Source organism: Oncorhynchus mykiss, chromosome 8, assembly GCF_013265735.2.
Source record: "Oncorhynchus mykiss isolate Arlee chromosome 8, USDA_OmykA_1.1, whole genome shotgun sequence".
Classification (NCBI taxonomy): Eukaryota; Metazoa; Chordata; class Actinopteri; order Salmoniformes; family Salmonidae; genus Oncorhynchus; species Oncorhynchus mykiss.
Window position 1 is genome coordinate 75,935,450 of NC_048572.1, and position 144,179 is coordinate 76,079,628.

General features: G+C 42.5%; 6 protein-coding genes and 1 pseudogene across 14 annotated transcripts in view; 4 read left to right on the forward strand and 3 right to left on the reverse strand.

The window, feature by feature from the left end:
• Positions 1-1,587, reverse strand: part of LOC110530639 (endothelin receptor type B) — a 6,977-nt gene extending 5,390 nt beyond the window's left edge. Inside the window, exons 1-2 of the mRNA XM_021613853.2 lie at positions 1,186-1,587; positions 573-1,019 (exon numbers count right to left, since the gene is read on the reverse strand). Of these exons, the coding sequence (XP_021469528.1) occupies positions 573-1,001 (429 nt within the window). The 5' untranslated portion in view covers positions 1,002-1,019; positions 1,186-1,587. The remainder of the gene's footprint in view (positions 1-572; positions 1,020-1,185) is intronic.
• Positions 1,588-22,525: 20,938 nt separating this feature from the next.
• On the reverse strand, positions 22,526-38,604 carry LOC110530642 (kidney mitochondrial carrier protein 1). 2 transcript variants are annotated; one of them, XM_036986278.1, is made up of 9 exons: positions 38,208-38,604; positions 37,947-38,094; positions 33,884-33,978; positions 30,608-30,693; positions 28,411-28,506; positions 28,202-28,326; positions 27,966-28,092; positions 25,722-25,802; positions 22,526-24,182 (listed from the first exon to the last, which is right to left on the reverse strand). In XM_036986278.1, exons 1-9 carry the CDS (start codon positions 38,269-38,271, stop codon positions 24,141-24,143), a joined length of 864 nt encoding a protein of 287 aa, XP_036842173.1. In that variant the 5' UTR covers positions 38,272-38,604; the 3' UTR covers positions 22,526-24,140. The 2 variants fall into 2 exon arrangements, with proteins under 2 accessions (XP_036842173.1, XP_036842172.1); XM_036986277.1 differs by having other exon boundaries at positions 28,202-28,506.
• On the forward strand, positions 23,559-61,605 carry LOC110530640 (rho GTPase-activating protein 45). 4 transcript variants are annotated; one of them, XM_036986274.1, is made up of 21 exons: positions 23,559-23,656; positions 47,363-47,765; positions 50,920-51,087; positions 51,208-51,292; positions 51,420-51,492; positions 51,604-51,682; positions 51,788-51,922; positions 52,173-52,234; positions 52,344-52,448; positions 52,783-52,863; positions 54,768-54,932; positions 55,062-55,199; positions 55,443-55,684; positions 55,882-56,069; positions 56,228-56,320; positions 56,468-56,527; positions 56,695-56,849; positions 58,523-58,708; positions 58,805-58,942; positions 59,721-59,968; positions 60,129-61,605. In XM_036986274.1, the coding sequence occupies exons 2-21, from the start codon at positions 47,750-47,752 to the stop codon at positions 60,376-60,378; spliced, it is 2,667 nt and encodes an 888-aa protein (XP_036842169.1). In that variant the 5' UTR covers positions 23,559-23,656; positions 47,363-47,749; the 3' UTR covers positions 60,379-61,605. The 4 variants fall into 4 exon arrangements, with proteins under 4 accessions (XP_036842169.1, XP_036842167.1, XP_036842166.1 ...); XM_036986272.1 differs by lacking the exon at positions 23,559-23,656 and adding an exon at positions 46,199-46,678 and having other exon boundaries at positions 56,228-56,299; XM_036986271.1 differs by lacking the exon at positions 23,559-23,656 and adding an exon at positions 46,200-46,678.
• On the reverse strand, positions 61,302-71,784 carry LOC110530641 (DNA-directed RNA polymerases I, II, and III subunit RPABC1). Of its 3 annotated transcripts, XM_021613858.2 has the most exons (7): positions 71,604-71,755; positions 70,275-70,449; positions 69,998-70,113; positions 68,464-68,544; positions 65,616-65,674; positions 62,197-62,275; positions 61,302-62,098 (listed from the first exon to the last, which is right to left on the reverse strand). In XM_021613858.2, the coding sequence occupies exons 1-7, from the start codon at positions 71,658-71,660 to the stop codon at positions 62,033-62,035; spliced, it is 633 nt and encodes a 210-aa protein (XP_021469533.1). In that variant the 5' UTR covers positions 71,661-71,755; the 3' UTR covers positions 61,302-62,032. The 3 variants fall into 3 exon arrangements, with proteins under 3 accessions (XP_021469533.1, XP_036842171.1, XP_036842170.1); XM_036986276.1 differs by lacking the exons at positions 61,302-62,098; positions 62,197-62,275; positions 65,616-65,674 and adding an exon at positions 66,363-67,016 and having other exon boundaries at positions 71,604-71,784; XM_036986275.1 differs by lacking the exons at positions 61,302-62,098; positions 62,197-62,275; positions 65,616-65,674 and adding an exon at positions 66,363-67,040 and having other exon boundaries at positions 71,604-71,784.
• Positions 71,785-71,821: 37 nt separating this feature from the next.
• Positions 71,822-109,260, forward strand: LOC110530643. The gene is made up of 12 exons (XM_021613860.2): positions 71,822-72,121; positions 78,301-78,503; positions 85,922-86,026; positions 86,262-86,357; positions 99,101-99,211; positions 99,788-99,911; positions 100,092-101,031; positions 101,340-101,428; positions 101,790-104,428; positions 105,830-105,972; positions 106,224-106,294; positions 106,942-109,260. The coding sequence occupies exons 1-12, from the start codon at positions 72,097-72,099 to the stop codon at positions 107,241-107,243; spliced, it is 4,848 nt and encodes a 1,615-aa protein (XP_021469535.2). The 5' UTR covers positions 71,822-72,096; the 3' UTR covers positions 107,244-109,260.
• Positions 109,261-126,419: 17,159 nt separating this feature from the next.
• LOC110530645 lies at positions 126,420-136,457 on the forward strand (annotated as a pseudogene). Its single transcript, XR_002474565.2, has 7 exons — positions 126,420-126,779; positions 131,810-131,904; positions 132,002-132,146; positions 132,326-132,477; positions 132,605-132,629; positions 132,737-132,796; positions 136,029-136,457. The product of XR_002474565.2 is annotated as a phospholipid hydroperoxide glutathione peroxidase-like (transcript).
• Positions 136,458-138,255: 1,798 nt separating this feature from the next.
• LOC110530646 (phosphatidylinositol 4-phosphate 5-kinase type-1 gamma-like) overlaps positions 138,256-144,179 on the forward strand; it is a 27,790-nt gene continuing 21,866 nt past the window's right edge. Inside the window, exon 1 of one of the 2 annotated variants that reach the window (XM_036986279.1) lies at positions 138,256-138,794. In XM_036986279.1, the coding sequence (XP_036842174.1) occupies positions 138,677-138,794 (118 nt within the window). In that variant the 5' untranslated portion in view covers positions 138,256-138,676. The remainder of the gene's footprint in view (positions 138,795-144,179) is intronic. The other variant, XM_036986280.1, reaches the window with a different exon arrangement.

Sequence of the window (144,179 nt, forward strand, 5' to 3'; positions counted from 1 at the left end):
TGCAGTTAATCATTTAAACATGTTTGGCTTCCCATAATGCCAATATCTATAATACTCTCTCTCTCTCTCTCTCTCTGTATGTGTATATATATATATATATATATATATATATCTCACACACGTACCCTCGCTCTCTCTCTCTCTCTCTCTCTCACACACACACACACACACACACACACACACACACACACACACACACACACACACACACACACACACACACACCTAATAGTCCAAATATACAGGATATTCAAGCATAACAGAGAGAGAAAGTCATGTGGATTGTGGTATGGCTCAGACAAAGGAAAACGTGCTACAGAGATGGAGGTACAATGTGGTCTGAGAAGAAGAAAGTATTTGGCTTGCAGACAAGTGTCTGAGCTTGATATGATTCTGGCCTGCCTGGAGGGATTTTTTAAAATATCAAAACAAGCTTACTGGGGACAGAGAACATATTTTTGGCTCAGTATTCCTGTTTCTCAGCTTGTTAACTAACCCTGTGTGTGTGCGCTTGCGTGTTGTGTAGCCTACATGCATGCCGAGCCTATGTTGGTGTGTTTGATTGTTCTCACCTTGTACACGTTAATGGGAATATCAATCACAATGTGCAGCAGGTCTCCCAGCGCCAGGCTCCCTATGAGAATATTGGGCCCGTTGCGCATGCACTTGTTCCGGTAAATGATTCTGAGGAGCGTGGAGTTCCCGATAATACCGACAACAAACACGAGACATGATACTACCGTGTTGATGTACTTAAATGTGTCTCTGATCTCCGTGGGTCCCGAGCACATCGGTGGCAAAGGTCGCATGCGCCGAGCAGTGGAGACATTGGCGTTGAACCTGTCCTCTCTACCAGAGAATACTGGTTTCTGGGTGGCGGACGGATGGACGTCTGGGCGCGGGTCTTGCGAAACCGGTGTTCGGGTGGCTTGTCCGGTAACCACGAGGAGATGTCCCGCCAGGAGAACCAGTGGGAAACAGATGAACAAGGTATTCGCCATAATCGACAGGAGTCCCGTCTGCTCATAAACACATGAAAAGTTTAGGCTACAACATTTATAACGGACACTTTTTCCAATAGCCCATGAGTTAGAAAACCTGATAGCTTACAATATCCCCAACGTGCAGCTAAATTCTATGTAAAGAGGCATGAGCAGGCGAATGTCAGTAAAACCCCTTTCTTACCTGTAAGACGGAAATAAGATTCCCTAAGGATCCTTTGACTAACACGTCAGAAAATGTTTCGTGGGTCTATTATTCCAACTATGTCATGGGTATCTTGTCCAAACTGTCCTCATCACTTCTCTTCTCACGTCCGCATGAAGTTTGATGCTGATCTTTGTCTGGTAAATGCTGGTTTGTGTGTGCTCTTTGACTCTTTTTTAATCAAGTTTGAATTGGTCAAATAGCTCCAAAAAGTTATAAAATGAATCAAAATGTCCTTGGTCAGTGCTCCGGTTTGACTGAACAGCATTCTATCCTTCTCTGGTCACGTTACCCTACTGGTTCCGCACGCTGACGGTGGTCTAACTTTAAATCCTCGAGCACTGTTATCGGTTAGAGGTTACTGCCTCTGCTCAACCCCTCCCTTCTTCTGAGAGAGAGGGTGACAGAGAGCGAGAATGAATGAACAATGCAGTGAATATAATTGATTGTAAGCCAGAGGGATAGCTGCTTAAAAGTTAATTACTGTTCTATAAAGTGAGGGGAAGTAGAGAGGGGTGTTATTTTTATGACCGTGCAACATTGTACGCTATGACTGGGATGTGTCTTGTCACCTTGGGACAGGAGTCAGGACAAGAGCACTATAGACTTCAGACATTTTTTCAGGAATTCCTTCATCCAAGTGAACTGGATTTACCCGATTAGCGAGTTGTGGAGTTAAAAATCGTGTATTGTTCGGCTTAAACATTGTTTGCTAGATGATAATCTATACAATTCTGTGGGATCTATATTCTATCCACACCTGCGGCTGTTTTCTATGGACTGAATTGCTGGCTGCCAGAATACCGTCAGTGCCCGTGATTGATCACCATCCCAGAGGTGGAGAGAGAGAGGGGGAGAGCATGGCATGGATCCTGATCGTGAAAATTACTTAGAAGAAGTCGTCTCCTGAGACCTCTTATAACCGTTGCTACATTTAATTGCGCCATTGCTGAAAAGACTACGCACGCACAGAAATATTGAGACGTATAATCTTGGCGCACGCCATACATACGCATGTTTCCCGTTATAAATCAGACCTGTTGTGAAATTGCTCGCCTGAAAAACGCCCATCATTCACCTTTTATGGTGACAATAACGCCCTTATTTTCTGTATTGGCCCTACTTAGAAGTATTGGAATTAGGCCAAGACAGTATCTAAGGAAATAGCAATGCATGGAGAACTTGGTCAAATGTGTTTGGAGGCGTTGGCAGAATGTGTTTGGAGGGGTTGGCAGAATGTGTTTGAAGGGGTTGGCAGAATGTGTTTGAAGGGGTTGGCAGAATGTGTTTGAAGGGGTTGGCAGAATGTGTTTGAAGGGGTTGGCAGAATGTTTTCTTTTGCAGTTTACAGCAAATGTCACTATCTGACCGTGTCTGAAAGACAACTATTGCACATTGTTGTGGACCTGTAAACAGATCGTTGGAATGTAATCGTGTTTTGCATTGACTTTTTCTGAACCTAATGTGCTGCACTGCCTGCGAACTCTGAAACATTGTCTACTAAAAACCTAAAAACTAGTAGGCACTTCAATGCAAAATACCAACCTCTGTTCACCTGAAAAATTGTAGTGTTATAAACCGCGCTCCCCTTTCGGATGCAAACAATACATTATTATAATAGGCTATCTAATAGGCACAGTGAAAGCTGCGCATGGTCAATTGTTGTATGGCTACACCATGGCCAGAAAAGATGAGGAATTCATTCTGCAATGGTTATGATATATGTAGTATGCATTAGGCCTATGGTGATAAATTATATATTGTCTACTCGAGAAATTTGACATTGAGGTAGACCTATCAGCCTACAAACATCAATGGGAAAGGTGAACCGACTGTTCCACCTTAAACCGCGCTTCGGATCAAATAGAGAAAAATACTTCATAACAAAATAACTGGTAGCTAAATATAATAACAAGATGCAATCATTTGCTGTTAGTGAGAAGAGCGAAAATCCATTTATTTATCTTTGCATTAAAAAAATAATTAGAAATAGGCATCTACAGAGCCTTCAGGGAGTATTCACATCCCTGGACTTTTTCCACGTTGCGTTACAGTCGGAATTTAAAATGGATACATTTTAGTTTTTTTTGTCACAAGCCTTCACACAATACCACATAATGTCAACATGTTTACATATCTTGTCTTGTGTCAATAAGTATTCAACCCATTTGTTATGGCAAGCCTAAATAAGTTAATGAGTAAAAATGTGCTTAACAAGTCACATAATAAGTTGCATAGACTCACTGTGTGTAATAATAGTGTTTAACATGATTTTTAAATGACTACCTCATCTCTGTACCCATACATACAATTATCTGTAAGGTCCCTCAGTTGAGTAGTGCATTTCAAACAGATTCTACCACAAAGACAAGGGAGGTTTTTCCAATGCCTTGCAAAGAAGGACACCTTATCAAGGCTCAGGAAAAGACCCAGATGCAGACAATTCAAATAATGGACGTTTATTATATAAACAGGGGGCATGCAAAGGACAGGTCCAGGGCAGGCAGGGTTTGGTAGTCCAGGACAGACAATAGGCTGTGAGACATAGGTTTAATCCTAGACACATGAAAAGTGGGATGTATACGGAGGGCACAGGGCAACAGAAGACAAACAGCAGAGGGGCTAAGTATCTTGGAGATGGGGAAAGGGCCGATAAAACAGGGGGAAAGTTTGCGGGACTCCACCCAGAGGGGCAGATCCCGAGTGGACAGCCATACCCTCTGCCCGAGACAATACTGGGGAGCCGGGGTCCAGTGGCGGTCCGCCTGTCATCAATACCTGGAGGTGGTCTTGAGAAGAACTGACCGGGCTCTCTTCCAGTTACGGCGACAGAAGCGGACGGATATCTGGGCTGAGGGTATGTCGACCTCTTTCTCTTGCTCCGGGAAGAGCGGTGGCCGATATCCCAGGGAACACTCAAAGGACTAGAGACCAGTGGCAGAGCAGGGGAGGGTGTTGCGGGCGTTCTCAACCCACACTAGTTGCTGGCTCCAGGTGGTGGGGATGGCGGAGACAAGGCAGCAAAGAGTCATCTCCAGGTCCTCATTGGCTCGCTCCGACTGGCTGTTAGACTGGGGGTGGAACCCGGAGAACAGGCTGGCCGACGACCCAATGAGCGTGCAGTACACCTTCCAGAACCTGGACGAGAACTGAGGACCCCGGTCGGAGACCATGTCCACCGGGAGCCCAGGGCCATCTCTATGGCAGAGGAATGAAATGGGTGGCTTTGGAAAACTGTAAGGATGACAGTGTTGCCATCAGACAGGGGGAGACCATTGACGAAGTCCAGGGATATGTGAAACCAGGGACGGTAAGGGACAGGAAGTGGTTGAAGGAGGCCAGCCTGAGCTTACCGAGGAGTCTTCTTCTGCGCACACATCGTGCAGGCGGTGACGAACACAGACGTCAGGGACCATGTTAGGCAACCAAAAGCTTTGTCGCACAAAGGCCAGGGTCCAACGGGAGCCCGGGTGGCTGTTCGGCTGGGAACGCTGTGTCTCACGGACCTGATTCTCTATTCCCCAGCTGAGTGCCGTCGCCAGACACGAGGTGGGAAGGATGGTCTCGGGGTCTGACGGTGTTTCACGCCGGGCTATAGCGGCGTGAAAGCACATCCGGCTTGACATTCTTAGATCCCAGGCAGTAGGAGATGGTGAAAAGCAGGGCCCTCCTAAGCTTGGTTGGAATTGAGACGCTTGGCGGTGCGGAGATATTCCAGGTTGTTGTGATCCGTCCACACAATGAAAGGATGTTCCACCCCCTCCAACCAGTGCCTCCATTCCTCCAACGCGATCTTCACCCCTAGAAGCTCACGATTCCCCACATCATAATTCCTCCCCATGGCGTCAAGACGATGGGAGGAGGCGGCGCAGGGATGTAACTTGAGGTCCAGGGCAGAACGCTGGGACAGGACAGCCCCCACTCTGACATCCAAAGTGTCGGCCTCCACCACGAACTGACAGGACGGGTCAGGATGAACTAATACGGGAACTGTGGTGAAGCAGCTGGGGACTACGTGAACAGAACCTTGGGAGAGGTGAGTGCAGACAGGGGGAAAGCCAGGGTGCGGCACATCCCAGGAAGCGTTGCATCTGCACTCTAGACGTAGGTTGGGGCAAATCCACCACAGCTCTCACCTTTCTGGGATCCATCTGTACATTCCCCACAGCGATGATGTAACCAAGGAAGGGGGTGGTGGATCAATGGAATTTGCAATTTTCCGCTTTCACAAAAAACTGGTTCTCCAGGAGGCGCTGGAGGACCTGTCAGACATGGAGCACGTGTTCTTGGGCTGAGCGGGAGAAAACGAGGATGTCAGAGGTAGATGAAGACGAACCGGTTCAACATGTCGCAGAGAACATGTCATTAACCAGGGCCTGGACCACAGCTGGAGCGTTGGTTAGACCAAATGGCATGACCTGATATTCGTAGTGACTGCAGGGCATGTTGAAGGCAGTCTTCCACTCATCCCCTTTCCGTATCCACACCAGATGGTAGGCGTTCCGCAGGTCCAACTTGGAGAAAACGGTGGCCCCCTGGAGTGGCTCGAAGGCTGAGGCGATGAGTGGTAGCGGATAGCGGTTCTTAAGAGTGTCATCATATATTATTGCACAAGGTTACTACTAGGCTAATTTTGCCACCTTGCAATGCAATACTTCAACCACTAGAAACTGTGCATACACATGGTTTGCGGGAGGATAAGCACGTTATCACGTCAAGTTCCATTTTTATAAATCCCAACTTTTGCGTGAAAACTGGCGCACCCATGTTTTGGGGCATATTTTGTGCGTACACAATGTTTTTATAAATAAGTCCCCAGCTCATGATCTGCTCTCTCTCAACTCTCTACACCTTCTAGTAAGTCCCAGCACAGGGTGCGTTTTTGTGTGTGTTCAGAGAAAACCAGACATGTTCCTCTTCTCCCGTACCCTCCCCAGGCTTCACCATTCTACTTCTTATTTTCAATCACCCCTTATTAGAACAGATTGGAAGTTGGAGAATTCATAGGCAATATACTAGGGGAATGTAAGTATAGCGTTGGTTTATTTGTAAAGTTGACAACGTTTGCAGTCCTCTTGATTTTTGCCTTTAAAGAAATGCCCCAGTTGGCAAAATGACTGATACCTCTGCGTTAGGACAATGGAGAGTGTTGTGAGCATGTTGTCTGTAACAAGTGATGATTCTTCATCCAAGGGATATTAATACAGTCTCAACTAGGACCCCTCATTGGCATCCAACAGAGAGCCTGATCTTTAATCCCAATAGCTCTAAACCATGTCCTCAATCCTGCTGAGTAAAGTCTGGTGTGACCCAGCCACCTAGCCCTAGGCCATGCACACACACAGGGCTCAATACAGGACAGCTTGATGCCCCTTGTTGAAAGGGAGCAGAAGAAGCATCACTTGTTTCACTCAACACCCGCCTTTGTCTTCCAGTTTTCCTGTATATTGTTTGGTGCAGAGAGGGTAAAAATTAGTCTGAGTTACTGTAGGTTATGTTGAGGAAATAGGCAACAAGCTCTCACAGTCTCAATGCAGAATCTGACGTTTGTCAATAAAAGTCACACTTCTAAGGTTAAGTCAAGGCATTCATTCCGAATGGTTAAGGTAAGGGTTAATGTTTGGGATAGGGTTAAACATTTGTATTTTTTTTAAAGAGTGACCAGCACTGGGATTTAACACGTGACCCTTGGAGCAGAGCTTGTCTACTTGATGGTAAAAGCACTCACCATGGCCCTTAGTGGCCGGTTTTGAAGTCATCTTCCAATGTCCCGCTTATTTGGACGGACGTGGAATTTCACAGTGGATCTTGAGCAACCTGGCTGAAATAGGAGAATATGTGACAACCCAATGAGCATGGGGCCCTTTTTTTATCAAGGTTCCGCCACCCCCCATAGTGACGAATGACATTGTTTTGATGTGTCTACATGCGTGGCTACGCTACGTAGCTATGCTGGCATGATCATATCTTGTGCACCAGCTTGATAATGGCTAAGGTTAGCTAGCTAACATAACTGAGAAACTGTTATGTATGATCCTTGAACAAATGACAAACCAAATCAAATGTCACACGCGCCGAATACAACAAGTGTAGACCTTACCGTGAAATGCTTACTTACAAGCCCTTAACCAACAATGCAGAGTGAAAAAAATAAAACAAGTCTATAAATACAGATAAACTAAAGTAACACCATAAAACAACAATAACGAGGCTATATCCAGGGAGTACCGGTACCAAGCCAATGTGAGGGGGTACAGGTTAGTTTAGGTAATTGAGGCAATATGTAGGTAGGGGTAAAGTGACTATGCATAGATAACAGCGAGTAGCAGCAGCGTACAAAAGGGGGTCAATAAAATAGTTGTGTAGCCATTTGATTAACTGTTCAGCAGTCTAATGGCTTGGTGGTAGAAGCTGTTAAGGAGCCTTTAGGACCTAGACTTGGCACACCAGTATCGCTTGCAGTGCGGTAGCAGAGAGAACAGTCTATGATTTGGGTAGCTGGAGTCTTTGAACATGACACCGCCTGGTATAGAAGTCCTGGATGGCAGGAAGCTTGGCTCCAGTGATGTACTGGGCCATACGCACTACCCTCTGTAGCGCCTTGCGGTCGGATGCTGAGCAGTTACCATACCAACCGGTGATGAAACCAGTTAGGATTCTCTTGATGGTGCAGCTGTAGACCTTTGAGGATCTGGGGACCCATGCCAAATCTTTTCAGTCTCCTGAGGGGGAATAGGCATTGTTGTGTTTTGGTGACCTGGCTTCCACGCTGTATTCAGGGTGAAGCGAACCCGTGCACATACGCCGATACTGTGTGTAACTGTGTGAGAGAGGTTAGTCTTGCATCTCACTCATCTCAATATCTGTGGCGCTGCTCGAGGCAACGTCATTTCATTGAGTCTACATCAAACTACTTTTTAAAAATACTTCCGCTAGCAATACAACGGTGTGTAGTCATGCAAGGCATTCTATCAACATCCACTGCTTGGGTGGTGCATTGCACTATGGGTAGCATAGTCTGTTATTAACACATAACACGTTAACTAGCCTGTTTTTCTAGCTAGCCATATACTTAGGTTGTTGTTTAATTTATTTCAACTGGCTAACTTGCTATCTAAAATTAAAATGTGTTAACAAGTTAATTAAAGTCTATACAATGTAAACTGTGGTCGTTGTATCTTTCTCGTCCATGTCAATATAGCCACGTAGAGAAACATACAGTAGCTATTAAAACAACCTAATTTGTCACTATAGGGATGAAGGAACCTTGTTAACAAAGTACCCCATCTGAAAAGGGTAGTCCGTGCTCATTGGGTTGTCACAAATACGCCCCAAAACTGAATGTAAATCCATCTCATCCATCTCAGGGTGGGGTCGTGGGGACGTACTTTTTTATACTCTTGATAAACTTCAACCTGCATTTCACCATTCTCAAATTAAATGCAACAGTATGATGCAAAGTGATGGGTTGATGCACATGCAGATCGAGAGGGTGGGTGAATGTGGACATTGGAGAATGGAGAGAGAAAGTGAGAATAGAGAGAGAAAGATACATTAGATTAAGAGTTGTTTAGGTATGGCCAGAGGGTTAGAGGGTAGATCAGTGGTATTCAATGCCGGGGTGGGGTCGCCAAAATGTAAAGAAAAATGTACTTTTGGGGAGAGGGGGGGGATCAAAAAATTAAGAGTACAGATTATTGTATGAGACAATATACATTTTTGAGAAAGATCATTTCTAAAATTTTATTGAGTAAATGTGTTTGATTTCTTTTCATTTAGAAAATATATTAAAATGTAATGAAATGAAGGCTATTTGTTTATGTAAACATTTTAATTTACTGATTTAAGGTTGTGTCTTTAGATTTGGGGTGGGTTTGTGAGAAATGGGGTGGGTTTGTGAGAAATGCTTCGGGGAAAAAAATGGGGTCTCCAGAAATTCTGGCTGAAAAAAATGGCATCCCCGCTGAACAAGTTTGAATACCACTGGGGTAGATCATAGCAGAAGAGGATCATGTGGATATGACGAATGCTAGGCGTGAACAACCTCCCTTTGTTCTGTCTCACAGAAAAATTCACCCCTGAAGAAAAGAGAGCGTCTGTAGGGAACTTTTGCCGCAGGTGCTGGAGTCTTTAATCGCAAATTAATATGTAACTGTGAAACAGACCCAATCTTTATTCTCTTTCATAAATACCTGTGTTTGTGCGCGTGGCGCGTGTGTATGCGTGCACGTCTGTGTGTGTAGTCCCCCTCAGGCCTCTATCTGTGGTGTGACTGCTGTGATAGTCTTTTAGCACTGGGATCCAGCTGACTGCAACACAATACAACACTGTGACAGAGAAAGAGACGTTTTAAGTGTCCTTTAGAAAGCTGTTGACCAGATTGATGGACAGCCTGCATGTTCTAACACCAGTCAGTAAGGGTGGTTAGTTAGTTGTAAATGCTTGGAGCTTGAAGCAGAAACCCTGGGGGATTTCCCAGGCAATGAGTGTGAATGGCTGTTGTGTGTGTGAGGATAGGACACCTTAACCAGAAGATATGGAACGATACATTTCTCTGTACTGAGCGTTTCCCAAACAGTGTGTGTGTGTGTGTGTTTGTCCATCCTCCAGTAACTCCTCGTGATCCTATCAATGGAATCTTCTGTATTCAAAGTTAAGAGAGACTGAGTGTCTATCAGTCTTCCTTACCCCCCTCCATTACCCCCCCTTCTCTCTATTTCCAATCTCCAGACTGACTCACTCTTATCTCCACCACCATCCTCTCTATATATACTTTTCCCCTTTTTTACAATCCCTCCTTTTTTCTTTCTTTCATTCTATCAGTCAGTCCCTCCCTCATTTATTTCCCATCACACCTCTGATTTAAAACACCCCTATATCAACTATACTTCTAATCTCTCCTTCTACTGAGTTGAGTATTTAGTTGATGTGGGTACATTACATTCACACACACTCATTCGTGCATGCACACACACACACACACACACACACACACTATTCACTGAACTCTTCGGTTAATACTTAATAGTCATCGTAAAGTGAATGCATTGAAGATCAATGAGAAGAAAATGACCAGTTAGTGTTTGTTGGAATAGGAACTATCTAGAACAACAAATGGATGTGGATGGATAATTCATGAAGTTGTTCACTGGCTACTGTGGGACATACACACATGCACATACACAACGTAGGCCAGGGGGGTTTAAGGCCCTGAAAGAACGTTCTAGTGAGTGTGGTTTATCTGTAAATTCAGAGAGACGTCTGCTAGTGTTCAGCTGTCATTCAGCCGTCGCCGTGGTCACCTCTTCTTTCTGTAGTTGAGGTGGACATTAGGACATGTGTTGTCATTTGTATGTGTTCTCAAAGTACACTTCACCACAACAGCATGTGCCGATCTGTTCCCTGGATATGGTTGATAACAGTGGAACAGATTCACGCGGCAAACACTCAATCATAGACTGTATTAAACCAAACCACTCCAAAAGTAATTACTACACATCATCCTTCCTGTGCAATACTTAATGCATGACAAGGTCCACATGATAAACTACTAGTGTGTGTGTGTGTGTGTGTGTATCCTGCAGTAATTATTGTGTGTGTTTGAGTGTGACGGTTACAGTGCAAGGTAACTCTGCTATTCAAGGTCTATGATCATCTGAGACAGGGGCCTGTCTAGCAGACACACACACAGTGTCAGACTACATAACTGAACCAGGCCGGCTTTATACATACATACATACATACATACATACATACATACATACATACATACATACATACATACATACATACATGTACAGTGGAAACAGTTGAGAAAACAAATACACTTCTATGGTGGGACGGCTAACTTAAATTTTTCCATGAAAATTGACGAGGAACTGACGTGGTAAGTTGCATGTTAATTGATATTGAACTTTCACCCTCACTAGAAAACGAGTAGATCTTCAAATCAGATAACAGTAACATGACCCTGACCCCACACACTGACCCTTCTATGGCTGCATCTTAACACTCTGGACTACTATCCCTGTCCCCTCTTTCATCAGATCTTATCTGAGAAGATGGGACGAGTGAAGGCAATAGGACAGAGGCCTATCAGGGGGCTTTGCTTTTCATCTGCTCTTCCTGCTATTTTACATCTGTGCAGAAGAGGGAACAGGGAGCCATCATGGCTGACATTTGCATTGTAACACATAGATGAGCCACATTTTCTTCCCGCTAAAAAACACTGAAGTTTCACAGGAGAAGGACTGTGTTTGTCATAATATTTTGGGGTTGAACACTTTAAATTAGCATAAATTCAGTTAACACACAACATTAAGATGAACCAACCAGCTGCAACACCAAATAATTAACATTACCACACACATACAATGAGTGGACAAAACATTAGGAACACCTGCTCTTTCCATGACATAGACTGAGCAGGTGAATCCAGGTGAAAGATATGATCCCTTATTGATGTCATGTGTTAAATCCACTTCAATGGGTGAGGATGAAGGGGATGAGACAGGTTAAAGAATGATTTTTAAGCCTTGAGATAATTGAAACATGGATTGTGTGCATGTGCCATTCAGAGGGTGAATGGGTAAGACAAAATATAAAAGTGTCTTTGAACGGGGTATGGTAGTAGGTGCCAGGCGCACCAGTGAGCATGTCAAGAACTGCAACTATACGGGGTTTTTCATGCTCAACAGTTTCCTGTGTGTATCAAGAATGGTTCACCACCCAAAGGACATCCAGCCAACTTGACACAACTGTGGGAAGCATTGGAGTCAACATGGGCCAGCATCCCTATGGAACGCTGTCGACACCTTGAAGAGTCCATGCCCGACAACGAGGCTGTTCTGAGGGCAAAACGGGGTGCAACTAAATATTAGGAAAGTGTTCACACACTCACACAGTGCGTTTCTGGTGAGTCCAGATGTGTAAGTAATGACGTTAGGAAGCAGCAGTGCAGCGGTCTGACTCTTCTTCTCCAACTTCACACACTCTCTCTTCCACTATCTCCTCTTGGCCCCTCCCCCCCGTGCATGACCAATCTCTGTGCATTGAATCTTCATTCCTGCCCTAACCTACAAAATAAAACTACAGACTTATGCCTCTTCCCTCCTCTCTACTCTCTTTTATTTTGGCAGTAGAGACACAGCTGAATGTGTTGTTTTGACAGTACTGTATACAGCCTGTGTCTGGGTGACAGGCGGCCATCTTGGGGAAGTTATGGAACCTAATATGGAGGACAGCGAAAGGCCACAGTGTCTGCTGCCCACTCAACCTCATTCTTACACATTGATACACGGATAACAGAGATAAACCGAGGGGGATAGGGGAGGGTAGGGAAATAAGAGAAAGGAGAGAAAAAGAAGGGAGCGCACGAGAGATGGATGGACACGCTGAATTTGGTTATTGAATTTGATACACTTTTTATAAAATGTTCTATAAGAAACAGAGGGCAAAGAGTTAACAGCCGGCCCACTAATAATGAATTTGCCCTCTGGCTGTCTGTCTATTCTAACTCAATAAAGCCTTGCATCCCCTTGTCTCTTTCTCCAAGAGTTTATTTTTCACTGTAGTCGTTTCACAGTATCCCTGGGGTCGTGTGTAGTGGACCTTTGTCCTGTCAAACACTGAGCCATGCTATTACTGGAAGGCTAAATACAGAAACTCACATATTGAATATTTTATTAGGGTTCACAGTGGAGCAATACAATACTAAGGACCCAAATGATCAAAGGTCATACAGATGCCTGGACATATGAACACACACACACACATTACTGTACACTGAATGCCTGAGGCAGAGGTTTCTGGGTTTTAATCGAAGCAGCGTGGCGGCCTTCCAAATATGGGTGTCTTACACACATTCACACATACATGCTGTGTTTAGTATGTTGTCTGCAGAATGTCTGCATTTTGCACCATGAAAGAACACACACACACACAGCAGATCGCCTGTTCTAATTGAGGTTTAACGACTCGTTAATGGCTGTATGGTAGGGGGGTCAGCTGGGTAAACTGAGGTCACATTGTATGAGACTGGGTCCCCATAACACAGTTAACACTGCTATTTACAGAACTAGGCTATTAGTTATCTAATGTGTGGGTGGATATGTACTGAGCAGTGTGTGTGAGCGTGTGTGTGAGCGTGTGTGTTGAATGAATGACCACAGTGTTAAAAGCACTGTAACCAGCAGCTGCATTGAGAGCCCCAGTGACACTACAATGAGAGTCCCATCTTTTGTTTAAAGGTATTTAAAGGGTCATTATGTTATGTCTAAAAAAAGGTTGCTAATGATTTCTTCCCAGTAAATGAACTGCAGGCCAATAGTTGTTCCCACATGTGGGCCACTTGTACAAAGGGAAACACACACAAACCCACGCTGTGAGAGTATGTATGTGCGTGTAACCAGGTAGAGAGAGAGATCATGTAGGTTGTTATAAAATGTGTCTCCTGCTCTTTCCCTCCTCCCACCTCTTGTACAACTCTAACAGTATTGTGTAGCTGTGGAGATGAAGTGACACGGAGTCTCATGCCTTCATGTGACACTAATCTTGTGACAAAGGTGAAAGTGGATTACTCAGACTTTCTTCTTCACTTTCCATTTGTGATGGATTAGTTTAGCATTCCACATGCGGTACTGGTGGGAGACAGCGGGTCAGCTAACCCAGGTCCTCTGTGTGTGTGTGTGTGTGTGTGTGTTTATTTTTGCTGCATGGAGACCAATTGTCCACTTTTTAAAAAAAAAATTGTGAGGATGTATTGAATTAAATTTAGTAAATGTAATATATGTGAGGTGAGGAGTTGAGGCTGCATCTTCCATCAGATTGAGGCACAAACAGTCCCAGTAACCACAAACACCAATATCCCTAGAGAAATGACATCTCCATTAAACTTAGTGAGTAGGTCAGTGTACCCAGACCACATTAGCTCACTGACCTAGGTGACTCTGTGTGGCGTCTGTCTGTCTGGCTGTGCATGTCTGCATGCTCAGCCCCCCCCCTCTCTGCCCACATCACCAGTCTACTCTGATCTCCTCTGACAACACATTTACAACCATGTTTGAGAGCACTGCTGAAATGACTGTACTGTGCGACTCCCTCTCCTCTCTCGTTCTCTCCATCGCTACAGTGAGGTTTCCCAGCGGCCTGTGCTCCTGAAGCAAAGCTGATGGGATCACAGCTGGACACCAAAACCCCTGCACTTTTCTAATGTGTGTGTTTTATATGTCCCAGGGCAGGGAATTTTAAAATCAGGCATCAGAGGGAAACTGATATCGCTATATTTTCTAAATATTTATTCCTTATCTGGAGCAGCAATACAGGATGTAAGCTGTGACAGAGGTTTAGAGAGAAAGCAAGAAGGAAAGAGGTTTTAGGGACTTATTCAGTGAGGACCAACCCCACACATAGGACACAGCTACAAAGCCAGAGCTTCATCTAGTGTTCCTTCTAGGTAACTACACTCACCTCAATCATCGACCAGACAAAAGACATCAACTGTGTGATCTGAGCCATGGCACCAATGCAACCGACCCGTGTTTCGTGTTTGTTTGGCTCATGGGTGGCGGAATGTAAGGTTTAGATCCTCTCTGGTGAAACCGTCAGATAAATTATCTAGCAGGCTGTTGGCGCACTTACGGATGGAACCCTCAAACATATCATGAAAGCATTGTGTGTGTGTGTGTGTGTATCAGCTCTCTCTCAAAAACATCTAAATCAAATAACATTGAGGAATGAATCCCAAAAGCCCAGGATCTGTAAATATGCTAATTGACCGATTAGATTATAGGCTACAGGCCATGATTAAGCATTCCTAAATTAAGTTAGCCTAAATGAGTCAATCTTTTGGCAACTGTTCTAGAGAACCGTATTTTTGTTGAATGTACTCATGTTAATGTACTCATTGAATGATTCACAAAATGCAAGTATATCAGAGGTCATATGGCATAGTAAGGTATATTAAGAGATTAAGGGGAGGGGCGATTTAGAGTCACAAAACAGGGGCAGTAGTTTGGACTGACACCTGTGCTCAGCGCCGGAGGCCAATAGGGCCTGGTTCCATTTCTGGGGAGAGTTCCTCACATCTCCTCCTGTTCTTCTCCCAAAGGGCTACATTCCAAACCAAACAGTTTCTGCCTATCCTCTTCCCTCGACACCCCTGGTAGATCTGAATTCTGACAGATGCACTACAGAAGGTAACAATAGGCGATGATTCCATAATAGTGAATGGAGCTTCTACCATGTCTTTGTCCTTTCAGCATTTTTTTTACATTTTCTTGTAATTTAAATGTATTTTATTTTTTTAAAGGGGTGGATCAGCTTAATATTGCAGAAAGAATGTTGCTTCCATCAATGTAATTATCTGCATCATTTCCAATCCCCAATCTTTTTTGGTAAAATAAAAATAAAAAATATATATATACTGCTCAAAAAAATAAAGGGAACACTTAAACACCACATTGTAACTCCAAGTCAATCACACTTCTGTGAAATCAAACTGTCCACTTAGGAAGCAACACTGATTGACAATAAATTTCACATGCTGATGTGCAAATGGAATAGACAACAGGTGGAAATTCTATGCAATTAGCAAGACACCCCCAATAAAGGAGTGGTTCTGCAGGTGGGGACCACAGACCACTTCTCAGTTCCTATGCTTCCTGGCTGATGTTTTGGTCACTTTTGAATGCTGGCGGTGCTTTCACTCTAGTGGTAGCATGAGACGGAGTCTACAACCCACACAACTGGCTCAGGTAGTGCAGCTCATCCAGGATGGCACATCAATGCGAGATGTGGTAAGAAGGTTTGCTGTGTCTGTCAGCATAGTGTCCAGAGCATGGAGGCGCTACCAGGAGACAGGCCAGTACACCAGGAGACGTGGAGGAGGCCGTAGGAGGGCAACAACCCAGCAGCAGGACCACTACCTCCGCCTTTGTGCAAGGAGGAGCAGGAGGAGCACTGCCAGAGCCCTGCAAAATGACCTCCAGCAGGCCACAAATGTGCGTGTGTCTGCTCAAACGGTCAGAAACAGACTCCATGAGGGTGGTATGAGGGCCCGACGTCCACAGGTGGGGGTTGTGCTTACAGCCCAACACCGTGCAGGACGTTTGGCATTTGCCAGAGAACACTAAGATTGGCAAATTCGCCACTGGCGCCCTGTGCACTTCACAGATGAAAGCAGGTTCACACTGAGCACATGTGACAGACGTGACAGAGTCTGGAGACGCCGTGGAGAATGTTCTGCTGCCTGCAACATCTTCCAGCATGACCGGTTTGGTGGTGGGTCAGTCATGGTGTGTGGTGGCATTTCTTTGGGGGGCCGCACAGCCCTCCATGTGCTCGCCAGAGGTAGCCTGACTGCCATTAGGTACCGAGATGAGATCCTCAGACCCCTTGTGAGACCATATGCTGGTGCGGTTGGCCCTGGGTTCCTCCTAATGCAAGACAATGCTAGACCTCATGTGACTGGAGTGTGTCAGCAGTTCCTGCAAGAGGAAGGCATTGATGCTATGGACTGGCCCGCCCGTTCCCCAGACCTGAATCCAATTGGGCACATCTGGGACATCATGCCTCACTCCATCCACGTTGCATCACAGACTGTCCAGGAGTTGGCGGATGCTTTAGTCCAGGTCTGGGAGGAGATCCCTCAGGAGACCATCCGCCACCTCATCAAGAGCATGCCCAGGCGTTGTAGGGAGATCATAAAGGCACGGAGGCCAAACACACTACTGAGCCTCATTTAGACTTGTTTTAAGGACATTACATCAAAGTTGGATCAGCCTGTACTGTGGGTTGACCTCCGTGGGTTGATAAATTAGATTTTTTATTTTGAGCAGTTATATATACATACATACACACACACACTGCTAACATTCTATTGGTTGCAATGTAAATGTAAAATTTGAAGTTTTGCTTATCAATTCATAAACCATGTGCCATGGAATGGGTACATCAAAGATCTCTTCCCAACTATTTTGTCATTTATGACACAGCTGTCAGTTTTTTGGTCCATAAATGAAATTGGTATGTTTTTATTCATCACACTTTTCTTGAACCATTTATGGTCTTTAATGCAGGGCTGACAATAAAAGTAAGTAACTTGTTTCCCCTTCTACTTGCCTCTTCCATTTTTGTGGTAATGCTGCAATTAGTTGGTTGTAATTTTGGGTAGAACAGACATTTCCATATGTCTGTATTAGCTGCATGTATGACATAACTCCACCAGTCATAGTTATGATATCATTCACTAAAATTATACCACAGTTCTTTGAAAATGTATTTTTTAAATCAATTAGTATATTTGAGTTTAACCACAATATTTGTTGTATTATTTGTTCTGTCTTTTCAGGTGGATTAAACTGAAATTGCAACCAACTTTCTAAGGCTTGTTAAAAAATAAAAATATGAGATTATTTCCTTTTCAAACAACCGAAAGTGAGCAGGTGTAATCTGAATAAAGGGGAAAAGGCCATTCTTGAACATAGGATGAGACATTCCTACCAATATACTAGAGAACCAGTTTGGATTCAAGTATAACTTTTGTATGACTGATGCCTTTAGTGAGAGGTCTAATGCTTTAATATTTAAATAATTTCTGCCCTCCGAATTCATATTCATTATATAAATAGGCCCTTATAATTTGTCTGGCTTGCCATTCCAAATAAAATTTAATATTTTTTGTTCATATCATTTAAAAAGCAGGTCACTAAGTGTAGGCAAAACCATAAGGAAATAGGTCAACTGTGATATGACTAGAGAGTTAATCAGGGTGATTTTTCTATAAATAGATAAGATCTTGCTATCATGGAAAGGAAAATATCTATTTTTGCTAACTTTCTATAAAAATGTATTTGAGTGAGAATTTCATTCTTTTGGGATTTGTATACCGAGTAAGTCCACATCTCCGTCAGACCATTTAATTGGTAAACTACACAGTAATGTAAAATGAGTGATCCAATATTATAGTACACTTCTCATAATTTGGTTTTAATTGAGAGAAGATAGAAAAAGTATCTAGATTCTCATAAGGCCGTGGAGAGATAGTAGTTTTAAAAGAAAACATGACTCATCAGCGTACAATGACACCTTAGCTTCTAATCCCTTAATATTATTGTTGATCTAATTTTACCAGCTAACATTTTGATGGCAATAATAAATAGATGTGCCGATAGTGGACGACCTTGTGTTTTACTCCTCTAGATAGTTTTAAACTTTCTGAGATGTAGCCATTATTTCATATTTTACACCTAGGGTTACTATACATAACTTTAACCCATTTTACAAGAGACTCCCCAAAATAGAAATGTTCTCTGCATTTATACAGTTGAAGTCAGAAGTTTACATAAACAAGTTTTAATGACTCCAACCTAAGTGTTTCAACCACTCCACACATTTCTTGTTAACTACAGTTTTGGCAAGTCGGTTAGGATATCTACTTTGTGCATGACACAAGTAGATTTTTCCAACACATTTTTAGACAGATTATTTCACTATCACAATTTCAGTCGGTCAGAAGTTTACCTTCACTAAGTTGACTGTGCATTTAAACAGCTTGGAAAATTCCCGAAAATGTTATGACTTTAGAAGCTTCTGATAGGCTAATTGACATAATTTAAGTCAAATAGAGGTGTGGCTGTGGATGTATTTCAGGACCTACCTTCAAACTCAGTGCCTCGTTGCTTGACATCATGGGAAAAATCCAAAGAAATCAGCCAAGACCTCAGAAAAAAAGTTGTAGACCTCCACAAGTCTAGTTCATCCGTAGGAGCAATTTCCAAAATCCTGAAGGTACCACATTCATCTGTACAAACAATAGTATGCTAAGTATAAACACCATAGAACCACACAGTCGTCATACTGCCCAGGAAGGAGACGCGTTCTGTCTCCTAGAGATGAACGTACTTGTGTGAAAAGTGCAAATCAATCCCAGAACAGCAGCAAAGGACCTTGTGAAGATGCTGGAGGAAACAGATACAAAAGTATCTATTTCCACAGTAAAACGAGTCCTATATCGACATAACCTGAAAGGCCGCTCAGCAAGTAAGAAGCCACTACTCCAACACCATAAAAAAAGCCAGACTACAGTTTGCAACTACACATGGGGACAGAGATCATACTTCTTGGAGAAATGTCCTCTGGTCTGATGAAATAAACATAACTGTTTGGCCATAATGATCATCGTTATGTTTGGAGGAAAAAGGGGGAGGATTGCAAGCTGAAGAACATCATCCCAACCGTGAAGCACAGGGGTGGAGCAGCATCATGTTGTGGGGGTGCATTGCTGCAGGAAGGACTGGTGCACTTCACAAAATAGATGGCATCATGAGGCAGGACAATTATGTGGATATACAGTGGGGCAAACAAGTATTTAGTCAGGAACCAATTGTGCAAGTTCTCCCAATTAAAAAAAATGAGAGGCCTGTAATTTTCATCATAGGTACACTTCAACTATGACTATGAGAAAAAAAATCCAGAAAACATTGTAGGATTTTTAATGAATTTATTTGCAAATTATGGTGGAAAATAAGTATTTGGTCACCTACAAACAAGCAAGATTTGTCTCTCACAGACCTGTAACAACTTCTTTAAGAGGCTCCTCTGTCCTCCACTCGTTACCTGTATCCACTCGTTACCTGCACCTGTAAGAACTTGTTATCAGTAAAAGACCTGTCCACAACCTCAAACAGTCACACTCCAAACTCCACTATGGCCAAGACCAAAGGGCTGTCAAAAGGACACCAGAAACAAAATTGTAGACCTGCACCAGGCTGGGAAGACGGAATCTGCAATAGCTAAGCAGCTTGGTTTGAAGAAATCAACTGTGGGAGCAATTATTAGGAAATGGAAGACATACAAGACCACTGATAATCTCCCTCGATCTGGGGCTCCACGCAAGATCTCACCCCGTGGGGTCAAAATGATCACAAGAACGGTGAGCAAAAATCCCAGAACCACACCGGGACCGAAGTAACAAAGCCTACCACCACACTACACCGCCAGGGACACAAATCCTGCAGTGCCAGACGTGTCCCCCTGCTTAAGCCAGTACATGTCCAGGCCCGTCTGAAGTTTGCTAGAGAGCATTTGGATGATCCAGAAGAAGATTGGGAGAATGTCATATGGTCAGATGAAACCAAAATATAACTTTTTGGTAAAAACTCAACTCGTCATGTTTGGAGGACAAAGAATGCTGAGTTGCATCCAAAGAACACCATACCTACTGTGAAGCATGGGGGTGGAAACATCATGCTTTGGGGCTGTTTTTCTGCAAAGGGACCAGGACGACTGATCCTTGTATAGGAAAGAATGAATGGGGCCATGTATCGTGAGATTTTGAGTGAAAACCTCCTTCCATCAGCAAGGGCATTGAAGATGAAACGTGGCTGGGTCTTTCAGCATGACAATGATCCCAAACACACCGCCCGGGCAACGAAGGAGTGGCTTCGTAAGAAGCATTTCAAGGTCCTGGAGTGGCCTAGCCAGTCTCCAGATCTCAAACCCATAGAAAATCTTTGGAGGGAGTTGAAAGTCTGTGTTGCCCAGCAACAGCCCCAAAACATCATGGCTCTAGAGGAGATCTGCATGGAGGAATGGGCCAAAATACCAGCAACAGTGTGTGAAAATCTTGTGAAGACTTACAGAAAACGTTTGATCTCTGTTATATACCCTTTGTTGGTAATGACAAAGTATTAAGATAAACTTTTGTTATTGACCAAATACTTATTTTACACCATAATTTGCAAATAAATTCATTAAAAATCCTACAATGTGATTTTCTTGATTTTTTAAAATAATTTTGTCTGTCATAGTTGAAGTGTACCTATGATGAAAATTACAGGCCTCTCATCTTTTTAAGTGGGAGAACTTGCACAATTGTTGGCTGACTAAATACTTTTTTGCCCCACTGTATATATTAAAAATCATGTTTCTTATTTTCCATAATTAGCTATTAATATTTGTAATGTAGGCAATTTATGCCATGGATTTTTACCTCTCACCATTACCAAAATTACATGATTGCAAAAAAGTACATTATTGCAAGCAATTATATTATTGTCCTTTCATTATTGAGCAAATCAAGGAGAATTTGGAATGGAGCCCCCAACCCAATTCCTCTAACACATACAGATCCCTCCAACACAATAAGCCAACCCCTGTACCCCAGGAGCAAAAAAGGAATGAATACTACCCACAACGCACCATGGTGATTGGAATCCCCCATGGCCATTGGCTCTTGGAGAAGCCCTGTGTGTGTGTGTGTGTGTAGTTTAAGCTTTGAGTTACACATTTGGACTGTTCTTGGTTCTATTGCCTTCATATGTTAGATAGTTTGCTCCACTGTGAAAACACCAGCATTTTTCTTTTTTAAGAAGTGAAGCTTTGCAGTAAAAATACACCATCATGGCTCAGATTCAGAAGTTAGAATAACAGCCATCTATATACGTCTTAATGAGTCCATCCCATGGTGTCTCTGTCAATAAAATAACTAAAGCATTCATACACACAGTCAGGGTTCATGGCAATCTCTCCCCAGCAGTCCCATCTCTTCAAAAACTGGTGAGGAAAACTAGGATATTTATCCACTGAAATAAAGAACAATTAGATCAGAGTCTTTGAATTATTCATGAATCAGTGTCTGTGTATTTTAAAACAAGGCGGTGCTATATTTTGGGTCCTGAGTGTAAAAATGTGTCTGCAATAGAGAGCTTATGCATAGACATGGTACACAGCTGCACCCTGTGGACGAATGTGTAACTGTCTAGTGGGACTTCCATGCAGGAAATTACAGGTATGACAAATCCATAGCTGATATGAAAGAATTGGACAGCAAGCAATATTGCCTTGGTAGTCCAAGGACTCGATTCTATACTGATCATGGACGTTCAGCGTGATTGAAATGTAAAGGCCATCTTCCCCTGGTCATGGAGAGTGCATTCAGTGAATGCTTCATATGTCGGTTCAAATCGTAAATTACAGTCACATTTCAATCCCGTTATAGCACTGAACTTCTGCAAAACGGATTGAATCAAGCCATAAACTGAATTTTCACCATATGATTTTGCATGCTCCTAGAGACTAGGTATCAATACAGGATTGGTCAATAGACTGGGACGGAGTCTATATGCTCATTACATTCCTGGTCAGATCACAAGTTCACGGTCGTTTTCATTAGCGCACTCTGAAGCCAACATTTTTGGAATGGAAAAACAAGCGTTTCTTAACGTCAGGTAGTCCATCCCCATTTTGCCCCGTTTGCTTTCGTTTCATCCTAGTGAATAGACTGGGCTTTACTCCCAGTTGAAAAAAAACAAGAGACCAGTCAGAAGTTTATGTATGCCTTGCTTTAAATCAGGATAACAGAAGTATTTATGGGGCTATGACAGTGACACATTGGAATTAAGGCTTTGGGGGCTATAAACAAACCATATACAATAACCATATTGTCACATGAACACACTCTGAGGTTCAACCTTAACTCAAGAAAAAAGAACTAGCAAGCTCACCTCCAAACGATCTAACTGATAATGGTGAAGAACAAAGTAGAAGAAATGAAGGGTAATAGAGGATTAACAGTTAGTTGACATGTACATTTGTCCTGTGTCTTGGGATCATAAAATGGCAAAACAACAACACCAGCACACAGAATGGCATTGGTAGTCAGGTGCAATGGCTAAATATACAACAGCCATCTCTGACATTCACTTCCCTGTTACTGCATAGGCCAGGTCAGACTACAGGCAGGTCTCTCTGGAAGGATAAAGGTTAAAGGATAAAGGTTAAATAGGTTGGATTGGACACCTCGACCTGAACAGGGATATAATATGGAGTCTCTGCTGCTGTGACAGAGTAAGAACTGGGGCTCCGCGTGTGTGTCAGAGATAGGGGTCCTGAAATGACGTAAGGGGCGGCGTGCCAATCAGGCTGTCCAGAGTGTATTAATAATATGAACCCAGAATAGTTCGTACACACCGTCCCCATTAACTGTGTGTAGGTCATTCATACACTGTGCCAGGTCACCCTGAAATGAAGAAAGTTTGTTCTAAGGGTGCCCACATGACTGAGTGAGTCAATACACTGAGCCAATTCACCCTGGCATGAATAACCTATGTGCCATGGTGTGTGTGTGTGTGTGTGTGATTAAGTGTGTGTGGGAGAGAGTTAGTGGTCACCTGACCTCTGATCTTAAGCTGGTTATACAACTAGCCCCATTAAAAGTCCTACCAACCCAGTTCTATAATTAGAAAATACTCTGACATATAAAATCCAAACCCACAGCCAACCATCATAACAAATATAAGCTCTCCAGTGGCTGCACAGACATCTAGGGTTTCAGAAAGTGGCCAGTCCTTGAGTAAATGGCAAAGTTAAGTCTTTTCCACAGCTTCTTTTGGCAGTTCCTCTTGCAACCAGAGAACGCACACCAAGGCATCTGAAATCCATACAATCTGAGGTAAGTAGTGACTGCTTTTAACATTATTTGAGATCCTGTACATCAGGGGTACTCCAGTACTATTTTAGAAGGTCCGGATAAATAGGAATATATCATCGTAGTAACAAAACCCCAACTCACAACCCACATTTGTCCTTGTCTTGTGTGTTTATATGATACCAGCGGTTGAGGCTCGACAGATTCAAAACATAATAATAAATACATCATTTAGGGCCATAGTTTCAAAATTATGGTCTTTGCGTCACCTTGCTTTCTGATGGTGCAATTGACCGCAACTTTCACTTCCTCTTTCCCAACCAACCAGAGCGCCATTACGTAATCAGCCAATCAGAAAGGAGAAATGTGTCTGAGGGGGCGTGGTCAACTCCACCCAGACAAGAAGTGGGAGGCTAGACAGGATACGTCCACCCCTCTTTTGGTCCATTCTTTCCCCTCTGGCCGAGTTCTTTCCTCTTTTCCACAGCGCTACATTTCATTCTCTCCATCAGACCTCCATCTTCTTCAGCTGTTCGTAGGTAACAAAGAACTAAAGAGGAGTTAAGGACAAGGCACAGAAAGAGAGAAATAAAAAATAAAAACATCCTTCTCCGTGCAGGAGCTTTGCTAGGAACATAACACATCCCAAACAAACCACGTCCACTCCACCCTGTAGACTTCCATTCCCGTTCCTAGCTCACCTCGGTAACCCCTGGTTACCCGTTCCTAGCTCACCTCGGTGACCCCTGGTTACCCGTTCCTAGCTCCCTTCTGTGATCCCCTGGTTACCCGTTCCTAGCTCCCTTCTGTGATCCCCTGGTTACCCGTTCCTAGCTCCCTTCTGTGATCCCCTGGTTACAGGTTCCTAGCTCCCTTCTGTGATCCCCTGGTTACCCGTTCCTAGCTTCCCTGGTTACAGGTTCTTAGCTCCCTTCTCTGATCCCCTGGTTACATGTTCCTAGCTCCCCTGGTTACAGGTTCCTAGCTCCCTTCTGTGATCCCCTGGTTACCCGTTCCTAGCTCCCCTGGTTACAGGTTCCTAGCCCCCTTCTGTGATCCCCTGGTTACCTCAATGTAATAATCACATGGCTGAGGTTTAGTTATAGCTGCTACCTCTGCCCAATCTATAGGCCCACTCTTCTAAAGGGCGGTTTATACTTGTTCTAATGCCATATCTGTAGATAATTAATTAGAATGTAACAAGTGTCGCTGTTCAAAACATTTAATTTATACTCCGATGGAATGTCTGTAGACCGTCGGTTTCCTTGTTGCATAGACATGAAAAAAGTTCATGTCTGTGCGACTGTCGCAACATCCGTTGTGGTTACTGGGCTGCTACAGCAACAAGACCAAATCCACCTGTGACAAGACGGTGCATGAGTTGTAAAATTCTCAGATGACAATTTACTTTTATTCCGTGACTTTTTGTAAATTGTAAATAATGTTGGTGGATAATGAATAAAATAATAAAAGTAGGCTATTTGGAGGTCATGCAGAGGCTATCATTTTGGGTTTATACTCGTAGATGATATCACTGAGACATCTGTCTACAGACCAACTGTAAACCAGCCTCATCATGCCACAGGGAACAGATTTCTCTCCCCCTATGGTTCTCCCTCAAATCTTCTTTCCCTTTCCCTCTCTTAATGCACCAAAGGGACCCGGCCACTCTCCAAACTTAAACCCTTCCCGTTTATTTCTCTCCCCCACCCCCTTCTTCCTCCCCCTCTTCCTTACCCTCCATCTTCCTCACCACCATTCTGGCTCCTAGATCTCTCTGTTACCCTAGGTGAAACTGGATTGCTATTACAGCAGCTGTAATGTGTGTGCAACTGCATTACATAATTGCGTTAGCTGGCATTAGATTCACCCTCTGGCGCCATTGGAATGTCCAAACTAAGGTTGGAATCAATTCCATCAAAATTCCAGTCAATTTAGGAATTGCATTCCTATAAAGAAACTCCATGACCAACTTTACAGATTGATATTAAACTGGAATGGACCTCGACTCTGGTGCAAACCGTCAGCAGTAGATAAACATACACAAATGAAAACATAAACACACTTCTGAGAGTAGGTGAAAGGATACGATGATGTTCCATGGTCCGAGACGGAGCCAGTTGGGGAAAAAGCCTTTGTAGAGTGCCATGAAGCCCTCAGACCGCGACGTCTAAAGAGACAAAACGTTACACACACACAGAGCCCTGTACCAATCATTGCCCCGCATCTATGGGCTGTATTCATAATGCCAATTCTGTTGCAAAACGCTTCTTAAAACAGAACGGGGAGGGACCTACCTGAATTTGTGCAATACATTCTGTTTTGCAGGTGTTTAGACTAATGATTACACCCCTGGTTCATATGGTGTGTCCTCATCAGGGTTTCCGTTAGGAAAATTGACTTTCAGCATTTTTATTTACCGGACATTTGAGAAATACCAATATTAGCGGAGTAACGAACAGCAAAATCACTAGTCTATGTCAATCTACTATCCCCCATAGTAGAAAAGTTCCCCTATTCTATTGGTCAGCATGTTGTTCTGTGTGAGAAATAAATAGCCTATTCCAAAACAGACTCTGGGACAGTTATGGGACAATAGATCCCAAACTTTACAACCAGTAAGGTTAGGTTAGGCTAGGTTACACCCAAAAATAAATCAATTCAAAAGCAATGAGACTGATGCAACAGATCTATTAGCTTAACATTTTGATATAATGTGAAGAAATAATCGTTTAAGCACAGCAATGCGCACAAGGCAGTAAGCTACGCGCAAATGCTGGTTCCATAATGCAATTAGCAGAGAAACCCAGGTGCCAAAAGCACACCACACATGCGAGTGGTTTCATGTGAAAGAGATAATAATAATAATAATAATCTTTAGAAATATGGGAGATCTAAAGATGCAACTAGCATGGGTTGCTAATATGACTAGGAATGAAGTTCGGCTATTTGACAATAAAATAAAAGTTGATTTGAAAACCAGTAGAACATGAGAGAAATAGGCTGGTTTTAATGGCATATGGAAGTCTCTATAAAATAATTTTGGCTAGGCAAGACAGGCCTCATAATAAATAAGATACAAACTAATGAAAATAGACATGAACCCAGAGCTCTATGTAACAAAATATGTTGCTGTTCATCCAGGAATTTTGGGAGCACGGTGCGAATAGGAAAAGAAATCTCCCAGATAATAACTGTTGTAATAAGGATTCGCTTTGTTTCTGAGTGCCCTAGAGAAAAAGTGAGTGCAGAGTCAATAGCTTAAAGGCTGCACCACTACTACAGCAAAAATGGCTTGCTTCTAGCCCACCAGGTCAAATGTTCTGATCCATATTACCGGAGCAACATTTTTATCTTCCTATAGCAGATCACATTTCCCATTCATAAACCATGTTTTGGGCCTTTATAAAACTATTTGCGGGCCGTTAACATGACTTTAAAAAGTGTAAACAAATGGTTCCATCATTGGCTAGCTAGCTAACAACCGAGTAACTTTACCAGTATATCCAAACATATGGGGATACAGAAAGGAAAAGGGATAGCTTCTTCAGGAGATCAATCATAGCATTGAATGAACGCACATCGTCATCACAAACCTGACGTTTTTAAAGAGACAGAGTATAATTATCTATGTAATGCATCTCATTAGGGAAATAGGTTTTTATATTGTGTAAAAACACTAATATTCCACAAATAACTTTCTAATTTCAATGACATGGAGTCATAACAACTTAGCTTTAACAATAAATTCATGTCTTTACAGTGTTACATATTAGTTTCTAGTGCACAACATATGCCTCAAAAGTAGACAGTCAGAATGCATATATATGCCCAACACAATCAAAATATTTTCTGGTGCTCTGAACTTTAAGTTGCACTGAAAAATGTACATTTAGGGCCCTATACGCACCAATTTAATTCCACTAAAATAGGCAGATTAACGTATAGACCGCTTTTTTAAATTTAACTAGGCAAATCAGTTAATAACAAATTCTTATTTACAATGACGGCCTAACCTGGACGACACTGGGCCAATTGTGCGCCGCCCTATTGGGACTCCTGTTCACGGCCGGTTGTGAGACAGCCCGGGATTGAACCAGGGTCTGTAGTGATACCTCTAGCACTGAGATGCAGTGCCTTAGACCGCTGCGATAAGCATAACCATTCAAATGTATTTCCATCGACTGATATTTCCAGACTAAAAGCATTATTTTGTAATGGGATTCCACCCCCCCCCCTTCTCCTGGACAATTAGTCAATGCTAATTTATTTGATCTTTGGGCCAAAAAGCCAGCCATAACCGGCTAACAGAAACCCTGGTGTGCCTACCTACCTGAAGTAAGCAGTCCAGTGTTCCCTGGTAGGTGACAGCTCCGTATGTCTGGTTCATCATGCGTGTGCGGACCACGTCTATGGGGTTAGAGGCCAGAGCCCCCGCCAGACCACACGCAAAACTGGACCTGGGAACCAGAGGGAAAGGGTCAGAAGTTCCCTAGTCTTACGCAGCCATTTGTTGCTCTCTTGTGGAGAGTTAACGGAGTGGTGGTGAGCATTGATGATGTCACTCACAAGAAGTGTGTGTAAATGTTGTCACCCATGTGACAATCCAGAATCAGGTGTTTCTTTGCGAGGTCATAGGCAGGAAGCTCCACCCCCACTACGATGGCTGCTCTCTGCGCTGTCAGAGAGACACCCTGAGAGAGCGAGAGAGAGTGAGGGGGGTTAAAAGTGTGTGTGTGTGTGTGTGTGTGAGAAACTGTGTGTGTCCATACATCTACCTTCCACAGCCCCCTGGTTCCTTCCTGTTGGTAGATGTTGATGAAGTTTCCCATCATGCTTCCCTGGATCACATTGCCCTGAGCCTGCATACGGATCTGGGAAAACCAAGAAGGAAAAACTGTTAGGATAAAGGTCATCTCAAATTAACAGAAAACCAGTATGCAGATGACAGGAGAGACTAGTGAAAGTTATCAGCAGTGGATGACAATTTAACATGGCCTTAGGCGATCTGCCACAAAGAGCTTAGGGGGAAACACTGCTGAGGTGTGTGTAGCGCCACAATGTTAAGGTGCCAAGGGTTCACCAGCTGTCCTCATTCGCATTCTGACCCACTGTGTTCTGCATTCTGGCCTACTTAAAGCCTTGCCAATGCTCTTAAGACCAAACAAATGATAACAATAACAATGTTAATGTGTTGAATGCAGATCAGTCTCATCCAACTTAAAGGGAAATATAAACCTGCCTGCATAGCTGGTTGAGTGGTGTGTGTATGTCCAGAGGGTGATTTAAGTGTGTGAATAGAGCTAAGCACTTGACCAACGACCCCCCCCCCCCCACACACACAGCGCAAAAGGGAACACACTACCTTTGAAAACACACTGTTCTAACTTTCAGCCAACCCAATTAAATCCTAAAAACACACATACGCCCACATGATATGGCTATTTCTGGTGGGCAAGAGTCTAGAAATATCTCAGTGACCCCCCCCCCCCCCCCCATACACACTTCAACCCCCACCTCCCCCCCAGACACAACCCTGTACCCATAGAATTAATGTAGGAACCTTATTTAGAAACTACAAGTACTTTCACCCCCTCAAATCCATTAAAACCTCTTAAGGATCTGACCCTTTTTTCATTTTCCGCTTAAAATTACATTTAAATGATATCGTTTGAAAGAAAACACTTTGAAGTCTGAAAATGTTAAATGAATGTAGGAGAAAATAACACATTAGATCTGTTAAAAGATCAAGTAAAAAAACATGAGTTTTTTTTTGTACCATCTTTGAAATGCAAGAGAAAGTATTTGTACAAGCACTTGGGAGTATGGCTAGACGGTACACTGTCCTTCTCTTGGTACATATCAAAGCTGCAGGCTAAAGTTAAATCGTAATCACTCCTCATTCACCCCAGCTGCCAAACTAACCCTGATTCAGATGACCATCCTACCCATGCTAGAATACAAAGACATTTATAGATCGGCAGATAAGGGTGCTATCGAGCAGCTAGATGTTCTTTACCAGTCGGCCATCAGATTTGCCACCAATGCTCCTTAATGGACACATCACCACACTCTATACTCCTCTGTAAAACTGGTCATCTCTGTATACCTGTCGCAAGACTCACTGGTTGATGCTTATTTATAAAACCCTCTTAGGCCTCACTCCCCCCTATCTGAGATATCTACTGCAGCTGCTACCGTGTTGTGTCGCTAACATGCTGTGTTGTCGTCTTCGGTCTCTATGTAATGTTGTCTCTTGTCGTGGTTTTTTTTGTTCTATAATTTATATTTAAAAATATATATTTTTAATCCCAGCCCCCATCCCCTTTTGTAAATAAGAGTTTGTTCTTAACTGACTTTCCTAGTTAAATAAAAAGTTAAATAAATAAAATAAATGTATTATTCCAGCCCAGGCACAATTTAGATTTTGGCCACTAGATGTCAGTGTGTGTGCGCAAAATTTTAGACTGATCCAATGAACCATTGGATAACTGTTCAAAATGTTGTATCAAGACTGCCCAAATGTGCCTAATTGGTTAATTAATACATTTTCAAGTTCATAACTGTGCACCCTGCTCAAACAATAGAATGGCATCATTTCCCTGTAATACCTACTGTAAATTGGACATTGCCGTTAGATTAACACGAATTGAAGCTTTCTACCCATATCAGATATGTCTATGTCCCGAGATGTTTTTTGTTACTTACAACCTCATGCTAATCACATTAGCCTATGTTAGCTCAACCATCCCACGGGAGGGGGAACACCGATCCCGTATTAATGTATAAAACCCCTAGCATTCAGGCTGAGCTGGATTAGGCAGGCCCAGAGAGGATCACTGCTTATGCTCCGAGACAAAGAAACATAGCCAAAACGCTGTATTTTGTTGAGATCAAGCCTGCCGGTCTCTGTTGGCTTCTAATACCCAGGAAACTACTGACAACGTTTACAAATGTGTGTGTGTGTCTCATTACCTTCAGTACGTCCGTTGGGTTGGCGATGGACGAGGAGATGACTCCAGACAGAACACCACACAGGACGTTGGTCAACAACGTCTCATCTGAGAAAGAGAGGAGAAATTCAATTCAGGCTAGTCTTTGTATATTGAATTATAGTTCCTCTAAGTCTCACCCGCGCACACACTACCTCTATGATGTGTGTGTCCGTGTTACAATAGCGTATAATGGAGATATTATTCTCAGCAGAAACTGGGTCACACACATTAACTTGACCTACAACCTTCACACAGCTTGGGGTAGGTACGCTCGTAGCATGTTCTGGGTCTAGCACATAAGGAGCTTTGCTGTCCTGTGGAATATATGCCCCAGAAGGCATCTCATAGCTCCTACCTAGTCTTCTTTTCTCATACCTAGTCTTAGGGCTGGGAAATACATTTTAATAAATCAAATTCATTTGATATATGCTTTTTCAAACAGAACATTGTGTTCATAACAAATCAACTGTTCAACCTTGTTAGTTAGCAAATAGATTGAAGTTTGCTAAACCTGAAATACAGTATAAAGATTAGATGGCTAATCACTAGCACGTGGCCTTGAGAGATTAATGAGACGTGTTCATTTTCTATAGCCTAATACAAGAAGTTAGTTATTATTAGTGGATATCCATTATGCCTGGGTAGGGCATTTTCATAGACTTGAAAGCCAGATCAGCGATTAGTGTGTGTGTCCCCAAAAAATGGAGGTTAAACTGTTTTCATAAAATAATTATAAGGTCTTATGGCTATGTAAGGCTTATATTTATCGTAGGTATAACTTCACATGCCCGGAATTCATTAGATTATTGCTGTTTGAAATGCAGTTTGACCTTTAAATTGTACAACTCTTATTTACATCGATATATCTACAGTGGGGCAAAAAAGTATTTAGTCAGCCACCAATTGTGCAAGTTCTCCCACTTAAAAATATGAGAGGCCTGTAATTTTCATTATAGGTACACTTCAACTATGACAGACAAAATTAGAATAAAAAAATCCAGAAAAATCACATTGTAGGATTTTTTATTAATTTATTTGCAAATTATGGTGGAAAATAAGTATTTGGTCACCTACAAACAAGCAAGGTTTCTGTTTCTCACAGATCTGTAACAACTTCTTTAAGAGGCTCCTCTGTCCTCCACTCGTTACCTGTATTAATGGCACCTGTTATCAGTAAAAGACAACTGTCCACAACCTCAAATACTCACACTCCAAACTCCACTATGGCCAAGACCAAAGAGCTGTCAAAGGACACCAGAAACAAAATTGTAGACCTGCACCAGGCTGCGAAGACTGAATCTGCAATAGGTAAGCAGCTTGGTTTGAAGAAATCAACTGTGGGAGCAATTATTAGGAAATGGAAGACATACAAGACAACTGATAATCTCCCTCGATCTGGGGTTCCACGCAAGATCTCACCCCGTGGGGTCAAAATGATCACAAGAACGGTGAGCAAAAATCCCAGAACCACACGGGGGGACCTAGTGAATGACCTGCAGAGAGCTGAGACCAAAGTAACAAAGTCTACCATCAGTAACACACTACGCCGCCAGGGACTCAAATCCTGCAGTGCCAGACGTGTCCCCCTGCTTAAGCCAGTACATGTCCAGGCCCGTCTGAAGTTTGCTAGAGAGCATTTGGATGATCCAGAAGATTGGGAGAATGTCATATGGTCAGATGAAACCAAAATATAACTTTTTGGTAAAAACTCAACTCGTCATGTTTGGAGGACAAAGAATGCTGAGTTGCATCCAAAGAACACCATACCTACTGTGAAGCATGGGGGTGGAAATATCATGCTTTGGGGTTGTTTTTCTGCAAAGGGACCAGGACGACTGATCCGTGTAAAGGAAAGAATGAATGGGGCCATGTATCGTGAGATTTTGAGTGAAAACCTCCTTCCATCAGCAAGGGCATTGAAGATGAAACGTGGCTGGGTCTTTCAGCATGACAATGATCCCTAACACACCGCCCGGGCAATGAAGGAGTGGTTTCGTAAGAAACATTTCAAGGTCCTGGAGTGGCCTAGCCAGTCTCCAGATCTCAACCCCATAGAAAATCTTTGGAGGGAGTTGAAAGTCCGTGTTGCCCAGCAACAGCCCCGAAACACCACTGCTCTAGAGGATATCTGCATGGAGGAATGGGCCAAAATACCAGCAACAGTGTGTGAAAACCTTGTGAAGACTTCTGTTTGACCTCTGTCATTGCCAACAAAGGGTATATAACAAAGTATTGAGATAAACCAAATACTTATTTTCCACCATAATTTGCAAATAAATTCATTAAAAATCCTACAATGTGATTTTCTGGATTTTATTTCCTCATTTTGTCTGTCATAGTTGAAGTGTACCTATGAGGAAAATTACAGGCCTCTCATCTTTTTAAGTGGGAGAACTTGCACAATTGTTGGCTGACTAAATACTTTTTTGCCCCACTGTATACACACTTTATAGCTATAGCATGTGCACATCGCAATGAACAGTGACTGGGAGATATATACATACATACACACTGTACCAGCCAAAAGTTTGGAAACACCTACCCATTCATTTTTACTATTTTTACATTGTAGAATAATCGTGAAGACATCAAAACGATGAAATAACACATATGGAATCATGTAGTTACCAGAAAAGTTACATCAAATAGAATTTTATATTCTTCAAATATGTAACTTCTCAGCACGTGGGAACTCCTTAAAGACGGTTGGAAAAGCATTCCATGTGAAGCTGGTTGAGAGAAGGCCAAGAGTGTGCAAAGCTGTCATCAAGGCAATGGGTGGCTACATTGAAGAATCTAAAATATATTTTGATTTGTTGAACCCTTTTTTGGCTACTGCATGATTCCATGTGTTATTTCATAGTTTTGATGTATCCACTATTATTCTACAATGTAGAAAATAGTAAAAATAAAGAAAACACATTGAATGAGCAGGTGTGTCCAACCTTTTGACTGGTACTGTATGTTAAGTTTCCCTAGATTTCTGTTGTTAGTGAGTCTGCGCAAGAATCTCACTTTGATGGACCTGGCCTGAGTGTAATGGCAGCGATGTACTGTGTTAGGTAACGTTGTTAAACTGGAACCTAGTCGTTGTGTCATTTTGAGTTAACACTGTGTGTGAGATATAGATGTAGATATATCCAAGTCAGTGTTCATTGCAATGCACACAAACCCTACAGACAGATTTAGGACACATGTAACAAGGTGAATAAATAGCTATGAGATCTAAAACCCTGATGTGTGTGCGTTCTCTTACCTTCTGGCCTGTCCACCAGTAGTCTTTTGAAGCTCTGGTATGTGCCAATCTTTATGGTCCCATAGGATGCCTGGCGCAACATTGCAGGGGCGAGACTGCAACACAGAAACACACAACGCGTGAGTATGACGTAAATAAAACAGGCTTAACAGTTACAATCAAAGGAGGACTTCCACTTATTGCTGCAGTTTTCAAACTAGGGGTAGTGACCCCATGTGGGGTCTCCTAATATGAAAATGTGGTCATGGGAGAATTTCAAAAATCCTTAAAAAAAAAAGTACCAGTCAAAAGTTGACACACCCACTCATTCCAGGATTTTTCTTTATTTTGAATAATCGTGAAGACATCAAAACGATGAAATAACACATATGGAATCATGTAGTAACCAAACAAGTGTTAAATAAATCAAAATATATTTTATATTTGAGATTCTTCAAAGTAGCCTCCCTTTGCCTTGACAGCTTTGCACACTCTTGGCCTTCTCTCAACTAGCTTCACCTGGAATGCTTTTCCAACAGACTTGAAGAAGGAGTTCCCACATATGCTGAGCAGTTATTTTTGAAGAATATACAATTATTTTTGATTGAACTTTTCTGGTAAATACATGATTCCATACATGCTTTTCCTTTACTCTAGGTTCTGACTCATCCCAAACCATCTCAATTGGGTTTATGTCCAGTGATTGTGGAGGCCAGGTCATCTTGATGTAACGGCACAGGGGATGTTCAGTTTGCTGCGTGGCTATATTGACTTAAAACCAATTCCATTGGATCGAATGGTGGAGGCTTTTTGCACAGATGGGGCTCCATCTATGGCGGGATGGCCTCTGCACTCTAGTTATGAATGCGTCTCTCTCTGCCATATGGACACATTGTATGTTACAATTTGCCGGCAACTGCCGGCAAAGGAGCGGAGCACAGAACTCCGAGCTATACTGCAGCAGGTAACTAAGACTAAACTACATCAAACCACATTCCCTGCAAACACACCTGTTCACAAAACTAAGTGGAGATATAGAATCAGAGCAGGACAATGTTCCATTTCACTCTGAGGCGATGTATTTGAAATATTTTCTCATGTTCAGAGAGGAACTGTTCACAATAAATGTAAAAAAATAAAATGTTCAAAAGTTGACTTTCTGTGTAATGAAAATACATTTGTCTCCTTGCATATGTAACATACATGTTTGGGAAACTGAACGTAAGCACACAGGGGAAATACTAAAACATTCTACAGATGAGTGACCGAATCAATGGATTCAGAGGAAAGAATTCTTATTGGAGAGTCTTTCAAAAGCGAACCATGCCCCCTTCCCTCAACTGTGCATGTTTCAAACAGAAAACAGCATCAGTAAGTGTCATACAAACACACACATAATGACTGCTCACCTCCAACGCTTAGAAGAGCATATTGGGACCTACTTCCCAATCCGTTTTATTTTGATCCTGATCTGTTGATTGAGCTGTCATGTGACCAAATGCATTCACAGGTCACTAAGGAGGACTTTTGGTTCTGACTCAAAGGGAATACCAAAGATCTTTATAACTAAACCAAGATAAACCACAGCCCGTCATTTCGAATGGGAACAAATTAGTCAGTGAACAGAACAAGCAAGGAGGTGGGCAGTGCCAGCACGAGCTAGCGCAATCCTATTGGCACAACCATTTGCATATTTCCTTTTAGGGAACGCCTACTCTGAAGTGCACGTGTGCAATAACTCAATATACATTTGCACTCCTAAACACAATTTAAAAAAAACCTTTGGCAGAAAGTAAAGTCTACAAAAATTGCCACTATGTTCGTAAAATATTATAGGTTTGGAACAGAAAATTGTACTGAGACCAAATGTTTCACCAATGAGAAATATAGCAGAATGTTGGCTAAAATCCATGTCGTTCATATTTGGAAGTGAGTGGAAACACCAAGCAGCTGCTTCACATTTATACAACCAGTGAAATATCTGCCTCATATATTTCCACAGGTGAAACAGTTGCCATCTCCCTCTGAGCATTATAACTGCATTTAAGACAACTGGGAACCTGTAAAAAATTAGCTCCAACTGGGAAACATCTTTTAACCGGTCAGGCAACTTGGAATTCCAACGCAGGAACCTTTCTAGAGCTCTGACTTTCTGACCTGAAAGGTCACGGAACCCGGTAGCGGGCTGAAATTCCACAACATACGGTGATTGCTACATAATTAGTCATATTTAACAGTCATGAAAATACAAGTGTCTCACATGTATCGAAAGCCTAGAATCTTGCTAATACAACTGCGTTGTCAGATTTAAAAAGTATTTACTGCGAAAGAATATGATGCGATTATCTGAGTATAGAGCCCCATAAACAACAATTTCAACCAGCACAGGCGTAACAAAATCACATGTTGCATTAAAATAAATAGTTTACCTTTGACGATCTTCCTGTTTGCAATCCCAATGCTCATTATTACACAACGAAAGGTATTTTGTTTGATCAAATCCGTTTTTATAGCCTAACACTAAACATTTTGTGAACCGCTTGTGTAGTGAATTCCGTCTCATTCCATTTTCTACGACACATTCCAGGTAAATAACCCACACAGAACGTGACTTTTACAGTCATGTTTGGTTTCATTGCAATCAACTAGTTTGTAACACAACCAAACCTGATGGGCCATTTCGCGGGACGTATTGACTGACAGATACCGATTTGAAGACAAGTAATGAAATCACTGTGCACCAATGATATGACCACTGTTTCGTTGATTGACTGTATTTTAACCCAATGACCACTGATCGTCTTGAAATCTAGCTGGGTAGATAGCCAATGAGCTGAGGTAAATGGCAGTATGCAATGGTTGGGTGTTGGAAGACCAACCCATGTCGTAAACTCCGGCGTAAAGAGAGTCATTCGCTATTGAAGTTTTATTGCGGAAGGAGCTACGCATTTTAGGCACAGCGTTGTTTTGGTAAACGCGCAGATTCAGCTGTTTATATATATCAATCAGTGTGGCGACTAAGTCAGGGAAAGCTAAATCTAAGTCTAGATATACAGATGTACACACAATTTTAGAAGAAATTGATCGGAAAAGTGAGACAGTGTTGTAGGACGATTCATTTAGCGATTCCCAAGTGGAGGAATATTTTTTGAACGGAGAGGACACCGTTGTAGCCACTGTGTATAATCTGTAACGTGCCTGCAGAAGAGGAACAATGTCACCGTTTTGCCCTAGGACCATGCGTCAGGACTACCTGGCATGATGACTCCTTGCTGTCCCCAGTCCACCTGGCCTTGCTGCTGTTCCAGTTTCAACTGTTCTGCCTGCGGCTATGGAACCCTAAACTGTTCATATTTACTCTTGAGGTGCTGTCCTGTTGCATCCTCTACAACTACTGTGATTATTATTATTTGACCCTGCTGGTCATCTATGAACGTTTGAAAATCTCAGCCATGTTCTGTTATAATCGCCACCCGGCACAGCCAGAAGAGGACTGGCCACCCCTCATAGCCTGGTTCCTCTCTAGGTTTCTTCCTAGGTTTTGGCCTTTCTAGGGAGTTTTTCCTAGCCACTGTGCTTCTACACCTGCATTGCTTGCGGTTTGGGGTTTTAGGCTGTGTTTCTGTACAGCACTTTGAGATATTAGCTGATGTACGAAGGGCTATATAAATAAATTTGATTTGATAGAGGACTGAGGGTCTTCCAAATATTGAAAGTGTGTAAATAGTTACCCATGTTATTTTGTAAATGTATATATTATTTTCTCCATTTTTTTTGGGGGGGGGCACAAAATGAGGGCACAAGTACTGTTGCCCTCATTTTTCACTGAAATTGTCCCCATCATCCTATCTGAATGTTTGTTTTATCTTGTTCATTTTAAAGATACAACAATAAAAAATTGATTTTTTTCATTGTATTATCTAAACCAGATATAGTGTGTTATATTCTCCTACCTATTTCAATGGTGAATCTGAATTGAACATGCATTTTATTCTAGAACTAGGCTTAATCTGTGCTAATTGTGCAAAACGCAGAAAAGGACTAAAATAAAAATGGAATCATCATAAGACTGGTCAACACTCACCCTGAATAAAGTGCACTTATTCCCTCCTCTCTGCATATTCTGCCGATGGCGTGCAACATTCCCCGGTATCGAATCTCTCTGTACTTGCTGTCGCCCACTTGGCCTTGAACTTGCAGCCGCGTCTTGGTCAAATCTATAGGAAATGTACCTACACAACGGATAGAAAGACATCAATTGAGAAACAATGACAGTAAATTAATGTTAGTCCACCTCACACACCTATGTGTAGTAAAATGTAAAAAAAAAAAAAAAAAAAATCACCGCATTCTGCAGTGACGGATGCCAGACCGCCGAAAACGAAAGGTTTCCAGTTGAAGTTGGACATTTGGATACACGCTGTAGTTATTCCGGTAGACAGAAAGTATACCGGTGTGTGGTGGTTGCAATATCTGTGGCAAGCACACTATTAGTGACAGCCGGAGAGACTAACGAATAAACCGGTAAAAAGGTTGCTGTCGCACACTTATTCAGTTCCCTCTCTCATTTCAGTAGTGTAGCACATTGCGTCGCCACTCCCACCTGCTCTTTCTATAACTCCTCCCACAGCTGTTGCCATAGCAGCAGTGGATCAGGGTTGCGCGCGCCGCCACGATCACAGTTTGCTCACTGATCCAGATACAGTTTTAGTTTTTGTTGTTGCTGCTTTAAGAATAATATCCTGCAATTATACACATTTTGCCACGCGGCAGAGAGAAAACGTGTAAGAGCTGTTTGTAATGACTGCCTGAAATGTCAGCCTGTTTGGGTATGAGTTTTAGCCTGCCTAGTGACGTCACCAGGTGGTAAATGAGTAAATAGACCAATAAGAAAGTTCAACTAGGTCCTACACTTACTAAATAAACAGTTGATAAGGCTGTGATAAACACTCATCTGAAATTAAAGTAGCTAAAAGCAACACAAGAAAAATATAATAATAAAAGGCATATAGTGTCTGTTTGATCCTCTCTTTTTTAGGACAGAGTGACTGGCTCCCCCTACTGCTAGCAACAGGATTTAAGGTGCTGCCTAAAAAAGTTGTGCAGGCACAGCCCTCACTCCATTAGAGTAGAGTTTCACTAAACTCGGTCCAGGGACCCCTCCCCTTGATTCAAATCCCCCAAGTGGTGAGGGTAGGTAACAACATCTCCACCCCGCTGATCCTCAACACTGTGGCCCAACAAGGGTGCGTTCTGAGCCCTCTCCTGTACTCCCTGTTCACCCATGACTGCGTGGCCATGCACGCCTCCAACTCAATCATCAAGTTTTCAGACGACACTACAGTGGTAGGCTTGATTACCAACAACGACGAGACGACCTACAGGGAGGAGGTGAGGGCCCTCAGAGTGTTGTGTCAGGAAAATAACCTCACACTCCAACAAAACAAAGGAGATGATCGTGGACTTCAGGAAACAGCAGAGCAGGAAACAGCACCCCCCTATCCACATCGACGGGACAGTAGTGGAGAGGGTAGTAAGTTTTAAGTTCCTCGGTGTACACATCACGGACAAACTGAATTGGTCCACCCACACAGACAGTGGGGTGAAGAAGGCGCAGCAGCGCCTCTTGAACCTCAGGAGGCTGAATAAATTTTGCTTGTCACCAAAAGCACTCAAACTTTTACAGATGCACAATTGAGAGCATCCTGTCGGGCTCCTGTCCTGTCACCGCCTGGTACGGCAACTGCTCCGCCCACAACCGTAAGGCTCTCCAGAGGGTAGTGAGGTCTGCACAACACATCACCGGGGGCAAACTACCTGCCCTCCAGGACACCTACACCACCCGATGTCACAGGAAGGCCATAAAGATCATCAAGGACAACAACCACCCGAGCCACTGCCTGTTCACCCCGCTATCATCCAGAAGGCGAGGTCAGTACAGGTGCATCACAGCAGGAACCAAGAGACTGAAAAACAGCTTCTATCTCAAGGCCATCAGACTGTTAAACAGCCACCACTAACATTGAGTGGCTGATGCCAACATACTGACTCAACTCCAGCCACTTTAATAATGGAAAAATGTATGTAAAAAATGTATCACTAGCTACTTTAAACAATGCCACTTAATATAATGTTTACATACCCTACATTACTCATCTCATATGTATATACTGTACTCGATACCATCTACTGCATCTTGCCTATGCCGTTCTGTACCATCACTCATTCATATATTTTTATGTACATATTCTTCATCCCATTACACTTGTGTGTATAAGGTAGTTGTTGTGAAATTGTTGGGTTAGATTACTCGTTGGTTATTACTGCATTGTCGGAACTAGAAGCACAAGCATTTCGCTACACTCGCATTAACATCTGCTAACCATGTGTATGTGACAAATAAAATTTGATTTGAAATAATCAAAGCTTGATGATGAGTTGGTTATACCTACACGTCACAAGACGCAGGCCTCCAACTGTCCCTAGAATTTCTAAGCAAATAGCTGGAGGCAGTGCTTTCTCCTATAGAGCTCAATTTTTATGGAATGGTCTGCCTACCCATGTGAGAGACGCAGACTCGGTCTCAACCTTTAAGTCTTTATTGAAGACTCATCTCTTCAGTAGGTCCTATGATTGAGTGCAGTCTGGCCCAGGAGTGTGAAGGTGAACGGAAAGGCACTGGAGCAACGAACGCCCTTGCTGTCTCTGCCTGGCAGGTTCCCCTCTCTCAACTGGGATTCTCTGCCTCTAAATATATACAAGAGTCAATGAAACACATTCCCAATAACTACAGTCCCTTGTGAAAGTCATGCACATCCCTTGCACAGTCTTCACATTTTGCTGCCTTAAAATAAAATCTAAATGGGTTACATTTGTTTTTTCCCTACAGATCTACACAACCAACTCCACATTTTCAAGGGGAAAGAAAATTATAGACCAAAAAAAAGATGATGTCTTGATTGCGTATTTCTTCTCACCCCAGAATTAATATTTGGTGGAAGCACCTTTGTCACGCCTACCCCTGCTCCCTCCCTCTGGCGCTCAACCTCACCGGTCTACTAACCACCAGCTCTGGCAACTATGATTATGCACACCTGCTCCCCATCATTATGCACACCTGCTCATCATTATCTCTGCGCTTACTCCCCCTTTATTTAGCCCTCAGTAGACATCTGCCATAGACGTGTGTACAGGTGGCAGGGAAGTCAGGTGCAGAAGAATCGAACTTGGTAAAATGGAGTAGTTTAATAACTTAAACAAGACAAAACAAAACCAATGGAAAATGAAAAATGGATCAATGATGGCTAGAAGACCGGTCACGTCGACTGCCGAGCACCGCCCGAACAAGGAGAGGCATCGACTTCGGCAGAAGTTGTGACAGTACTCCCCCCTGACGCGCGGCCCAGCTGCGCATCGACACCGGCCTCGGGGACGACCCGGAGGACGAGACGCAGGGAGATCCAGATGGAGACGGTGGAATTCTCGCAGCAGGGAAGGATCTAACACGTCCTCCACCGGAACCCAGCATCTCTCCTCCGGACCGTACCCCTCCCAGTCCACGAGGTACTGAAGGCCCCCAGCCCGACGTCTCGAATCCAGGATGGATCGAACGGAGTACGCCGGGCCCCCCTCGATGTCCAGAGGGGGTGGAGGAACCTCACGCACCTCAGCCTCCTGGAGCGGGCCAGCCACCTGATGAGAGACACATGGAACGAGGGGTTAATGCAGTAATTGGGGGGAAGCTGTAACCTATAACATACCTCGTTCACTCTCCTCAGAACTTTAAACGGCCCCACAAACCGCGGACCCAGCTTCCGGCAGGGCAGGCGGAGGGGTAGGTTGATACCCTAATACACATTGAAAGGGAGAAAGGTTAGTGGAGGAGTGGCGGAGCAAGTTTTGGGCCATCTCTGCCCAGGGCATGAATGCCGCCCACTCCCTCGGCCGGTCATGGCAATAAGACCTCAAAAACCTACCCACATCCTGGTTAACTCTCTCCACCTGCCCATTACTCTCGGGTGAAAACCTGAGGTAAGGCTGACGAGACCCCCAGACGTTCCATGAACGCCTTCCAGACCCTTGACGTGAACTGGGGACCCCGATCAGACACTATATCCTCAGGCACCCCATAGTGCCGGAAGACGTGTGTAAACAGGGCCTCCGCAGTTTGTAGGGCCGTAGGGAGACCGGGCAAATGGAGGAGACAACAGGACTTAGAAAAACGATACACAACGACCAGGATCGTGGTGTTACCCTGTGAAGGTGGAAGATCGGTTAGGAAATCCACCGACAGGTGCGACCACGGCCGTTGTGGAACGGGTAAGGGTTATAACTTACCTCTGGGCAGGTGTCTAGGAGCCTTGCACTGGGCGCACACTGAGCAGGAGGAAACATAAACCCTCACTTCCTTAGCTAAAGTGGGCTACCAGTACCTCCCATCAAGACAGCGCACCGTACGACCGATCCCAGGATGACCAGAGGAGGGTGACGTGTGTGCCCAATAGATCAGTTGGTCGCGGACAGCAGACGGAACGTACAGACGCCCAGCTAGACCTGGGTTGGGAGCGGGCTCTGCACGTGACGCTCGCTCAATGTCCGCGTCCAGCTCCCACACTACCGGCGCCACCAAATAAGAGGCTAGGAGTATGGAAGTGTGATCCACGGGCCGCTACTCTGTGTCATACAGCCGGGACAGTGCGTCTGCCTTAATGTTCTGGGAGCCTGGTCTGTAAGAGAGGGTAAACACAAAACGGGTGAAAAACATGGCCCACCTTGCCTGGCGAGGATTTAGTCTCCTCGCCTCCCGGATGTACACCAGATTGCGATGGTCAGTCCAGATGAGAAAATGGTGTTTAGCCCCATCAAGCCAATGTCTCCACGCCTTCAAAGCCTTGACGACAGCCAACAGCTCCAGGTCCCCCACATCAGAGTTTCGCTCCACCGGGCTGAGCTTCTTCAAAAAGAAGGCACAGGGGCGGAGCTTCAGTGGCATACCCGAGCGCTGAGAGAGCACAGGCAAAGAGGGATCCGGATGAGCCAACACAGGAGCCGAGGTAAAGAGCCTTCAGGTGCCTAAAAGCCCTGTTCGCCTCAGCTGACCACTGCAAGCGCACCAGACCCCCTTTAGCAGTGAGGTAATGGGAGCAGCTACCTGACCAAAACCCTGGATAAACCCTAAGAATCGCTGCACCTCCTTCACCGTGGTGGGAGTCGGCCAATTACGCATGGCTGCAATGTGGTCACTCTCCATCTCCACTTCGGACGTGGAAATACGATGCCCTAGGAAGGAGACGGACTGTTGAAAGGTATTTCTCAGCCTTGACGTACAGGCGACCAAGCACTTTGCGCACCATTGACACATTCTCAGCGCGTGTAGCGGAGTATATCAGAATGTCATCGATATACACCACTTCACCCTGCCCGTGCAGGTCTCTGAAAATCTCATCTACAAAGGATTGGAAGAATGATGGAGCATTGTTCAACCCATACGGCATGAAGAGGTACTCATAATGCCCTGAGGTGGTACTAAATGCCGTCTTCCACTCATCTCCCTTCCGGATATGCACCAGGTTGTACGCACTCCTGAGATCCAATTTAGTGAAGTAGCGCTCCCCGTGCAGTGACTCAAACGACGTAGCGGGTAACTGTACCGCACCTTGATTTGATTGAGACCTCGATAATCAATGCACAGGCGCAAACCTCCATCTTTCTTCTTCACAAAAAAAACTTGTGGAGACAGGTGAAGTGGAGGACCGAATGTACCTCTGACGCAGGGATTCGGAGACATGTCTCCATAGCCACCATCTCCGCTTGCGACAGGTGATACACGTGACTCCTGGGAAGTGCAGCGTCTACCAGGAGATTTATCGCACAATCCTGCCTGCTGCCTCAATTCCCAGAGGAACCAACCTGGCACTGACCAGCAGTGTGACCTCTGCGACCACATATGGTGCACGAGCTGGAACCCCCTCCGGTCTCCCTGCGCACCGTCCCTCCCAGCTCCATGTGTATCGGAGAAGGGGTGCGGGAGGATGGAACAACCAGACCCCGATCTGGACGTCCGCGAGTAGCCAGCAGGTTGTCCAGCCTGATGGACATGCCCACCAGCTGGTCGAAGGTGAGGTTGGTGTCTCTACAGGCCAGCTCCCGACGGACGTCCTCGCGTAGACTACAATGGTAATGGTCGATCAGGGCCCTGTCGCTCCATCCAGCGGTGGCAACCAGGGTCCTAAACTCCAGAGCAAACTCCTGGGTGCTCCTCATCTCCTGCCTCATATGGTAGAGGCACTCACCCGCCGCTCTGCCCTCGGGTGGGTGGTCGAATACTGCCCGGAAATGGCGGGTGATCTCCTCAATATGGTCCAACGCCGCATCCTCTTCTCCACACACAGCACTGGCCCACTCCAGGACTTTCCCTGTGAGGCACGAGACGAGGGCGAAACTCTTCTCACGTTCTGATGGAGCTGGGTGGACCGTGGCAAGGTAAAGGCTTAGTTGGAGGAGGAAACTCTGGCAGTTGGCAGCACCTCCGTCGTACCCCTGTGGCATGGATAGATGGATCCCACTGGGTTCAGGCGGGAAAGAGGCGCTCAGGATAGACCCCGATTGTGCTGGTGGAGGCGCTGGAAAAGCTCTGTTTCTCCCAGCGGTCCATATTCTGGACAACGCAGCGATCAGATGGTAAATGTTCTCCGTATGTTCCTGGACGCGCTCATCTACCTCCATGGCCGGGGTACCTTCTCCTGCTGACTTCATATATTTAGTCAGAGATTCTGTCATAGACGTGTGTACAGGTGGCAGGGAAGTTAGGCGCAGGAGAATCGAACTTGGTCAAATGGATTAGTTTAATAACTTAAAAACATAGCTCCAAAACCATGACAATAATCAAAACAAAGTGGGTACGAGGACCCGTCGCGCACCAAAACTAACAACACGATAAATGAACAACAAACAATCTCTGACAAGGACATGAGGGGAAACAGAGTGTTAAATACACAACAGGTAATGAATGGGATTGGAACCAGGTGTGTAGGAAGACAAGACAAAACCAATGAAAAATGGATCAATGATGGCAAGAAGACCAGTGACGTCGACCGCCGAGCACCGCCCGAACAAGGAGAGGCCTCGACTTCGGCAGAAGTCGTGACAACATCAGTCATTAGATAGCATTGTTTTCTCTCACGTTCTGTGCACTTCTCATGTTTGTTCATCTGCATCTAATCATTATTATACTTACCTTCTGCACCTTCTTCCTGACTCCCGGCATATTACGTTACAACCTTTGGCAGCCATTACAGCTATGAATCATGTTGAATAAGATTCTACCAATTTATCCATTGTTTTTGTTAAAATTGGTCAAGCTCTGTAAATTAAGTTGGGAATAACTGATGGACGGCAATATTCAAACCTTGTTTCTGATCAGTCAGGACTGAGACTGTACCACTCAGGAACACTCAACACCTCTTGGAAAGCCATTTTTGTGTGTCTTTGGCATCCATTCTTTTGTAAATGTCCAGATGAAAAATAAAACTTTATCACAGGGTTAGGTTTTCAGAAGAATGTGGCAGGTTTTCCTCTAACTTTTTACCTGGAAATTGGTCCTTTCATATTTCTTTTGATCCTTACAAACTCCCAGTTCCTGTTGGTGACAAGCATACCCATAACGTGATGATAATCTCGCGCTCTCATTGAGGTGCGTGGACTGAGTCTGAGATTAATGTCATAAAATAGACCGATAATTTAATGAGATTAATTTACTGAAGTACAGTAGGCACACACGGAAGTTCCATTCACTGGGTTGAGTTCTATTTGGCTTCCAATGCTCAAACACTTGAGATACTGTATTATACTATCTTCTACATTTGCCAACATTTCAATGTGTTAATAGTGATTCCATGCATTCACTATGTCCCTCACTATGTCACTCCTGTATTCAAATTAAACTCAAGTTTATGAGAATCATTGTCAAAATGTAAAGGCCTATGTGTGGTATAAACCATCATTATATTAAGCAATAAGGCCCGAGGAGGTGTGGTATATGGCCAATATACACCATGGCTAAGGGATGTTCTTATGCCCAACGCAGCGCAGAGTACCTGGATACAGCCCTTAGCTGTGGTATATTGGCCATATACCACAAACCCCTGAGGTAGCTTTTGCTAAACTAGTTACAAATGTAATTAGAACAGTAAAAATACATGTTTTGTCATACCGTGGTATACGGTATCATATAAAACGGCTTTCAGCTAATCAACATTCAGGGCTTGAACCACCCAGTTTATAATAGCAAATAAACCGTTTATTACAAAAAGCTGTAATCATATCATGATGAAACATGACTTCGTACATTATCTAATATGGTTAATGTGCAGTTGTGGGTCTAGTTATGAAACCAATCAAATAGGTATTTTGATTAGTTGGCACAAGCACCAAAATTGGACGCAATAGCCATTGTTGGCACCATCTTTGTGAGAAATCATTAAATATTTACCCCTGCAGGTGTCAGTATGGCCATGCAGTTCAGTGGTCTACGGGCGTAGTGTGGACTGACCCCATCTACTAGCTACATCCAGGAAGAAAGATAACCGTACAACCAGAGTTCGATACAGCCAGCCAAGCCAAGCAATCAATCCAGGCAGCACAAGGAAATTTGTGGAAGCGACGTTTGGAGCAGACTTCAATCTCAATGGAGTAACATCTATATTAAAATAGATAGGATGCTATTTGAAAATGTTCAATAGAAAGAAAAAGGAATTAAATAAAACTTCAGTTTCAAAGAAGAATCTTGTCGGAAACTTTGGGTCACATAACTCATCAGTAAGTAACGTTAACTCGCTAGCTAAACTAGCCTAGCTTTATGAAGACTATTTGCATCTCAGTCCTGGATAGTTTTCTGAGTTTGCGCGTTTGAATAATTTCGTAATTTATATCACTGCTTGTAAAGCCCCGCAAGTTTGTGTTGGTATATACATAATTTAGCTACTTGCTAAATATACTTGAAGTTGCATCAGGCATTGGTAGTGTAGGATAAGAGAACGAATGTCCCTGAGGGGGAAACTGTCTTACGTTACATGTGTATTGCTTGCTAATGCCAACTTTAAGGGATTTATGTTTTGCAATACCGCCAGGTGTGGGCGTGGCTTCCAGTCTGATACACCTGTCACCTGGCAATGATAAGTCAACTTGTCAGTGTTTGGGAATTTTCCAGTGTTGGTCATCCTCATTGAATCATCTTTCTCTTTCTGTGTTTTTTCCATATGCTTTTGCATTGTGACTCATGGCCTTTCAAATTGTTTTAGAGGCGCAGGTTTCTCAACAACAGTTGTCTTCATCATCAGCATCATCATCCTCTAGTCGTAACATCTGTGTCATCACTCATCACCACCATTCTTATTATTCCCCATCTCTTTCCTCTCCTTTCTCTCTTTCTACCTACCCGGCTCTCACTCTCCCATTCCCCACCCTACCTCTCCCTTGTCCTCTGGTGTGTCTCAACACCAGCTATCTGTCCTCCAGGAACAACCCACTAGAGATGGTGGCTTGGATGTCCCCCCCCCTTTCCCTGCATCCCTCCAGGACCCCCAGGCTCCTCCCTGCCCCACTACCACCTGTCTGCTGCACCCCAGGCTGGCCACCGCCACCAGCCCTCCCCCTGTCCTTGGAGCCTGCCTTAGACGGCCCACAGCCCTGAGTCGACATGCCAGTGCGGCTGGCTTCCCCCTACAGGCGGCTGGAGCCTGGGCCTTCAGTAAGACACAGGGGAAAGGAGCGAGCCTTGCCTCCAGCCCCACCACAGAGGCCTCGGAGGTGGGCATCGAAGTGGAGGACATCCCCTCTTTGCTCCGGGATGTGGCTTGCTTCGCTGAGGCTGTAGAGAAACTGAAAGAAATGGTGCTGGGGGAAGGTGAGAGAGGCATTATAATGGCCAGGAGTTTTTGACCAGTAAAAATTCTTATTTTTAGCCTATAACTAGAGTTCAGAGTTTTCTTAGTAACGTCATATGGAAAAGAAAAAACCCTGGCCCTTAGTTATGTTGTAACATTGTGTGTGTCCCAGCCAGGGTGTGTGTGTGTGTGTGTGTGTATGCCTTGCGAAACTGAGGAAGGAAGAGGGAGTATGTCACACAAGGTACGCAGCACTATAGTATTTGTCTGGTGTGTAAACACAGCTCACAGGCTTTCCTATAACCCAGAACCCTTACATTACGAGGACTAGGGGTCGATTTGGAATTTAGCAAGCCGGGTCGTTCCACCTATTCGGTGCCTTTTCAGATGTGTAACTTGGTGATTTTTTTTCGATTTCACCTAATTCTAAAATTCTGTCATAAAGACCACATGTTCAACTTAATAACAATAAAAATCCCATCTCAAAAAAGTATTATAGTAAGTGCCTATTAAGTTCCAAATAAAGTAATAGGGTTCACGATTTCATCTTAAATCAGCCATAAATCTCCATGCGACAGGGAAAATAGAAGCTTGTTGTGTACAACAGGGAGGGGCAATTGAATGCAAGCTTAAAACATTTCTAGCCTGTCTATCTATGGGTAACATGGTTGACCTGTTATGCTCGACCCACTCAGTTTTCCACCACAAAACACCAGAAAATTACCCCAAATAGTAAAACCAGCTCATCTGCTTTTATACTACACTTTGACTATTAGATGTTCAATGTTTATTTTTGAAAACATTATTTAAAAAGGAATAGTTTCACCAAATTAAAATGAGAGTTCAGTTCACGTAACAGGGTTGACCTTAAAATGAGGGACGTTTTCACATGAATCACATGAAATAAATAATAATGTTCAGAAATGCCTTTGTCAAAGCAACAAAATAACTAGGGCTTTACAATGATGGTAAAAACATGGAGACATTTTGTGGTTAAAAGTGGTATAAATATTCCTGGAAGTCACAGAGGGTCACAGAGGGACAAAATGCTGAATTCTGGCACTTTAGCAGGTCTTTATTCCAGTGGAGGCTGGTGAGAAGAGGACTGCTCATAGTAATGGCTGGAATAGAGTGTAATGGCCGGTATGGAGTGAATGGAATGGTATCAAACAGATGAAAACCATGTCTTTGATATCATTCCATTCACTCTATTCCGGCCATTATTATGAGCCGTCCTCCCCTCAGCAGCCACCCTCCACTGCTTTAATCATATAAAAATTGTATTTATTATTTTCTCCATGTGGTCTATATTAAAGGGCACTTCATTGAATATAACAGGCTTTTCACATTCAATATTGGTGCACAATTTCTACTTCAAAATATCAAAGGGATGCAAAAGGCACTCATTTCTTGGAACAAACCCGCTAAGCCATGTCAGGGTGACTTCACTTCCTGTCCAGGCAGCTATTTTCATCGCAACTTCCTGTTCTCAGTCTCCAAGTAGGGCGAGGAGATAAGGGAGAAAGAGAGAGAACGAAGGGAGGAGAGAGAGAGACTTTTCTTAGTGGGTACGTGCGTTATTACAATATGATAACAGAGGTAGGAGTGTTAAAATCAACCACAGAACAAGAGCCAACTGATGGTACACTCATAAAGAGTTAGGCCCCTAAATAATTAGGGGTCTAAACAAAAGTACACAGTAAATTTTTCTTACACATTGACGTTTCAGCCCCAAACTGCATTTTGACTACATTTTAAAGTTGGTTCACGTGCTGTCCGTGTCCACCACCACTTCCTACATCAAGAGTGGTAGTGTGACAGACAACAGCCCTACAGTTCCTGGTTTTCACACTTTAGTCGTCTAAGGCCCAACTGAAAAACAACACACACAAAAGGAGAAGTATAACAGTAGCTGTGTTTCAATGACGGCTACTGGTGCTGGTTCTCTTTTTTCCCAGTAAACAGTGCTTCATTACATGGCCTCTTGCTTGACTCATTATATGTGTGTTTATACTGCCTGTTTATGTACTATTATGAACTGGGTGGTTCGAGCCCTGAATGCTGATTGGCTGACAGCCGTGGTATATCAGACCGTATACCACGGGTATGACAAATATTTATTTTTACTGCTCTAATTAAATTGGTAACCAGTTTATAATAGCAATACCGCACCTCGGGAGGATGACCACATGGAGAAATGAATAAATCAGATTTTTTATATGAATAAAGCAGTGGCCAATATACCCCTGCTAAGGGCTGTTTCCAGGCACCCCCTGTGATGCGTCGTACCTAAGAACAGCCCTTAGCCGGGGTATACTGGCCATATACCACACCCCATAGTGCCTTATTGCTTAAATAACCTACATTTTCTATAACATATTGTTCCTTTGTGTGTGTGTGTGTGTGTGTGTGTGTGTGTGTGTGTGTGTGTCAGTGTTGGGGTGAATTCAAATTTGCCTCAACCTACAGGAAGCAAAATATTAATTGAATTAAGTAGAATTTAAGTCAAACCAATTCAACTAAGAAGTGAATCATGAAAGTTTCATTCATTTGACAAATCTTTTATCGTAAGGATATGCCATTTATTAATGTAACGAATACACATATTCCCGAGTGGCGCAGCGGTCTAAGGCACTGCATCTCAGACACCCTGGTTCGAATCCAGGCTGTATCACAACCGGCTGTGATTGGAAGTCCCATAGGGTAGTGCACAATTGGCCCAGCATTGTCCGGGTTTGGCTGGTGTAGGCCGTCATTTTAAATAAGAATTTGTTCTTAATTGACTTGCCTAGTTAAATTTAAAAAATCAATTTATATATTAGTTTGATTATAATTTTCTTTGTCATGAGATGTTAGATTGTTCCCTTCCATACTGCCGTGTTTGATCTAATGCATTCTGGGAAATGTTTGTTCTGATATTTAACAAAAAATTGAATTCAGTCCAAATTCTGCGGTGTGTACGTGCGTGAGCATATAATCCAAGGTTATTATAGTACATTTTTAAAGTTGGGTTTTAAAGTTGAACCTTATCACTCGCATGGTTGCCTCACTGCGCTGCTGTTACAATTATGAATGTCACCTCAAATTAGGAATTTTTCATTCTTATTTCTTTATGTTTAGTTTCAGTTTTAGTTCTAGACAAATAAATAACATAGCTGTCTGTCTCTGTCTCAGACAGGCAGATAGATAACCTCTCAGACAGGCAGCTGGACCGTCGTGACCTGGCCCAGGAGTGTTTGGGAGAGGTGTTGCGTGTGTTGAGGCAGGTGATCGGTGCCTACCCCCTCCTCAACACTGTAGAGACCCTCACTGCTGCTGGAACACTCATCTCCAAGGTCAAAGGTCAGAGCTCTACTGTTAGAACTGGACACCTGTTGGAATGTGTGTGGATCAAGGTGTGGGTGGTGTGTGTACTGAGAGTTTACTGAGATCAAATGTGTGTATTTGATTTGATGTGTCCAGGGTTTAGTTACAAGGACAGCAGTGACATGGGTAAGCAGGACTTTGAGAAAGCCATTGAGACCATGGCTGTGGCTTTCAGTAGCAGGTAAGTGTGTGTGTGTGTGTGTGTGTGTGTGTTTCGCTTTACTATCCCTAGGATCTACATTGATAAGGTTTTTCCCATTCTCCCCCTCTCTCCCTATTTTACACCCCTTTCCTTCTCTCCCCCTCAGTGTGTCAGAACTTCTGATGGGAGAAGTGGACAGCAGCACCCTCCTGTCTCTACCGCTAACAGAGAGGAGCAGGGTGAGTGTGTGTGTGTGTGTGTAAAAAACAAACAATGTTTTCTTTGATCGTAAAGGATGGCTCAGTCTAAGCATTTGTGTGACCTCGGAGATGGTGTGTGTGTGTGTGCAGTCTATGGAGAACCTGTATGGCTTAGACTCAGCCCAGGCCAAAGACTGTCAAGGGAGGAGTGACCAGCAGGACTGCTGCAGTAAGTACAAAATGACATGTTGTCCTCGATGTCTAAGCATTTTGTTTCCCTTTTCAATCATGTCATACATTCTCGTGTGTGTGTGTGTGTGTGTGTGTGTGTCAGTGCTGAGTGGAGAGCAGGTTGACCTCCTACTGCAGTGCAGTGAGGGAGGAGTGGACTCCGCTCTCTCCTATGCCAAGGCTGTGTCCAGATATCTGAAGGACGTTATCAGCTATGTGGAGAAAAGGACTGCTCTGGGTGGGTTGATCACTTTGACTCATCCAATTATTCTGTCTCTTTTACTCTTCTATCTGTGTCCATCAGAAGTTGTTCTCAGCCTCTTAGGGCTTCAACTACATTACATACACCTGTCCAGTATCTAGGGGCAGAAATGGAACTGGGCCAAACCTTTTGTTGTCTATTTCAATTTCTGCTTTTTTAGTTTTCTGCTAACAAGGCAGTGTGTGTGTGTAAGTAGTGTGTGAGTTTCTGTGTCTGTGTTTTCCAGAGATGGAGTTTGCCAAGGGTCTGCAGAGGCTGTGTCAGTCCTGTAAGCAGAGCATTGCACAGGTAATGGGAGAACACACACAAATAAGCACACACACACGGACATACGTGCACATAAACACACACAAATCTCTCCTCTCCCTCTCCCTCTCTCTCTCTCTCTCTCTTTCAGCCCCAGATGCCATTCTTCTCCATCTACTCTCTGGCTCTGGAGCAGGACTTAGAGCAGAGTGTGGGTGTGCAGCAAACCACTGGCTCCATACACACTGTTCTACAGGTAGATACAGTATCTCACACACACACACCAGGAGGTTGGTGGCACCTTAATTGGGGAGGACGGTTGTGTTAATGACCGGAGCAAAATCAATGGAATGGTATCCAATACATTAAAACACATTGTTTCCAGGTGTTTGATGCCTTTCCATTTGTTCTGTTCCAGACAGTATTATGTCCTCCCTCAGCAGCCCGTGACACACACACACACACACACACACACACACACACACACACACACACACACACACACACACACACACACACACACACACACACACCTACAAGGATTATTACAAGTGAAATAATGTCTCTATCTCAACCCCTCTCTGGCCCAGCCTCTGATGCAGTGTAAACAGGAGCATGAGAGGAGACGCAGAGAGCTCGGAGAGCAGTGGCAGAGGGCCCAGAGGAAACTGGTAAAGTCACTGCTATGTCTTGTCCATGTTGCTTTGACATGTTAATGCTGCGTACGTGTTATCATGTCTCACTCTTATGTCATGTATGAGAAAGACATTGATATTCCATATTTCAGTGAGAGTAGATGGTTTACCAATCGCTCTGTCAAAAGTCAAAAGCCTCGGTGTCACTCTAGACTGCTCCCTCTATTTCGAACCCCACATAAAAACCATCACCAGGATGGCATCACCTCTGCAATATCTCCAGGCTCCGCCCCTCGCTATCACACTCCAGCAAGGAAACTCTCATCCATGCCCTGGTCACTTCCCGTTTGGACTATTGCAACACTCTCCTCACTGGTATCCCCACCAAACTCACCAACAGACTTCAACTGGTCCAGAACTCTGCTGCCAGAATCCTCACCAGCACCAGATCAACTGAACACCACACCAATCCTCATCAATCTACACTGGCTCCCTGTGCAATCCTTTATTAACTTAAAGACAGGCCTCACCTACAAAGCCCTCCACAACCTGGCACCCAACTACCTCTCTAACCTTCTCTCAGTCTATGCCTCTTCACGCTCCCTCCGCTCCTCCTCTACTGGTCTCCTTGTCACCCCTTCATTCCACCATTCCACCATGGGTGCCCGGGCCTTCAGCTGCTGGAATGAGACCCCCCCCACACATACAACATGCAGATACAATCATCTCATTCAAAAACCTCCTTAAAACACACCTCTTCAAGGATGCCTATAACCTATAGCCTGTGTTCTATGATTCTCTGTCCTACGCTCCATTCTGTGAATTCTCACTATACCTATGTACCCCTATGTGTCCCCCCAACACACACCCTTACCCTACACCCTTACCCTAAACTCTTACCCTAAACCCTTACCTTAAACCAGGTCCCTATCCTATTTCCAACCCTACCCCCTAAACCCTTACATAAACCAGGTTCGTATCCTATTTCCAACCCTACCCCCTAAACCCTTACCTAAACCAGGTTCGTATTCTCTACCCAACCCTACCCCCTAAACCCTTACATAAACCAGGTTCGTATCCTATTTCCAACCCTACCCCCTAAACCCTTACCTAAACCAGGTTCGTATTCTCTACCCAACCCTACCCCCTAAATCCTTACCCTTACCTAAACCAGGTTCGTATTCTCTATCCAACCCTACCCCCTAAACCCTTACCTAAACCAGGTTTGTATCCTCTACCCAACTCCCTAAACCAGGTTCATATTCTCTACCTAACCCTAGCCCCTAAACCCTTACCTAAACCAGGTTTGTATCCTCTACCCAACCCTACCCCCTAAACCCTTACCTAAACCAGGTTCATATCCTCTACCCAACACTACCCCCTAAACCAGGTTCATATCCTCTACCCAACCCAACACCCTAAACCCTTACCTAAACCAGGTTCATATCCTCTACCCAACCCTACCCCATAAACCAGGTTCATATCCTCTACCCAACCCTACCCCCTAAACCCTTACCTAAACCAGGTTCATTTCCTCTACCCAACCCTACCCCCTAAACCCTTACCTAAACCAGGTTCATATCCTCTACCCAACCCTACCCCCTAAACCAGGTTCATATCCTCTACCCAACCCTACCCCCTAAACCCTTACCTAAACCAGGTTCATATCCTCTACCCAACCCTACCCCCTAAACCCTTACCTAAACCAGGTTCATATCCTCTACCCAACCCTACCCCCTAAACCCTTACCTAAACCAGGTTCATATCCTCTACCCAACCCTACCCCCTAAACCCTTACCTAAACCAGGTTCATATCCTCTACCCAACCCTACCCCCTAAACCCTTATCTAAACCAGGTTCATATCCTCTACCCAACCCCTGTAGTACTGTGTGTGTGTGTGTGTGTGTGTGTGTGTGTGTGTGTGTGTGTCTGTTCCTAGACTGATGCTGAGAGTGGCATGCGTAAAACTCGAGGCTCATACATGATTCGCTGTGAGGAGTATGACAAGGCCAGGGGTCGGGCAGAGGAGGAGCTACAAGGGGGAGCAGGCGGGCTTAAAGCTCTGGACCGGAAGAAGCGATTGGAGGAGGAGGCCAGGACCAAGGTCAGCTGACTAGTCTGACCTTTTCATAGACCTTTTCATAGATCCTGAAGTGCCAACTCTGCCAACTCAGTTATGCCAGGCGAGCAAAATGAATCGCACCTAATGGCTGGTCCATGTGTGTCTCTACAGGCTGAAGAGGCAGAGGCTGTGTATCGTGCATGTATATCCGAGGCGGAGGCGCGGCACCAGGAGAGAGAGCAGACTAAGGGCAGCACTCTCAGACAGATCCATGATGTCATCAGACACACAGACCACACCCTTAGATCTGTAAGTCAACTCACGCCTCTGTCAGGGAAGTAAAACCCTCAACTTGTTTGCAGGTGGATTGCACTGACCAATCAAACGTCCTAATCATGACTACATCCACCTTTAGGTTTGATTATGTTCATGAAGTCTGTTCACGAGAGATCTTGGGAGAGACGAAATGTGTTCATGGAAATTGTAGTTTGTCTCCATCGAATTGCTTATTCCTGGGTGTTGTAGTTCTTTACAACATGTCTCCCTCCCCAGTGCACGGTGTCGTACTATCAGCTGCTGCACATGCAGACAGCAGTGCTGCCAGTCCACTACCAGACTCTGTGTGAGAGCACCAAGCTCTACGAGCCGGGACAACAGTACGCCGCTCACGCAAGACATCTACACAAGAGCCCAGAGGACGCCAGACATCTCTACACGAGCACAGAGGATGCCAGACATCTGTCAAACCCAGAGCCTGCAGCTCACTACCACTTCGAGCCCTACTCATCAAACCAGTTGGTCCCCACTTGAAATTGTTTACGTTTGACCTTTCAGTAATTCATATTGTTGTCGAGATCAGAAAATTCCAGGTGCAGAGAAACGTTTTGTAAGTGGCGTTACCCTTCAAAGGGTCAGAACAGGCCAGTTAGTTGGCTACCAACTACTAGGATTTACAGGAGGAAGCAATGTAATTTTCTCCTTCCCTCATCAGTCTGTCTGGACACACCCGCCACAACAGCTCTAATACGGATGTACCAATCAGCACGGAGACCACACCTCCCACGGATTCACCAATCAGCACGGAGACCACACCTCCCACGGATTCACCAATCAGCACGGAGACCATGCCTACCACAGACGAGGATGGTGGTGCTGAGGATGGAGTCACACAGAGATGTGGTGAGTCCTGATTGACTCGTGGTCGAATGGTCTAAGAAGAAGAGTAGCACACTTTTCTAACCACAGATGTGATTTATAGGAACCATGATCCAAGATTAGAACTTTTCATTATGGTGCTTCATTTGAAAGCTCATTGGTGGTATGTGTCCTTATTGAAGGGCAAGGTCACCAATCACACAAGTCCTGGCCGTCAACGATGAAGGACTCGGACTGTCTTGGAGGAGTCTATGGTCTGGAGTCCTCCAGCATTGGTATCTCCTGATGTAGAAACTAGAATGTCAACTTCCAGCACAGCTACCATAGAGCCTCAGCAATTTCTAGATGACAGAAAAGGGTCCAGCGATGTATCATTCAGAATATTCAACGATATATAATAGTTTATTGCATGTGTGTTTCAGGGCACGTACCTAAAGCCAGTGAAGAAGAACATGATGGAAACGTCACCTCGTTTGAACAGGGTAACAAACACTCCTCCTCAAGTCTCCATTTGTCTGAACTCTGTCTAAATCCAGATCCACACAGCGGGAGAACTGCATGAATAGTTCAGGTTAGGATACGACCCTCTCTTTCTCATTCTGAACTCTCTCTTCTCTCTTGTATGTCTTTTCTCTTGCTGTGTGTTCAGGGACAGAGCCAGAGATCGCCGTTCCCACTGGTCCCTTCCGGAATGTGGGAATGTCCAAGGCAGCAAAGACCCACAGACTCCGCAAGCTCCGCACACCTGCCAAATGCAGAGAGTGTAACAGCTATGTGTACTTCCAGGGTGCAGAGTGTGAGGAGGTGAGACACACACACACACACACCCTAGGAGGTACAGTAGACTGTGTAATGTCTACTCTGTTTACTGACTGTAAAGTTACTACACTGCTCAAAAAAATAAAGGGAACACTAAAATAACACATCCTAGATCTGAATGAATGAAATATTCTTATTAAATACTTTTTTCTTTACATAGTTGAATGTGCTGACAACAAAATCACACAAAAAGTATCAATGGAAATGAAATGTATCAACCCATGGAGGTCTGGATTTGGAGTCACACTCAAAATTAAAGTGGAAAACCACACTACAGGCTGATCCAACTTTGATGTAATGTCCTTAAAACAAGTCAAAATGAGGCTCAGTAGTGTGTGTGGCCTCCACGTGCCTGTATGACCTCCCTACAACACCTGGGCATGCTCCTTATGAGGTGGTGGATGGTCTCCTGAGGGATCTCCTCCCAGACCTGGACTAAAACATCCGGCAACTCCTGGGCAGTCTGTGGATGGAGCGAGACATGATGTCCCAGATGTGCTCAATTGGATTCAGGTCTGGGGAATGGGCGGGCCAGTCCATAGCATCAATGCCTTCCTCTTGCAGGAACTGCTAACACACTCCAGCCACATGAGGTCTAGCATTGTCTTGCATTAGGAGGAACCCAGGTAAACCGCACCAGCATATGGTCTCACAAGGGGTCTGAGGATCTCATCTCGGTACCTAATGGCAGTCAGGCTACCTCTGGCGAGCACATGGAGGGCTGTGCGGCCCCCCAAAGAAATGCCACCCTACACCATGACTGACCCACCGCCAAACCGGTCATGCTGGAGGATGTTGCAGGCAGCAGAACGCTCTCCACGGCGTCTCCAGACTCTGTCACATCTGTCACATGTGCTCAGTGTGAACCTGCTTTCATCTGTGAAGAGCACAGGGCGCCAGTGGCAAATTTGCCAATCTTGGTGTTCTCTGGCAAATGCCAAACGTCCTGCACGGTGTTGGGCTGTAAGCACAACCCCCACCTGTGGACGTCGGGCCCTCATACCACCCTCATGGAGTCTGTTTCTGATCGTTTGAGCAGACACATGCACATTTGTGGCCTGCTGGAGGTCATTTTGCAGGGCTCTGGCAGTGCTCCTCCTGCTCCTCCTTGCACAAAGTCGGAGGTAGCGGTCCTGCTGCTGGGTTGTTGCCCTCCTACAGCCTCCTCTACATCTCCTGATGTACTGGCCTGTCTCCTGGTAGCTCCTCCATGCTCTGGACACTGCGCTGAGAGACACAGCAAACCTTCTTGCCACAGCTCGCATTGATGTGCCATCCTGGATGAGCTGCACTACCTGAGCCACTTGTGTGGGTTGTAGACTCCGTCTCATGCTACCACTAGAGTGAAAGCACCGCCAGCATTCAAAAGTGACCAAAACATCAGCCAGGAAGCATAGGAACTGAGAAGTGGTCTGTGGTCCCCACCTGCAGAACCACTCCTTTATTGGGGGTGTCTTGCTAATTGCCTATAATTTCCACCTGTTGTCTATTCCATTTGCACAACAGCATGTGAAATGTATTGTCAATCAGTGTTGCTTCCTAAGTGGACAGTTTGATTTCACAGAAGTGTGATTGACTTGGAGTTACATTGTGTTGTTTAAGTGTTCCCTTTATTTTTTTGAGCAGTGTATATTATTTGCTTGTCTTCCCTCCTGCAGTGTTATCTGGCATGCCATAGGCGTTGCTTGGAGAACCTGGCTATCCAGTGTGGCCATAAGAAGCTACAAGGTCGCCTGTCACTGTTTGGCAGGGACTTCACGCAGGGGCTGGGAGACCCCGATGGTGTGCCTCTGGTCATCAGGAAGTGCATCACAGAGATAGAGAGCAGGGCTCTTAGGATGAAGGTGCATTTACACTTACACACAGAGTAGTACACACACATTGAAAAAATGACTTGACATATAAACTCTGTGTGTGTGTGTGTGTGTGTGTGTGTGTAGGGTATCTATCGTGTGAATGGGGTGAAGACTCGTGTGGAGAAGCTGTGCCAGGCCTTTGAGAATGGGAAAGAGCTGGTGGAACTGTCCCAAGCCTTTCCTCATGATATCAGCAACATGCTCAAACTTTACCTCAGACAGGTAACATACTGCTACATACACTCACAAAATACTCTCCCTCCACTTCTAGACTCACTATCCCTCCTTCACTCTGCATCCCACTTCCTCCCCTCACCCTCTGTCCCCTTCTTTCTCCTCTCAACTCCCTCTCTTCCTCTCCAACCCCCTCACTCTGTCTTCTCCACCCCTCTCACGCTCTGTCCTCCTCTTCCTCTCAACCCCTCTCACGCTCTGTCCCCCTCTTCCTCTCCACCCCCTCACTCTGTCCTCTTCCTCTCCACCCCTCTCACGCTCTGTCCTCTTCCTCTCAACCCCTCTCATGCTCTGTCCTCCTCTTCCTCTCCACCCCCTCTGTCCCACTCTTCCTCTCCACCCCCTCACTCTCTGTCCTCCGATTCCTCTCCACCCCCTCACTCTCTGTCCTCCGATTCCTCTCCACCCCCTCACTCTCTGTCCTCCGATTCCTCTCCACCCCCTCACTCTCTGTCCTCCGATTCCTCTCCACCCCCTCACTCTGTCCTCCTGTCCCTCTCCACCCATCACTCTGTCCTCCTCTTCCTTTCCACCCCTCACTCTGTCCTCCTCTTCCTCTCCACCCCCTTACTCTCTGTCCTCCTTCCTCTTCACCCCCTCACTCTCTGTCCTCCTCTTCCTTACTCTGTCCTAATCTCCACCCTCTCACTCTGTCCTCTTCCTCTCCACCCCCTCACTATTTGTCCTCCTCTTCCTCTCCACCTCCTCACTCTCTGTCCCCTTCTCTTCATCTCCACCCCCTCACTTTCCCTTCTTCCCTCTCCAGCTGCCAGAGCCTATCTTGCCTTTCCATCTCTATCAGTCTCTGATGGGGCTGGCCAAGGAAAGCCTGCGTTCTGCGTCTCCTAGCCCAGATGGAGGTGAGGTGGCTGGGACAGCAGTCCTGGCAGACCTGGGTGCTGAGACTCCCCTGGAGGTCCTGACTCTGGTCCACAGCCTGAGGGAGCTAATGCTAACGGAGCTGCCGCAGGCTAATACAGCCACACTGCGCTATATTGCACAGCATCTGCGCAGGTGAGGTGACCATGAGTAAGGCACACACACATAAAGTGTGATTTTAACACGGAACATTAATCCTAACGTTTGATGAAGAACAAATAGCTCATCGTGCCCATTTCTCCTTTCTTACTATTTCCTTCCTCCCTCTTATTTCTTCACTTTTCTGCTGTTTCAGGGTGTGTGAGTGTGAGCAGGAGAACAAGATGAGTCCCAGTAACCTGGGCATTGTGTTTGGCCCCACCCTGATGCGTCCCCGTCCCTCCGGGGCCACCGTGGCCCTGTCCTCCCTGGTAGACTACCCCCACCAGGCCCGCATCGTAGAGACTCTCATAGTCTTCTACAGCACCCTCTTCCATGACAGCTCCTACGACACCCCAGTTTCCCCCTTAGCCCTAAGCCAGGTGAGTGAGCGACTGTGGGTGTAGGGTGTCATAGTGAAACAGTGTGCTGGTTCTGGTCTAGAAACAAGTAATGTGAGGAAAATACAATTATGGGCCTCGAGAGAGTGGAAGAGCAGTAGCAACCAAACAAATAGAAGAGAAGGACGCATATAAAAATATATATATACATTTTTTTTATTTAACAAGGCAAGTCAGTTAAGAACAAATTCTTATTTACAATGACGGCCTACACCGGCCAAACCCGGATAACGCTGGGCCAATTGTGCACCGCCCTATACAGACTGGATTCGAACCAGTGACGCCTCCAGCACTGAGATGCAGTGCCTTAGACCACTGCACCACTTGGGCATACACACTTGCACACTATTGTATCACATTCAACCATTTCTGCTGTGTGTTTCTCCTAGGACGGTGGAGGGGAGGAGGGGAGAGACTGTGGGGGTGGGGGAGGAGTCCAGGGGAGAGACTGTGGGGGTGGGGGAGGAGTCCAGGGGAGAGACGAGGGAAACAAGACAGACTTAAAACACGACGGGGGTGAGACGCCAGATAACCACACTGAGAGACCAGTGGAATCAGACTGAGGAGGAACCCTCAGCACCCACTGACCCTCTCTGGACCTGAACTCTTCAGACCAGTGGAATCAGACTGAGGAGGAACCCTCAGCACCCACTGACCCTCTCTGGACCTGAACTCTTCAGCAAAGAACTTCTGGGAAAAATGGAAATGTTTTTCAAATGAAAAAGTACTTTAGTGAATTCTACAAATTGGAATTCATTTGGGAAATTGCAGTTGAAATGAAAGTGGTTCCAACTTACTGTTTTAATGCGTTGACTACTGATGAAAAAGTACACTGACTGGATAGCAGAATATCATATTGCTGTTGTGTGAACGTGTTCATTTCATTGCATGACTTGAGGTATGATTTTCTAAACCAGTTTTGCCAAAATGCTGCACAAAGCTATTTTTATTGTTTTAATTACCTGGCGAGATATCAGGAAGGAATGTGAGATTCAGTGTTTTTGTGCCTGCAATTTCCTCTTTTTGTATTCTCTCTGTATACCCCTTGTATGGTGTATTCATATGGTATGTCTATAGTCCAGCCTACCATCTGCCTGTGTACTCACACCACTACTTCAGCACTGCTGCTGGTTGGTATGCTAGTCATTGAGAGATGACATGTTTATATTGTTACAGTTCTAACATGATTTGTTGTATATCCTTGGTGACATAAAATTCAAATGTCAAGCACTACGCAAATGTTTGACTCCCAATGATTGTTGCTGAGATTGTAATTGTAATAATGAACACAAATGTTCAGTGTGCATTCAACTTCAATCAGTTATGTGGGACATTTTTTCGAATGTGAAAAGACCTTGCCTTGCTCTTCGACATTAAAAACAGTTGGATTTATTTCTTCTGAAATAAATCATTTGCCCGTTGAAATTAAAAATGCTTATTTTTAAAAAATCCAACAAATGCAGAGGTTATCACCTCAAGCACATTCATAAAAACTAGTAGTGCCAAAAGGTAAGCAAGTCAACTTATTCACAAAAGTTATTGGGAGACAAAGTGATGAGAGCATGTTCTTTCTTCTTCATATTAAACATCTTCAGTCATTCCCTGTCCGCAATCATCAGATCTCATACTCCTTCTGGTCCATAATAGAGCTGGTGTGTGTTTACTGCACCAGTCTGTAGGTGATGTATCTACCAGCAGTCTCACTAGGTCTGATGATCTTCACTACCTGTTAGAACAGACAGGCCAGCAGGTCAACACAGGATAAAACTAAAATTGCACATAAAACGCCTCAGTCATTTGTTTGTGTGTGTGTGTGTGTCACACCTGTCCTCTTTTCAGTCCAAAGTATCTGGCCACAGGGTCTCCTGCTTGAATCCTGGGTAGCTGGCTCTCCTTCAGTTTACTGACACGTCAATCAAGAAATCACAATGGCAACATCATACCATCATTCATGTTCATGAATTGTGTGTGTGTGTGTGTGTGTATATATATACAGTGGGGAGAACAAGTATTTGATAACCTGCAACATCGGCAGTGTTTCCTACTTACAAAGCATGTAGAGGTCTGTAATTTTTATCATAGGTACACTTCAACTGTGAGATACGGAATCTTTAAAAAAAATTCAGAAAATCACATTGTATGATTTTTAAGTAATTAATTAGCATTTTATTGCATGACATAAGTATTTGACACATCAGAAAAGCAGAACTTAATATTTGGTACAGAAACCTTTGTTTGTAATTACAGAGATCATACATTCCTGTAGTTCTTGACCAGGTTTGCACACACTGCAGCAGGGATTTTGACCCACTCCTCAATACAAACCTTCTCCAGATCCTTCAGGTTTCGGGGCTGTCGCTGGGCAAAACGGACTTTCAGCTCCCTCCAAAGATTTTCTATTGGGTTCAGGTCTGGAGACTGGCTAGGCCACTCCAGGACCTTGAGATGCTTCTTACGGAGCCACTCCTTAGTTGCCCTGGTTGTGTGTTTCGGGTCATTGTCATGCTGGAAGACCCAGGCACGACCCATCTTCGATGCTCTTACTGAGGGAAGGAGGTTGTTGGCCAATATCTCGCGATACATGTCCCCATCCATCCTCCCCTCAATACGGTGCAGTCATACTGTCCCCTTTGCAGAAAAGCATCCCCAAAGAATGATGTTTCCACCTCCATGCTTCAAGGTTGGGATGTTTTTTTGGGGGTTGAACTCATCCTTTGTCATCCTCCAAACACAGAGAGTTGAGTTCAGACCAAAAAACTATTTTTGTCTCATCAGACCACATGACCTTCTCCCATTCCTCCTCTGGATCATCCAGATTGTCATTGGCAAACTTCAGACGGCCTGGACATGCGCTGGCTTGAGCAGGGGGACCTTGCGTGCGCTGCAGGATTTTAATCCATGACGGCGTAGTGTGTTACTAATGGTTTTCTTTGAGACTGTGGTCCCAGCTCTCTTCAGGTCATTGACCAGGTCCTGTCGTGTAGTTCTGGGCTGATCCCTCACCTTCCTCATTATCATTGATGCCCCACGAGGTGAGATCTTGCATGGAGCCCCAGACCGAGGGTGGTTGACCGTCATCTTGAAATTCTTCAATTTTCTAATAATTGCGCCAACAGTTGTTGCCTTCTCACCAAGCTGCTTGCCTATTGTCCTGTAGCCCATCCCAGCCTTGTGCAGGTCTACAATTTTATCCCTGATGTCCTTACACCGCTCTCTGGTCTTGGCCATTGTGGAGAGGTTGGAGTCTGTTTGATTGTGTGTGGACAGGTGTCTTTTATACAGGAAACGAGTTCAAACAGGTGCAGTTAATACAGGTAATGAGTGGAGAACAGGAGGGCTTCTTAAAGAAAAACGAACAGGTCTGTGAGAGCCGGAATTCTTACTGGTTGGTAGGTGATCAAATACTTATGTCATGCAATAAAATGCAAATTAATTACTTAATCATTTTTGTTTTAGATTCCGTCTCTCACAGTTGAAGTGTACCTATGAAAACATTACAGACCTCTACATGCTTTTGAAAGTAGGAAAACCTGCAAAATCGGCAGTGTATCAAATACTTGTTATATAGTGGGGCAAAAAAGTATTTAGTCAGCCACCAATTGTGCATGTTCTCCCACTTAAAAATGTGAAAGAGGCCTGTAATTTCCATCATAGGTACACTTCAACGATGACAGACTAAATGAGAAAAAAAAAATCCAGAAAATCACATTGTAGGATTTTTAATGAATTTATTTGCAAATTATGGTGGAAAATAAGTATTTGGTCACCTACAAACAAGCAAGACTTCTGGCTCTCACAGACCTGTAACAACTTCTTTAAGAGGCTCCTCTGTCCTCCACTCGTTACCTGTATTAATGGCACCTGTTTAAACTTGTTATCAGTATAAAAGACACCTGTCCACAACCTCAAACAGTCACACTCCAAACTCCACTATGGCCAAGACCAAAGAGCTGTCAAAGGACACCAGAAACAAAATTGTAGACCTGCACCAGGCTGGGAAGACTGAATCTGCAATAGGTAAGCAGCTTGGTTTGAAGAAATCAACTGTGGGAGCAATTATTAGGAAATGGAAGACATACAAGACCACTGATAATCTCCCTTGATCTGGGGCCCCACGCAAGATCTCACCCCGTGGGGTCAAAATGATCACAAGAACGGTGAGCAAAAATCCCAGAACCACACGGGGGGACCTAGTGAATGACCTGCAGAGAGCTGGGACCAAAGTAACAAAGTCTACCATCAGTAGCACACTACGCCGCCAGGGACTCAAATCCTGCAGTGCCAGATGTGTCCCCCTGCTTAAGCCAGTACATGTCCAGGCCCGTCTGAAGTTTGCTAGAGAGCATTTGGATGATCCAGAAGAAGATTGGGAGAATGTCATATGGTCAGATGAAACCAAAATATAATTTTTTGGTAAAAACTCAACTCGTCGTGTTTGGAGGACAAAGAATGCTGAGTTGCATCCAAAGAACACCATACCTATTATGAAGCATGGGGGTGGAAACATCATGCTTTGGGGCTGTTTTTCTGCAAAGGGACCAGGACGACTGATCCTTGTATAGGAAAGAATGAATGGGGCCATGTATCGTGACATTTTGAGTGAAAACCTCCTTCCATCAGCAAGGGCATTGAAGATGAAACGTGGCTGGGTCTTTCAGCATGACAATGATCCCAAACACACCGCCCAGGCAACGAAGAAGCATTTCAAGGTTCTGGAGCCAGTCTCCAGATCTCAACCCCATAGAAAATCTTTGGAGGGAGTTGAAAGTCCATGTTGCCCAGCAACAGCCCCAAAACATCACTGCTCTAGAGGAGATCTGCATGGAGGAATGGGCCAAAATACCAGCAACAGTGTGTGAAAACCTTGTGAAGACTTCAGAAAACGTTTGACATCTGTCATTGCCAACAAAGGGTATATAACAAAGTATTGAGATAAACTTTTGTTATTGCCCAAATACTTATTTTCCACCATAATTTGCAAATAAATTCATAAAAAATCCTACAATGTGATTTTCTGGATTTTTTTCCCTCATTTAGTCTGTCATCGTTGAAGTGTACCTATGATGAAAATTACAGGCCTCTCTCATATTTTTAAGTGGGAGAACTTGGACAATTGGTGGCTGACTAAATACTTTTTTACCCCACTGGATATATTTATTAGTGTGGAACATGGTAACAAAAAAATATTGTATTGTGTAATGCATGGTATAGAAATAATTCTGCATTCAGTGCTAAAAAGATACTATCGAAGCAGCAACTCTGACAGTTCTTCTTTTGTCATCACTATGTGCTCAGGAACCAGCTAAAAAGATAGGAAATAAAAGACTCAAATCAAAGAGCATATAATTACAGAAAATATTTTGTTTATGTAGTATCAGTTTCATGCATTCAGAGACCACCTTTGATCAGTGCTGATCACCAACTTTCAATGTGTTGCATTTTGGGTATAAAAATTATCGGACTTGTCTACATGTCAACTGCATGAACTTTACAAAAACCACATGATCAAAGGTCATGCAGTTTTTTTTAATAGAGTCTTTAAAGTTTCTCCACACCAACTTCCAGTGGTGTAAAGTACTTAAGTAGTACTTTATAAATAATTTTTACCCCAAAAAACTACTTAAGTATCTGTACTTTACTATTTATATTTTTCACAACTTTTACTTCACTAAATTCCTGAAGAAAACAATGTACTTTTTACTCAATACATTTTTCCTGCCTCCCAAAAGTAACCATTACATTTTGAATGCTTAGCAGGGCAGGAAAATGGTCAAATTCACACACTTAACAAGAGAACATCCCTGGTCTTCCCTACTGCCTCTGATCTGGCGGACTCACTAAACACATGCTTCGCTTGTAAATTATGTCCGAGTGTTGGAGTGTGCCCCTACCTATCCGTAAATTAACAAAAACAAGAAAATTGTGCCGTCTGGTTTAATTTAACCAATTTGAAATTATTTATACTTAAGTATATTTTTACAATTATATTTACTTTTGACACTTAAGTATATTTAAAACCAGATATTTACTCAAATAGTATTTTACTGGGTGACTTTCACTTGAGTCATTACTTTTACCCAAGTATGACAATTTGGTACTTTTTCCACCACTGCCAACTGCACCCTGTCTTCAGCCGTCAACTGCACCCTGTCTTCAGCCGTCAACTGCACCCTGTCTTCAGCCGTCAACTGCACCCTGTCTTCAGCCGTCAACTGCACCCTGTCTTCAGCCACCAACTGCACCCTGTCTTCAGCCACCAACTGCACCCTGTCTTCAGCCACCAACTGCACCCTGTCTTCAGCCACCAACTGCACCCTGTCTTCAGCCACCAACTGCACCCTGTCTTCAGCCACCAACTGCACCCTGTCTTCAGCCACCAACTGCACCCTGTCTTCAGCCACCAACTGCACCCTGTCTTCAGCCACCAACTGCACCCTGTCTTCAGCCACCAACTGCACCCTGTCTTCAGCCACCAACTGCACCCTGTCTTCAGCCACCAACTGCACCCTGTCTTCAGCCATCAACTGCACCCTGTCTTCAGCCATCAACTGCACCCTGTCTTCAGCCATCAACTGCACCCTGTCTTCAGCCATCAACTGCACCCTGTCTTCAGCCATCAACTGCACCCTGTCTTCAGCCATCAACTGCACCCTGTCTTCAGCCATCAACTGCATTGTGGGAGGCACTATTGTCAACCAATCATTAGGGTGTTTTTCCCTGACTAATGCAAATATGACCAAAGATGTGACAAACAAGAACCAACTATGCCACAATTCATTTGCTACAACGGATTGGCTACAAATAAATGTAAATCTTTGAGACCCCTCTTTCACAAATGTATTGTATGTTTTGAGTTTGAGAGTGTGTGATAAGGTTATTTGGACATTCTGAAGGAAAAGTTTAAAAAGAACACCTGCTATGTTGACACTGCCATGTTGATATGAGCCTTGTTAGAAAACACTGACTTTCAGTTGTCGCAGATGTACCTCCCCCAACCGCAATCATCGACTTCCATCTGTTCTCATCCGCTTTAGTAAGCCAACTCGAACACGTTCAAAGTCCCCTTTAGGCAAGATACTGTGTGTGCAGGTTATAGTTTGCAGCCAAATAATTGGCACTCTTGCACCTTTAATTCCCAATTTCTTCTTCTAAAAAAAGTTTAAATTTGAAGAAAATGTTGGTCTCCACACCTTGTTGGATTTTTTTTCAAAATAAAGCACAAATAGCATGGACAACATTATTGGCACCCTGAAATTAGTACTTGGTTGCACAGCCCTTGACCAAGATAACTTGGACAAATGCTTCTTGTAGCCATCAATGAACCATTCCAGAGTCCAGAGTGTTTTTTCTCTGAATGCTTCGTTTGGTTGTGGGGAAGCCCCCACTACTGAAGGAGACACGAAAGCCTGATTAAATTTCACAAAAAATACACCTAAACAAGCCTAAATCCTGGGGCGAAATGTTCTGTGGACAAATTAAACAAAATTAGAGCCCTTTGGCAATACAGATCAGAGCTCTGTTTACTGTCATCCAAAATGAAGCATTTAATGAAAAGAACACAATCAACCATGGGGAGGTTGGATAATGCGGTGGGGTTTCTTTGCTGCCTCTGGTACTGGGGGCCTTGAACATGCGCAAAGCATCGTGAAATCAGCAGATTATTAGGTCAAAAAGCACAAAGGAATGGTTGAAGAAGAAACACTGGACAGTTCTGAATCACATCCAAAACCAGCAGTTGGTGGAGAGCATCCCTCAAATATAGAAGAATAAGAGCAGATTGACAAATTGCCTGTAGAAAGGTGCAGGAAGCTTATTGATGGTTACATTATCTTGGCCAAAGGCTGTGCAACCTAGTATTTGACCCCGGGGTGCCAGTAATTTTGTCAATAACATTTCATCTTAATAAAAATTGTAAACTTATGTTTACAAAAATAAAATCCTTCTGCAATGCTGAAAATCCAATAAGGTGTAGAGACAAAGTTTTTCAATTTCATCTATTTTTGGGGGGCAAGAAATAGAGAATAATTTAAGAAAAGTGGAAGTGTACCAATATATTTGGCTGCAACTGCAACTCTAAACGAGCGCACATACCTCATGCTCTGTGATGTTGATGAGGAGCTCCTGTTGTAGAAACTGCTCCAGGATGTATTTGGGTGCCATGTCCACTAGCGACTGAAAAGAAAGAAATAAGGGAGTCATAACTGGCCCCTGGATAGGGACGAGTGACCCGCATAGGACAGGGCCACATGAAAAGTAACATCTCTGTTAAAACACTATGAAAAAAATGTATATTTTATTATTCTGCTCCATGGAGTAATCTGATGTGAATTAGCAGGTGTTAACTGTAGTGTAATTAGGGCTGTGACCTACAGTCTACTCGGAAACCCTTCAGGCCCCTTCACTTTTTCCACATTTTGTTACAGCCTTATTCTAAAATTTATTAAATTGATGAGGAAAAAAACTATCTACACACAATACCCCATGACACAGCAAAAACAAGTTTAGACATTTTAGCAAATAAAAGCTAAATAAAATACACCCTGGAAATATCACATTTAAATAAGTATTCAGACCCTTTACTCAGTACTTTGTTGAAGCACCTTTGGTAGCGATTACAGACTTGAGTCTTCTTGGGTATGACACTAAAAGCTTGGCACACCTATATTTGGGAAGTTTCTCCCACTCTTCTCTGCAGATCCTCTCAAGCTCTGTCAGGTTGGATGGGGAGCATTGCTGCACAGCTATTTACATGTCTCTCCAGATACATTTGATCAGGTTCAAGTCCAGGCTCTGGCTGGGTCACTCAAAGACATTCAGAGACTTGTCCCTAAATCACTCCTGCAAAGTATTGGCTGTGTGCTTAGGGTCATTGTCCTGTTGGAAGGTGAACCTTCACCCCAGTCTGAGGTCCTGAGAGCTCTGGAACAGGTTTTCATCAAGGATCTCTGTACTTTGCTCCGTTCATCTTCCCCTCGATCCCAGTCCCTGACGCTGAAAAACTGCTACCACCATGCTGCCACCACCATGCTCCACCGTAGAGATGGTGCCAGGTTTCCTCCAAACGTGACACTTGGCATTCAGGCCAAAGAGTTCAATCTTGGATTCATCAGACCAGAGAATCTTGTTTCTCATGGTCTGAGAGTCCTTTAGGTGCCCTTTGGCAAACTCCAAGCCGGCTGTCATGTGCATCTCACTGAGGCATGGCTTCCGTATGTCAACTGTGGAACCTTATTTATCATGTCCAATCAATTTAATTTATCACAGGTGGAATCCAATCAAGTTGCAGAAACATCTCAAGGATGATAAATGGAAACAGGATGCACCTGAGCTCAATTTAGAGTCTTATAGCAAAGGGTCTGAATACTTATGTAAATAAGGTATGTTTATGTTTTTAATTGTTTTGAAAAACTAAAAAACAATTTGCGCTTCGCCATTATGGGGTATTGTATGTAGATTGATGAGGGAAAATGTGTATTTAATCAATTTTAGAATAAGGCTGGAACTTAACAAAATGTGGAAAAGGTCTGAATGCACTGTGTATGACTGTATTATACAAGTGATTACTCCGAGCGGGAAGGAAGGCTAAAGAGCAACAGAGAAGCTTAATGGCTCAGTCCTGCCCCACCTGTTTGGCGGAAGGCGTCATCCCCATCTGGACCACGATGCAGGCACGTGTGATATTCTCCTCCTGCATGCGCTGGCAGTACATCTTTATAGTCTTGATTCCCACCTTGGGCTCCTCTGTGGACAAAGAGATTTGTTGATTGATGTGCAACAATTGTAGCAAAGTAAAGGTCCAGACAACGGATGCTCACAGACCAAAAGTTATTTTCAGAAAATAGCTTGGACACCTTGGAAATGCGTGTTGCTGTGGCAGTCAGGTGTGTTTGTCTTCTAGTTACCTGGAAAGAAGACAAACATCTGGTCAGTCGGGTCATCGTTGTGGGCGACCAGCACAGTGAGATCTGTCCGCCGTGGGCGCCCTTCACTCGGCTTGTCCCCAAACTGGCTCTTGAACTCATCCAGAGTCTGGTCCAACTCATCCTGCGTCACAAGGTAGCCTCTGTCGTGGCACAACTATGTGAAAGGGGAAAAACAAATAAGTGGAGTTAGCTAGCTACCGGTAGCTGAAGAATCAATTACAGAAGACAGACGGAAGACAGAAGCAACCACCTGTGCAAATTGGCAATCTAGCATGCTCTGAACACCTGTAACTAAAAAAAGACGTGGGTTTCTGTTGTGCATTTCCACCACTGACCCCGTTCGTCTTTCAGTCACCCATGTGGGTATAACCAAAGAGGAGATGGCACGTGGGTACCTGCTTCTAAAAACCAATGAGGAGATGGGAGAGGCAGGACTTGCAGGGCGATCTGCGTCAGAAATAGAACTGACTTCTATTTTAGCCCTTGGCAACGCAGACGCTCGTTGACGCGCACAAGCAATGTGGGTGCAATAATTGAATAATATAGATGAATACATTTATTTTGCGTCGCGAGCGGTGTAGTCAGCCTGTTAGAATTCAATTTAGCCTAAATGGCACCAAAAAAAGTTAGCCCTTTTTATTTTACCACTACAATCTGTTCTTAGGACGAAACTGAAAAATAACAACTTGTGAAGAAAGTAAACATCCACACCTCAATGGTGCCAAGTGTGCTTATGTCTGCATAACAGGAAGTAGGGAAAAAATGGCAACTTCTGACTAGTTCTGGTCTAGCGTTTGATGACGAGATACAAAAACTAAATATACACATTTCGAGATATTAGGCTAAATAGACAGACATACCTATATTTCCCTATAGTAAACAATGGGACGACCTCAGAGTTCCATGAGTAATTTGTTGTTGTTTACATTTTAACTATAAACAACGTGAGCAGGTGTTCATTGCCAACTATAGAGAAGCTGCCATTGTGACATATAGTACAACAACATGGGATTAGAACCTTCGGAAGGCGAGTTGGTGCCACAGTGCCCAATATAACTAATAGGAGCTGGCAGGGTGAAAAATGCTGTTAAATTAAGACCTGTTTTTTCGTGATTACTTCAAAACTACGGTAGGTAGCTGGGATATGGTAATATTATGAAACTGGGCTCCACCGCGGATGCAAGTAACTCATTTTTATTCGAAAAAAATCATTGTTAAAAATGTCATGTGTCCAGCCTACCTTGGGTACTCGAGAATAAGTTGTAAACCGAGTGCCTGGGATGAAGTATTCTCAATTTTACAATTTACCTGCATGATTGTTTTGCGGATTTTCCATAGTCTGTAGGTCTCCTCCTCGTCATCCATAATGTATTCTATAGGTTAGCTATTTTCCAATGTTTTCCACCCGTGAAAAACAAATCTTCACTTACGTTTTCCCGAAATCACAACTTTACTTCCGCACTTCAAAATCACGTGTTTAGGAGGTCTTCTTTTGTTTGTCTACAATTTTGCCTGCCATATTGATATTTGAACAATTCTTTTAAACGATTAGCTACATAAACAGTTTCATAATTTAATATGTAATTAAATAGCTCATATTTCAAATTAAAATATTGTATATTTCAAATTTGAATCGTTGAAGATTAGGTCATCGCAGTAAAAACAGGCATTCATTTCTTACTGTGCATGCACCGTCGGATGCATTGAGCTATGGGTCTAATGTCGTAAACAAGATTTTCACGGACAGATTTGTCAAGAGAGCCACTGTTTTTGGTCTAGCTAATGTTTGCAAAACAACAAAATGCAAACGCTCCGGGAGGAAAAGGGTAAACTATCCATATATTGCAATTAATTGTATAGGTGACCTGTTGCAGTGTGTATTGCTGCCACAATTTCTAGCTAGCTAGCTAGCCAACCACCATCTTTGCCAGCAGTCTCGCGAAAAGGGCCATATATAAAAGGTGGTTTGTTTAGTGGCTACACGGACTTTTCTGACGTGCAAATCGATATTTAATGTCAGAATTTGTAAAACACTTGGTTAATGTCAGGGTTAATGGTTTGGTTAAGTTAAGGGTCATTTTTCGATTTGGCTAGTCTTGCACGTCAGAAATGTCCGTAATGTATAGCCCTTCCCCCAGTCCCTCAACCTGAGACTGAAGCTGGGCCCAGGGGCGTATTCATTACGCCAATTCTGTTGAAAAACGTTTCTTAAGCAGACGCAAACTGGATGAAACGTGATGGACCTCCCTGAATTTGTCCATTAGAAACTCTCGTTTTAGCTGCAAATTGTTTCGTTTTGCAACTGTTTGGACTAATGATTACACCCCTGGCTTGAGCCTGGGGACGAGGTTAAACCACAGCCATTTTGTAAAATATCTATAGCCAGATAGAATATCCTGCGTTCGAACTCAATAATATAAATCATTAGAAATATATTGCAACTCAGACAGTAGTATTTCTTTGTGTAAAACGTGTAAAATTTAGTGTAATGTGTGTAGCTATATAGCAGGGGTGCTCAAACTTTTGGGTTTGGTGGGCCAAAGTATAATCTGACTGGTGGGCCCAACAAATATACAAAAAATAATAGGTAAGCAATAGCTTTCTTGAAAACAATTGTAGAATTACACTTCAAACAATCAAATTGCAGCCATATATCTTGACACCTAACACATTCTGATTACCAGTATTAAATATTTTAACTGCAACCAAGTTTCTATGTTTGCAAGGCTAAAAACGTGAATATATGCAGGGTGAGATTCAAGATGGTCCTGAAATATTTTTAAAAAATCATGAATTGCATTGCTTTGCTTTTCTGGTTGTCTGGATGCAAGTTTCACCATCCAATTGTGCAAATTTCACCATGGTACGGACGATACATTGGCACATGAAAATTATTAGAATATGGCAAATATGATTATATTTTTGCATTTTATCCATACTTGCTTTCATGGCCTACCTCAGACATAAAACAGATAGTGTCTTCAGAAAGTATTCATTCCCCTTAGCTCTTGACTTATTTCACATTTTGTTGTTACAACCTAAATTGAAAATGTATGAAATAGTATTTTTTCTCACCCTTCTACACACTACCCCATAATGGCAAAGTGAAAACATGTTTTTAGAAATTGTTGTAAATGTATAGAAAATAAATGTGTATGCACACCGCTTTGCTATGACTCTCCAAATTGAGCTCCAGAGCATCCAATTTCCTTGATAATCCTTGAGATGTCACTGCTAGGCTTGAATGGCTGGATCCCGGTTACCCAGATTTACCGCCAAAAACCACTCTCTTTTCCCGGGAGAAATAACTGCAAAAAAAATTGTAAATCATAATGAATTATTTATATGAACATAATAACGTGAAATGGAACATTTAATTTATATGCATTCTCTAAATCTGGCTCTCTACGGCCTTCTGTCTGCATGATGAATCATCAACGCACAGGGTGGGGACAGACATCTCTGTATGGAGCACAGTTCACAATGCATGTAGACCTATCATCTCATCATGGGAACTTTTTTGTCGTATTACAGGCGTACATTTGCTGCCTATGATACAGTAATATAAAGACCGAATTTGTGTCTTAATTTACACATCTCCATTTGGCTTTTGGGGGTCACCTTATTATTTTAATTGTATTTTTTTTTTTAAATTGCAGCTGCAGAGTTTTAAAACAGCCTATCACTCAACTTGTTGGTTTAAATCATTGCACGCATGACCATACTCTCTCAGTATTTCTCTCCATCAATTCCATTCAAAATAGTTAATCCAGTTCAAGATTTATATCAGTCCTATATATGAATGATGGGTGATGCATAATAATCTTCGTACATATAGCCTCTGTCTCTTGCGCAATATGCGTGCTCTGCTTGCCTCCCTAAAAAATGCTCCTTAACTCTTGGAGTCCCATGCAGGAAAAGCTAGACTCGAACCGCTTGCGGGACATGATTTTCTTTAGAATTTCTTATGCCAATAGAATATTCGAAGAGGAACACATTCTCATGTTTGCTGAATGTTAAATACAGCAGCCAATAGAACTTTACAGATCATTTTGAAAGAGTGAACGCGCGATGGCGGTAGGTTATTCAGTTATTTATTCAGACCCATAACCATTCAATCTTCATGAAGAGAAGTGCAAGCCTTCTGCATCTCATTCTAGTCCTATATTATTCAAGCATGTCCTTAGAATGATGAATATAAGGACAACACAACTTATTGCATTTAGGAAAGAATGAAGCAACACTGGAGAGAGAAAGAAGAGGTAGGCTAATAACATTAGGGGAAATATTCAGAAAGGCATATATGTGTCAGCCTACTAAGTATACAAATAGGCCCTATTATATTTCAAAATTAAAATCAAATCGCTAGCCTATACTTGTAACTTTGTAGGCCGCATGTATTGCACCAGAAAAGCATCCTCTCTCCCTGCTTTATCATGGTTTGAACAAGGTGTGTATTAATACAGTCCATTTTTATTTTTTACTGTAAAAAATACAAATCCTATATGGTTTGAAGATGACATGGCATAATACAGACAGAAGTGTGCGTGTCTGTTCTCCAAATAAATATATTGTGTGCACTAACTATGCTGTGTGCACTCAACTGACATGCATGATTGCTGACACTCTGATAATCAGATGAAAGTAATGAAATAGTCTATAATGCGCACCACTCCGTTGCTCAACTCAGACAGTGGCGTGTAGCCGACTGTAGCTGCTGGCAAAGTAATTCAAAGCCTATACTTTATCACTCAGAATGTAACTTTCCAGTACTACTATTTTTGCCATGTAAAATTATTAAAACAATCAGACAACCCTATAGTAGAATAATTTACCAAGTTGGCTTATTGTTATGTGTTCTATGTGAGATAAATATTCCTCTCAAGGCGCACCCAAGTTGCGAGAGCCATAGGAGGGAAACATGTATTCTGACAAAAAGTCAATCCACAACATTGTTTTGGCAAATGTATTTTGAAAGCAGTTTTGGCCTTTTAAAAAGAGGGGGATTACAGTTTTCCATCGCTACCATGCTTATTTCTCTACACCTTCAATTTCTGCGTGTGACATTTTACAACTGGAGTTTTACAACTGGGGTCTCATCCGTGGTTTAGGTGCAGCTGGACAACAGGGCTCTTAAAGGGGTGATGTTTTAAAAGAGCAACAACACTGTAATAGTGGTTGAGGTGCAGCTGGACAACAGGGCTCTTAAAGGGGTGATGTTTTAAAAGAGCAACAACACTGTAATAGTGGTTGAGGTGCAGCTGTACAACAGGGCTCTTAAAGGGGTGATGTTTTAAAAGAGCAACAACACTGTAATAGTGGTTGAGGTGCAGCTGTACAACAGGGCTCCTAAAGGGGCAATGTTTTAAAAGGGCAACAACACTAATAGAAACAAAAAATATATATATTTTTAGAGTGAATAATAATTAATTAGTTGTAAATTCATATTTATAATAATGACAATCTGGATGTTGTGTCCAATAGGGTAAATTCAGATGGACAAACACCATGCTTCAGCCTATGTACATTTTATAGCCCCTGTGCTTCATCAGTTGGGCTACAGGGGATAATGCTTATTGCTAATAGAACATCTGCTAATGTAGACCCCTCAAACTCAACTCTGGACTTTGAAGCCAGTTCCACTGCATTTTTTCATTGTTCCCCTCTATTAGACCTGGAACACCGGGTGTGCAATTAATGGTCAGGTAGAACAGAAAACCAGCAGGCTCTGGACCTCGTAGGGTGAGAGTTGAGTATCTCTGCTGTAGATCATGCATAGGCTATATCATTTTTATATGACTTTTTACCAATATGTTGTTGGACCCATTTCTGGAGGTGATAATATTTTAGATGGTGTCAGCATAATTTTATTTTCATAAATTTTGGAGTAGAATGTATTTTGTAAAAGTCAGCAGTACTGAGCTTCTCAGTCCTTCTACATACAAATTATCCTGGGGAGGACCCCGGACCCCCTAAGCAAGGGGACTGGAATTGGTCAAACTTGTGGTTTAATACAATGACAAAATGTTCAGGCCACAACTCAACAAAATGTGGAATAAGTTAAGGGCTATGAATACTTTCTGAAGGCACTGTAGGTGGGAGGGCGTCGCCAATTTATTAATGTACAATTTGCCTAAATAGGTCATGGAAACACTTCAATCACGTTATTTTTTTTCAACACTTGTTTTTGCAATTTATTTTTATTGAAAACAATTGGTGTGATGTCATTTCTTCCAGCTGTTATTATTGAAGTAAGATAGTTAAATCAAATTTGAAGAAAAAAATCACTGGACAAGTTAATGGAAACATAGCTAATGACTGACATAACAAGAGGAAAACTGCTGATGCATTACCAAACTTTAAAATGTGTTTTGTTTAAGGGGTGGAGGGGATTGGTCCTCGGTCGCCAGTTGCCCATCCCTGGTCTAGACGGACAGCAAATTCTTGTACTTCATAGTATATTCTGATCGGATGGCTTGTTCTGGTGTCAGGAAACTAAATACCACAATAATCAGGTAGTATACCTGGCAAGTACAACAGATCAAAGATTTTTTGACCAAGTTCATACTTGCTGCACTTTGCCTTTGAAGAGCAGTATGTACAATGACTATTTTTAACCATTTACACTGAACATTTTCCAAAAACACATTTACTGGAAGAACTGTGTAGATGCAGTCTCCCTCAGTATTTTGCGTGACTACGTTTTCCAAAACTCTTAAATATCTGCTCCGAATTCAGATGAAAGGATGTTTTGAGAAAAAGAATGGGGGGTCAGCTATGACGTGACACCTTGAGTTTGAAATCTCTTTTGGTTATTGAACTGCAGTAAATAACGTGGATTTACTCACGGTAACTGAATTGCCATAATGAAATTTCATCATGGGTCTCTGATCTGTACTATATGAATGTCATTATCTTCATGGTGATGTGTTCTAAATAGGTACACAAAAGTATACATATGCAATATCCTCCTTTTGCATATTTGGGTAGTATTCTACATACTGGCTATTATTTTGATGAGCTCTGCCCCCAAACAAGACCAAATTTGGTTGATCCGGACCAAATCTGAACCAATCATAGAGGTCTATGTTTCACAAGTTTGGACATCAAAGTACAGCTTAATAGAGTACAGTAGAGTGAACCACATCTGATCCAATCATGGACCTCTATGTCTGGGCCAAATCAAGTCCAGACCGAACCAAAAATATGTAACTGTTGATGTTGAAATGAAGGCCAGGGTGGGCTGACCATATTTCAACTACTTTTCATCGTCCATGGACGTCCGGTGTCGGATGCTGGTTACAGTAAATTGAAAGAGACGTGTCAGTCAGAGCCAGGTGGTTTGTGACTACTAGGATTTCCCAATGTAGCCAATTTAATTTCAGTAATTCCAAAACTGATTTTTAATGGAATTTCAAGGCACAGGGCAATGTTTTCTCTAGTGGTCCAGGTGGGCCAAAACAAACATCATTAACTTGGCCCTCTGGCCTCAGTTTGGTCAGCCCTGCTATTAAGCTTCCTCCCTAGGATTAGGAATTAGAATAATTTTATAGGATCTCTATAGCTTCCTCAATGATCAAGGCTGAATTTAATTCCCATAAGGTTTTCTCTGCCTCTGTTACTCCTCATCATTGATCTGACATGGATGGCACTGTAGAAAACAAAATGGATGTCACGGTTGTTTACACCTGCCAGCTAACTTTAATAAACAACTAGAAACTGATTTTCTGCTTAATTAAGAAATCTAAACTTACATATGTCTTTTTGGTTTGTTGAGTTAATTAGAACATCTCCATTTCAAGCTTATCTTTCTAAAAAATTTAATGTTATTTCAGAATATTCAGGCAAGTTAGCTGGCTAACTCATTGATTCGGCTTTGTAGTATAACCCACTGGAAAAGGGAGTGAACAAGAGCAAAAAGGGTTGGGACATATATGAAGTATGCCGCCCCAAGTTATAGTAACTAGCTTGTTTTTTCATTTAAATGTTTCATTTTCTCTTCTAGGTCCTCCTCTTCCTCTGTCGTCTATGCGTCTTTTTATTCCTCCACTGCGCCTGGTGTGTGCAGCTCTGTGGCAGGTTGTAGAGCGGAGAGACATCATGGACTATGGGCTGCTGGAGGAGTTTGCCACCAGTGTGTTGGAAATAGTCCCTGAACTGATGACTTACAGAGAGAGGGTCCAACTCCTCATGGGACTGAGAGCACGGGTGAGTGGGGGTGACGGGAGGGAAAGGAGTTGCTGCTAGGCACAGATCTAGGATCAGTGTACCCTACTGAAATGTGGACAATTTATGGAAGGAAAACAGGGCTGTGATGGTCATGGAATTTTGTATGCAGGTTATTTGTCAGCCAAAGGACCTCCATCAACATTATAACCTTTCGAATAGCAAAAAAATGCAATTCCTCTCCTCCGCTCCTGACACTGCATGTGCACCTAGGCGTTGCCTTGGACTCAAATCAGAAAAGTGATGTTCTGTCTTTTACTGTTTAGCCAAACAGTATAACACACCTTGCGAGTTATTTGAGCCTGTATGAGCCTACAGTGCATTCGGAAAGTATTCAGAGTAGTGATGCACCGGTATGACATTTTTGGCTGATACCACTATCCGATATTTTCCTTGCCAAAAAACACTATACCGATATTTACAATTTTAGCGGCCTTTTTAAGCATTCTAGTATAGTTAACACACACATGGACGCAGCGGTTTAAGGCATTGCATCTCAGTGCAAGAGGCGGCACTACAGTCCCTGGTTTGAATCCAGGCTGTATCACATCCGGCCATGATTGGGAGTCCCATAGGGCGGTGCACAATTGGCCCAGCGTCGTCCGGGTTTGGCCGGGGTAGGCCGTCATTGTAAATAAAAATGTGTTCTTAACTGACTTGTCTAGTTAAATGAAAGTTACACACACCATACTGACCAAAATGTTATTTTGTTGTCATTTACATTTGTCCCCATTACCAGTATAACATAATCAAAACCTATTTATTTAACTTACTTGCTGTGCTGTTTCGTTGTTCAGTCATTTCATTCTCAACCAGGATTTCTATGGGACGCCGTTTGGGTATTTGCGTGTCAAAAAATATGCTATTTAACACCATTTGCCATGTCAAATAAGCTTGTTGACAATCAGGACCTGAATATGACTGCACGTCACACAATAATTTAACGCGTTGATACATTTTTTATGTAGTTATTACACATTGATTACACTCACTCGTATTTCATACGTCACAACAATTCATTGATACGTATGCTATGATGCTGGTAAAGTTGTCTCGGGCACCTACAGTCCTGGTCATAAAAAAAGCTAGATAGCTCATGGATGCAAACAATGTTCTTCCCCAAAAACATAGCAAAACGACATCATCTGTTTCAGTAGCTATAGTTAGCTAGCTATAGTTAGCTTCACCGTTAATCAAATATGAACTGTCTTCTAACCCTAATTTAGAAGACAGTTCTTATTTGATTAATGGTGGTCAGACCCATCTATGTGAAGCTAGCCACAATAGTGAACTTTGCGGTTGGCCTTCAAAATAAAAGTATGGCATAATTCTACTATTTGCATCACTGTCAATGATACATTTATTTTGAAGGCAAACCGCAAATTCCTCTATTGTGCCTAATCCTTATTGTGGCTAGCTTCACAACCCATAACCCGTTCCGGTCGATCCTCACTAGCCAGATGAAGCTAGTTCAATTTCATTAGGCAAACAACAAGTGGCAACCTAGCTAATACTTACTCACTAGGATTCCTAAAAATTGCTAAGAATAATGAAAATGACTGCAGTTTCTACTGGTTATTGTTTTCAAATCAAATCAAAGTTTATTTGTCACGTGCGCCCAATACAACAGGTAGACCTTACAGTGAAATGCTTTCTTACAGGCTCTAACCAATAGTGCGTAAAAAAGGTATGTGTGTGTGTGTGTAGGTAAGTAAAGAAATTAAACAACAGTAAAAATAGATTTGAAAATAAGAGTAGCAAGGCAATATACAGACACCGGTTAGTCAGGCTGATTGAGGTAGTATGTACATGTAGGTATGGTTAAAGTGACTTTGCAAATATGATGAACAGAGAGTAGGAGTAGCGTAAAAGGAGGGGTTGGCGGGAGGTGGGACACAATGCAGATAGCCCAGTTAGCCAATGTGTGGGAGCACTGGTTGGTCGGGCCAATTGCGGTAGTATGTACATGGATGTATGGTTAAAGTGACTATGCATATAAGATAAACAGAGAGTAGCAGCAGCATAAAAGGGGTTTGGGGGGCACAAAAGGGGTTGGGGGGGCACACAATGCAAATAGTCCAGGTAACCATTCAGAAGTCTTATGGCTTGGGGGTAAAAACTGTTGAGAAGCCTTTTTGTCCTAGACTTGGCACTCCAGTACCGCTTGCCATGTGGTAGTAGAGAGAACAGTCTATGACTGGGGTGGCTGGTTTCTTTGACAATGTTTAGGGCCTTCCTCTGACACCGCCTGGTGTAGAGGTCCTGGATGGCAGGCAGCTTTGCCCCAGTGATGTATTGGGCCGTACGCACTAAAGTGCGTTGCGATCGGAGGCAGAGCAATTGCTGTACCAGGCAGTGATGCAACCGGTCAGGATGCTCTCGATGTTGCAGCTGTAGAACCTTTTGGGGATCTCAGGACCCATGCAAAATCTTTTTAGTTTCCTGAGGGGGAATAGGCTTTGTCATGCCCTCTCCACGACTGTATTGGTGTGTTTGGACCATTCTAGTTTGTTGTTGATGTGGACACCAAGGGATTTGAAGCTCTCAACCTGCTCCACTACAGCCCTGTCGATGAGAATGGGGACGTGCTCTGTGGTCCTTTTCCTGTAGTCCACAATCATCTCCTTAGTCTTGGTTACATTGAGGGATATGTTGTTATTCTGGCACCACCCGGCCAGGACTCTGACCTCCTCCCTATTGGCTGTCTTGTCATTGTCGGTGATCAGGCCTACCACTGTTGTGTCGTCTGCAAAGTTAATGATGGTGTTGGACTCGTGCCTGGCCTTGCAGTCGTGGGTGAACAGGGAGTACAGGAGGGGACTTAAGCATGCACCCCTGGGGAGCTCCAGTTTTGAGGATCAGTGTGACAGATGTGTTGCTACCTACCCTCACCACCTGGAAGTCCAGGGTCCAGTTGCAGAGGGAGGTGTTTAGTCCCAGGTTCCTTAGCTTAGTGATGAGCTTTGAGGGTACTATGGTGTTGAACGCTGAGCTGTAGTCAATGAATAGCATTCTCACATAGGTGTTCCTTTTGTCCAGGTGGGAAAGAGCAGTGTGGAGTGCAATAGAGATTGCATCATCTGTGGATCTGTTTGGGCGGTATGCAATTGGAGTGGGTCTAGGGTTTCTGGGATGATGGTGTTGATGTGAGCCATGACCAGCCTTTCAAAGCACTTCATGGCTACGGACGTGAGTGCTACTCGTCTGTAGTCGTTTAGGCAGGTTGCCTTTGTGTTCTTAAGCACAGGGACTATGATGGTCTGCTTGAAGCATGTTGGTATTCAATCAGGGACATGTTGAAAATGTCAGTGAAGACACCTGCCTGTTGGTCAGCACATGCCCGGAGCACACGTCCTGGTTTTATTGGCCCTAGCTGGGTACCAAACTAAAGCTAGCTACCCCAGACGTTGCAGTCGAACAAATTATGCTTTATTACCAATGCGCTATTGTAAACACATAGTTCATGGCTGGTGTTTGCTTGTTTGCAGACTTTTTTGTACAGCTTTGACAGTGCTACTGTATTTTTTTTTGATACGCAAAGACCCAAATGGTGTTCTATAGTATGAAAGTGGTGACGCTAATAGCAGTGACGCTATTACTGTGTAACTCCAGTAGGGCAACATCTGAAAAAAAGCGCACTTGGTCATGTGTGCCGGTGCTCAACCAGTCGGCGAAAACCAATATCACCCACAACAGAGAATGGTTGATTGTAAAGGGAAATGAATTCCGTTATCTTGGCTTTAATGGATTTCGCTTTTGAGTTGTCTCGCTGAAATTTTGTTACTCTTTCAAATGACTGCTCGACTTGTTGACTGCTCGATGCACACAGCAGACATTTTGGGCTAGGTTAGGAATGCTGTGTTGCACGTATAGCACAAAATTTAACTTGGCATCATTACATCATGTTCTTACGTTATATAGGTGTGCACGTCAGCTTTGACATCGGTTAGGTATATCAGTGTTGAACTAGACATCGGCCGAGGCAGATGTTGGAATTTTTAGCTAATATTGTCTGTTTCTGATATGTTCACCGATATATCGTGCATCCCTAATTCAGACCCATTCCCTTTTCAACACTTTGGTACGTTACAGCCTTATTCCTGAAATGATTAAATAAATACAAATTCTCATCAATCTACACACAATACCCCATAATGACAAAATTAAAATGGGTGTTTAGATATTTTTGCAATTAAAAAATAAATAGATACCTTATTTACATAAGTATTCAGATCCTTTACTCTGAGACTCGGAAGAGGTTTGGAACCACCAAGACTTCCTAGAGCTGGCCGCCCGGCCAAACTGAGCAATCAGGGGAGAAGGGCCTTAGTCAGGGAGGTGACCAAGAACACGATGGTCACTCTGACATAGCTCCAGAGTTCCTCTGTGGAGATGGGAGAACCTTCCAGAAGGACAACCATCTCTGCAGCACTCCACCAATCAGGCCTTTATGGTAAATTGACCAGGCGGAAGCCACTCCTCAGTAAAAGGCACATGACAGCCTGCTTGGAGTTTGCCAAAAGGCACCTAAAGGACTCTCAGATCATGATCAAGGACTCTCAAAACAAGATTCTCTGGTCTGATGAAACCAAGTTTGAGCTCTTTGATCTTAATTCCAAGCGTCATATCTGAAGGACACCTGGCACCATCCCTATGGTGAAGCATGGTGGTGGCAGCATCATGCTGTGGGGATGTTTTTCAGCGGCAGGGACTGGAAGACTAATCAGAATTGAGGGAAAGATGAACGGAGCAAAGTACAGAGAGATCGTTGATGAAAACCTTCTCCAGAGCGCTCAGGGTCTCAAACTGGGGCAAAGGTTCACCTTCCAACAGGACAACGACCTTAAGCACACAGCCAAGACAATGCAGGAATGGCTTCGGGACAAGTCTCAGAATGTCTTGAGTGGCCCAGACTTGAAGCCGATTTAACATCTTTGGAGGGACCTGAAAATAGCTGTGCCGCAACGCTCCCCATCCATCTTGACAGACCTTGAGAGGATCTGCAGAGAAGAATGGTACAACAAATTACTGAGTAAAGGGTCGGAATACTTATGTAAATGTAATGTTTCTATTTTTATTTTTAATTAAAAAAAATGTAAAAACAGTTTTTGCTTCGTCATTATGGGGTATTGTGTGTAGATTGATGAGGAATACAAACAGTTTAATCCATTTTAGTATATGGCTGTAACGTAACAAAATGTGAAAAAAGTCAAGGGGTCTGAATATTTTCTGAATGCACTGTATGTCTGTGGTTGGTGGACAGTTCTTATTAGGTTGTTGTTTGCATCTCCCAGCAGTGCCCAGGAAATAGTTCAATTCAATTGTTAGAAGTTATCAATACCAGTTTTGCAACCGAAACCGTTTACCATTTACTCTAGTAACCAAACAGAGCAAACGGAACGAAACTGTGAGGGACCTACCTGAATTTGTCCAATAGAAACTTGTTTTCGTGGCAAACCATTTTACGTTTGGAGTAAATGTTTTCCGTTGAAAATGTTTTGCTACAGACATGAGTACGTGTATTTCATGATACTCATTTGCTACAACAAGGATCAACAAAGTTGTAAAGAGTCCATGTTACCACAGAAACAGACTCATTCTATATCTCATCTAAATGCCTGGCTATTTTCACTCAGTCAGCTGTTTTTTGTTAACATTTACAATTTAGCAGTGGTGGAAAATGTACTCAATTCTCATACTTGAGTAAAAGTAAAGATGCCTTAATAGAAAATTACTCAAATAAAAGTGAAAGTCACCCAGTAAAATACTACTTGAGTAAAAGTCTAAAACTATTTGGTTTGAAATATAGTTAATTATCAAATGTAAATGTAGTTGATAAAATATACTTCAGTATCAAAAGTAAATTAAGCAAACCAGATGGCACAATTGTCTTGTATTTTTTTAAATTTACAGATAGTCAGGGTCACACTCAGACAATTTAAAAACAAATAATTTGTGTTTAGTGAGTCCGCCAGATTAGAGGCAGTAGGGATGACCAGGGATGTTCTTTTGAATTGGACCATTTTCTGTCCTGCTAAGCATTCAAAATGTAACAAGTACTTTTGGGTGTCAGGGAATGGAGTCGAAGGTACATTATTTTCTTTAGAGATGTAGTGGAGTAAAAGTTGTCAAATATAATTAGTTAAGTATAGATACCCCAAAAAACAACTTAAGTACTTTACACCACTGGATTTTAGTCATTTGGCAGACACTCTTATCCATAGCGACTTACGGGAGAAATTAGGGTTAAGTGCCTTGCTCAAGGTAGGGCTGGGCGATATGGACAATATATCATATCACGTTATTTAAACAATGTTTTATGGTATGATGGTATTTGACGATATTTTATATTTTTTTTATAATAAAAGTAGTGAGTAGTGCATAACCCTAGGGTGGCAACACAGACCCATTGAAATGTCTATTCTGATTGTTTTATACTGTTCAATTCAACCCAAAAATAATTTCAGCATTTTCATAAATTTCTGCATTTCCATTTGAGAAAACTAACTATAAACTATAAAAAGTAAACTATAAAAATGGACGTTACACATGGCGTATCACATTTAACAAGCCAAACAACATTCAAATACCGTTATAGAAGGTAAAGTAAAAACCCAAACCAGTCTGTGCATCAATACCGGTATATATGGTATACCACCCAGCCCAAGCTCCAGGGCACATCGACAGATTTTTCATCTGGTCAGCTAGGGGATTCAAACCAGCAACCTTTCTGTTACAAAAACCCTCAGATAAAAACCCACCTTATGGGACAGCGGGGACTGTGAAAAGGCATACACATGCTAACACACGCACTATACACACACATACACATGGATTGTATATATGTGGTAGTAGAGTAGCCTGAGGCCACACAATTAATGTGTTGTGAAAAGTGTTATGTCATATTTTTTTATTGTATATAACTTCCTTAATGTTGCTGGACCACAGGAAGAGCAGCTAATGGGGATCCTTAATAAATAAAAAATACTGGCCCCCCACTCTTAACCAGTAGGCTTTCTGCCCTATCTGTACCACAACACTAAATTCTAAAACTGGCTATTTTTGTGTCCTCTCGTCTTTCCTTATATCGGCTGTTAGATGTGAACCATGTTTACTTTTATTTTACTATATTTAGGTCAAGTTTGTCCACTTCAAAATGAAGTTGATAAAAAAAATGTTTTTTAATTTGAATTAAAACGCTTATGATAGTTATTTTATTTACATTACGGCCTTCATCCATAATAGTCGGTTACACGATTATACAATTACTGTGCCAGCCCTAGGAAAATGCGAGATTTACATTAGATAAGTGCAACCTCGTCCTACTTAAACATTGAACTCAACAATCACACATACACACACCTGCTGCCATTTTTGATCAATTCTCATTTGATTGACAGCTGGTTCTGGAGTTGTGTCGCTGTGATGATGAGCTGTGTCGCCCTGATACTGTCCAGCCACACCTGAACAGGATAAGGAGCTGTGTCTCCAATCAGAAGGGAGAGGTGAGGACTGCTCGGAGAAGGAACCTTGATTCTAATAGCTCTGTTGGTAGTAGTGTGGTCCTTGAAACATGATATTTGTAATGTGGGTTTTATTCCCACATTTGCCTCAAAAGATTATGTATGTAAGTCAGTATGTATATTTACTAAATGTCTATATTCAGTAGATCAACAGTGTATAGGAAGTCTTGTTAGCCTATGGTTAGTTTTACTTACTCACTGTGCATTATTGCTGCAGGTTTCAGATCCAAAGGTGGAAGCATCAGAGGCCAGCTTCATGAAGCTGATTGAAACCCTACTGGAGCAGCCAGAGGAGAGGGAACTCTTCTTTCAGGTCAGTGTCATAACATGAGAAAAGGGACATGATTGCATTTCACTGCTTCCGTGTCCAACCTGGTGCGAGAATCATAGTGAGTGAGCTGTTCATTTCAACGGAACCCGTTTTTTAGCCATAGATTGCAAACCAACAACTGTATTTCCAGGCTTATCTTATTCACTATTTCTGTATGTATGTACAGTGCCTTCGGAAAGTATTCATACCCCTTGACCTATTCCACATTTTTTTATAGCCTGAATTCAAAATGTATTAAATAGTTGTTTTTTTCCTCACCCATCTACACACAATGCCCCATAATGACAAAGTGAAAACATGTTTTTAGAAATGTTTGTACATTTATTGAAAATGTATTGAAAATTAAACTACATACATATCTCATTTACATAAGTATTCATAACCCCTGAGTCAATACTTTGTAGAAGCACCTTTGGCATTGATTATAGCTGTGAGTGTTTCTGGATAAATCTCTACCCAGTGGGCATAAAATGTAATAAAGACACATTTTACTGGTTGAAATCTGGTCTGGACTTCATAACCAGATCACAACCAGATTAAGACGTCTTCTACATTACGTCTTTTTGACGTCATGAAAAATATTTATGACAGTCTCTATGGTCCTATAGCTATCAGAGATTGTACCTACTTTAGAGAATATCCGATACTAGAAATGCTTTTGCTTTTACTATAGGCTATGTTTTTCGTAGTTGCAGTCCACCCAATTGAAAAGTGCACATTAACTTCCTTAACATGTGTTCTAGGCAACCAGCATGTAAGACAATGCACAATATGACAGGATACCCTTAAAAAATGGCACTGCTGTTAAAATGCAGTAAAACTGCAGAACAATGAAATAATGGTTGTTTAATTAATGATATCTGGTAGCTTGCTGTGTGTGTTGGCTGTCTAATGGTAATCTTTTGTCTGTGTTAACTAATTGTACTGTTTATTGTGCTGCACATGTTCTTCTGTTCCACTGAATGCTGTTTTGATGTTCTATTATGACTAACAAATAACATGTAGGCCTAGTCTTTTATTTCAGTATCCTGCTACAATCCTCCAGGATTTACAAAACCCTATTTTTATCACCTTTTTTTTCAATCAATAATTTGTACAAAATGATTGCACCTGAATTTGACCCAGATAATATGACTAATATTTTTCCTTAAAGCTTTTAAACAATTAACATAATGTGTGCTGTAATTGCATTTCAATTTCAGTAGCTAAATTAGGAGGTAGGGATATCAGTTCCAGCTAAAACTTGGATTGGAATCTGTGCTTCAAGCACAGCAATAGATCTCATCGCAGCCTACTCGAGCGCATAGGTCAACATTCCATGTTAGTTGGGACAGCTCGCCCAATAGGCTACACAACAACACAGTTGGAAAACGACAACAGTTTCTTGAAATTTAAACAAAACTAAAAGATTTGCCTGCTGTGGTAGTCCCTGTTTTCCTGCAATCTTTTTTTACTTTTGTAATTGAAGCAGTGGTTTGTTGGGGAGAAGAACGTCAAGGAAAGATTTGCTAGCTAGCTATATTGGCTGGCTAATTTTAGCTAACTAGCTGTCTAACGTTAGCTCTCTGGCTAATCTCCATGGACATGGTAAGTTTTAATTTTACCTTTTGTAGGCGTTGGGTCTAGCTAGCTAACATTTTGATATATGTTTAGTTAATGAAAGTAAATGTGTGTGTTCTCTGCGTGTGTGCGTGAGAGATGATGATCATGTCAACATTGTCATGCTAGCTATGAGTGTGTGTTCTGGGAGAGAGAGGGGGAAGAGATGATGATTATGACCACAATACCTTAAATAAAAGATGGTCAACATTGTGAGAGACAGATGGTGCATGAATACACATATAGTAAACATGTATTATGTGTGAGACGGTAAGCTAGCCTAATTCTTGAAACGTGTACCCCCAATATGGATGTTTAGACTTTCTTGATTAATCAGAGATAGTTTTGTCTATATTTAATTTGACAATATGATACATTTTGCCCGTCCCTGCTCCTCCTCAACACTCATTCTAAGATTACACCTCTCAACTGCCTTTTTCAATTATTGGTTCTCTTTTTTTGCAGGAAACTCTAGCTTGGATGGAAGGTTGGAGGAGGAAAAAATGGGAATGAGTGTAGAAGTTATCCAGTCTGCGGACTAAGAAATGCAAATAGGCAGCAAAACATAGATGGAGAGAGAGAGCCTGTCTGCCGGAAGGCTGAGGTGCAACATTGTCAATGCACTTGCTAGGCTATGTCTAACTTCGTGAAGACCTTGGGTAATGGCTAATCATGATTTGTCTTTACAGTTCCTGAAACATGTCAATGACCTGATGCATGGCCTCTACAGCAGTGCCTGGCCACCCACTCAATTACCAGTGACCTACCTATTCTGCCACATCCCAGGTAAAGGAGAGAGCAGAACCACTCCTCCTTAAATCAATAGTAATTGACAGTAAGTTGTTTGCAAAATGTTTGTTTCTTCGGTTTGATACTCTGATCTTCAGTGTGTATTGATTCCTACCAACCAACTTTGTAAAGGTTAGGTTTGTACTAGCAATGCTGATGATCATTAACTTTTTTCATTGCATCAGGTGTCACTGAGACTGGATTTCCCAAGAGACATGCTATTCAGCTGCCTATTCAGCTGCCCGATCTTACACTCTTAGAAAAAAGGGTGCTATCTAGAACCTTAAAGGCTTCAATCGGCTGTCCCCATATGAGAACCCTTTGAAGAACCCTTTTTGGTTCCAAGTAAACCCCTTTGGTTCCAGGTAGATGTATTTTGGGTTTCATGTAGAACCCTTTCCATAGTGTTATACATGGAACCCAAAGGGGTTCTACATGGAACCAAAAAGGGTTATCCTATGGGGACAGCCGAAGAACCCTTTTGGAACCCTTTTTTTCCTCTGAGTGTTGTGTAAGTAGATACAATTGAAGTAGCAATAATATACATTTGTAAAGCAAATCGAATCCTATTTTAACTCACCTTTTTTTCAGGTGCACAACCCATGAGTCCTAATTCAACACAAACTCACACGTGTGCAGTTGCAGAGAAGAGGAAGAGATTTGGAATTACACCCATTTCTAACAATATTTGTTGTAAGAATGATATGACACACACGACATATTGGTTTCTATTGCCTCCTACACGTACTTACATTGTTGTATTTAGCTTTCTTTGTTTAAGACTAGCAAGCTGTCCTCAATTGGGGGAACCTCTGTCCGGAACAATGTCCACAGGATTTTGGAGCGCTGTGTTATATAAGAAGTTGTTTGAATATTACAACATGAATTCAGATTAAGCAAAACTTTACTATTTAGAGATTAGTTAAAAATTGTAATTATCCAACTACTGTCTAATTTTGATATCCTCTTTCTTAAAAATGTTTCAGATTGTTGACCAATTAATTAATGTCTCACTTCAATATGAAGGGACAGAAGAGCAAACATGCCTTTGCCTTACTTATAGTAGATTCTGACTGTTTTACTGTGCATTACTGTTCTGTCGTGTCCTGCATGCCCACATTATGCCAATCATTCATTTATTTTCTTCTCTTTCTATGCATACAGTAAGTGTCCGAAAACTCAAGAGGTTATTGTGTTGCAGGCCCTCTGGAAAGTCTTAAAATATGCCCGTGACCACCCTGGTGGAGGAGGAGGCAAAGTATGTACAATACCAGTCAAAAGTTTGGACACACCTACTCATTCAACGGTTTTTATTTATTTGTACTATTGTCTACATTGTAGAATAGTAGTGAAGACATCAAAACAATGAAATAACACATATGGAATCATATAGTAACCAAAAAAGTGTTAAGCAAATCAAAGTATATTTAATATTTTAGATTCTTCAAAGTAGCCACCCTTTGCCTTGATGACAGCTTTACATGCACTTGGCATTCTCTCAACTAGCTTAATCTGGAATGATTTTCCAACAGTTTGTCTACATTGTAGAATAGTAGTAAAGACATCAAAACTATGAAATATTCTGAGCAGTTGTTGGCTGCTTTTTCTTCATTCTGCGGTCCAACTCATCCCAAATGGTCTCAATTGGGTTGAGGTTGGATGATTTGTGGAGGCCAGGTCATCTGATGCAGATCTCACTTCACTTTCCTTCTTGGTCAAATCGCCCTTAGACAGCCTGGAGGTGTGTTGAGTCATTGTCTTGTTATTCTTCCACTAAGCGCAAACCAGATGGAATGGCGTATCGCTGCAGAATGCTGTGGTAGCCATGCTGGTTAAGTGTGCCTTGAATTCTAAATAAATCATTGACAGTGTCACCAGCAAAGCACCCCCACACCATCGCACTTCCTCCGTGCTTCACAGTGGGAACCACACATGCGGAGATCATCCGTTCACCTACTCTGTGTATCACAAAGACAGGTTGGAACCAAAAATCTCACATTTGGACTCTTCAGACCAAAGGACAGGTTTCACCTGTCTAATGTCCTTTGCTCATGTTTCTTGGCCCAATCAAGTCTCTTCTTCTTATTGGTGTCCTTTAGTAGTGGTTTCTTTGCAGCAATTTGACAATGAAGGCCTGATTCATGTCTCCTCTGAACAGTTCATGTTGAGATGTGTCTGTTACTTGAACTCTGAAGCATTTATTTGGGCCGCAATTCCTGGGGCTGGTAACTCTAATGAACTTATCCTCTGCAGCAGAGGTAACTCTGGGTCTTCCTTTCCTGTGGCGGTCCTCGTGAGAGCCAGTGTTCATCATAGAGCTTGATGGTTTTTGCGACTGCGCTTGAAGAAACTTTCAAAGTTCTTGACATTTTCCAATTTAACTGACCTTCATGTCTTAAAGTAATGATGGACTGTCATTTCTCTTTGCTTATTTGAGCTGTTCTTGCCATAATATGGACTTGGTCTTTTACCATGTCACAACACAACTGATTGGCTCAAACACGTTAAGAATGAAAGAAATTCAACAAATTAACTTTTAACAAGACACACCTGTTATTTGAAATGCATTCTGGTGACTACCTCATGAACCTGGTTGAGAGAATGCCAAGAGTGTGCAAAGCTGTCAAGGCAAAGGGTCACTACTTTGAAGAATCTCAAATATATATTTTGATTTGTTTTAACACTTTTTTGTTTACTACATGATTCCATATGTTTTATTTCGTAGTTTTGATGTCTTCACTATTATTCTACAACGTAGAAAATAGTACAAATAAGGAAAGGCCTGGAATGAGTCCCAAAATGACAGGTACTGTATATGAGCAAGTTGCTATAACTGTCACAACATTTTTCAACTAGTACCAAGGAAATACTTTTAGCCAGCTGAGTCCACAAAGTTTCTTCAGTGATATCCTTTTCTAGTTTGCTTTTAAAATCTCATTATTGAATAGTATGTAATGTGCTGATTGTCTTTACTGCAGATCTGACCCATCACATGACTCTTCAAGAGGGCCATTAGGCTCCAGATCGCCTTCTGTGTTCAGAGCTCCTTGATGAGGATCTACCCCATCACACCGCTCTGATTAATCATTAATCAAATAAAACAATGGGCCTTTATATACTCTGTCCCAGTCTTTCTATGCATCTAATGTCTGAGTGAATTATGAAACAATTACTGTAAATTATGATGTAGATTTGTTTTGCCATTGCTTGATCTATTTTAAATGTAAGAATATGTTGCAGATTAAATGTAATTGGTGACTATGGAACAAATATAAATGTAATCAGCAATGTTTTCAATATCAAACTTTATCCTCTGCAATACATTTTACAGTACACTCTTAGCACCTTTTTTTTCTATCTAGAACCTAAAAAGGTTATTCACCAGTTCCCATAGGAGAACCCTTTGAAGAACCCTTTTTGGTTTCAGGTGAACCCTTTTTTGGTTCTATGTAGGACCCTTTCCACAGGGGGTTCTACATGAAAACAAAAAGGGTTCTACGTGGAACCAAAAAGGCTTCTCCCTAGAACCAAAAAGGGTTCTCCTATGGGGACAGCTGAATAACTATTCTTTTTCTAAGAGTGTATGTAATAAACTGTAATCATAACCTGGTAATGACCACCTGACGAGGTCTTAACTATGACCACCAGTAGGCTACATCATATAGCAGCACATAATAGTGGTCAGAATTATGACCAACTGGTCGTATGGTGGTCAGAAAAATACATAATATTCTGGTCAGTAAAAAGACATAAAACAAAACGTCCTATTTCAACCGTTTTGCGACCAGAATAATACGTCATAAGACATCTTTTCAACCAGGTTTTGCCCACTGGTTAAGAGCTTTCCACACCTGGATTGTGCAACATTTTTTCATAAAAAAACATTCTTCGAGCTCTGTCAAATTGGTCGTTGATCATTGATTGACAAACATTTTCAGATCTTGCCATAGATTTTCAAGTAGATTTAAGTCCAAATTATCACACAACATTCACTGTATTCTTGTTAAGCAACTCCAGTGTAGATTTATGTTTTAGGTTATTATCCTGCTGAAAGGTGAATTAATCTCTTAGTGTCTGGTGGAAAGCAGACTGAACCAGGTTTTCCTCTAGGATTTTGCATGTGCTTATCTCCATTCCGTTTCTTTTTTATTCTGAAAAACTCCACAGTCCTTAACGTTTACAAGCATACCCATAACACCACCTATGCTTGAAAATTAATGGTACCATTAATGCTAGTTAGTGCTAGTTTGACTACCATCTTTGAGAAGCATTTGATAGCCTTCAATAATGGCTGTAATAAAGAATGCGGGCACACGGGAGACCGGGGTTCAATTCCCCGATGAAGAGGAAGGAGTAGGCTGTCCTTGTAAATAAGAATTTGTTTTTAACTGATTCAATATGTGCTATTTCGTAGTTGTGATGTCTTCACTATTATTCTACAATGTAGAAAATAGTAAAAATAAAGAAAAACCCTGGAATGAGTAGGTGTGTCCAAACTTTTGACTGGTACTTGCTTAATTAATTTGCTCTATATTATGGTGTTTCTATTCCAAGAAAAATGAAAACCCTCTGGGTTTCCGTTATGGCGCTGTACAACGTGACGGTCGGGAGTACAGTACTGGGCCATTTAGCTAAAGAATCTCTGTGTCGTGTGGGCAGGGCACACGGGAGACTGGGGTTCAATTCCCCGACGTGGAGGAAGGAGTAGGCTGTCCTTTGTAAATAAGAATTTGTTCTTAACTGACTTGCCTAGTTAAATAAAGGTTACACTAAGAGCATAACATTTCCACACCCTAATTTTCTAATTCTAGTCTAACCAATACCCAAACTGAGATTAAGTGAAAATAAAAATCTCATTTTATTTATCAAGACCATGCTTGTTTCAGAGTAGCGTGAAACGGTGCTAAATCCTATTGCTTCTAACTTCAACATGCTCTTTAATTAAATAAGACCTACACCACGTTTAACAGCACATTACTCAACACTAGTGAGAATCATGTCGCCTACAGTACAGTGCCTTGCGAAAGTATTCGGCCCCCTTGAACTTTGCGACCTTTTGCCACATTTCAGGCTTCAAACATAAAGATGTAAAACTGTATTTTTTTGTGAAGAATCAACAAGTGGGACACAATCATGAAGTGGAACGACATTTATTGGGTATTTCAAACTTTTTTAACAAATCAAAAACTGAAAAATTGGGCGTGCAAAATTATTCAGCCCCCTTAAGTTAATACTTTGTAGCGCCACCTTTTGCTGCGATTACAGCTGTAAGTCGCTTGGGGTATGTCTCTATCAGTTTTTCACATCGAGAGACTAACATTTTTTCCCATTCCTCCTTGCAAAACAGCTCGAGCTCAGTTAGGTTGGATGGAGAGCATTTGTGAACAGCAGTTTTCAGTTCTTTCCACAGATTTGCGATTGGATTCAGGTCTGGACTTTGACTTGGCCATTCCAACACCTGGATATGTTTATTTTTGAACCATTCCATTGTAGATTTTGCTTTATGTTTTGGATCATTGTCTTGTTGGAAGACAAATCTCCGTCCCAGTCTCAGGTCTTTTGCAGACTCCATCAGGTTTTCTTCCAGAATGGTCCTGTATTTGGCTCCATCCATCTTCCCATCAATTTTAACCATCTTCCCTGTCCCTGCTGAAGAAAAGCAGGCCCAAACCATGATGCTGCCACCACCATGTTTGACAGTGGGGATGGTGTGTTCAGCTGTGTTGCTTTTACGCCAAACATAACGTTTTGCATTGTTGCCAAAAAGTTCAATTTTGGTTTCATCTGACCGGAGCACCTTCTTCCACATGTTTGGTGTGTCTCCCAGGTGGCTTGTGGCAAACTTTAAACGACACTTTTTATGGATATCTTTAAGAAATGGCTTTCTTCTTGCCACTCTTCCATAAAGGCCAGATTTGTGCAATATACGACTGATTGTTGTCCTATGGACAGAGTCTCCCACCTCAGCTGTAGATCTCTGCAGTTCAACCAGAGTGATCATGGGCCTCTTGGCTGCATCTCTGATCAGTCTTCTCCTTGTATGAGCTGAAAGTTTAGAGGGACGGCCAGGTCTTGGTAGATTTGCAGTGGTCTGATACTCCTTCCATTTCAATATTATCGCTTGCACAGTGCTCCTTGGGATGTTTAAAGCTTGAGAAATCGTTTTGTATCCAAATCCGGCTTTAAACTTCTTCACAACAGTATCTCGGACCTGCCTGGTGTGTTCCTTGTTCTTCATGATGCTCTCTGCGCTTTTGACGGGCCCCTGAGACTATCACAGTGCAGGTGCATTTATACAGAGACTTGATTACACACAGGTGGATTGTATTTATCATCATTAGTCATTTAGGTCAACATTGGATCATTCAGAGATCCTCACTGAACTTCTGGAGAGAGTTTGCTGCACTGAAAGTAAAGGGGCTGAATAATTTTGCACGCCCAATTTTTCAGTTTTTGATTTGTTAAAAAAGTTTGAATTATCCAATAAACGTCGTTCCACTTCATGATTGTGTCCCACTTGTTGTTGATTCTTCACAAAAAAATACAGTTTTATATCTTTATGTTTGAAGCCTGAAATGTGGCAAAAGGTCGCAAAGTTCAAGGGGGCCGAATACTTTCGCAAGGCACTGTATGTCTAAAAACGTGACGTGACTCTCCGCCAATAATTACATATAGAGGATTGGAGGATTCTAAATTAAAACAAAAGCTTGTGCTACATATACGGCTACTCAGTGGATATTCTGAAAGTAGTTTGAGGGTCGTAGGTCATAAGACTAAGGAGCGGTTGAAATTTGAATCTATCATAAATTCTCTTAAAATCTCATGAGATGCAAATGTACAAACAAAAAACGTCCAATGTGTAGGCCCACTGAGTGTACATTATGAACCTTGTTGGAGGTGTGTGGGTCACATGACCAAGACACTATTGAATTTCACAAATTTAAAATAAATAATAAAAAATCGTGTGAGATGTATACCAACAAAAAGCTAGAACCAGTTTTGATCGTTTTAGGAGTAATGGTTAAAGAGCTATTGAAATTTGAAAAATGTGATGTGTCACTATGTTGAAGGATTCTAAATTAAAACCAAAAGCCACCTCGTGGGTCTCCCAGTGGCGGCTGGCACAGGTATCGAACCTACATCTGTAGCAACGCATTTTGCACTGCAAGAGCCCCCATCCAAAAAGTATCAAAATACAGAAAGGTGTTGGTAAAGATATATTGTCCTGCTAATAGCCCGTAATGTGCTATTATAATACTGTACATGGTGTCCAGGTCAGGATAACCAAAACATTTCTTTATTAAAGACTATCAGAAAGAATGTTGGTACTTATTTATTTTGATCCAAAGCCTTGAATGAGTGAGTCACTCAGCTTTATGTAGGTGCCGGCTAAATGACTTGATAATATATAACGATATTTTGGACGTTATTTTTTTTCTAAAAAAAACAAAACAGAGCAATTGTAATCTGAATAAATCCCAAAATAATATTTGTAAAGGCCAAAACATTTATTTTTGTTTTTAGAGGGAGAGAAACACTGGGCCAATTGTGCGTGCCCATAAAGGCCAAAATATAGCCACAACGTGACTGTGTGTTTGAAAGAGTATTTTCCAGTAAGCAACCATTTGTTTACCTTCAATAGACAGCTTTGTTCCAGTATTTCTGTAATTCACTGATATTTATTCCCATAGTAATTCATTATGGATCCAAAGCTAAATAAACATCAGCATTTTGAAAGAGTATTTTTATCATTATTTTATTAACGAAAGCATAAAGATGTTGATGAAGAAATACTGTACAGCTGTTTTGAGTTAGAAATGTAACACTTCAGAGTACTTAAGCATCAAATACATTGCAGGTAGGGGGATGTTCACAACTACAGTAGCCGGGCTATAAAGAGTCTATTTTCCTGATAATCGGACTACAAGTGTTTGAAAACCTGTTTTCAAAATGTCACCAGCTGTTCATCACTACTGAAAGTAAAAACACAGCATCTTGTTTACATCTTGTTTACATTCTTTATTGTAACCACAATGTCACAAATAATTTGTATCTACCTTTCCAATTACTTTTAGAGTTTGGGATTATTTTGATTAATATTATGGTGTTTCTATTCCAAGAAAAATTAAAAACCCTCTGGGTTTCCGTAAGGATGGACTGGAAAATATGGAGCTGTACAACGTGACGGTCGGGAGGACAGTACTGGGCTATTTAGCTAAAGAATCCAGTGTCCTGCGGAGACCGCCGTTCAATTCCCCGACAGGGAGGAAGGAGTAGGCTGTCATTTGTAATTCATAATTTGTTCTTAACTGACTTGCCCAGTAAAATAAAGGTTACACTAAGAGCATAACATTTCTACACCCTAATTTTCCAATTATTGTCTAACCAATACCGAAACGGAGATTCAGTGAAAATAAAAATCCCATTGATATATCAAGACCAGTCCCCATGCTTGTCTCAGAGCCGCACGAAACTGTGCTAAAATAGTTGTAGGCTATTGCTTTTAACTTCAATATGCTCTTTAAATCAATAAGACCTACACCACTTTTAACAGCACATTACTCAACACTAGTGAGACTCATGTCGGCTACTGTAGGCCTACAGTATATTGAAAAACATAACATGACTCTCCGCCAATAAGTACATAAGGAGGATATTTCTGTAATTCAGTGATATTTATTCCCATAGTAATTCGTTATGGATCCATAACTAAATAAACATCGGCATTTGGAAAAGGTATTTTTATACAATTTTTTTTAATGAAAGCATAAAGATGCCATTGTTAGTTACATTGTTTTAGTTTGAACGTGCAGACTGGCACTAAGAACAGAACAATGGGAACGTTTCCCTAGTCAGCACCATTATTAGTGCAATGCCCCTTAAATATTTTGGATATGATTTTGTTTTCAAATAACGTAAAAGAGCGAGAAAAAGGCCATTTTTTAACATGGGATGAGACATTGTTACTAATTTACATTTTTTATTGTAACCATAAAGCCAGTTTGTTATTAAGAGTGATTTATTTATGTTTGTAGAGGGAGAAAAACCCTAAACGTACAGTCATCTCATGGGTCTCCCAGTCGAGGCCGGCATAGGTATTGAACCAGCATCTGTAGCAACACGGCTTGCACTTCTATGCAGTGTCTTAGACCGTTGCACTACTCAGGCGCTGTACAACATGACTGGTCGGGAGTGGCCTACAGTACTACAGTAAGAGCAAAATAATCCCTAAAAAATAAAATATTAAAAACCTTAGTGTAACAACAGTTTTAATAAGTAATACTGAAGTCATGCACAATTATCAGTTTCTATTTAGGTTCATGTCAGAGACACAGTAGGACCCAAAAACATAATCAGTGCTCTAACTCCCCCTTGCGCTGGTCTGGAGCAATGAAGTGGTGGCGCTGGGTACCGTACTAAACCACAAATTACCTCTAAATCCCACGGCATAAGCTCACAACTTTTAAAGGTGGAACCACTGTACTTTAGTGCCTTGTTACAACAGGATGCATGTTTTGAATATTTTGTATTCTATACAGGCTTCCTTCTTTTCACTCTGGTTAGTATTAGTATTAGTACTAGGTTAGTATTGTGGAGTAACTACAATGTTGTTGATCCATCCTCAGTTATCTCTTATCACAGCCATTAAAGTCTGTAACTGTTTTAACGTCACTATTGGCCTCATGGTGAAATCCCTGGGTGTTTCCTTCCTCTCCAGCAACTTAGTTAGGAAGGACACCTGTATCTTTGTAGTGACTGAGTGTATTAATACACCATCCAAAGTGTAATTAATAACTTCACCATTCTCAAAGGGATATTCAGTGTTTGCTTTTTATTTTTACCCATCTACCAATAGGTGCCATCTTTGTGAGGCATTGGAAAACCTCCCTGGTCTTTGAATCTATATTTGAAATTCACTGGTCGACTGAGGGGCTTTACAGATAATTGTATGTGTGTGGTACAGAGATGAGGTAGTCATAATAAAATAATGTTAAACACTATTACTGCACACAGAGTGAGTCCAGGCAACTTATTATGTGACTTGTTATGCACATTTTTACTCATTTAGGCTTGCCCTAACAATGGGGTTGACTACTTATTGATGCAAGACATTTAAGCTTTTAATTTTTAAGTCATATCTACAAATAAATAAAAAGTTCCACTTTGGCATTATGAGGTATTATTATGTGTAGGCCAGTGACAATTTTTTTCTCAATTTAATCCATTTAAAGTTCATCCTGTAACACAACAAAATGTGGGGAAAGTAATGGGGTGTGAGTACTTTCTGAAGGCACTGTATGTACTTTTTACTGTCATCTGCTTGTCCTGTCTATCAGAATGTTTTTCCAGAGGAGTATGGCCCCAAGTATGACTCAACACTGCAGATTCTTGTGTGGGAGTTCCTGTCCAGGCTGGAGAAACTGATTCCTGCTCCAAACCTTAAGCAGGTATTATTGTACTTTACATCATCTGAGGTATGAATTAGGGATGGCCATTTGAAAGAATGTCCATGTTCGAGTACTCTCATATTATAATTATTTTAGTTCTCTAGTACTCTCATGTCAATGTGAAACGGGGCTGAATGCAAAATAAAGTTTACGTTATGCTGTCGGTTGCTGTAATTTCTGCTTGTTCTGATAAGGAAATGTAACACATTTTCACTGCACTTGACACACTCCACAAACAATTGAAACTTCTTAGAGTTTGTAATTTTGTCCGCGCTTATACATTTAACCTGTTTAATAGTATAATTTGTAAATGTTTTGTATTTGTATTTTATTATTAGCAATCAAATACACTCCTTGGATTAGTACTCGTGCCCATCCCTAGTATGAATTCGGCTCTCAAGTAAGAATGTGTCCCAAAGTGCCTCTCATTCTAAACAAAACCTTGAAACACCATTTTGTTATGGAATAGGTTAGGTAGGTTAGGTCTTATATGCATGATTAGACACTACCACTTCAGCAATATTAGCAGGCTAGTTAATTGGTTTTGTAACAATTGTTAATTTCTCCATCTCTTAGACTGCGTCTTGGCTCAGCCTTGCCCCTGCTCTCTTAGAGGAGTGTGTGCAGTCTGTGGCTCACCCTGAGCCATTACAGGCACTCCTCCATCACCATAAAAATGGACATCACTTAGACACCAATGGTAGGTGGGGTGCAGGATTTGGAAACCATTTACTTGCCTGTTTGCCTGCATTTATTTTCTTTGTTAAAAAAAAACACTTCTGTCCTAATATTTCAATATTTTCCGGTAGAACTTAGGAAATGCTGGAAATGTAGTTAAGATATTCCTGATGTTAACCTGTGACGGTCTCTCCTTTTCTAGCTCTAAGGTCCACTGGTGGTGACTACATCCTCTCTTCACTGTCTTTCCCTTCCTCTGTGAAGGAAGAAATTGCCTCTTGCCAAGCAGGCCCAGAGAGACAGTCCTATCCCACCATAAAGGGATATCAAACCCCTTTCCCATCTGATGAACCAGAGATGAGCTGGGACTGCAGAATGGCAGATCGTAAGGTCTGGACTGTAAAGCCACCAGCCCGTTCTGCTTCTGTGGAGGTCGAGGTCAAGACTATAGAGGACGCCACTGAGATAACCGTTAAACGCAAGACAATCAACAAAGAGTTGATAAAAGAAACCAGGAGAGATAAAGCTGTTCTCTGCCCTCAGACTCGCAGTGGGCTGAAAACCAGCCGCTTGACTGCTTCCTGTCTGCGCCGTCATCCCGTACTGCGGTTGAACAGGCTTGACATTCGCAATATGCCGTTACCCAAGTCCTTGCTAACACTGATTCTAAGGAGAGGGAGACTGCAGGCTGAGACAAGACGCCCAGGACCGAAAGGAATTGACAGAAAAAAAAAACGGAGAAGAGGTCGTGGTATTACAAATGAGAAGATTAAATCACACACACTTGATATAAGCGATATGCCGCTACCCAAGTCCCCGCTAACACTGACCCTAAAGAGAGGGGTACTGCTGGATGATCCGACGAGTTCCCAAGTACAGAAAAAAAGAGGTAGAAAAAAAGGAGAGAAAATAGGACCTGGTATCACAAGATTAAAGATTGAGAAGATTGGAGCACACACACTTGACATAAGCGATGTGCCATTAGCCAAGCCCTCTCTAAAACTGGTTATAAGGAGAGGGAAACTGCAGGCTGAAGCAACAGGTTCTCAAGGGAAAAAAACAAGGGGCAGAAAGAAAAAATGGAGAAGACGATGTGGTGTCAAAAAGGAGGGTGTGAAAAGAGAGCGGTCACCTGAAACTGAGTGAGTGTCCACTGTGGAACAGAGGTATTCAAATCCAGGCCTCAAGGTCTGCAGTGCTGCTGGTTTTCTTTTCTCCCAGGTTGTAAATGTATTTATTAATATCATTGATTGTTCAGAGAATACACTCCCCTAGTGTACAGAGGACTGAATCAGTCCCTGATTCGAGGGGTATTGGGGAAAAGGTTATAACCAACAGTGGTGCAGACCTCAGTCCAGATTTGAAGTAGTAGCGGTTACTAGTAGTGGCTAGGACCTTGGCAGTGAACTTACCCATTTGAAAACTGACTTTCATTTTGGTCTCTTCTCAGGGAAGAAGCTGAACCATCAGATTATGAACTTTGGACCAGCGTTAATAAAGGGGTCACACTCAATGAAAGGGCCCCTGTCGATGAATCTGGTAAGAAAAGTTCCTTAGTGAGTGTAGAGCAGTGAACGTCAAGCTCCTTAGATATGCAAAACTCCTGAATAAAGAATAAGAAACTAGAAATGACAGCCTTAACGATGCAGAAGAACGTGGTTACTAGACCAAAATGGTCAAGATATTCTGCAGTAAACACTTCCCCTGCATCTATTAGGCTGCAGTACCTCGTTCTTTATTTGAAGAAAGTTCCATATCTCTTCACTGCACTGTATTGAGATTTGTTCAAATGTGGTCTAGTCTGTTTTTATCAAGCACCGGATCTGTCTTACTTGTTCTCTTTGACTTTGAGTTAATGTCTATGTGGATGTCTTGCTCACTTCTCTCTTTTCAACACTAGGTGGAGTCCATGCTTCTAATTTCCCAACGTCTCATAAGAGGGAGGAGGAACAGCCCATACAGACCTGTCACACAGAGGAGCACAGTGGTCATATGGCCGAAGGGCAGAACAGAGTAGAAGTCTCAGAGATTGTACCTCAGGACTCACTAACTCCTGAGCCATCCAACACCGCTCACAGAATTCATTCAGAGGAGCACAGTGGTCAGATGACCGAAGGGCAGAACAAAGTAGAAGTCTCAGAGATTGTACCTCAGGACTCACTAACTCCTGAGCCATCCAACACCGCTCACAGAATTCATTCAGAGGAGCACAGTGGTCAGATGACCGAAGGGCAGAACAAAGTAGAAGTCTCAGAGATTGTACCTCAGGACTCACTAACTCCTGAGCCATCCAACACCTCTCACAAAATTAATTCAGAGGAGCACAGTGGTCAGATGGCCGAAGGGCAGAACAGGGAAGAACTCTCAGAGATTGTTCCTCAGGACTCACTAACTCCTGAGCCATCCAACACCTCTCACAGAATTCATTCAGAGGAGCACAGTGGTCAGATGGCCAAAGTGCAGAACAGGGAAGAACCCTCAGAGGTGGTACCTCAGGACTCACTAACTCCTGAGCCATCCAACACCTCTCACAAAATGCATTCAGAGGAGCACAGTGGTCAGATGGCCAAAGGGCAGAACAGGGAAGAACCCTCAGAGGTGGTACCTCAGGACTCACTAACTCCTGAGCCATCCAACACCTCTCACAAAATGCATTCAGAGGAGCACAGTGGTCAGATGGCCAAAGGGCAGAACAGGGAAGAACCCTCAGAGGTGGTACCTCAGGACTCACCAAGTCCTGAGCCATCCAACACCTCTCACAAAATTCATTCAGAGGAGCACAGTGGTCATATGTTCGAAGAGCAGAACAGAGACGAACTGCCAGAGATGGTTCCTCAGGACTTAAGACCTCCTGAGCCATTCAACACCTCTCACAAAGTTCACTCCGAGGAGCACAGTGGTCGTATGTTCGAAGAGCAGAACAGAGACGAACTTCCAGAGATGGTACCTCAGGACTCACTAACTCCTGAGCCATCCAACACCGCTCACACAATTCATTCTGAGGAGCACAGTGGTCAGATGGCTGAAGGGCAGAAGAGAGAACTCCCAGAGGTGGTACCTCAGGACTCACTAACTCCTGAGCCATCCAACACCTCTCACAAAATTCATTCCGATGAGCACAGTGGTCAGATGGCCGAAGGGCAGAACGTAGAAAAACCTTTAGAGAGTGTACCTAAGGACTTACTAACTGAGATTGTACTTCAGCACTCGTTAACTTCTGAGCCATCCAACAGCTCGCACAAAAGAAGCCAGCGCGTCAAGGCATGCTCTTTCTGTGGCAAGACTTTCACTGACACACTGGGCTTGACAAGACACATGCGATCTCACATTGAGCAGAGGTCACACCAATGCACCCAATGTGGGCAAGATTATGATTCCAGTGAGGACTTAGAGGAACACCAGAAGAGAAGCTGTGAGGAGAAGATAAAAAAAGAAATTGGTGAGGACAATGGTGGGGAAACTGTCCAGCAAAAAACGCATCTGAAAAGAGACAAAAAACCTGATCTGAAAGCAGACAAAAAACCTGATCTGAAAGCAGACAAAAAACCTGATCTGAAAGGACACAAGAAAGATCGCTCCATAATGTGCCATGTGTGCGGGAAAGTAACTACTCGTATGTTGGGTTTGCGAAGACACCTTCTACTTCACTTCAACAATGGCGCATACAAATGCCCTGTATGTCCAACGACTTTTATAACAAACGCTGATTTGAGATCGCACCTGAGATTGAAAAGATCTTGTAGGGAAAAATGTTCTGATGAAGTAATTAATACCAAGGTCCATCTCCAATCCAACCCTGGTGAGTACAAGTGTCCTTACTGTGGGGACACTTTCCAGCTACCACATGATCTGAAAGGACACACAAAAGACTGTTCCAGAAAGTGCCATGTGTGTGGGAAAACAACTTTGAAGCCGTGCGGCATGCGAAGGCACATGTTAAAACACAACAACAATGGCCCCTACAAGTGCCCGGTGTGTCCAAGGACTTTTATATCCCGTACTGATTTGAAGATGCACCTGAAAAAAAATAAGCAATGTAGGGAGAAATGTTCTGATGTCATGGTGAAGGAATTACTGTCATCAGTAGATGGTAGATGTGGGAAAAATGAAACAGGAGTCATGACAAGCTGCCAACAACCAAGCTCCAGCAACACTTCTGGGCCTTCAAAGAATATTGAACAGTTCTTTGAACAGTTCTCTTATGACTTTCAGCAATCCAATAACAGCGCGAGTAGTGATGTGAAGCTGAATAACCTCAATGAAAACTACAGTAAATACCAACCCATGAAGGATGTTGACTTGAATAGCCTCCATGAAGCCTCCATGGTGACCACTGAAGACTACAGTGATGAGATCAGTCAATACCAACCCATGAAGGACAAAAAGTCTGTGGATGATTCATTGGAAAATGAGATGCCCAATGACAAAGAACCAAACTCAACCATTGGCTTAACAGGGAAGCAGGTGTCCCAGACTGACCCAAAGCCTCTCCAGGATTCTCAACCAGAGATAAGCGGAGAAGTGAAGAACGAGATACAGGTGATACCGGTTTTGACAATAGATATGACAATACTAAATGCCCTTCAATTTGAGATTCGAAGGAAATACAGGGCTCTAGACTCATTTTCCCCTGATGGCACTGGTGCCACTAACTTCTTCAGTTGGTGGCACCAGCTGTTATTTGGTGGCACCCCCAAAAAGGGGCGTCACATAGACCTGGGCGATAGGAACAAAATTGCCTGAATTGGTGCGATAACAATAAATAGAACGATAAGTTTAAAACCATTTATTTTTTCTTTAAAGTACTTCTACTAGTTTGATGGTTTTAGCATAAATTATTCCATATTAGCAAACTTATTTGAATAATAAATAAATGTAATTTATGAAGTCAGTCATTCATAATGCTTTATCAAGAAGTGTAATAGACTACTGAGATGGTATTCAATAAATAAGTTGTTACATCTAACAGTGAAACAGGCAGGGCAGACACTTTTATTACAGGAATCATGAGGATAATGTACTTTACTATTTAACAAATTCACGGTTTTATCCAGCCAACAAAATAGGACGTTTTGATTGAGTTGACCGGGTAGAATGTTCAGCTTGCACCAGTGAGACCAATGATTTGTTTTTACTTGCACAGCCAAGTCAGAGGGACTAAATGGTCACAGTCTGGAGCCCTGAAATGAAGGACAACAATGGCTTTCAACCCCTTTCTCCATATTGCATTAGTTTTTGCAGATGTGTAGAAACTCGAAAATGTAAGGAATATGCCGGTAGCTCTCAGATCATAATAAATAATCTTTGAGAAGCTTTTGTATCTAGGGCCCTGATTGGAAGGCAAATTGAGCACCAACATGTGGCTGTAACGGAGTGCGTTTCATCCCACCAACATGTACACAACACTTGGCACTGAAGTCAACTGTACTGACAGACAGAGCTTGTGACACAGTGGGAAACGGTTCACTTAAGATCTTGGTGAGGATGACTTCACCACATGGTGACTACTAGTTCTAGCCTGTAAGTTTCTCATCCACTACACTCACCCCCTAGTAGTCTGCTACAGTAGTCTGTGATCCGGGTTACAGCACCATTGTAACAGAGTCTGTTCTGTCCCCACCTGGGACACAAACTCTGGGGGTTGCCTCTGGACCGGGCTAAAAGACATTCCTTTTATTTATTTATTATATATATAGGTCAAAATTGAACTACTATATATTTTATCCCCATTTTCTTCCTATATATCATAAATTATCCACTTTTATGACACTTCAATATAATTTTGTCACTGGATAAAAGCATCTATACCATCTGGTGTCCACCTTGATTTCAAGTTTGCTTAAGTGTGATACATTTAAGTTAATTCAAGAAAATAAATGAAAAGGCAAGGCTTTAAGTCAGAGTGTGCATTTTTATGACCATAATATATATTTTATACAGAGCGGGAAACTGCAGGCTGAGGCCACGGGTTCCCACGGACAGAAAAGAAGAGGCAGAAAGAGAAAACAGAAAAGAGGACGTGGTGTCAAAAATGAGAAGAGCGAAGCAAAGGGTGTGAAAAGAGAGCGGTCACCTGAAACTGAGTGAGTGTCAGCTGTGGAACAGAGGTATTCAAATCCAGGTAGAAAATTAATTGACCAAGGAATACACTCACCTAGTGTACAGAGGATTGAATCTGTCCCTGATTTGAGAGGTTATTGGGGGAAGGGTGAAAAACAGCAGTGGTGCAGACCTCGAGGCCCAGATTTGAATGCCCCTATTGTAGTGGCTAGGACCTTGGAAGTGAACTAACCCATTGAAAATCATAACTGACTTTATATTTGTCTGTCCTCAGGGAAGATGCCGAACCATCAGATAATAAACGTTGGACCACTGTCATTAAAAGGACCACTGTCTGTGATTCTGGTAAGGAGTGTTCCTTAGTGTGTAGAACAGTGAACATGAGCTCTTTATTCAAAACTACTGAATAAACAAACTACAAATGACAGCCTTAAAGATGCAGAGAAATTGGTTACTAGTGTTATGTTCTAATTTTCAGAGTAAATAACTCATGGACACAAAGAGAAGCTTAACCAAGTTGAATTCTTCCCAAAGGGTCGCTACAGCTGTAATTCAGACACAAACATGGCTTCCCGCGTGGTAGTATTCATACTTCACTTTGGGTGGAGTCTCCTTATCGCTAAACTGCATCATTATTGCTGAGCAGGGAGCTGAGATATATGAGCCTTCAACGGTTTCTCCCATTATTAGTACTGCCACATGTGACCGTGTTCCCTGCACTCAGCCCTTCCCAAGCTTCATTATGGCACCCCTCATGTCTCTTTAGTACCTAATGTTCCTATACTTCTGAGTATAACAATGTTCACAGTTTCACCCAGAATCCGACACTAGACCTAAGCGTCCATGCTATTCTGCTGTCAGAATAACCAAGTGCTTATGTGTATCATTCTTTGAGTTCAGTAAACACTTTCACTGTATCTTTTAGGCTGCAGTACCTTGACTTTGTCAATAATATGTGGATGTCTTGCTCACTTTTCTCTTTTCAACACTAGGTGGTGTCTCAGAGAGTGTACCTCAGGACTCACTAACTCCTGAGCCATCTCACAAAAGAAGTCAACGAGTCAAAGCATGCTCTTTCTGTCGCAAGACTTTCACTGAAACACTGGGCTTGACAAGACACATGCGATCTCACATTGAACAGAGGTCACACCAATGCACCCTGTGTGGGCAAGACTTTGAATTCAGTGAGGACTTAGAGGAACACCAGAAGAGTAGCTGTGAGAAGAAGAAGAGTGGTGATGAATACTGTGGGGGAACTGTCCAGAAAAAAAAATATCTGAAAAAAAAACCCTGATCTGAAAAGAGACAAAAAGCCTGATCTGAAAGGAGACAAGAAAACTCATCTGAATAGAGCCAAAAAAAATAATCGGAAAAGAGACAAAAAAACTGATCTGAAAGGACACACAAAAGACTGTTCCATAATGTGCCATGTGTGCGGGAAAGTAACTACTCGTATTGTAAGTTTGCAAAGGCACCTTCTACTTCACTTCAACAATGGCGCATACAAGTGCCCTGTGTGTCCAAAGACTTTTATATTAAATTGTGATTTGAGATCACACCTGAGATTGAAAAGATGTTCTGATAAAGTAATTACAACCAGGCTCCACCTCAAATCCAACCCTGGGGATTACAAGTGTCCTTACTGTGGGGACACTTTCCAGCTACCACGTGATCTGAAAGGACACACAAAAGACTGTTCCAGAAAGTGCCATGTGTGTGGGAAAATAAGTTCTCGAAAACTGGAAATGCGAAGGCACATGTTAAAACACAACAACAATGGCCCCATCAAGTGCCCGGTGTGTCCAATGACTTTTGTATACCATACTGATTTGAAGAAGCACCTGAAAACAAAAAAACTATGTAGAGAGAAATGTACTGATGTCAAGGTGAAGAACAATGCGGATTTGAAATTGCCCCAAAGATTGAAAAGGTCTTATAGGAAGACATTTTCTGATGATGTAATTACAACCAAGATCCACTTCAAATCCAACTCTGGAGATTACAAGTGTCCCTACTGTGGGGACACTTTCCAGCTACCACGTGATCTGAAAGGACACACAAAAGACTGTTCCAGAAAGTGCAATGTGTGTGGGAAAACAACTTCAACGGCACGCGGCATGCGAAGGCACATGTTAAGACACAACAACAATGGCCCCTACAAGTGCCCGGTGTGTCCAATGACTTTTATATACCATCCTGATTTGAAGAAGCACCTGAAACTGAAAAAACATTGTAGAGCGAAATGTTCTGATGTGATGATGAAAGAAATACTGTCTTCAGGAGGTGGTAGATGTTGGAAAATGTTCAATGAAACAGCAGTCATGACAAACAGCCAACAACCAAGCTCCAGCAACACAGGTGGGCCTTCGAAGAGAATTGAAGAGCTCTCTCATGACTCGCAGCAATCCGATAACGGCATGAGTAGTGATATGAACCTTAATAGCCTTGAAGAAGGTCACAGTGACAAGATCAGTCAATACCAACCCATTAAGGACGTTGACTTAAGTAGCCTCCATGAAGACTTCAGTGATGAGATCAGTCAATACCAACCCATTAAGGACATTGACCAATCCAACCCTGGTGAGTACAATTGTCCTTACTGTTGGGACACTTTCCAGCTCCCAGATGATCTGAAAAGCCACACAAAAGACTGTTCCAGAAAGTGCCATGTGTGTGGGAAAATATCCTCAAAGGCATGTGACATGCGAAGGCACATGTTAAAACATGACAACAATGGCCCCATCAAGTGCCCGGTGTGTCCAAAGACGTTTATATTCCATACCGATTTGAAAACACACCTGAAAACAAAAAAACTTTGTAGGGAGAAATGTTCTGATGTGATGGCAAAGGAATTACTGTCTTCAGTAGATGGTAGATGTAGGAAAAATGTTAATGAAACAGGAGTCATGACAAGTTGCCATCAACCAAGCTCCAGCAACACAGGTGGGCCTTCGAAGGGCGGGCCTGTGTTGGGTTTGAAGAGCTTTGAAGAGTTCTTTGAAGAGCTCTCTAATGACTCCGATATCAGTATGAATAGTGACGTGAACCTGAATAGCCTCGATGAAGACTACAGTCAGGAGATCAGTCAATACCAACCCATTAAGGATGTTGACCTGAATAGCCTCGGTGAAGACTACAGTCAGGAGATCAGTCAATACCAACCCATTAAGGATGTTGACCTGAATAGCCTCGGTGAAGACTACAGTCAAGAGATCAGTCAATACCAACCCATTAAGGATGTTGACCTGAATAGCCTCTATGAAGACTACAGACAGGAGATCAGTCAATACCAACCTATTAAGGACGTTGACCAATCCAACCCTGCTGAGTACAATTGTCCTTACTGTAGGAAGACTTTCCAGCTCCGACATGATCTGAAAGAACACAAAAAAGACTGTTCAAGGAAGTGCCATGTGTGTGGGAAATCAACTTCGACGGCATGCGGCATGCGAAGGCACATGTTAAAACACTACAATGGCCACATCAAGTGCCCGGTGTGTCCAGCGACTTTTGTATACCATACTGATTTGAAGAAGCACCTGAAAACAAAAAAACTATGTAGGGAGAAATGTTCTGGGGTGATGGCGAAGGAATTAATGTCTTCAGTAGATGATAGATGTAAGAAAAATGTTAATGAAACAGAAGTCATGGCAAGTTGCGAACAACCAAGCTCCAGCGACACAGGCGGGCCTTCAAATAGCATTGAAGAGTTTTCACATGATTTGCAGCAATCTGATAACAGCATGAGTAGTGATGTGAACCTGAATAGCCTCCATGAAGACAACAGTCAGGAGATCAGTCAATGCCAAGCCATTAAGGACATTGACCAATCCAACCCTGGTGAGTACAAGTGTCTTTACTGTGGGGACATTTTCCAGCTCCCAGATGATCTGAAAGGACACACAAAATACTGTTCCAAAAAGTGCCATGTGTGTGGGAAAATATCCTCAAAGGCATGTGACATGCGAAGGCACATGTTAAAACACTTCAACAATGGCCCCATCAAGTGCCTGGTGTGTCCAAAGACATTTATATTTCACACTGATTTGAAAACACACCTGAAAACGAAAAAACTTTGTAGAGAAAAATGTTCTGATGTGATGGCAAAGGAATTACTGTCTTCAGTAGATGGTAGATGTAGGAAAAATGTTAATGAAACAGGAATCATGACAAGGCTCCAACAACCAAGCTCCAGCAACACAGGTGGGCCTTCGAAGAGCGGGCCTGTGTTGGGTTTGAAGAGCTTTGAAGAGTTCTTTGAAGAGCTCTCTAATGACTCTGATATCAGCATGAGTAGTGATGTGAATCTGAATAGCCTCCATGAAAACTACAGTCAGGAGATCAGTCAATACCAACCCATGAAGGATGTTGACTTGAGTATCCTCCATGAAGACTACAGTCAGGAGATCAGTCAATACCACCCTATGAAGGATACTGACCCGAATAGCCTACATGAAGACTTCAGTCAGGAGATCGGTCACTACCAACCCATGAAGGATGTTGACCTGAATAGCCTCCATGAAGTCTATAGTGATGATATCAGTCATTACCAACCTGTTAAGGACATTGACCCACAGGAGGACAGAAGGTCTGTAAATGATTCAGGGGTAAATGAGATGCCCAATGACAAAGAACCAAACTCAACCAACGGCCCAGGGCCTCTCCAGGACTCAATCTGAGCCAAACAGAGAAGCTAAGAACGAGATACAGGTGATACCGGTGTCAACAATACATACAACAAAACTAAAAGCCCTGCAATTTAAGGTTATAAGAAAATGATGAACAGCAACAACTTCCTTATATGTATTTGTTTTTTTGTTGTAGCTATTGTTATGGATTAGGTTAGGTATTTAGAGATGATAGAGAGATTCCCACTAGTAATTACCAGTTGGAGGGGCATTCAAGTGGATCTTTCCCAGTCGTATGTAGGGATTTGCGAATTTGCGAGATGTTTGAACGCAGCATAACCCGAGTGAAAAGTCAGTTGTCTCTTAGGTGGCGGAGTCTCTCAATAGTTTTGAGGTATCCCCGGTTTGTGAAGCTACTCATGTTCATAAGAGTGCTGATGGCAAACCAGATGGGGAGAAGGATGATTTATGTGGGGACATAGAGGAAACATTCTTTGCCAAACTAGACGGTGGTTTCCAGGTAATGGTTCATCATAGTGAGAAAGTTTATTCTTGTGTGTATCTCGGTTAGAACTTCTGGGCAGAGATATACAGTGCCGTGAAAAAGTGTTCGTCCCCTTTCTAATTTTCACTGCTTTTGCATTATTGTTATACTGAATTATCAGATCTTCACCCAAAATATAATATTAGTTAAAGGGAACCTGAGTGAATAAATAACACAATTACATACTTATTTCATTTATTTCATTAACAAAGTTATGCAACACCCATTGCCCCTATGTGAAAAAGTAATTTCCCCCTTACACTCAATAACAGTCTATGCCACCTTTAGCTGCGATGACTCCAACCAAACGCTTCCTGTAGTTGTTGATCAGTCTCATGTGGCTGTGGAGGAGTTTTTGCCCACTCTTATATGCAGAACTGCTGTAACTCAGCGACATTTTGGGGTTTTCAAGCATGAATTGCTCGTTTCAGGTCCTGCCACAACATTTCAATTGGGATTAGGTTGGGACTTTGACTAGGCTATTCCAAAACTTTAAATGTGTTGCTTTTTAGCCATTTTCATGTAGATTGTGTGTTTTGGATCATTGTCTTGTTAAATCACCCAGCTGCGCTTCAGCTTCAGCTCATAGACGAATGGCCTGACATTCTCCTGAAGAATTCTATGATATAGAGCAGAATTCTTGGTTCCTTCTATTAAGGGAAGTTGTCCAGGTCCTGAGGCAGCAAAGCATCCCCAAACCATCACAGTACCACCACCATGCTTGTCTGTTTGTGTGAGGTTCTTACTGTGGGAATGCAGTGTTTTTGTTTATGCCAGGCATAATGGGACCCATGCCATCCAAAAAGTTATCATTTTTAATTATCTGTCCATAGAACATTCTTCCAAGAGTTGATGATCATCAAGGTGCTTTTTGACAAACTTGAGTGAACTTTTTGGATGACATGGATCCCATAATGCCTGGTGATAACCAAACACTGCATTCCAAAGTAAGAACCTCAAACCAACGGTCAAGCATGGTGCAGCTAGACAATGATCCAAAACACACAATCAAGTCTACATGAAAATGTCTAAAAAGCAACATATTTGAAGTTTTGGAATGGTCTAGTCAAAATCCAAACCTAATCCCAAATTAGATGTTGTGGCAGGACTTGAAACGAGCAGTTCATTCTTGAAAACCCACAAATGTTGCTAAGTTAAAGCATTTCTGCATGCAAGAGTGGGCCATAATTCCTCCACAGCGATGTGAAAGACTGATCAACAACTACAGGAAACATTTGGTTGCAGTCATTGCAGCTAAAGTTGGCACAACCTGTTATTGAGTGTAAGGGGGCAATTACTTTTTCACACAGGGGAATTGGGTGTTCCATAACTGTTAATACATTATTATATTTAAATAAAAAATGTTTAACTTAGGTTTCCTTTAATATTAGGTTTTGGTTGAAGATCTAACATTCAGTATAAAAAATATGCAAAAATAGAGAAAATCAGAAAGGTGGCAAATACTTTTTCACGGCACTGTATGTGAGGAAGTGTGCCATCTGCACAGGATGAGGTTGATTAATGTTTCAATTTATGGGAGACGTTCTTTGTTATGTTGAGTGACACTGAGCAACTTGGTTCTCTTGGTGGTCTGAGAAAGCATTTGGTTCCCCGAGTGATCTGTTGGATTCAGAGTTTGTCAGTGATTATTTTGTTCCTTTAGCTGACATTCTGTGAGGTTAGTGAGGATCCGCTGGATGACCCGGTCTGGGTATTGCGGGATGACACGGCTGTGTCTTGTTACAAGAATAGGGTGCTTGAAGAATTGGGTTTGGAAAAGCCAGATCCACTACAGAGTGAGTTTTGTGAAGTTAAGTGTGAGGAGATGAAGATGTTGGTCAATGTTCACTTGTCCCTGTTGGTGGTTGCTCCAGGTCTCTAATCACTGGACACCTCACAGATGGAGCTTGGTGCGTGTGACCATGGGCGCTGTGAATGGAGTTGGTCTCTCAGGGGGCGGAGTCTCTCAAAGAGAGTTTTGAGGTATCCCCAGTTTGTTAAGATGCTCATGTTCAGAAGATGGCAAACCAGATGGGGAGAAGGATGATTTGTGTGAGGACTCTGTTCCTCTCCCTCAAGTTCGAGTTTTGCAGGTTCAGGCAAAAATTAAACAGTTTAGCGCAGACAACGTTTTCTAAACTATGTTTAATTTTTGCCTTTTGAAAACGACAACTTCCTATGTCCCACAGTTTGTGCTTCTCAGATTTCTTTCTAAAAATCAGTGCTTTGAGCTCACACAAAAAAACAAACTAAATTGAATTAAAATAATTGAAAGCTAAATTAAACCGAAATGTAGGCTAATCGCTCAGCACTAGTGTACATATTGGTCTCTTTAGTTAAGGAAGTTTTATGGGGGGGGGGGGTATATTACAAGTTTTGAAAAATTCAGGAAAATAGATTGTGGTGACTGTGAGGTTTTTTCTTGTTGGGGGAGAAGTTATAGAATAGGTTTGGTAGTTAAGTATGTAGGCTTAGGACCCCTAGACATAACGAGTCAGTAGGCGAGTCAATCGGTTTCATAACAATGTGTAGGAATAGGAACTCAAACGTGTAGAAATATGGCGGTAGTTCTCCTGAACCTGGGCCCCTATTCTCAGTGTTTTTGCCTCTCAGATAATAATAAATAAGAGAAGGAGTAGCTGATCCTAGATCAGCATTCATACTCTGAAAATCTTTAGAACCTTTATAATCTAGGACCCAGACTGAAAGGCAAATGGAGCACCAACATGTACACAACACTTGGCACTGAAGTCAACTGTACTGACAGACAGAGCTTGTGACACAGTGGGAAACGGTTCACTTAAGATCTTGGTGAGGATGACTTCACCACATGGTGACTACTAGTTCTAGCCTGTAAGTTTCTCATCCACTACACTCACCCCCTAGTAGTCTACTACAGTAGTCTGTGATCCGGGTTACAGCACCATTGTAACAGAGTCGGTTCTGTCCCCACCTGGGACACAAACTCTGGGGGTTGCCTCTGGACCGGGCTAAGAGACATTCCTTTTTATTATTCTTTACAAAAATGTGACAAACTATATATCTTCTTTCCCCTTTCTCTCCCTCTCTTTATCCACTTTTTGAACACTTCTATAACACTTAAGTATCATGTAATGTCACTGTATACTGTAAGTCACTTTAGATAAAAGCTATGGGTTGCCTATCAGCCGAGCTGAAGTGACTTTTTTGTGTGCATGTTTTTCTTTTTACTTAATGTCGAAATGTGGTAACTGTATATTCTTTCTCCCTCTCTCTATATATCATTCATTACCCACTTTTATAACATTTTTATAATGCTTAAATGTCATGTCACTGTATACTGTAAGTCACTTTGGATAAAAACATCTACGACACTTTGTATTACATGTTTATCCATCCGTTTTTTAAAGTTGACATTGGTGTGATACATTTCAATATATTAAAGAAGACAAATGAAAAGGCATGGCAGAGTCTGAGAGTGCATTTTTTTATGACTATAATATACTGAACATAAATAAACCCAACATGTAAAGTCTTGGTCCCGTGTTTCATGAGCTGAAATAAAAGATCCCCAAAATATTCCATATGCACAAAAATCTTATTTCTCTCAAATGTTGTGCACAATTGTTTTTACATCCCAGTTAGTGAGCAATTCTTCGTTGCCAAGATAATCCATCCACCTGACAGGTGTGGCCTATCAAGAAGCTGGTTAAACAGCATCGTCATTACACAGGTGCACCTTGTGCTGGGGATAACAAAAGGCCATTTTAAAATGTGCAGTTTTGTCACACACATAATGCCACAGAAGTTTTGAGGGATCATGCAATTGGTGTGATGACTACAGGAATGTCCACCAGAGCTGTTTCCAGAGAATTTCATGTTAATTGCACACTCCCTCAATACTTAGTGGGAGGCTGAGGAGTAATTCTGATTGGCTGGGCCTGGCTCCCAACTGCACCTCTGCCCAGTTGTGAAATCTATAGATTAGCGCATAATTGTTGTTATTTCAATTGACTGATTTCCTTCTATGAACTGTAAAATCTTTGAAATCGTTGCATGTTATATATATTTTTTTGTTCAGTATATACAGTGCCTTCGGAAAGTATTCCGACCCATTGAGATTATATTTTTTCAGTAATCTACAGACAATACCCCATAATGAAATTAGCTGAATAAATGTTTGCAAATTTATTTCAAATAAGAAACAGAAATACCTTATTTACATAAGTATTCAGACCCTTTGCTATGAGAGTCAAAATTGAGCTCATGTACATCCTGTTTCATTGATCATCCTTGAGATGTGTTTTACAACTTGATTGGAGTCCGTCCGCCTGTGGTAAATTCAATTGATTGGGCATGATTTGGAAAGGCACACACCTGTCTATATAAGGTCCCACAGTTGGCAGTGCATGTGAGGGAATAAACCAAGCCATGAGGTTGAATGAATTGTCCGTAGAGCTCCGAGACAGGATGGTGTCGAGGCACAGATCTGGAAAAGGGTACCAAAAAATGTCTGCAGCATTGAAGGTCCCCATGAAAACAGTGGCCTCCATCATTCTTAAATGCAAGAAGTTTGTAACCACCAAGATTCTTAGAGCTGGCCACCCGACCAAACTGAGCAACCGGGGGACAAGGGCCTATGCCATGGAGATGACTAACAACCCAATGGTCACTCCGACATAACTCCAGAGTTCCTCTGTGAAAATGGGAGAACCTTCCAGAAGGACAACCATCTCTGCAACATTCCACCAATCAGGCCTTCATGGTAGTGGCCAGACGGAAGCAACACCTCAGTAAAAGGCAATTGACAGCCCGCTTGGAGTTTGCCAAAAGGCACCTAAAGGACTCTCAGACCATGAAAACAAGTGCTCTGGTCTGATGAAACCAAGATTGAACTCTTTGGCCTTAATGCCAAGTGTCACGTCTGGAGGAAACCTGGCACCATCCCTATGGTGAAGCACGGTGGTGGCAGCATCATGCTTTGGTGATGTTTTTCAGCAGCAGGGACTGGGAGACTAGTCAGGATGAAAACCTCCTCCAAAGTACTCAGGACCTCAGACTGGGGCGATGGTTCACCTTCCAACAGGACAACAACCCTAAGCACACAGCCAAGACAACACAGGAGTGGCTTCGGGACAAGTCTCAATGTCCTTGAGTGGCCCAGCCAGAACCCAGACTTGAACCCGATCTAACATCTCTGGAGAGACCTGAAAATAGTTGTGCAATGACGCTCCCCATCCAACCTGACAGAGCTTGAGAGGATCTGCAGAAAAGAATGGTAGAAACGACCCAGATACAGGTGTGCCATGTGGAAAAAAGTAAAGGGGGCTGAATAGTTTCCAAATACACTGAGTGTACAAAATATTAGGGACACCATCTCTTTCCTTGACATAGACTGACAAAGTGAATCCAGGTGAACACTATGATCCCTTATTGATGTCACCTGTTAAATCAACTTCAATTAGTGTAGATGAACGGGAGGAGACTAGTTAAAGAAGCTCGACCCAGCGACCTTTCAGTTAATGGTCCAACCGTCTCTAATGTTAAAGTTGCCGGGATTTCACACGCATCACATGTATATCAGTATACTCGCAACAACCTCAGCAGTACGCAACTTCTATTAGATCAAATAAGCCTCACGTATCAAAATAGCAATACATTTTATATTGACTAAATTTGACCATCTAGTAGAAAGGCTATGTCATATACTCTCAATGTTCCAGAATGGGATGAAAAGGACAACCATAAGGGGCCAGGGTTCCGGCCTAGGAGCACGATTGATTTGATGATGGCGCCGACAGAGATGGTTGCCTCGCTTCTGCTCCTTAGGATACTATGCAGTATTTTGTTTTATTTTTATGTATTATTTTTTACATTGTTAGCCCAGAAAATCTGAAGTGTTATTACATACAGCCGTGAAGAACTGTTAAATATAAATGCGATGTCAACTTACCAACATTACAACCAGGAATATGACTTTCCTGAAGCGGATCCTTTGTTTGGACCTCCACCCTGGACGTGGGATCTTATCCCAGACACCGATCCAAAACAACGCTGTCGCCGCAGGAGGCAGAAGGAGCTGGTCAGACTTAGAAGGCGAGCACACTATACACCGCTTCCGAGCATATTACTCGCCAATGTACAATCTCTAGACAACAAGGTAGACGAAATTAAAGCACGAGTTGCCTTCCAGAGAGACATCAGAGATTGTAGCATTCTCTGTTTCACTGAAAAATGGCTGATTCAGGATATGTTGTCGGAGTTGGTACAGTCACCCGGTTTCTTCACGCATTGCGCCGACAGAAGCAACTCTGGTAAGAAGAAGGGCGGGGGTGTATGCCTTATGATTAACGACTCATGGTGTGATCATAACAACATACAGGAATTTAAGTCATTTTGTTCACCTGACCTAGAATTCCTTACAATCAAATGCCGACCTTATTATGTACCAAGAGTTTTCTCTTCGATTATAGTCACAGCTGTGTATGCCCCCCCCCCCCCCCCCCCCCCCCCCAAGCGGATACCTTGACGGCCCTGAAAGAAATTCCCTGGACTCTGTGAACTGAAAACCATACATCCTGAGGCTGCATTTATTGTAGCTGGGTATTTTAACAAGGCTAATCTGAGAACAAGGCTTCCTAAATTCTATCAGCATATTGAACGGGCTGGTAGCATTCTCGACCATTGCTACTCTAACTTCCACGATGCATACAAAGCCCTCGCCTGCCCTCCCTTCGTCAAATCTGACCATGACTCCATTTTGTTGCTCCCAGCCTATAGACAGAAACTGAAACAGGAAATGCCCATGCTCAGGTCTATCCAACGCTGGTCTGACCAATCAGATTCCAAGCTTCAAGTTGCTTCGATCACGTGGACTGGGATATGTTCCGGGTAGCCTCAGACAACAACATTGATGTATACGCTGACATGGTAAGTGAGTTTATTAACAAGTGCATCGGTGATGTTGTACCCACTGTGTCTATTAAAACCTTCCCTAACCAGAGACCATGTATTGATTTCGTCAGTATAGAGAGAAAGTAGAGTTGCAATTCAACGGCTCAAACACGAGACGTATGTAGCAGGGTCTACAGTCAATCATGGATTACAAAAAGAAAACCAGCCCTGTTGCGGACATCGACGTCTTGCTCCCAGTGTGTCCAAAGAAGGGCCAGAAGTATACAGAATGGTGTCGTCTGCGTAGAGGTGGATCAGAGAATTACCAGCAGCAAGAGTGACATCATTGATGTGTACAGAGAAGAGAGTCTGCCCGAGAATTGAACCCTGTGGCACCCCCATAGAGACTGCCAGAGGTCCGGACAACAGGCCCTCTGATTTGACACACTGAACTCTATCAGAGAAGTAGTTGGTGAACCAGGCGAGGCATACATTTCAGAAATCAAGGCTGTTGACTCTGCCGATAAGAATGTGGTGATTGACCGTGTCGAAAGCCTTGGCCAGGTCGATGAATACGGCTGCACAGTAATGTCTCTTATCGATGGCAGTTATGATATTGTTTAGGACCTTGAGCGTGGCTGAGGTGCACCCATGGCCAGCTCGGAAACCAGATTGCATAGCGGAGAAGTTACGGTGGGATTCGAAATGTTCGGTGATCTGTTTGTTAACTTGGTTTTCGAAGACCTTAGAAAGGCAGGGTAGGATAGATATAGGTCTGTAGCAGTTTGAGTCTAGAGTGTATCCCTCTTTGAAGAGGGGGATGACCGAGGCAGCTTTCCGATCTTTGGGGATCTCAGACGATATGAAAGAGAGGTTGAACAGGCTAGTAAAGGGGTTGCAACAATTTCGGCAGATCATTTTAGAAAGAGAGGGTCCAGATTGTCTATCCCGGCTGATTTGTAGGAGTACAGATTTTGCAGCTCTTTCAGAACATCAGCTATCTGGATTTGGGTGAAGGAGAAATGGGGAGGCTTGGGAGAGTTGCTGTGGGGGGTGCAGGGCAGTTGACGGGGGTAGGGGTAGCCAGGTGGAAAGCATGGCCAGCCGTAGAAAAATGCTTATTGAAATTCTCAAATATCGTGGATTTATCGGTGGTGACAGTGTTTCCTAGCCTCAGTGCAGTGGGCAGCTGGGAGGAGGTGCTCTTATTCTCCATGGACTTTACAGTGTCCCAGAACTTTTGGGAGTTTGTGCTACAGGATGCAAATTTCTGTTTGAAAAAGCTAGCCTTAGCTTTCCTAACTGCCTGTGTATTTTGGTTCCTAACTTCCCTGAAAAGTTGCATATCACGGGGGCTATTTGATGTTAATGCAGAACGCCACAGGATGTTTTTGTGCTGGTCAAGGGTAGTCAGGTTTGGAGTGAACCAAGGGCTATATCTGTTCCTTTTTGAATGGGGCATGCTTATTTAAGATGGCGAGGAAGGCACTTTTAAAGAATAACCAGGCATCCTCTACTGACGGGATGAGGTAAATATATCCTTCCAGGATACCCGGGCCAGATCGATTAGAAAGGCCTGCTCGCTGAAGTGTTTTAGGGAGCGTTTGACAGTGATGAGGAGTGGTTGTTTGACCGTATACCCATTACGGATGCAGGCAATGAGGCAGTGATCACTGAGATCTTGGTTGAAGACAGCAGAGGTGTATTTGGAGGGCAAGTTGGTTAGGGTGATATCTATGAGGGTGCCCGTGTTTACTGATTTGGGGTTGTACCTGGTAGGTTCGTTGATATTTTATGTGAGATTGAGGGCATCAAGCTTAGATTGTAGGATGGCCGGGGTGTTAAAACCTCTTAGAGCTACCCCCCTACTTTTTAAAATTTCCGCCTGAAGACATACCCAAATCTAACTGCCTGTAGCTCAGGCACAGAACCAAGGATATGCATATTCTTGGTACCGTTTGAAAGAAAACACTGAAGTTTGTGTACATATGAATTTAATGTAGGAGAATATAACACAATAGATCTGGTTTAGATAATACAATGAAAAAAACATGTTTTTTTTTATTGTTGTATCATCATCTTTAAAATGAACAAGATAAAACAAACATTCAGATAGGATGATGGGGACAATTTCAGTGAAAAACATAAGAGGGCAACAGTACTTGTGCAAAGTTTCAGATAACTTCCAAAATTAGTGTGCTACATGACATTTATCATGAAGTCACCCAGGTGTTCCATGAAAGTAGCCCAAATGTACCCAAGTGGCCAAATTGGTGAAGTTATACATTTTGAATGGAATAACTATACTATAACTATAAAATTGTATTCTAACACCCCCCCCCCCCAACAAAAATGGAGAAAAAACATGAAAAAAATATATATACATTTACAAAATAACACTTTCAATATTTGGAAGACCCTCAGTCCTCTACACAATATTGTGCTGCTGATGCCAGGTGCCATAGCAGTCTCTTTCTGCTGTAAAGCAGAGGGTCACCAAGCGTGTGGTGCAGGTGATGGGGGACTTAATTTTGCAAAGAACACAGCGAAGCCTCCATGCTGTCCCCTTTTGGCCCTGAGGCACATCCATGCCTGCAGAAATACATTTGGGGAGATGAACACCACTTGTGGCAGGAGCTGGATGAACCAGCTTCAGTGGGGGATGGACACCTTGACACTGGGGGCTCCCATTCGGAGTCAGTGTCACTGTGAAAGAAAATGTTCAGTTAGAATAGTTTCACATATGAGCCCTGTATCAACAGGTATAATAAACAGATATATATAGAGTACAGGGAACATAAGGTTGAATATATTATTATAGACCTGCTAGATCTACTGTCTCATTTATATTATGACATTTCAGCTAGATCTACTGTCTCTATTATATTATGACAGACCAGCTAGATCTACTGTCTTTATTATTTTACAACAGACCAGCTGTATCTACTGTCTCCTTTTCACTTTGGCCATTGTTGTGGGCCTGCCCTCCCCTCAACAGCCTCAAATAGGCTATTTCACATTTCACAAATAACATTTGATATTATTAATTTCAAACAACGGCATTAGCATGAGAAGAACTTACCAGTCCAAAACGATGACCTCAAAAAATATTCCTCCATTTGGGAATCGCTAAATGAATTGTCCTCGATCAATTTCTTCTAAAATTGTGTGTACATCTGTATATCTAGACTTAGATTTATCTTTCCCTGACTTTGTCGCATACTGATTGATATATAAACAGCTGAATATGCACTTTACCAAAACAATGCTGTGCGCAACATGTGTGACTCCTTTCAGTATGAATCGTCAATGGCGAATGAACCTCTTTACGCCGGAGTTTACCACATGGGTTGGTCTTCCAACACATAAACATTACATATTGCCGTTTACCTCAGCTCATTGGCTATCTACCCAGCTAGATTTCAAGACATTCAGTGGTCATTGGGTTAAAATACAGTCAATCAACGAAACAGCGGTCTTATCATTGGTGCACAATGATGTCATTACTTGTTGTCTTCAAATCGGTTTCTTTCAGTCAATACGTCCTGCGAAATGACCCATCAGGTTTGGTTGTGTTACAAACAAACCAGTTGATTGCAATGAAACCAAACATGACTGGAAAAGTCACGTTTTGTGTGTGTATTTACCTCGAATGTGTCGTCGAAAATGGAATGAGACGGAATTCACGACACAAGTGGTTCACAAAATGTTTCGTGTTAGGCTATAAAAATGTATTTTATCAAACAAAAGACCATTCATTGTGTTATAATGAGCATTGGGATTGCAAACAGAGGAAGATCGTCAAAGATCGTCAAAATTTATTTTATTACAGTTTGTGATTTTGTTACGCCTGTGCTGGTTGAAATAGTTGATTTTATGGGGCTCTATCCTCAGATAATCACATCATATTATTTTGCAGTAAATCCCTTTTTAAATCTGACAACGCAGTTGGATTAGCAAGATTCTAGGCTTTTGAAACATGTGAGACACTTGTATTTTCATTAATGTTTAATATGACTATTTATGTAGCGATCACCGTATGTTGTCGAATTTCATCCCGCTACCGAGTTCGGTGCGCAGAGAGGTTAACATGCATGAAACCAAGGCTTTTACGGTTACAGAAGTCTACAAATGAGAGCGTCTGCTGAATGGAGGTGGAGATTGGCACTGCAGGGCCTGGATTAACCTTTACATCACCAGAGGAACAGAGGAGGAGTAGGGTAAGGGACAGTCGTGATGGATTAGCAGGGCTTTGTGTAGTAAAAAGCGGTCCAGGCCAATTGGCAAAATAGGTATTGTAGCCCAAGGAGTGGCTGAAGGACCTCTTCAGCTTGCCGGGAGATGGGCCTAGGATGGGCTAGCTCCAGGCTAATTGGTGCTTGCTTCGGGACAGAGACATTACCCAGGCGTAGCCACTCGGATTGCAGCTAGCTAGCTGCGATGATCCTGGTGAAAAGGTTCAGAGCTTGCGGTAGGAATCCGGGGATATGGAGAGAAAATAAGTCCGGTATGCTCTGGTTTGAATCGCGTTGTGCAAACTGGCAAGAGATTTCCGAGCTAGAGGTTAGCTGAAGACCGCTAGCAGTGGTTAGCTGACTAGTAGCTAGTTAGCTGGCTAGCTTCTGTTTTGCGATTCCGGTTCAAAAGTAAAGAAAAATACTTTAGAAAATAGCAGATCCACACCACAATGGGTGAGGCAGGTTGCAGGATAGTATTTTGAAGTTGAGGTTTAGAAAAATATTAAAAAGATATGCAAAGGAAAAATATATAAAAAGATATATACGACAAGACGAGGACAAAGACGTCTGACTACTACGCCATCTTGGAAGATTATGAGGCCAGAATGCTCGGATCAACCCTTCTCCTCTGCCAGAGCGTTCAGTGTGCGCTCTAAACGCTCAGAGAGCGGAACGCTCTGAATTTACAAACGGACAATCTGACAATGCTCTGAATTTACTAATGCCCAGAGGGCACTCTGGCACTCCAGGTTGAATTTACGAACACACCTTTAGCTTGCTATAATGAAAATCCAATTCAACAATGCCAATAATGTTTCAATTCGACTTTTGCTTTCAAAAGCAGCTCAAACATAGAACATGTAAGAATGAACTATAGCCATTGAATTCTACCACTAAAATATACCATGCGTTATTTAACGAACAAGGCACAAGAGGGTGTGTTCTTGTGCATGACGCAGCGCAGAGTGCCTGGATAGAGCCCTTAGCCGTGGTATACCACAACCCCCCTAATTGCCTTATTGCTATTATTAACTAGTTACCTATGTAATTAGAGCAGTAAAAATACATGTTTTGCCATACCCATGGTATACGGTCTGATATACCCAGTTTATAAAGGGAAATACATGAATGCTCTAGAATGCCCTTCAAGCGATTCAGGAACAAGTATTCAACAATGCCATGGTATAATGTCAGTTAATTTGAAAGAATTATGGAGTCCTTCCAATAAAAATTAGTGGTGCACAACTTCAGGATGTTTGGAGTCAAAAAGAGTTGACTCTTGCTCAACTCCCAAAACACGCAGAAACTGTTGCGCACACACACACACTGCCTCATTGTTGCAGTCCTATTAGGAAGATTACATTTGCATTCTAGAGGACTGACATGAACATAATGCTGCACATTTGCCTATAATATTTTAATATAGAAGGGGATGTGTAGGAAGGTAGCAACTAGAATATTTCATTGATATTTCAGTTTTGTGCAGCCTTGACCGATCCCATGGGATGATATGCACTCTAAAAAATGAGGGGTTCAACAAGGGTTCTTCTAAGATCTTCAAAGTCCTTAGAAGAACCTTAGGGTTCTTGACACTGAAAAAAAGGTTACCAAAAGGTTCTTCCAAGAACCCCATTGGAGGTGGGGTTCGTCGAGGAACTTCCTTAGTTGTTAGGTTTCTGCAAGAACCCCCAACTGCCCAATTGAAACATTTGAATTTGAAAGGACAGCAGGTGCAGGCACTTAACTGAAAAATGTAAAGATCTCCTTAATTTAAGGTATGATCTCCTTAATTTGTATGATCTAAATTCATATTGTTTTACGATGGTATCATCTATCTTTTCAAATTTGTGCAAATCTTTCTAAAGCAAAAATGGACACAATTCAATGGATGTCAAACAACAAAGAGCTAAGAATATGTAGGCTATAAAAATATGTTGAAGGCTAGCTGTATTGGGTGCAGATGACTGAACTGCTCACTTTTGTGTTTGTGTCTGCAGGTATATAAATGAGGAGGCATACAAAGGTATGTCTATTGGTATGGTATGTTATGTTATGCAGATCACATTTACCACCACCTCTTCAATGAATAGGTCTCTACATTATGGATAAGATATGTGTCTGAAAACCATTATCAAAACAGTTTTTTAAATTCACATTTACCACAAAAACCAAGGCATGAATACTGCTGTGTGCATTTTTTGTTAATCATCTGTATAATTAAAAAAAATTGGATTCACAGACTTCACCCTCCCTACACCTCTGATGAATAAACCAGGAAACCTGTTAGATCACCATGCACTGCAAAATCGTTCTGGCTATGGATACAGATAACATCAACACATTAACATCAACACGCCAGAGGATATACCCATTGGACTTGGGGCTCTGCTGGGAGTTTGCTTCATATTTAGATGTTTTTATTCTGCTTTGGCAATAAAATCATAATAAACACTGACAACTAAAACATTGTGTTATTGTTATGCATATTATTATTATAACTATTAATAATAATAGGGAAGGGGGGTAGTGAAAAAATGAATCCCAAAAGGTTATTCAAAAGATTATTTAAGGATCTGTTAAAAGAGGTTCTTTGAGGAACCATTTTAATGTTTTTTTCACAGTTTCAATTTGAAGAACCCATAAAGGATACTCCGAGAACCTTTTCTTTTTAGTGTATGTTTTTTAAAAAGGCAGTAAATGAGGCTGATTGAACTGTTTTGGTGCCAGACAAGGCTCAACTGATAGCCATGTGTAGCGGTGGTAAGGATTCACTCCATGGTGCTGAAAAGAAAGCTCTGCTGTTGGGACAGCTTTATGTAGGCCCTAACAGTTTGTGAGCACCGTTAGTTGCCGTTATAGTGCAATTAATGTATTGTTTAGTGTTGTGTAGTGGCTTTGCTGGCATGAATAAAAAAAAATTAAAGTATGTTTGCCCCACAAAGCTAGATCCAGATTACCAAGATATAGCCCATGCAAACAGTTCTGGCTGTCTCTCTGCCTGTCCCGATCCTTTCTCTCCCTCGCTTGCTCTTTCTCTTTGCTATAAAAACGCTAGCATGTGTTTGGTATTCGGTCTGTTGCGTGTAGAATAGCTCAGCCTACTGATTGATAGCCCTTACTATAGTGTAGAACTTGCCCGAGACATTGCAAGCCAAGAAATTACGAAATACAGCATTGCGATAGCCAATCTTTTGATTACAGATGCATGGTTCTGACTGTCTGCCTGATTGCCGACATACCTACCTAAACCTGGCTGTGGCACTCCCATCTCTTTCAATGCAATTCAATTTAAGGGGGTTTATTGGCATGGGAAACATATGTTTATTGGCTTGTTTATTGTTTACTCCATGTGTAACTCTGTGTTGTTGTCTGTGTCACACTGCTGTGCTTTATCTTGGCCAGGTCGCAGTTGCAAATGAAAACTGGTTAAATAAAGGTAAAATACTTTTTTTTTTTTTTTACATTGCAAAGCAAGTGAAGTAGATAATAAACAAAAGGGAAACAAACAACAAAAATGTACAGTAAACATTACACTCACAGAAGTTCCAAAATAATAAAGACATTTCAAGTGTCAGTGTTGTAACGATGTGCAAATGGTTAAAGTACGAAAGGGAAAATAAATAAACATAAATATGGGTTGTATTTTGTTTGTGCTTTTATTGTGGTTACAGGTCACAAATATTGCTGCTGTGATGGCATCTGTGGTATTTCACTCAGTAGATATGGGAGTTTATCCAAATGTTTTTTTTGTGGATCTGTGTAATCTGAGGGAAATATGTACCTCTAATATGGTCATACATTTGGCAGGAGGTTAGGAAGTGCAGCTCAATTTCCTGAGAGCCAGGTGTGCCTACGTCGGCCTTTCTCAATAGCAAGGCAATGCTGAGTCTGTACATAGTCAAAGGTTTCTTTGCGTTTAGGTCAGTCACAATACCTGCCACTGTGTACTCTTTGTTTAAGGCCAAATAGCATTATAGTGTGCTCTGTTTTTTTGTTAATTCTTTCTAAAGTGTCAAGTAATTATCTATTTGTTTTCTCATGATTTGGTTGGGTCTAACTGTTATTTCTCTCCCTCGCAAACTAGCTTTTTCTTTGCTGTGAAAGATGCGAGAGTTTGTGTTCTCGAACTGAATAGACGACGGAAGTTGCAAAAATACAGAATGAGTCGAGGAGTCGATTCCTAGCGGAAATGGGTATCGACACCGGGAGTTGACGTTATGGAGTCGACTCCTCACCACTACTAAAATTGGCTGGCTAACTAACTAACACACATTCATTGTTTTACACAATATATTTTCACAGTACTGGCAAACCATGTTTGACTAACTTCCTCGCCAACATTAAGGACTTTTTATACCATCAGGTTAATGTCCATTCAAACGGTTTTATATTAGCTTCACTATACAGCGCAGGGATTGGCTACTTTCATGGTTTTCCCCTCACTGGGCGGGACTACACTACTTAAACAGCTTGGTCACAGGATGTGGATCGTAACGCGTGGGTTAGTTTTTGGTTTGCTGGGCAGCAGTGGAGTCGGTAGAGCAATGGTAAGCGTGTTTTGTGTGCTAAACGTTTATGCTAGGTAGTTATTGGTTTGTGACATTACACGTGTAATGAGTGTTTGAGATGTTAACTAAAGGTAGGTCAAATACTGGACTGCTATTTTTACACAATGTCGGGAGGTACAACGGTTAACTCTGTCCGATGTGGAACATTTGCCAGCCAGTTTGGAGAAATTACCTAGCTTGCCCGTCAGCTGCTTGCTAATGGTAATTCCAGCAAACGACTGCTGTTTGTCTGTTTTCGAGTTAGATTTTTTTTTAAAACGTTAGTTTTAACAAGTGTTGGTCTAAATGCTGTGATTTATCTAGTTAAGGTACTGTAGCTGACGAATCAACTACTAGTTGTCTGGCTTGCTAAGCCCCATTTTTATACATTTTAGCGGTATAATAATCACGAGCCTAAAATGAACGTGCAGACCAAGTAATGAGTAGTCTATATGGTTGTGATCATGCAAACGTACAACTTTAACATAGGAAGTGACTGCGCGTAATGGCGCCGTCAAGTTTGAGTCCAGAAAATAACAAATTCATTGCTATCAGGATTTGAGGATGTGGGGGAGAAGTCTCGCGCTCCCTGAATGTCATACCAAATAGACGTTGCGGTTGTTGGTAGTGTTATTTTAGTTTACTTGTGGTACCTAATCCATGTGACTATTTATCAGCCCACCATTGGAGAAACGATCACTTTTTATACCGCGTTCACGTTCTAGTCGAAATATGAACTTTTCCGGCTTGCTTACTAGTTATACACGTGCCGCGTTCAACCAGTTAGCAAGTCGGAAATTTTCGGTTTTGTTCCGACTAACACCTGAGTGTAGCATTATTAAGACATGACAGCCAGTCTTGGCAAACTGCTCGATCACGTGAGGCAGCCTGGTCTCATAGACTGACTGTAACATGGTCAATTTAAATTAGGGACACCCCAATTAGTATGTGGTTAATGTAACCATACCTATTAAGCCCATGTCCATCTATAGATTAAAACAAATAATAACCTGCTTTGTAATATTTAAACCAATTATTTTGAGTTTATTCTAAGCCAATCAGATTTAAAGTTATGGACAGTTATGTCCAAGTTCCCACTAGTGGGAAATTTCAAAGCTGAAAACACTGAGGCAACCTTCAGAAACTCATTTTCCCTAGTTGAGTAACTTTTCTGGCACATTATCATACTTTATCTAAATTCAGAGTAATGTGCTGATATATTTCATAGACATTAATTACTATGTCTTGCTTTTTGAGTTTTTTTCATGTTAGTTTAAAGTTTTAAAGGAATGTGCAATTGGCATGGACTGCAGGAATGGCCACTAGAGCTGTTGCCAGATAATTGAATGTTCATTTCTCCAGCATATGTCATTTTAGAGAATTTGGCAGTGCGACCAACTGGGCTCAACCTTAGACCACGTGTATGGTGTCTAGGTGAGTGGTTTGCCGACGGGGCACTCTGTTCACAAAGTTGACGTGGTGCTGAGGCAATGTTATGAGCAGGCATAAGCTACAGACAACAAACACGATGACAATTTGATTGCATAGAGATACTGTGACTAGATATGAGGCCCATTGTCCTGCCACTCCTCCATCGCATCATGTTTCAGCATGATAATGCACAACCCTTATGTCAGAAGGATCTTTACATAAATCCTGGAAGCTGAAAATGTCCCAGTAATTCCATGGTCTGCATTCTGACTAGACATGTCGCCTATTGAGCATGTTTGAGATGGTCTGGTTTGGCATGTACGACAGTGTTCCAGTTCCTGGCAATATCCAGAGACTTCGCACATCCATGAAAGTGGGACAACATTCCACAGGCCACAATCAACAGCTTGATCAACTCGATGCAAAGTAGAGGTGTAGTGCTGATTTAGTATTTGGTGTGACTGCCATTGCCTATGTGGCATTATATGCTTCTGTATTTCCAGTGATGTGAAATCCATAGATTTAGGGCCTATGCTTATCAAATGCATATCAGTTGACTGATTTCCTTATGAACTGTAACTCCCTAATCTCTTGACTGTTCAGTATACATTTGTGGGCTTAACCTGTCTGGTACAAGTGGGATGCTAGCGTCCCACCTCAACAGCCAGTGAAATTGCAGGGCGTCAAATTCAAAACATAAATCCATAATTAAAATTCCTTAAACATACAAGTATTTCACCATTTCTAAAGAAACTTCTTGTAAATAGAGCCACAGTGTCTTATTTCAAATGGCTTTTATGGCAAAAGCGCACCAAACGATTTAGGTCAGCACCTATTCACAGAACCATACAGCCATTTTCCAGCCAAGGAGAGGGCTCACAAGTTAGAAATAGCGATTTAAATGAATCACTGACCTTTGATCTTCATCAGATGGCACTCACAGGACTTCATGTTACACAATAAATGCCTGTTTTGTTCAATAAAGTTAATCTTTATGTCCAACCTCATTTGAAATTGGTATGTTCAGAAATGCATGGTCTCAAACAAATATCTGGTGAAAGTGCAGAGAGCCACATCAAATAACAGATACTCATCAACATTGATGAAAGATGCAAGTGTTAAATATACGAATACAGAAACTTCTCCTTAATGCAACCTGTCAGATTTCAAAAAGGCTTTATGGCAAAAGCACACTTTGCGATTGTGTTAGGTCAGTGCCTAGACACAGAAACCCATACAGCCATTTTCCGACCAAGGATAGTGTTACAAGTCAGAAATATAATCACTTACCTTTGCTCTTCATCTGGTGGCACTCACAGGTGTCCATGTTGGGCAAATGTTTTTGTTTGATAAAGTTCATCTAATGTCCAAATACTTTTTTGTTGGTGTGTTTTTGTTCAGAAATCCAAAGGCACAATGCTTGCTCTCAACACCAAGACAACGTACAATAAAAGATAGTAGAAACATGTCAAACGATGTTTAAAATCAATCCTCAGGTTTGTCATGAATATTCAATAGTATTTCAACCGGACAAAAGCTTCGTCAATGGAAACGGTAAATAACAAATGCTCGCTCCCGATCATGTGATTGGTTCATGTCCGGAAATTTCCACTGTCCCCTCATTGAAAGCGGTGTATCTCCCTAATTTTTCAGAGTAAAAGCCTGAAACGATGCCTAAAGACTGGTCACATATTGAGGAAGCCATTGAGATTGTGAACTGGGTCCTAAGTCTTTGTATGTTGGATAGGCTTTCAATGGAAAAACAGCCTCAAAATAATACTACTTCCTGGTTGGATTTCTGTTTTTGCCTGCCACAAGTTCTGTTATACTCAGACATTATTTTAACAGTTTTGTAAACTTTAGTTTTCTATCCAAATCTACTAATTATATGCATATCCTAGCTTATGGGCCCGAGTAGCAGGCAGTTTAATTTGGGCATGCTTTTCATCAAATTCAGAATGCTGCCCCCTATCCTAGTATGCTGCCCCCTATCCTAGTAAAGTTAATAGGTACACTTACCCTACCGGTTACTTTAGGTTAAAAGGTAACGCAAACGTCCAGCAACCCAACGGTTTTGTGGCCGTGATGAGATTCTTACACAGCTTTATTTTAGCTAATCGGCAACTACTTTGCATGTTACCTAACCTTAATGCTTTAACCTACTTTACTTTAGCCAGCTAGCTAATGTTAGTGTTGTCAAAACAATTTGAATTTGTAACATATCATACATTTTTTTCCAAATTCAGAAACCAATTGTACAAATTGCAATTCAACACATCACAATTTGTTAGATTTGCAGTCAGAATAATACACTGAGATCAGGTTGCGTGAAGATTGCAGTAGCATGACACGTGCTAGATTAGTGTTTCCAGGGATAGGCATCTCATCAAAGATTGTGCTGAAGTTGCCCTTTCCCTTACTGATCACCTCAAAACTGACCTTAGATCAGTGTCATTCTTCACACAGGCTATTCTTATAGGCCTAGCTGCCATGTTAAAGTCATGAGGAACCTTGCCCTCTTACTATTTCTTTTTGTTTTACAATCTGCATATTATCCCTCCTGTGGCTAATGATAGAACAGTGGCGTCTGTTCACCTCTGAATAGCTCCGATCTTAGCCAGTTAATTTACTAGGGAGTTATTCTGTACAACTCTTCTCTAGCTACACACAGATTTTGTTAAGGTAAAAGTGACACTGGTGGTATTATATTTGGGGTCAAATACCTTCAGCGTAACATCCAGTGTGTGTGCATGACCATATTACTATTTTTCACAACTCTATTTAATGTTTTAAATATCTTTCTGAAGCTGTAAGGTTTCTCATGAAGGCTGTTGCAGTGACTTATTTGCTTATGCCTTAAGGTCAAGTGGTCCAAACACATTGGGTGGATTTCAAGCCCATTACAGTCACGCCTGTTTTTTTGTTTCATATTGTACAACAGCTGATGTTGTAGTTAATTTTTTTTTATCAGTGCTATGTCCTAATAGTTGCTGGTTGACAATCCAGTTTACACAGGATCTTCTAATCAGCCAGTTGTGTGGGTGGTGTTTTGAAAGTGAGTACGCTTTATGTAGGCCCTTATCATTATTGAGTCTTTTTCAGGACCATCAGGATTTATGAAGATGGAACAAGTCTGTCACTCCCTGAAGTCATACTAAACGTTGCAGAAGAGTTGCTGTTGCGGTTATGGAAGTGTTAGTTTGGCTTACTTGTGGTACCTGATCCTTATGCATACTAATCAGCCCAATCATTAAGGCCACGTGCCTCAAATTCCATTTTATACCACATGGTGACAATTCCAGTCGGTAACTGAGTTAATAGACCAACAGTTCTAAACCTCTCTTCTAATGGCTTGTTTTGCCCTCCCTACTCAGACAGTCCTAGCTAAATACTTGCTTTTTAGCAAATACCATTAAAATTGACATTGAACTATTGCAGTTAGGTACTTAATCCAGAAATTATTTTGTATTGATAGAATGGCTGCTTTGGACTTATTTTTAACTGGTCATTCCATTGTCCTGGTCATGTTCCCTGTGGTTGCACAACATAACCCCTTAGTCTACAGTACAGCAACTGACCCAAACATCCATCTTTCTCAGTGTGCGCAAGTGGGTGACTGGAAGACAGCCAAATATATCTATGAGTTTGGCGCCAAGGACATAGATGGTGAAGATGTGGCCCTAGAGAAATACAGGTGAGCGAGCAGGCCCAGAAAGGTAGGAACTCACCCCATGTATGGGTACTACCTGTCTAACGTTACACCCCCCTCTCTCTCTCTCTCCTCTGCCCAGGGGGTTTGTCTGCATCATCACCAACGTTGCCTCTAAATGAGGTAAGACCAGGGTAAACTACACTCAGCTAGCGGGAATGCACGCCTCCTACGCTGACAAAGGTTTACGCATCCTGGGCTTCCCCTGCAACCAGTTTGGAGGTCAGGTACGGTGCCGGTTCAAACCACTACTGTAGCATAGCCTTTTCATTCATCCACAGTGGTGTCACGTCATGGGGGCAGTTTTACAACCAATTTGGCCACCGGACTCTGGCTTTGAATTGGAATTTCCATTCTGCCAATCCTAATTATATGGTTTGATTGCTTCTCCTTTTCCGTTCTCTAGGAGCCAGGTACAGAGGTGGAAATCAAGGAGTTTGTCAAACAATTCGACGTTCAGTTTGACATGTTCAGCAAGATTGATGTGAACGGAGACGGCGCTCACCCTCTCTTTAAGTGGATGAAGGAACAGCCCAAGGGAAAGGGTACTCTGGGAAAGTGAGTTTAAGGGTCTATGCTCCATATCCTACCTATTTGGATTTTACCTGAGATTATTGACTTCAGTTGCCCAGAATATTGTAATGCTTGAACTCTATGGTTGTAACAGCAGTTTCTCTCTCTGCAGTAACATCAAATGGAATTTCACAAAGGTGACTTTTTCTCACTGACATGATTAACACAATTGAATTAAGTTGCTTGCTAAACATTTTGCTATGATCTATTGTACTGTATGTCATGCTATGCATTTCCCCCTCAGTTCCTGATCAACAGAGAAGGGCAGGTGGTGAAGAGATACGGGCCAATGGATGACCCCATTGTAAGTGGCCAGCAGTTGTGCATCAGTCTAATCTCATGTTTGACTATTTGTAGGGAAAGGATACCCTATAGTGGCCAGTTAGATGGTTTATGAAGCACATTTGGCTACCAAAGTTGTGCCGACTGGCATGAAGGTTAATCAAAGATACACTGCTCAAAAAAAATAAAGGGAACACTAAAGTAACACATCCTAGAAATATTATTAAATACTTTTCTTTACATAGTTGACTGTGCTGACAACAAAATCACACAAATTCTCATTGGAAATCAAATTTATCAACCCATGGAGGTCTGGATTTGGAGTCACACTCAAAATTAAAGTGGAGAACCACACTACAGGCTGCTCTAACTTTGATGTAATTGTTACAGGAATTAAATTCTGTTTTAATACCCAATTAAGCACTCTGTCAATTCATAAGAGTTTGTAAGACCCTTATTTGTATAAAATGGACAGAGACCAGTCTTTGAAATCAACCAGCTGCGTTTATTCTCATGAGTACTGCCCATTATACATTTTATCACAGGTTATAAACTGAAAATGACGTCAGCGTTTTCTAAACTGTTCCGTCTCTTCTTGACACTGGTACAAAGGCTGTATAGTTCTCAAGCCTTCCCACATCGTCTAGAGCCAAGGTCAGCCTGTGTAGATAAGCATTCTAGCCAGTCTGGCGATAGTTAATTCATTTCTACCAAGGAACAGACCGTCATTGTTCTAATTCTTGATTATATTTACACTATATTCAGTACTAGAATTAAAAAGAATTCATACATATACTGTAACATAATAGTATTCTGATTAGTCAGTCCTGATTGAAATGTATACATAATTAGTCATCCCTTAACCTGTTATGGATGATGTGAATTTTCGCAGCTTTTTGTTAAAAATCGCGCAACATTTCAAAGTCCTGCTACTCATGCCAGGAATATAGTATATGCATATGATAAGTATGTGTATAGAAAACACTCTGAAGTCTCTAAAACTGGTTAAATCGGGTCTGTGGCTATAACAGAACGTCTTTAGGAGTAAAAATCCCTGGTAAAACTGTTTACCAAAAACACAAAAAAAATTGGCCGCCATTCAATGTATTGTTTAAGGCGACCTAAAATGAATGAGGATCCCCTGTAAACGCCTTCAGCTTCCACACGATGTTGCCATTGCTGTCAATTTCTGACTCATTTATCCTTGGTTACAACACGAATAGGCCCCTCCTTTCTTGAGGCGCACCACAGTATGTTGTGAAACTGAAAAAATGGACGATGATTTCCAGACTTGCTGCTATCGAATACAGATCGCCCCGTGATCAATTTGATACACCATTAACGTTTAATACCTAAAGTTGGTTTAGAAAAGTCGTTTGAAGTGATTTGTAAAAGTTTAGGCAACGTTTGTAATTTTAAAAAGTGTCTTGTAAATGGGCTTTTTGCAGCATCAGACTGGCCTTCAGCAAATGACATTTTGGTTATACAATGACGGATTTAATCGGGGAAAAAGACCCAATTGTGATGTTTATGGGACATATAGGAGTGCCAACAAAGAAGCTCGTCCAAGGTAATGGATGTTTTATATTTTATTTCTGCGTTTTGGGTAGCGCCGGCTACCGCAAAATCTGTTTACGTGTCGTGCTGGTATTTTGGGGGGGTGCATGCTATCAGATAATAGCTTCTCATGCTTTCGCCGAAAAGCATTTTACAAATCTGACTTGGTGGCTAGATTCACAACGAGTGTAGCTTTAATTCAGTACCTTGCATGTGTATTTTTATGAAAGTTTGAGATTATCGAGTACTATAGTACTATAGGTGGCGCTCTGAAATTTCCGCTGAGCTGTTCCTGTGCAGGGACCACCTCCGTAATAATGTCCTTAAAACAAGTCAAAATTAGGCTCAGTAGCGTGTGTGGCCTCCACGTGCCTGTATGACCTCCCTACAACGCCTGGGCATGCTCCTGATGAGGTGGCGGATGGTCTCCTGAGGGATCTCCTCCCACACCTGGACTAAAGCATCCGCCAACTCCTGGACAGTGTTGGTGGATGGAGTGAGGCATGATGTCCCGGATGTGCTCAATTGGATTCAGGTCTGGGGAACGGGCGGGCCAGTCCATAGCATCAATGCCTTCTTCTTGCAGGAACTGCTGACACACTCCTGCCACTTGAGGTCTAGCATTGTCTTGCATTAGGAGGAACCCAGGGCCAACCGCACCAGCATATGGTCTCACAAGGGGTCTGATGATCTCATCTCGGTACCTAATGGCAGTCTGGCGAGCACATGGAGGGCTGTGCGGCCCCCCAAAGAAATGCCACCCCACACCATGACTGACCCACCGCCAAACCGGTCATGCTGGAGGATGTTGCAGGCAGCAGAACGTTATCCACGGCGTCTCCAGACTCTGTCACATGTGCTCAGTGTGAACCTGCTTTCATCTGTGAAGAGCACAGGGAGCCAGTGGCGAATTTGCCAATCTTGGTGTTCTCTGGCAAATGCCAAACATCCTGCACGGTGTTGGGCTGTAAGCACAACCCCACCTGTGGACGTCGGGCCCTCATACCACCCTCATGGAGTCTGTTTCTGACTGTTTGAGCAGACACATGCACATTTGTGGCCTGCTGGAGGTCATTTTGCAGGGCTCTGGCAGTGCTCCTCCTTGCACAAAGGCGGGTTGCTGCTGGGTTGTTGCCCTCCTGCGGCCTCCTCCACGTCTCCTGATGTACTGGCCTGTCTCCTGGTAGCGCCTCCATGCTCTGGACACTATGCTGACAGACACAGCAAACCTTCTTGCCACAGCTCGCATTGATGTGCCATCCTGGATGAGCTGCACTACCTGAGCCACTTGTGTGGGTTGTAGACTCTGTCTCATGCTACCACTAGAGTGAAAGCACCGCCAGCATTCAAAAGTGACCAAAACATCAGCCAGGAAGCATAGGAACTGAGAAGTGGTCTGTGGCCCCCACCTGCAGAACCACTCCTTTATTGGGGGTGTCTTGCTAATTGCCTATAATTTCCACCTGTTGTCTATTCCATTTGCACAACAGCATGTGAAATTTATTGTCAATCAGTGTTGCTTCCTAAGTGGACAGTTTGATTTCACAGAAGTGTGATTGACTTGGCGTTACATTGTAAGTGTTCCCTTTATTTTTTGAGCAGTGTATTTTTGAAAGGTTAAAGGGCTGTCCCTGATTTTGCTTAACCTCAGTATAACGCTGTAATAGGAACCTTGCACTGACTCATCTCTCTCACAGGTGATCGAGAAGGACCTTCCTAAATACCTGTGACGTCTCTGATTTCTGAGCCCTTGTCCATCCTGCCGGTGGATCTCTCCTTTGGGATTGTGGGTATAAGTGGCTGTGTCCTGGACCAGTGACGGCCTGTCTGTAAACCCGGCCTGCGGAGAGGACAGGCCTGATGAAACCTAGCGTGCAAAACCCCCAGGAACCACCCACCCATACCCAGTTAGAACAGAGGAGAGGACTCGATAGCTACAGCAGTTTGTGTATATTTAGAACACTGCACTCCCACGCACAACACCCCATAAATGAGACCTATAGTACTGATATGAATGTCCAACTGTCCCTGCTTCCTATAAATTGTGAACTTTGTCTGTACCAGTGTTACTCAATAAATATTTGAAGCTATTTATATGGTGAAATAAACTGGCAAAGCTACTGAAACTGTTTATGGTCTAATTTATAAACTAATTTCAACAGACTTTGTACAACAAGTTAGATGACTTGCATGAAATAGCTATTTTATGACTTTTTACTGGAAGATATTTTACTCTAGGTTATATAGCCTCGTCCTGAATTTTTGGGATGGGAATGATTTGTGCTGCCAGTCTACCCAACTGGACATTTAGTGGGTGAGCATGCCCAATGAAATTATGATTTGATTTTGCACAGACTGGGTTTTTGTCGCTCATTAGCTGAAATAATAGGTCCCTGAAATGTTCCATACTCAAAGCTTATTTTGTACACCTCCCTGTTAATGAGCATTTCTCCTTTGCCAAGATAAGCCATCCACTTGACAGGCGTGGCATATCAAGAAGCCTAAACAGCATCACACAGGTGCACCTTGTGCTGAAGACAAAGGCCACTAAAATGTGAAGTTGTCATGTTTTGAGTGTAAATGGCTTGCTATCGGCAAGAATGTCCTCCAGAGCTGTTGCTAGAGAGTCAAATGTTAATTTCTCTACCAATAGCTGCCTCCAATGTCATTGTAGAGAATTTGTCAGTATGTCCAACTGGCATCACAACCACAGACCACGCGTTACCACACCAGCCCAGGACCTCCACGTCTTCACCTGCTGGATCGTCTGAGACCAGCCACCCGGACATCTGGTGAAATTGTGGGTTTGCACAAATCAATCTCCAGAAACTCAAACTGCCTCAGGGAAGATCGTATGCATGCTCGTCCTCAGCAGGGGTCTTGACCTGATTGCAGTTAGTAACTGACTTCAGTGGGCAAATGCTCATTTCACTGGCATGCTGGAGAAGTATGCTCTTCACAGATGTTTTAGCTGTACCGGGCAGTAGGGTTTTGGTATGGGCAGGCAAAAGCAACGAACACAATTGCATTTATTAATGGAAATTTGAATGCATAGAGACAGGTGATGAGATCCTGAGGCCCAATATTGCATTCATTTGCTCCCATCACCTCATGTTTCAGCATGATAATGCACAGCCCCATGTCGCCAGGATCTGTACACAATTCCTGGAAGCTGAAAAGATCCCAGTTCTTCCATGGCCTGCATACTCAACTGACATGTCACCCATTGAGCATGTTCAAGATGCTCTGGATCGATGTGTATGACAGTGTTCCAGTTCCCGCTAATATACAGAAACTTCGCACAGCCATGAAAGATTGGGACAACACTCCACAGGCCACAACAGCCTGTTCAAATCAATGTTGAATTGGCATGTGTGCCCAATACAACAGTTGTAGACCTTACAGTGAAATGCTTACTTACAGGCTCTAACTAACAGTGCAAAAAATGTATTAGGTGGACAATAGGTAAGTAAAGAGATAAAAACAACAGTAAAAAGACTGAAAAAGAACGCACTGGTTAGTGTGGCTGGTTGAGGTAGAATGTATAGTTCAAGTGACACTTCATATGATATACAGAGTAGCAGCAGTGTAACAGAGGGGGGAGGGGGCACACAATGTAAATAGTCCAGGTAGCCATTGGATTATCTGTTCAGGAGTCTTAAGGAGTAAAAACTGTTGAGAAACCTTTTTGTCCTAGACTTTGCACTCTGGTACTGCTTGTCATGCGTTAGTAGAGAGAACAGTCTATGGCTGGGGTCTTAAGACGATTTTTAGAGCCTTCCTCTGACACTGCCTGGTGAAGAGGTCCTGGATGGCAGGCAGGTTTAGGTGCTCTATGCGAAGTAGATGTTGCGCTGCAGGAGGCATATGGTCACACCAGATACTGACTGGTTTTGTCATCCATTTAAGGTACAGGATCGGTGACCAACACATTCATATCTGTATTCCCAGTCATGTGATATTTATAGATTAGAGCCTGCATGTTGCGTTTATTGTTCAGTGTGTATGAGCATGTCAACCGCAAGAGGATGCTCCGATGACATGTATGATAGACCATCTTCCTTGAATGACGCAGACACAGCTGTGAGAATGCAACTGAGTGGGTTTATAATGCTCGAGAGGAACAGTATGATATAGCCACAGCTGCGTATTATGCGACAAGACATCCCCCGTAGTGTGTGCATCATGCTCGTACAATTGCCGCGATGAAGATACGACTAGTGTTGAAAAGGCGATGAGGCCAACTATGTAGCCTATTCAACGTGATGTCAGAGTCCTATACATTCGGCATTCGCCATAGCATCAACGACGGGCATATAAAGCGCCGTTTATCTGGGAATTGTAAATGGATGAGATTGCGACATCGGGGGAGGCCGGGGGAAGCATGCCCACATCTGGGGCGGAGAGATCGGACCAGATAGATACGGTCGGCTTCTTGCTCAAGCTTTCTTCTGCAGACATGGGTTCGTATGCCTGTGGTTAATTATGAGACGAATTGACTCACAACATTTGCATTATTTAGAGCTCGTTCAGATGAGCTCGAGCGTCAGTAGAGCGCTGGCACTGTTCGATGTTGCGTAAAAGCGTTCATGCGGGTTTTGGTCCAGCTGTCAAATATGGTTTGTCTCAGTAGCCTAAATTATCTGTCAGTTTCCACACCTGATAAATGATTAACATTAATAGGCCTATAGCTAACCAAGATACTCACTCTGCTATTTAAGACTAGGACAAGACGCCAGCCACCACCAAAATTCTAAGTAATTAATGCAGACATTGAGCATGCAGAACAGAAGCTGATCTACCTCAAAATGTTCAGAATGTACAGGTTGTCAGGCAATGTCCAGGGCCTGACTATGTGTACGTGGTCTGAAAACACTCCTGCCTAGTTCAGGTCAGGACCCTCTCTACAGACTAGTCTGTCTTGGCAGTCTGTGGCATCAGATCATGGTCAATTCATAGTCTATCAGCAGGAAACATAATCAGTCCTACAACCTTAAGCCCATTATTGTAAAAGTTTGTGATTTGTAGAGCAAGAGAGAGAGTGTGTGTGAAAGTCAATCCTCTATCTATACAATTATTTGACCATCTTCAATGCTTATTTATAGATCAAACTAGGCCTATGTCTTTGTCACATAAAAGTGTAACAGTGTAAAATACAAAACATAAGGAAGCAGAGAGAAACCTGGAGGTGAATTATTAATGAACAGTAAAGAGCCTCTCTGCCTCTGCTTTATCTGAGCATCACCAAACGACCAAGTGAGCTGGCTCTCACCTGGTGGCAGAGTATATACTGTAGGCAACAGCACAATACTTTACCCTATTATAATATTCCTGGGTAGCCCTGAATATTGGAAGAGCACCTTGTACCAGATATGTATGTAAGCGGAAGCACAATTGCAATGGAAGAACAGAAAATTGGTTAGTTGCATTCTAGTCTATTAAGGGATAATATCTATTACATCAATCTCAGAACCCAGAACCAAATCTCTCACGTGCGCAGGCCAGCTACTCAATTTGGTGTCTGTAACGAGAGACTATTTCATACATGTATATATAACAGCAGTGTAATGTAACCAATCTTTATTTAAAGATGATGAGTCAGAGAGGAACTGGATGCAGTATATGTGAATAGACGTCATGTTAACTGAACCATCAAGCTGTACTCCATCTTCTGTGCTTCCTCTCATTAAAGCCGTACAAGCAGTGTTACACACACACACACACACACACATAGAAATACAGTGTACAAAAGTGTACAAAACATTAGTAACACCTGCTCTTTCCATGACATGGTAGACTGTCCAGGTGAAAGCCATGATCACTTATTGATGTCACTTGTTAAATCCACTTCAATCATCAGAGGAGGATGAAGGGGAGGAGACAGGCTCCAGTGCTTGAATACATTAACAATGAAAAGTTGAATGCCATGGCAGATTCCATATTGCACATGGAGTAAATGGACATTCAATGGTCAACAGCAGTCAACAGCAAATAAAGGAAGCACCAACATAAAGTGTCTTAATAGGGCGTTGGGCCACCATGAACAAGAACAGCTTGAATGCACCGTGGCATAGATTCTACAAGTGTCTGGAACTCTACTGGAGGGATGCGACACCATTCTCCCATAATAAATTCCTTAGTTTGGTGTTTTGTTGATGGTGGTGGAAAATCCCGTCTCAGGCGCCGCTCCAGAATCTCCCATAAGTGTTCAGTTGGGTTGAGATCTGATGACTGAGACGGCCACGACATATGGTTTACATTGTTTTCATGCTCATCAAACCGTTCAGTGACCACCCATGCCCTGTGAATGGGGGCATTGTCATCCTATGGAGGCATAGCCATGGGAACCAAAATAATGGCCTGCCCAGCATTTTTATACATGACCCTAAGCATGATGGGATGGTAATTGCTTAATTAACTACTTTCAATATACTTTCAACTCAAGTGTTTCCAATATTTTGGCAGTTACCTCTACTCTTGACATTGCAGTCAATTCACCATTGCATTTTCACAGTTTTCCATCTGTACAGAAGCAGCATTTCCCCCCCACACACACAAACACACACACAAAGAAACAGCCCTGGTAATCAGTTTACTGTCACGCTGGTATAAGGGATCGGGAGACAGGCACAGGAATGCGTAACAGGTTTTTAAAATTTACCCAAATTACAGCGTGCCGTGTAAAGGCATGGGACGAAGACCAAACACTATACAAAACACAGTGTTGACACCCAAACAAACACTATACAAAACACAGTGTTGACACCCAAACAAACACTATTACAAAACACAGTGTTGACACCCAAACAAACACTATACAAAACACAGTGTTGACACCCAAACAAACACAATTACAAAACATAGTGTTGACACCCAAACAAACACTATACAAAGCACAGTGTTGACACCCAAACAAACACTATACAAAACACAGTGTTGACACCCAAACAAACACAATTACAAAACATAGTGTTGACACCCAAACAAACACTATACAAAGCACAGTGTTGACACCCAAACAAACACTATACAAAACACAGTGTTGACACCCAAACAAACACTATTACAAAACACAGTGTTGACACCCAAACAAAAGAGAGAGGAGTAACTCGAATAAATAACACAATCGCACAATCATTATCACACGGGACGAGACCCGTAATCGTCTGCACAATATACGTGGCATGAAAGCCAAAACAACATAGCACAGGTACTTTCACGAACCAACGGACATTCTAACAATAATCGACAGGACAATGGTAAACCAAGTACACAATTACTAATCACTGGGTATTGTTTTATTTATTTGTTATCTTTATTTAACTAGGCAAGTCAGTTAAGAACAAATTCTTATTTTCAATGACAGCCTAGGAACAGTGGGTTAACTGCCTTGTTCAGTGGCAGAACGACAGATGTTTATCTTGTCAGCTCAGTGATTCGATCTTCCAACCTTTCGGTCACTGGTCCAACGCTCTAACCACTAGGTTACCTGTCACCCCCTGGAATAGGGGCCAGGTGTGTGTAATGAAAGTTCTGGAATTGTGCCGTGACATTTACCAGCAGCACTTAGACTAGTGACAGTGCTAGAGACTGGCATCTGGTCCACTCCGCATCCAGCAGACCTTTAGCCACTCTCTCTTTTTACTCACTCTCTCTCACTCTCTCTCCTCTCTTTCCCCCCTCTCTCTCCTCTTTTCCCCTCTCTCACGTTCTCTCATATATTCTTTACACTTTCTTCTCATCTCTTTCTCTCTTCCCTTTTCTCTTCTCTTTTCTCCATTCTCTATTAACCCTAAAGAGTGGATTGGATTATAAAACATCATGTATAATTATTACATAAGACAAGAGCAGGACAGACACACAGTAACAGTGACCACTGAGCCATGGGGACTGAGATGATACGATACATTGATATGTCTGTTCATGTGAATATAACCCCACAGTTACTCACTCAGGGCATATTTGTGAGGCATTATGTTTCAGAATGCAGATCCAGTGTAAGGCTATTTGAAATAGCGCATTATACCTTTTATACATACTGTAGCTGAGCATTCTGACTTCCACCAGCACAAAACTACTCAAGGCTGAAGGTGTCTGATTTAGACTTGAATGAGCTTGAACGGTGGAGAATGTGGATGTGTTCAGTGTGTGTGTTTACATGCTTGTGTGGGGGTGTGTGTATAACTGCTCTATCCCCTAGACGACAGTGTTGTGCTATTAGACAATCTTACACAACTCTTGTTTATGTCTCAATAACACTCAGCATCAGGCGGCCATATTGTGAGCCGGCCAGTGAGAGGCTTAATCCTCTTTATACCATCTCTCACACGCACGCACACACACACACACACACACACACACACACACATACACTCACACATACACTCACTCCTAACAGTCTAATTGAATACATTCCAATACAATCTCTGAAAATTATGCTGCCTCTGGAAACTTAATCAGTCATTTTATGATCTGAAACATTCTGCTTTTTCAAACTATATTACAAAAATAACCTTTGAGCATAAAAGGATGCCAGTGTCTAAGGCATTGATCCAAATCTCGATTTACAACTTTCTCACGTCGCTTCTGAATAACCGAGTGATGAACGAGACTTGGAAGTCTGATACCGCGAGACTACGTTGACCCTGAAACAGTAGTATTGTATACTGTAGTATGGTGATAGGTTGCCTTTGAGTATAGCTCCTCAGCAAATTATGTCCTGACCTTAATCCTACAGCACAGAGGTACTATCTGGGTACGGGCTACCTGAGGGTTCTGTCTGAAGGTTTTGTTTGGGTGTTCCATTCTGTTTCTGTTCCATCTGAGTGTTCCACCATCTACTTGAGTGTTCTGTCTTTCTGAATGTTCTGTATGTCTGAATGTTCTGTCTGTTGAATGTTCTGTCTTTCTGAATGTTCTGTCTGTTGAATGTTCTGTCTTTCTGAATGTTCTGTCTGTTGAATGTTCTGTCTTTCTGAATGATCTGTCTGTTGAATGTTCTGTCTTTCTGAATGTTCTGTCTGTTGAATGTTCTGTCTTTCTGAATGTTCTGTCTGTTGAATGTTCTGTCTTTCTGAATCAAATCAAATCAAATCAAATTTATTTATATAGCCCTTCGTACATCAGCTGATATCTCAAAGTGCTGTACAGAAACCCAGCCTAAAACCCCAAACAGCAAGCAATGCAGGTGTAGAAGCACGTGGCTAGGAAAAACTCCCTAGAAAGGCCAAAACCTAGGAATAAACCTAGAGAGGAACCAGGCTATGTGGGGTGGCCAGTCCTCTTCTGTGTGTCTGTTGAATGTTCTGTCTGTTGAATGTTCTGTCTGTTGAGTGTTCTGTCTGTTGAGTGTTCTGTATGTCTGAATGTTCTGTCTGAATCATCTGCCTTTCTGAGTGTTCTGCACATATGCAGTAATTAGGAATTAGAACTCTGCATGACTGGCAAAGTCCAACAAAAGACCCTGCTAGGAAGACAACATTCCAGAAACGAATCTGTAGTCTGAAGGCCGTTAGCCCAGTGTCATTGCTAGACCTTAAGATCAATAACTTAAAAGATTGGGTCGGTCTGTTGTGTGTCCCATTGTTTTGGCCCTGGTGTGTCTATCTGTCCTCTCTCTCTCTCTCTCTCTCTCTCTCTCTCTCTCTCTCTCTCTCTCTCTCTCTCTCTCTCGTTTTCTATCTTTCTTTCTATCTTTCTTTCTTTCGTTCTTTCTTTCTTTCTTTCTTTCTTTCTTTCTTTCTTTCTTTCTTTCTTTCTTTCTTTCTTTCTTTCTTTCTTTCTTTCTTTCTTTCTCTCTCTTGCTAACCTCCATCACGGGCCATCTTCCTGCAGCTTGTTGTTCCAGT

Excerpts from the sequence above, each read along its gene's own strand:
- LOC110530642 (XM_036986277.1), bottom strand. The coding sequence starts at position 38,271 with ATGTCCAACTTCAACTGGAAACCTTTCGTTTTCGGCGGTCTGGCATCC. Across the intron at positions 30,694-33,883 it reads ACTGGTGGACAGGCCAGAAG|ATGAGACGTTGTTGACCAAC; the intron begins GTAAGAGAACGC and ends TCTCTTTCTCAG. Across the intron at positions 28,507-30,607 it reads ACCCAACGGACGTACTGAAG|ATCCGTATGCAGGCTCAGGG; the intron begins GTAATGAGACAC and ends TGGTTTTCCCAG.
- LOC110530643 (XM_021613860.2), top strand. The coding sequence starts at position 72,097 with ATGCAAACGCTCCGGGAGGAAAAGG. Across the intron at positions 99,212-99,787 it reads CTGCTCCAAACCTTAAGCAG|ACTGCGTCTTGGCTCAGCCT; the intron begins GTATTATTGTAC and ends TCCATCTCTTAG. Across the intron at positions 104,429-105,829 it reads AAGTGAAGAACGAGATACAG|AGCGGGAAACTGCAGGCTGA; the intron begins GTGATACCGGTT and ends TATTTTATACAG.
- LOC110530640 (XM_036986271.1), top strand. The coding sequence starts at position 46,592 with ATGTTCAATAGAAAGAAAAAGGAATTAAATAAAACTTCAGTTTCAAAG. Across the intron at positions 56,321-56,467 it reads TCTGGAGTCCTCCAGCATTG|GGCACGTACCTAAAGCCAGT; the intron begins GTATCTCCTGAT and ends TGTGTGTTTCAG. Across the intron at positions 59,969-60,128 it reads ATTGCACAGCATCTGCGCAG|GGTGTGTGAGTGTGAGCAGG; the intron begins GTGAGGTGACCA and ends CTGCTGTTTCAG.
- LOC110530641 (XM_036986275.1), bottom strand. The coding sequence starts at position 71,660 with ATGGATGACGAGGAGGAGACCTACAGACTATGGAAAATCCGCAAAACA. Across the intron at positions 70,114-70,274 it reads GATGTTTGTCTTCTTTCCAG|AGGAGCCCAAGGTGGGAATC; the intron begins GTAACTAGAAGA and ends CTTTGTCCACAG. Across the intron at positions 67,041-68,463 it reads TCAACATCACAGAGCATGAG|TTGATGGCTGAAGACAGGGT; the intron begins GTATGTGCGCTC and ends CCCACAATGCAG.